This window comes from Haliotis cracherodii, unplaced genomic scaffold (genome assembly GCF_022045235.1).
Source record: "Haliotis cracherodii isolate W230 unplaced genomic scaffold, xgHalCrac1.p SCAF_4, whole genome shotgun sequence".
NCBI lineage: Eukaryota > Metazoa > Mollusca > Gastropoda > Lepetellida > Haliotidae > Haliotis > Haliotis cracherodii.
In genome coordinates this window covers 21194386-21301952 of record NW_027266297.1, presented here as the reverse complement: position 1 = coordinate 21301952, position 107567 = coordinate 21194386, and the positions used below count along the sequence as shown (strand labels likewise).

General features: G+C 41.3%; 2 protein-coding genes across 6 annotated transcripts; both read left to right on the top strand.

The window, feature by feature from the left end:
* Positions 1 to 41635: 41635 nt before the first annotated feature.
* LOC139478774 (transient receptor potential cation channel subfamily A member 1-like) lies at positions 41636 to 107137 on the top strand. 5 transcript variants are annotated; one of them, XM_071261391.1, is made up of 26 exons: positions 41636 to 41826; positions 77365 to 77521; positions 78573 to 78748; positions 79684 to 79791; positions 80703 to 80811; positions 81524 to 81621; positions 82294 to 82341; positions 82750 to 82938; positions 83185 to 83385; positions 83495 to 83658; positions 85471 to 85635; positions 87259 to 87373; positions 88188 to 88354; positions 89365 to 89449; positions 89899 to 89958; positions 90281 to 90376; positions 91557 to 91627; positions 92399 to 92570; positions 92955 to 93044; positions 94038 to 94207; positions 94913 to 95042; positions 99099 to 99293; positions 100184 to 100252; positions 101883 to 101993; positions 102628 to 102737; positions 103604 to 107137. In XM_071261391.1, the coding sequence occupies exons 1-26, from the start codon at positions 41701 to 41703 to the stop codon at positions 103842 to 103844; spliced, it is 3423 nt and encodes a 1140-aa protein (XP_071117492.1). In that variant the 5' UTR covers positions 41636 to 41700; the 3' UTR covers positions 103845 to 107137. The 5 variants fall into 5 exon arrangements, with proteins under 5 accessions (XP_071117492.1, XP_071117494.1, XP_071117491.1 ...); XM_071261393.1 differs by lacking the exon at positions 41636 to 41826 and adding an exon at positions 50920 to 51151; XM_071261390.1 differs by lacking the exon at positions 41636 to 41826 and adding an exon at positions 57944 to 58329.
* LOC139478267 (uncharacterized) lies at positions 95227 to 96317 on the top strand (the record flags this gene model as incomplete). The annotated part of the gene is made up of 3 exons (XM_071260681.1): positions 95227 to 95297; positions 95403 to 95527; positions 95590 to 96317. Coding segments are annotated over 3 exons (924 nt in total), but the record flags the coding sequence as incomplete, so codon positions are not given.
* Positions 107138 to 107567: the final 430 nt, after the last annotated feature.

Below are 107567 nucleotides of genomic sequence, written 5' to 3'. Positions count from 1 at the left end.
GTTAAATTACTCTTTGGTGTTGACAACTCAGAACTATCCAAACAGTTTCCCTCTATTAACAAGTACACATGTGTATGATCAGAGGATTGAGTGTGGTACAGTTCAGCATTCCTCATCACCGTTTGCGTTTGCCAAAGCTATACTGCTTAAAAGAAAGACTTGAAATCAATAAATATACATACGTATTACATTCAATTCTGAATACTTAAATACCATAAAACGCAGTCTTTGTTCAAGCACCATAAAGAGGAATTAAATCGGAGATGACGTCATGCACATATATCACCACTATGTCTACAGTAGCCCCGTAAAAATGAGCATTCCAGGAAATCCTCAATCAGAGCGGATCATTCCAACCGTTGCCCAATTACCATTATCCAAAGTTCCGCCAACGCAGGGAATCCAGTGCTGTTGTGCCAGTTGCTGGGGTCTAGTGGCACTAGGTCTATATTTTTTACAGACCAAGGCAAGCTTCTTTATACCAATTATCACGAACGCAGAACGATGGCTGACATGACGGTCATTCGAACTCATTTTATGGCGGTAATTATGTAAAACGCAAGAAAACTACGCCAACGTAGACAAAATTCATCAAGCTTAAAACCACGTTTGACGGTGAGTGCAACGATGCTGAAGAAATCTATATGGTTGTTGTCCTGCGTCTTATGCTTCCTCCAACCCCCCTTTCTGTAAAGATCTGGGTTAGAATTCGCCTTCAGTAACCCAGCGGTGGTCAGACTCACTGACTTGGTTGACGCATGCCATTGTATCCCATTTGCGTTGGAGGGCACGGGTGGCCCAACCGTCTTAGGCGCCGCGATTCGCTGTGCAGATTTGCGTCCCTTGGGCACACCAGAAACCTAGGATTGAGGGTTCGAATCCCGGTTCGCCCCGATTATGTTTCTCGGTTTGTCAGCACCATACCCGTGCTCGTGGGTTTCACCGAAGTGGTAAACGTCTGAGACCTGCATGACTTCGGGCTTCCTCCCACATTAAGCTGACACGCCGCGATGGAATACTGTTAAAAGCGGCGTTAACCCAACTCACTCACCCATTTGCGTTGATCGGGACTCATGATGTTAATCACTGGATAGTTTGGTCCAGAAACGATTGTTTACAGCCGTCGTCATATAACTGCAATATTGCTGAGTGTGGAGTTAAACACCACGAAACACACAACCAAACTATGATCCCTGTGTACCGACAAACCTTTGTCTGGTGAGATTAATGATCCTGTAACCTTCAGGCATGTTTCTGAAGTCACACGTGTTTGATTCCTATGTATTTGGAATTGTTAAAACTACCAAGTATTTAAACTAGATATAAATACATGATGACATAGGATAGGTACACATGTTGCTGTTGTTATTGTAACAGCCTGTCAGTTCAAACATTGGTTGTTAATGGAGCTTTTAGTATGCACCGCGCAGCCGGAGAGCTCAGTAAATGTACATCCTTAAAATGTAAGCTCCGTACACGCTTTAAAGTTACATCAAATGACAATAAGCCTGCTACAATGTAAATGCCATACAAATTGGTGACTGTCGTATGTTAACCATCACGAACTTCACTCACAATTTGGTCGTTGGAGTAGCCTTGTGTTTAAAATGTTCGCTCGTCACGCCGAAGACCTGGGTTCGATTCCCACATGGGTACAATGTGTGAAGCCCATTTCTGGTTTCCCCCGCAGTGAATATTGTTGGAATATTGCTAAAAGCGGCGTAAAACAATACTTAATCACCTCCAGCACAGCTTGTATGGATGTCATAAATGTCGTAAATTTCAGCTGATTAAAAGCAATCCGATTACAATATCACACATACACTACTTCTCACAACTACTTACCTCTATATCGTGATACGATTCCGGTAACCTATCGCGTTATTTCCGCAAGGTTTATCGATTTACCGCCGTAACTTTGCGGAATAAACGCGAAAATTATGCCAAAACATGAGATATTTCAGAAAAATAGAGTTCTTCATTCCATACACACATCTTAATGAGATCCAAAAAGTTGAATGTTATACAGACTGGACTGGGTTCTTGTCACAGAAGCCTGGACACAGATATCCCACTGCTACAAGTGTATCTGTCGTATATTACACAAGACAGTCATATTTTACATGATTCGCTTTATCATTACATGTATATAGGTTAAAACAATATGTATACTAAATAAAATGTCAACGTCAGTGGACAATCAGTCTCGATTATCCGACTTATTTAAACATACAAATGTGCGTGGGTTGCACACATGCATCTGGTTAAAGTCATGTACAAATCTTCCCAATATATATCGGTAACCCCAGTAAGGATATGCGCCACTTTGCTCTGCATATAGATGTGATCAATAACGTTACAAAGTATGACCTGCTAGACACAGTGTGAATGCTTGTCAGAACGTTTTACGATTCCGTTTTTTATCGCCGAGACAATCAATATACATCTGTAACGAGCAGAATACAACAAAAGAAAATAATAGTTTTTGCTCCATAAACTCTCTTGATGAAACAGCCTGTTGTTCTCTCGCCTGGACAAGCCATGACAAACTGCTGGTTGGAGGCAGGGCATAAACACTATACCTAGTGCGGCAGCAGTTGTCGGGCCACTTTTCTGGAGTATGCCATGGTAATGAAGCTGTCTTCGACTCATTCATCATAGATGCTTTTGTGGACTGTATTTTAGGCCCTCACATCAAACAACTGTTCGATATTCTAATGAAATGCGTTCTTCCATGGGAGCGGAACTAGCTTACTAGATTTGTAATGGTGCTTGTCGCGAGATGACTAAACATTCCTTTTTTACTCAACCGCATATGACGAATGCGTTCTTGTTAGGCTCAGTTGGCGAATTATCTTATGTTATTAAGAGGACTATCAAAGGGATAGGTTTTTGATGACCAAGAATTGTCGTGAGGTGCGCGGTTCTCCTACATCTGTCTCTCATCGAGTTCCTGGGTGCACATACCTACATGTAAATGTTGTTGTTGGTATTCTTCTGGCTGTTTTATGATATTGATGCTGTGGCTGTTATTATTATTAATATGTTGTTAGTTGTTTTATTGTGGATTTTATGTTGCTGTGGTAATGTGTTGGTTCTGATTGTTTCGGTACACAATGCATTCATCTTTAGGTGTTGGAGTCTTTGCATTTATTGGAGTCTTTGCAGTTGGCTTCAACTTTCCAAGAGTCAACTTTCCCATTATGTCGAGCATTATTCCAGCAGCCCCAGCCTTTGGTGTTTAAATCTCACAACGTTTGAGGTACAATTAACCATGCCCTTTACTACGAAGATTTTAACAAACGTTATATGACTCTTACTAAGAAGTTGTTTTTGAAGGTTACAACATGCAAAGCCTCAATAAAGTTTTCGAAACGTTTTATGGAAAACATGTGGAGGACATTTCCATATTTGTTGCATCAGTGACCAAAAATATATCCGATGCAATGCCCTATTTCGACTTGTACCATATGTCCCCGTGTGTGTTTTTCAGGTAAACAATTGACTTGCTGTTGCCTTTGTCTTTGTGAGTGAGTGAGTGAGTATGGTTTTACGTCGCTTTTAGCAATATTCCAGCAATATCACGGCGGGGGAGACCAGAAATGGGCTTCACACATTGTACCCATACCGGGAATCGAACCCGGGTCTTCGGCGTGACGAGCGAACGCTTTAACCACTAGGCTACCCGACCGCCCCTTGTCTTTGTGACGGGCGTGACAGAATACGCTCACCTTTTCGCGAACACCAAGAGCCATCGGATTCCTTATTTCATAGTGATTCATAAACATATGCTCATGGTATAGTCGGAATCGTAATTCAATTCAGTCAATTCTGCCTGTCGCAGAGATTATGGAACGACATGTTTTGGGGGTGTTTTTTAAGTGATGTTGGTATTCATATATTTTTTGATGATGTTGGCATTGATTTGTTTTTGTTTTTACTGTGGTGGTGATAATTGCCCGGTGTTTTCACTGTGTGTTGGTGATGTTTGTGTTGATGGTTTTTTGTGTGTTATTTTTTGCATCGATGCTTTGTTGTAATATTTGGTCGTTTCTATTTTCAGGTGTTGGTTGTGCTTTCTTTGATGTTATGTTTGTGTTATTTATTGTTGGTGGTGTTAAAGATGTGTAGTTGTTCGTGTGCGTTGTTGTTGTTTTTTCATGTGTTTTTATTACTTTATTTGTTGGTAGTGTCGGTATTGATAACTCAATGTTTTGTGTTTTGGTCTTGGTAGGGTAAGCGTTGTGAAGCTCGGTGACTTGGCTGATAGCATGTTAGCTTGCTTGGTGTATTGCGGAGTAAGTGGTGCTCTTTGATGCGTCATTGCACTTTTAGTGTCGGTATTTTCGGGGTTGGTTATATTTTTCTTAATGATGATGTTGGTGTAATTGGTGCTATTGGGGATGATATAGTCGTACCGTCTTACCCGAAAGCACGAATTCAAGACATGTTCCACTGGAATCGATTATAATTGTGGCCATTACATGTTTCAAAGACGAGGCTAATGAAAAGCTATATAGCGCCCCCAAACTCTTCACATCGTACAGCTGCCATATCTGGCACGTCGAAGACTAATATTCACCAGTAATATGTATCGCCTTGACAGGGGGTCGCGTTAATATCCATGACACCTCACGTGCCGATATTTGCAAGCCACGATATTGTCCAGTTATCGATCAGCCCCATGCTGACCAATAGTCTGGCTTAGCGGAATTAATTAAGCTATATGTACACAACACTCGCTGATCGATTGCCAAGATAGGGCGATTTGATGACTAAACAGAAACCTTGGACATCTTCCTATTTTCTTATTGTGTTTGTGCAGTCAACATGATCCAATTAAGGGCACAGCTACGTGATTCTGTACAGTTAATCACGCCGACGATTTCTATGCTCCTCTAACTTGTTGTCGGGATGGTAGTTTTATCTCCTTACATTCACGCTTGTCATATCCGCGAATCAAAGAATGGACATAAAAGACAGATATAGAATCTTCGGATTTCTGGTCACCTGCACATTCATCTGCTTAGTCTCAGTCGCCGAGCTCCATGGGGGCTACGGAAAATATAACATCACTTCTCAGCGTGTTTATTTGTTGGTGAACAAGACATGCATTAACAGTTCTTAAATACATAAGCTTCCACCACTTCTGATTGCAAGCTGTTTAATTTCCGGGATGTCAAAACTCCCCTGGCAGAAATACATCCTGGTGTGAAACAGTCTGATAACCGTTGTTTGCCGACACTAGAGTGGTTTGGTGTAAGCATAGGTAACCTTTTGTAATCTCTCTCAATGGTTTCATCTCGCATCTAAATCTGTCTGCGGATTGTATGTGTTGAGGATGTATATGTAATACATGATTGTAATACCAGTATACATTCCTTTGAGTGATGGTTCAGATGTTGGCAATCATTTTCCCCAACACGGAACTGAATTTTCCCCATCACCCAACCACCACCCCCACCCCCCACCCCCGCCCCCGCCCCCGCCCCAACCACCAAACTCTACCTCCTAATCCCCACTATGAACCCAAACCCCCAACTACAACCCACAATCCACCCCCGTCTTATCTGAGGTCATAACCCACACTCAATAACCTTTCGCCCATTTAGGCCCCAGCATAGTCATAGCTGTCATGAGGTCACCTACAAATTTATTATTTTTGTTGTTGGTTTATTGTTTAACGCCGCACTCAGAAATATTCCGGCTATATGACGGCGGTCTGTAAATAATCGAGTCTGGACCAGACAATACAGTGATTAATATCATGAGCATCGATACACACAATTGGGATCAATGACATGCATCAACCAAGTCAGCGAGCCTGACCACCCGATCCCGTTGGTCACCTTTGACGGCAAGCATGGGTTGCTGAAAACCTATTCTACCCCGGAGTCTTCACGGGTCCGAAAAATTTATTAACTCACGCCCACAACACCAGTCCATTAGAACGAGGTTGGCCACCTCAAACCTATAGGAACTCACATCCAAAATAACTCCATAACTCCATAACTCCATAACACTTAACCACAACCCATCCTACATCAACGCTCCAACATTCACACATTGTTCGTGACACGAGCTGTTGATTGAGTAAATAATACATGTTTACTGATGGGATATGTCATGACGCAGATCGGCAATGCCACCCCGTTTAATGAAGTGTATATCGACAATACTTTTAAAGCACATTGGGTAATAGAGAGATCACGGTGTGATCAGCCAATGCTTTCGACTGTGTTGATACCGGGTGTTTGTAATGTAACATGGATGTTGTTTATGTTAAGGATCGTGTGTTCCTTATGTAAAGCTTGGTTATTGCTTATGTAGAGGACCGAGTGTTCGTGACGTTGAGATTGGCTATTTGTAATATGTAAAGCTTGGTTATTGCGTATGTATAAGACCGTGTGTTTGTAATGAAGAGTGAGTGGGTTGGGTATAACGCTGCTTTAAACAGTATTACAGTTATATCACGGCATACCAGCTTAATGTGAGAGGAAAGCCCGATGTGATGCACGTTTACCACTTCGGTGAAACCCACGAGCACGAGTATGGTGCTGACAAACCTAGAAACATAATCGGGGCGAACCGGCATTCGAACAACAATCATAGGTTTTTGCCGTGCCCAAGGGACGCAACTCTGCACAGCAAATCGCGGCGCCTTAGACGTCTGGGCCACCCGTGGCCCCTGTTATGAAGAGAATGGTTATTGTTTATGTAGAGGACCGTGTGTTTGTAATGAAGAAATTGGCTATTGCTTATGTAGAGGACCGTGTGTTTGTAATGAAGAAATTGGCTATTAGTTATGTGGAGAATAGTTGTTGCTTATGTAGAGGTTGGTTATCAGTTATGTGGAGAATGGTTATTGCTTAGGTAGAGGTTGGTTATCAGTTATGTGGAGAATGGTTATTGCTTATGTAGAAGACCATGTGTTTGTAATGAAGAAAGTGGCTATTGCTAATGTAGAGGACCATGTGTTCGTTGTGAAGAGATTGGCTATTAGTTATGTGGAGAATAGTTGTTGCTTATGTAGGGATTGGTTATCAGTTATGTGGAGACTGGTTATTGCTTATGTAGAGGACCATGTGTTTGTAATGAAGAAATTGGCTGTTGCTAATGTAGAGGACCATGTGTTCGTTGTAAAGAGATTGACTATTAGTTATGTGGAGAAAAGTTGTTGCTTATGTAGAGATTGGTTATCAGTTATGTGGAGAATGGTTATTGCTTATGTAGAGGTTGGTTATCAGTTATGTGGAGAATGGTTATTGCTTATGTAGAGATTGGTTATCAGTTATGTTGAGAATGGTTATTGCTTATGTAGAGGTTGGTTATCAGTTATGTTGAGAATGGTTATTGCTTATGTAGAGGTTGGTTATCAGTTATGTGGAGAATGGTTTTTGCTTATGTAGAGGTTGGTTATCAGTTATGTTGAGAATTGTTATTGCTTATGTAGAGGACCATGTGTTCGTGATGTAGAGGTTGATTATTGTTAATGTGGAGAAAGGTTAAAGCTTTTTTTTATATGGAAATGTATTTTCTTTTAAGACAGTGATTGTAACTGTGTTACATTGTTCCTGTTAAGAATCGGTAGACGCTCATTGCATTGCGTTTGGACAGTGATCAGTCGTCAGGAAGTAACTATATTATGATGGTAGTGTGGTGTGTAAATCTCCGGTCCGGTATACCGCGGACGGTGATAGTATGTTATGGAAACTTCTTTAATGTTTCTTGTACCGTTAGACTTGTGTGGGCACTGTATAGAAATTCTCGGTAGCTTGTTAGGCTGTATATATAGATACATGAGTGGGATAACATAGGTAGGTGTTCACAACAAGGGGATAAAACTATCACAACACGATGGACCTGCCTATGTTATCCAACTCATGTATGCAATTGTTGTTACTGTTAATCATCTACTGTTAATCCTCCATCTACTAAAAGTATTCTGTAATATGTCCCTTATTCAGTATTGCTTGACAACGGTATTAGGATCTATACCGAAACGTCGCTTTTTACAGTATTAAAGAAGTTGTTATCCATAAAATTGTGTTTACCTTGCCATAACAGGGTAGTCGGTGATGTAGTCAGTCTTAATGTAGAGTTCATATTTGGCGATGTGTACATGTAGATTTGGTTGTATGTGCCTAGGAGACCGTGATGCCGTTGACATTGAAGTCCCATCGACCCTGATCCAGATCCCTGGGTTGGTTCTTTGATAAGCAGCCCAGGTTATGTTGTGAATCTCAGGTTGTGACTAATATTGGACCCAGCTGTGGCTGATGAAAGCCTGGCGTTACAACCCAGAGTGTTACCGCGTGAAAAAAAGACCGGGAACGATTATCGTTAGCACAATTACACAAGCCCTTGAAGTGGTCTTGCAGTTGCGTCTATAACGACCACACGTGTAGCCGCATGAAGGTTCTGATTTCCTTACTGTTAAACCACCACACGGTGCCTATTTACAACTGATTGCCGAATGCTGAATGTTTGTATCAGAAACGAGGACATTCAGTCTCCAGATACACTGCGCATCTCGAATGTTTTAACACTGTTTCTTGTGTGTAGGTTAACGGCCTTGTGTGTATGGCTCTTAGGAACATCCTTGGGATTAGAGTGTGTGAAACTGCATGGCAATACAAAATTTGGATTACGCAAGGTGTAGGTCATGTTTAACTTTTTGTCTCGGCATTCATGCTATGTCTAATTGAGGCATCATAGGAGCAAGACTAGCATAGTGCAGTTCCTAAGGGTTGTAAAACACACACATATAGTTGTTTTAAATATCCATCTGATGTGTGAAAATGATTTTAATGTTATCTCTAAATTTAGGATAGTTTTCTCTAGGTTCCTTACAAGTTTTCATAATACGAACTGAATCGGCTTGAAATGAGAGCTTTGCCAGATGTGACCGATGATGCTTATGTTGCAAATCAGGATACAAAGAGTGAGTGAGTGAGTTTGGCTTTACGTCGCTTTTAGCAATATTCCAGCAATATCACGGCGGGGAACACCAGAAATGGGCTTCACACATTGTACGCATGTCGGGAATCGAACCCGGGTCTTCGGCATGACGAGCGAACGCTTTAACCACCAGGCTACCCGACCGCCCCCTGACAACAAAGAAGATGAGTATCATTTCATAATTGTCTGTTCAGGGTGTTATGGTTTGAAACATTTGCCCTTGAATATCACTAAACAAGTTTCATATACCACTGTCAAGTAAGGTAGAAAGTATTGTCCATAGTATTAGGTTTTATATTTACCGCGTAAGGGGAAATGTACATGTTCTACCGCAATGATCATTTATTGTACCAATTATATTGCTGTGGACCACATTATTGTATACAGACTGGTTACATTATGTAAGAGCTATGTCTTTCGCTCATGGGGTGTATATTTTTCGAACCTAGCTGTGTGGTCAGTTCATTGCTTCTGGGAAATTATATCAGAATGGTTCTCTTCTTATGTAGATCATTCTTATGTGAGTTCTTTCAAGATGGGCATGGCGGGGTAGTCCAGTGGTTAAAGCGTACGCTCGTCACGCCACAGGCCTAGGTTAGATTCCCCATATGAATACACTGTGTGAAGCCAATGTCTGTTGATGTTGCTGGAGATGTATTTCGGAGAGCCATGCAAAACCGAACTCACTGACTCATTCAGGGTGGAGCTGAAACCACCCTGTTCGATATGGCATGTGGAAGTAGTACCTGTCTACAACTTGACCATAATGATAGATCTGGAGTTGGTTCTTAGGCTATGTTAAGCCGTATCAATTTTCCTGGCACATAAGATATGACGGGAAATTTACCAATATGGAAACCCAACCCGGTCTTAATCTTGAAGAGACAATCCTCTCTAGAACAAGAGGCGATAGCTTGACTGCCAGGAATTGACGATGTTTGGTAGCTGATTTCCCAAATTGGAAAAATAAACAAAGTGTTAGAACTATCTGCAAATCAATCATATCTTCTAGAGTAGCGATTCCGGGGCAGAATTGATTTCGTTTATCCCATGATTGCCGTAGGGTCGATAAATGAGGACAGGTAGTTACAATGCACATCCTGGTTGAGTATGTGTAACTGTGCGTTGCTCATGCTGTCATCCATTGGTTTACCGGGCTCAGAGGCGATGCTTTATCGGTAACAAAAATAAAGCGGGAGAGTTGCCGACCTTGGCGTAGAAGAACATGCGCTCATTCCACTATGCACTAATTGATTGGATTATAGAACAGTTCTGAATCAGTTAAGAAAAAGAGTACTTTGTATTGATTACTTCGATCGTTGATATTGAGGGCTGATGTGCAACTTGGAAAAAATGGTATGTTCGAGGCACTATGCCAGATTGCTTGATGGATTACAAATTATATCGTCATCAATATATCCTTGTCGCTGGGACTGGGACAGAAACAATTGTATTAACAGCGGGGGTCCCACAGGGCTCATTCCTAGCCCCAATCTTGTTTATCGTAATGTCAATAATATCGCTGACGATCTGAATTTAGTTTTGATATACATTTTAGAGAATCGTAGAAAAACGTACACAATCTAAAACTTAAAAAAACCCACTAATATGTCAATGGGGCTGAATGTTTATACATAATATAATAAATTCAGAAAATAAATTATCTTATTGTCTTATTTGTTATTTTCCACCATCCACTGGAATAAGGAACCAACAAACCAACAAAGAGTGAGTGAGTCAGTGACTGTCAGCTTGAAATGGAAGAAAGGTCTAAAGTGATGCAGGTCTTAGACGTTTACCACTTTGGTGAAATCCCCATCAGAACAGAGAAATATTGATTCATGCAGACTGTTTCAGGCAAGCCTGGGTAATACGTCTCCCCAACCCCAGCGCGGTATTCATCGGTTGAACCGTAATACACGCGAAACTCTGATACAAACATAGTGGATTGAAATGTGTTCCATACTGGTTTTCGTAACGACTCTAACTGCTTTTGTTGTTATCTAAGTGAAAACGGATTTAAGATTAATTTCGTCACTTCAATTACGTGAAAAAGTAAATAAAAATTTTAAATGAAGGAGTAATATATTCATGAATACAGAAACACGCTTTACAAACGTCCAAGCGTGAAATTCTCAAATACACTACTCCCATTACCAGAGATCAAATACCGCCATGGTCTCCGCTAATACGACCCTCAGATGTCATTCCGTGCATCTGTTTTGCAGGAGTAGTGGGAGTACATGTAGACTGTGTCGCGGACTCGAAAAGGTCTGACACTTGTCTTGCATCTGTCTATCACCTGCCTGGCACCTGTCTGGTACCTGTCTATCACCTGACTGGCACCTGTTAGCACCTGTCTGGTACTTGTCTGACACTTGTTTGGGACCTGTCTAGCACCTGCCCGGCAGCTCTCTAGCACCTGTTTAGCCCCTGTCTAGCACCTGTCTGTCACTTGTCTAGCATTTGATTGGCACTTGTCTCGCACCTGTCTGGCACCTGTGTGTATCAACCTCCTCGCACCTGTCTAGCACCTGACTGGCACCTGTTTAGCTCCTTTCTGGTACCTGTCAAGCACGTTTCTAGCACCTGTTTGACACTTGTCTAGTATCTGTCTGACACTTGGCTGTCACCTTTCTTGCACCTGTGTGGTACCTGTCTGACATTGGTCTAGCACGTGTCTGACACTTGTCCAGCACCTGTCTGACACCTGGCTGTTACCTTTCTAGCACCTGTCTGGTACCTGTCTGACACTTGTCTAGCACCTGTCTGACACCTGGCTGTCACCTTTCTAGCACCTGTCTGGTACCTGTCTGACACTTGTTTGGGACCTGTCTAGCACCTGTTTGGCAGCTGTCTAGGACTTGTTTAGCTCCTTTCTGGCACCTGTCCAGCAGCTTTCTAGCACTTGTCTAGTACCTGTCTGATACTTGCCCAGTACCAGTCTGACACTTGTTTGGGACCTGTCTAGCATCTGTCTTGCAGCTTTCTAGCACCTGTCTGACACTTGCCTATAACCTGTCTAGCAACTGATTGGCACTTGTCTCGCACCTGCCTGGAACCTGTCTGCCACTTGTCTGGCACCTGTCGGGGACGGCCGGGTTGCTAAGTGGTTAAAGCATTCGCTCGTCATGACGAAGACCCAGGTTGGATTCCCGACATGTGCAAAGTGTGTGAAGCCCATTTCTGGTGTCCGCCGCCGCGATATTGCTGGAATATTGCTAAAAGCGGCGTAAAACTGTACTCACTCACTCACCCTGGCACCTGTATAGCACCTGCCTCACACTTGACTTGCACCTGAATATCACCTGACTTGCAGCTGTCTAGCACATGTTTAGCACCCGTCTAGCACCGGTCTGTCACCTCCCTGACACTTGTCTAGCACTTGATTGGCACTTGTCTCGCACCTGTCTGGCACCTGTGTGTATCAACTTTCTCGCACCTGCCTAGCAACTGACTGGCACCTGTTTAGCTCCTTTCTGGCACCTGTCCAGCACCTTTCTAGCACCTGCCTGACACTTGTCTGGCACCTGTTTGACACTTGTCTAGTACCTGTCTGACACGTGTCTGGCACCTGTCAGGCACATTAACCTCCCAACCTTCAACTTTTTTCTTCATCCTGTCAAGAAATAATGCAGAAACAGAGCTGTTTGTTTGTCAGCCTATCCCCTTCTGTTTATTTCCCACAAATGTCTCCACTGCTGAGAAATGATCCGCTCCAGTGTGCGCGCAGATGTTTATAGTGACAGCTCAACAGTCTGAATCAGAGCACACGGACGTGGCCACAAATATTAAGTGGCAAGTGCTTTATTTCACAGTTAAAGTGAATCTACTTGACTGATGTGACGTCGGTGTCAGTCAGTCACACATTATAGCTCACCCTGGCGTGAGACGCCGCACTAATTGATTTGGTTGCTTCCGGTATGCGCAATAAATGTCGCCGAGCAGTGACGGAGAATCACGACGAAACGAGTCCCTTGGGCGCCATGTTCTTAGATTTGCGTCTTATCGGCATTTACACTCAGTAGTATTTTAAGCCAGTCTGGTGGCTGCTACTGCGGTACATATGCTCGTTTATAAGTCTAATTAGAATACCACTTGTTGGTAGTTATAGTAACACGTGTGTATGTAGCTACAGTATGTCTCATGTTGCTATGAAACGGGACAATGCTTTTCGGTTTAACTCCGTCTTTAGCCTTCTGATTCATTGGATTCTTTAGACTTTGGTATAATGCCATTGAGCTCTTTATGACTGCGTATGCTATGATTGATGTACAAATGAATCTGAACCATTTGTCAAGAACAGATGCCTTATTCGTGGTTACATCTGTACATTAACCCTGAACAGTTCGGCGTTAGTCTGACCAGCTGTCTGTGAGTGAGGGAGTTTGGTTTAACGCCATTTTGAACAGCAACGAGTCATAGCACGGCGTGTCAGCTTCATGTGTGAGGAAAACATGATGCGGATATTTGACGTTTGCTACTTTAGTGAAACCCACGAGCATGGGTATGGTGCTGACAAACCAAGACTCATTATCACGACGAATTTAAAACGATCATAGGATTCTGGCACGCCAAAGGAACGCAACTGTGCACAGCGAAATCCGGCGCCTAAGACGACTGGAACATCCGTGTCCCCGGTTATTATGTTGTGCTCCAGTGAAGTTAGGCGCCGTTTCGTAATAGTCCAATTTTATTTTCTCATTTAAGCTCCTACCTAATGATTATTTTGTCGTTATAGCCAGCTTCTCTTTTCTTTGTGTTGGCTATGTTTTAATAAGACTGAGATGACTTTTTTCCTCCCTAGGGACAACGCCTCCCTACAACGGATCCAAAAATGAAACGAAGCTGAATTCGTTTAATTCTATACCAGCACAACGGTATTTATCTAGTAATGAGCCTGAGACTATCAGCTCTGAACGTAGATATTATATGAAGCAAGGACAATTGAAAATTATATTTATTTGTTGTTGTTTTTTATTCTTCTTCCGGATCCGATAATCCGATTTAACTGGTGTGATGGTGTGCTGGTGTGAAGTGTGATGCTGTGATGCTGTGATGGTGTGATTTGTAATACTGTGATGGTTGGATGGGTGTTGTGGTGTTATGATATGATGTAAGCTTGTGTCATTGGTGCGATTTAACTTGGAATGATGGCGTAAAGGGTGATTGTATGAGGGGCATGATTGGTATGATTGCGTGATAGTGTGATAGTGTGATGGAACCACGGGTGTGATTGTGTGATAGGGTGATTGAACCATGGGTGTGATTGTGTGATAGTGTGATGGAACCACGAGTGGGATTGTGTGATAGCGTGATGGAACCATGGGTGTGATTGTGTGATAGTGTGATGGAACCACGAGTGGGATTGTGTGATGGAACCACGAGTGGGATTGTGTGATAGTGTGATGAAGCCATGGGTGTGATAGTGTGATGGAACCATTGGGATGATTGATGTGATAGTGTGATGGAACCATGGCGATGATTGGTGTGATTGTGTGATAGTGTGATGATATGATTGGTATGATTGTGTGATGGAACCATGGGGATGATTGTGTGATAGTGTGAGGGAACCATGGTTGTGATAGTGTGATGGAACCATGGGTGTGATTGTGTGATAGTGTGATGGAACCATGACGATGATTGGTGTGATTGTGTGATAGTGTGATGGAATAAAGGGTGTGAATGCGTGATAGTGTGATGGAACATGGGTGTGATTGTGTAACTGTGTGATGGAACCATGCAGATGATTGTGTGATAGTGTGATGGAACCACGGGGATGATTGGTGTGACCGTGTGATAGTGTGATGGAACCATGGGTGTGATTGTGTAATAGTGTGATGGAACCATGCAGATGATTGTGTGATGGTGTGATGGAACCACGGGGATGATTGGTGTGACCGTGTGATAGTGTGATGGAACCATGGGTGTGATTGTGTTGATAGTGTGACAGTATGAAGGTGTATGGTGAGATGGTAAGATGGTGTAATGGGTGATGTATCATGTTCGTGATGTGTGTGATGGCGTGATGTATATGATTGGTTTGCTGGAGTGACGGTAGGATTGTGTTATGGTGTGATGGAGACATGGGTGTCATGGTATTATTGTGTTATGGTTTGACGGTGTTATCGTATTATTGGTGTGATGTGTAATGGCATGATGGTGTGAAGGGTGGTTGTATGAGGGGTATGATGGACATGGTATGAAGTGTGCAGGGTGCACGTCAGCCTACGCTGTTGTAGGTTATGGACGTCAATGCGGTGGAGGTTGACTTTTAATGTATTTCAGACTCTCTTCAATTACAAAATCGACATAGGTCACATTTGTCTTGAGGCTTACTCCATTGCAACGTAAGTAGTTATTATCCATGTGTTATGGGGTTTCGGAAGCTTATGAAACATTCGTAGGTCGTCTCTAATCACATGAACAACTGTAAAACACCTTATTCACAAAACAAGCCATCATTTTAGTATTTACAATGTCTGTGTGATGCTACTACCCCCATTACAGCGCGAGTAATCGCGATAAACGTGGCCTTCCGAAAACGTATGACGTCCGAAAACCTATGATCCGACGATACTTTGGCTACGGAAATGAACTATTTTGCCCTGATGTCATATAGAATGTATTCCCGTGTTGAATTCTTACGCGTGATAAGGCAGTCAAAACCGCTGTTTCTATTAGAGGAATGCAATTGAGATCCGAAACTTCTGATTGTCCGATCAAAATCAGGGCTAGGTAGAAAACTTACTTCAAGATATTAGCGAAGCCCAACAGTGTAGGCATGCCTGCACATTATAGCAAAGATTGCAAGATCTCACGCTTAAGAGACAAACGAGAGAGTGTAACTGGTTGTTATGACTGACATCAACCACTTTACATAATTACACCCCAGAAGTGACAGTAATACCGTGCAATTATCATGTAATGATGAGCAAAGAGCTATCATTGAACTAAATTTGTTCCAATCTTGAATTAAAAGCCTCTTGTCGTGTCATTTTGCAAGGGATTTGGAAACACACATAATCACACCAAACCCACATTACCACTGTTTGCTATTGTACTACCTGGTTTGAACATCCAGAAACCGCAGCCACCACTGCTTGCTTTATTCCCAAAGGTAATGCGAACGGCTTATAAATGAGTGCTGTCCTGCAAATCAGAAATTGATATGTTTATTCAACATAAATCGATCGAAGTTACATAAATGACTTTGTCAGGAATGTTTGGGCTCCCGATTTTGTGCCAGATTTACGCTATTGGTACACGAGAGAGATTTAATTGACACTTGGTGAGACAACAAACAGCTTGTCTAATAAGAACAAATGATAAATATAATCTGCATTCTTTTTTCATTATGTATTTGACAGTTGGTATTAGGCTTCAGAGAAGCTATTCAATGACGCTCGGTATGAGCCGTTTGGTTTAATGTTCAAACAATTGCAAACGTATAACCCAATTTTTCCTTTAATATTCTTTTTGCTTCTCGTTTATAACACGTAATTGGTGGTATTAAACCCGAGAGTTCGGTCGTGTTTCAATTCACATCAAAGAGTTTAAGTACGGTCTCCTGATCACGTGATACGTTGATTTAATGTATCATTTGTTCATTAGGGTTGAGGTGAAACTTTGATTGATTCTATGTCCTTGTCAGAGTCTCTGGTTTGTGCGTGCTCACAAGCATTGCCGAACTAGCCGACGGTTGACGTAAATATCAGAATAGCTTTGGGATTGTTGGCGTTACAAACAACGAGAACTAGACGATAGATGACGTAACAAACATAACACCCTTGGGGTTTGTTGATGTAACAAACAACGAGAACTAGACGATAGATGACGTAACAAACATAACACCCTTGGGGTTTGTTGATGTAACAAACAACGAGAACTAAACGATAGATGACGTAACAAACATAACACCCTTGGGGTTTGTTGATGTAACAAACAAAAGAAACTAAACGATAGATGACGTAACAAACATAACACCCTAGGGGTTTGTTGATGTAACAAACAACGAGAACTAGACGATAGATGACGTAACAAACATAACACCCTTGGGGTTTGTTGATGTAACAAACAACGAGAACTAGACGATAGATGACGTAACAAACATAACACCCTTGGGGTTTGTTGATGTAACAAACAACGAGAACTAGACGATAGATGACGTAACAAACATAACACCCTTGGGGTTTGTTGATGTAACAAACAAAAGGAACTAGACGATAGATGACGTAACAAACATAACACCCTTGGGGTTTGTTGATGTAACAAACAACGAGAACTAGACGATAGATGACGTAACAAACATAACACCCTTGGGGTTTGTTGATGTAACAAACAACGAGAACTAGACGATAGATGACGTAACAAACATAACACCCTTGGGGTTTGTTGATGTAACAAACAAAAGGAACTAGACGATAGATGACGTAACAAACATAACACCCTTGGGGTTTGTTGATGTAACAAACAAAAGAAACTAGACGATAGATGACGTAACAAACATAACACCCTTGGGGTTTGTTGATGTAACAAACAAAAGAAACTAGACGATAGATGACATAAAACAGGATAGCCAAGGAGAAGAAGTAACACTATATTGGCAGACAAAGAGACCATTCGTCACCACTAGCCCATCTCCGTAACCTGCAAGAAGACTCGTCCCCTATCGATGAATGTCATGAGCGAAATTACGACAAACCAAAAAGAAAGCGCGTATGACTTCAAGCTCTTCGTCAAAGAATTCCTCAGAAATAATTTTTGATTTTACATATGTTTTTTGCATCTAAAAATATAGTTACCCAAGGCATAGTTAGATGTGTAAAATCATACTGCATAATTCCACATGTCCCGATGTGCTTTAAATTGCATCTGAAATATAATATATATAATATATGGGGAAATGTGTGTGAACCATTACGCAACGAACTGACAATTGTTTTAGTTTTGCCCGTTTGCGCTAAGACGGAAAACGGTGGCAAAAAGTGGCCATGAAAGGGGCACGAGTCGCTATTCGGCTTGTCCCGGAATACCACGAGTTGGTCACGAACGACAAAGAGACAACTGACGTAACAAACAATGGTATAAGGGGAGACAAATGATAGCAGACTATCCCTTGTGAACAGCTAGACACCCAATCTACATCATGACCTCAAAGAAGCATCAGATTTCTGAATAGGCGATAAATCCCTGAAGAGAACATCCCTACATACGGCAGCCTTAACATATATGTTACTGGTATTGTAGCCTCTCGTACAGGCTTGTTGGCACTTAGTAACGTCATTGTCATAGCTATAGCTACGATTACAGTTGTGGTTGGGTCATATATACTGGGTCAAACGATTAGCAGCCATTATGAAATATGTTCTTGTAGACATTTATTAGGCGTCTCTGTGATGCCCTTCTGTGCCAGTGTGTTTAATCATTGGAACACTGGTTCCTCACTCCTGCAAATGAGTTCAGTCGCAGAAAATGAAAGTTAATATTTATCGTCCGCTTCGTCTGTCATTTCCTCAACAGCGTCCACCGACTATCTTCCTGACACAATGACGTATGTTTCTTCTGGTTTCCAATTACAAGCTGAACTAATTCGGAAATAACTAAAACGCACAATTTATCTAATATGCCAAATTGGCTGAAGTGGAAGAGGCCAAACACGTCCTATATTACACGCAGCCGTCTACCGAATATGTTTCCACAGACAAATGTCATTCGTACAATCGCAGACAGTTCCACGCTATCAGTGATTTATCACCAAGCAGAACTACGATGACATTATAACCCTGGGTTAATAATAAAAATTCCTCTAACCATTCTCGTTTATGCCTCATTGGGCACTCGCTGGATCTCTCGTGATCCAAACATGGGATATATCTCGGGAAAACATTATACCAGTGAAGTCAGGTGTAGAATTTCAAATGTGGTTTACATAAAAATGAAATTTATCATTTGTTCTGAAAATTGAGGAAAATCTGTATGATTTTATTTGGCCAAACAGAAGAGGGGTTGTACGTCTGTTGTGGTGAAATATTTCAACCCATGTCGAGAGAAATCCTTCGAGAGTACGTATGAAGGTCGGGCCATCAGCTATCCATCGTTTGTCGAACTGGAAGAGCATGTCACCCCGATGAACACCTTATTCATCACTTGTGATCGGACGAAATTAAAGATTTATTGTGAACTCCAAGTTTCCACATGAGGGATTGTATGAACACTTTATCTTCCTCTCCGTCAGATTGCCGACTCGGAGTGTCTAGGGTTGTTTACGACGGCACGGACTGGACTCGTCATCATTACAAAGAACAGGTTATTCATCAACGCTGGGATTGTTTTTCGGGTATTAACTACAAAAATCGTTGAATTTGAAACGTGAAACACCATCTCTGCATATGTAATGAATTGCTTCGGCACGATAATACAATTTTAGCCATCAACGCCAGAGAATAATCAGTCTTGATTATCTGTCTAAACAGATTCCATTGGGAGTAAATGTTAAAATAGTGATGATAATTATATGAATGGATCACAGAAATTTAGTGATGACACCAGGTGATCGCGAAAAAGCTGTTCTACAGGTAGCACCCTCACATAATTTGCATAAAAATGTAAAGTGTGTTTTCATTACTAAACATCAAATGGAAACAGAATATCCAAATCGAAAACTTCAGATTGAAGCACATTAAATGTGTCTCTCCTCAACGGTATCTCGGGGACCGCATGGCTTTGCTAGTTGAATACCGTCCGGGTCTCACGGGCTGTGGTTATATATAACCTTTATATAATCTTTTATTCCTCAATAAAGAAGAGTACAAAAAAGCAAAAAAATAATAGATGAACATTTAACAGAACAACATATTATTTTGCATTTGCGATCCAGACCTACCCTAAGATCATCTTAACACCCAACTTATCCAGCATCCATTCTGCCTAAAAGGACCCAGGTTAGGTGGATCTCTGCATCTCTGCATCTCACTTGTGTTCAGAATAGCAATTTATCTTTCTACTTCACACCATGGCGAGCCAGGAAGGTACAGCCATGCAACATATGGCCAAGCTGTTGCCATCAGCTACTGAGGTAATTTAATTCACATCCAACAGCCGGAAGAAAGTGATCATTGGATTTGAAAAACAACAACAATGTACGACAGCTGAACAACGTTGCTGTTGATTTGGCGACGCGTGCTAGGCTATAATCTGCTTCTTGATCTAACTCTTCGCTATTTCCTGTGCAGAGTTGCATCCCTTATGCGTGCCAGAGAGCTATGATCGTGGGTCCAAGATTCGCCCCGATTCTGTTTCAAGGTTTGTCAGCTCCATACCAAGCCACAAACAGGGGAACACTGAGATAGGGGTGTAAAGTCACGAATAACACCCCTTGAACCAGATCAACCGGACAGTGTAGTTCATTTGTCAGCTCCATACCAAGCCACAAACAGGGGAACATTGAGATAGGAGTGTAAAGTCACGATTAACACCCCTTGAATCACATCAACCAGACAGTGTGGTTCATGTGTCAGCTCCATACCAAGCCATAAACAGGGGAACATAGAGATAGGAGTGTAAAGTCACGAATAACACCCCTTGAATCACATAGACCAGACAGTGTGGTTCATTTGTCAGCTCCATACCAAGCCATAAACAGGGGAACATTGAGATAGGAGTGTAAAGTCACGAATAACACCCCTTGAATCACATCAACCAGACAGTGTGGTTCATTTGTCAGCTCCATACCAAGCCATAAACAGGGGAACATTGAGATAGGAGTGTAAAGTCAAGAATAACACCCCTTGAATCACATAGACCAGACAGTGTGGTTCATTTGTCAGCTCCATACCAAGCCATAAACAGGGGAACATTGAGATAGGAGTGTAAAGTCACGAATAACACCCCTTGAATCACATAGACCAGACAGTGTGGTTCATTTGTCAGCTCCATACCAAGCCATAAACAGGGGAACATTGAGATAGGAGTGTAAAGTCAAGAATAACACCCCTTGAATCACATAGACCAGACAGTGTGGTTCATTTGTCAGCTCCATACCAAGCCATAAACAGGGGAACATTGAGATAGGGGTGTAAAGTCACGAATAACACCCCTTCAATCACATCAACCAGACAGTGTCGATCGTTCATTTGTCAGCTCCATACCAAGCCATAAACAGGGGAACATTGAGATAGGAGTGTAAAGTCACGAATAACACCCCTTGAATCACATCAACCGGACAGTGTGGTTCATTTGTCAGCTCCATACCAAGCCATAAACAGGGGAACATTGAGATAGGAGTGTAAAGTCACGAATAACACCCCTTGAATCACATAGACCAGACAGTGTGGTTCATGTGTCAGCTCCATACCAAGCCACAAACAGGGGAACATTGAGATAGGAGTGTAAAGTCATGAATAACACCCCTTGAATCACATCAACCAGACAGTGTGGTTCATGTGTCAGCTCCATACCAAGCCACAAACAGGGGAACATTGAGATAGGGGTGTAAAGTCACGAATAACACCCCTTGAATCACATAGACCAGACAGTGTGGTTCATGTGTCAGCTCCATACCAAGCCACAAACAGGGGAACATGGAGATAGGAGTGTAAAGTCACGAATAACACCCCTTGAATCACATAGACCAGACAGTGTGGTTCATTTGTCAGCTCCATACCAGGCCATAAACAGGGGAACATTGAGATAGGAGTGTAAAGTCACGAATAACACCCCTTGAATCACATCAACCAGACAGTGTGGTTCATTTGTCAGCTCCATACCAAGCCATACACAGGGGAACACTGAGATAGGAGTGTAAAGTCACGAATAACACCCCTTGAATCACATCAACCGGACAGTGTGGTTCATTTGTCAGCTCCATGCCAAGCCATACACAGGGGAACATTGAGATAGGGGTGTAAAGTCACGAATAACACCCCTTCAATCACATCAACCAGACAGTGTGGTTCATTTGTCAGCTCCATACCAAGCCACAAACAGGGGAACATTGAGATAGGAGTGTAAAGTCACGAATAACACCCCTTGAATCACATCAACCGGACAGTGTGGTTCATTTGTCAGCTCCATACCAAGCCATAAACAGGGGAACATTGAGATAGGAGTGTAAAGTCACGAATAACACCCCTTGAATCACATCAACCAGACAGTGTCGATCGTTCAATGTGGCACAAATTGCAAATATTGTAATAACACCAACCCGATACAGGTTAAATTAATAGTACCAAAGAGAACCAATCATCAGCTGGTATTAAACAAGATGGCAGTATGAACCAGTCGCATGTTGTGTGGTTTGGTTCATCCAGATCTGGCTTTGACTAAAAAAGTTCAAGCTACCAATATTTCAAAATGAATGTTCCTTTAGTTTGTAAACAATAGATATGATGATTGCTATAATATAAAACAACCGTGGAATCAACCTAAGAAAATGTGTGAGTAATTCAAAATCAGGCTTTATCGGTCGGCTCAAGCAAAATAAAACAGAGGAGCGTTTTATGCTATTGTTAGGAATAAATAACTCGATCGATACCAACGTTGAACGACTGAATAAGCCTTCACTTTCAATGAAATGGTCGGCATTGTATTGAAGAAACGTCTGCATGACATCCAGACCAAGAACAGCAGAGGAAGATCACGGCTTTCTGCCCTGAAAGTTCATATGGAATTGGAATAATAGACACAAAATATTATGAGTACAACAGAACAAACACGCCGTCGCCGCCGAGTCTAGTCAATCTATGGCCAAAAATATGCTAGCATCAAACATAGTACAAAAGAATTAATTTGATATTTTTCAGCATTTGATATGTTTGCTACATAGCATATGAAACGTGTAGAAACATTCAGCTTGAGGGGCATGTTAATCAGTAGATCTCACTGTGTTCGTTTTTTCTTTGCCGCCTTGGTGTGAAACAAGATTAGCTTTATGCATCACTGGTATCGTTGTAATTTCCTCGATGTCTAATCTGATCCCCAATAAATGTCTGTCTTCAGAACGTGTAATATCATTTTTCACTTTCCTTTACTTTGGGAGGCGGGATGCATCGTCGCGTTAGACGCCACTAATCGCTGGACAGAGTTGCATCCATTCAGGGTGCCACAAACTTATGATCGTGGGTTCGAATCCAAGAATCATCAAGTTATTCTTTTAGGTTTGTTAGCGCCACATCATCTGTGTTCGTGTGGCAAGTGTCTAATACCTGTGTTACTTCGGGTTTTCCTCCCACATTAAGTTAACACGCCGTGCATAAATGAAACGATGTTCAAAGTGGCGTTAAACAAACGAACAGCTATTTGCCATGTGTCCTTTTCTGTCCCTCGTGGATATAGAATTCTGGAAACAACTCACGGAAGTGTATTTCATTTTCTGAGCTATTTCAACACCCTAGGTATACAACTATGCATGTTAATGAAAAAGATTCGTTTGCAATTTCTTTTGGTCAGATTGTAGATGGACAAGCAGCAGATCGCTGTATGTGAAGAGCAAGGTAAGTGTGGGGATATTTTACGCCCGCTTCACTCAGTGTTAAGTATAAGTTGACTTATTCTCCACGGCTGACACAAGTTTAAACGGTTGCAACTATATTAACAGGTACTTTCCACTTTCCAAAACGGAAGATGCACGAGAGCAACTACCCTTCTCCCTCTGTGACTCTACAATGGGAAAACAGCAGAATAGGGTAGATTTTCGATATATTGATTAATATTTCACACTGAGTCATGTTGGTCTTTTGTATATAAGGAATTACGTTTTCGTCGGTTTTGTACATTACATGTTCAGGATTAACATCTCTTTATTGTACCTTCTCACGCGGTGAAACATCACGCCAAACTACGCGAAAACGTGATCTTTTGGAGATCGGTTAGGCAGTGTGTTAAATTCATTATTTTCTATGATGGAAACAAGGCTTTTGTCCCTGCCAGACATCTGACAACGTCCAACTGTCATTGGATATTTGCAAAACCGTAAATATATTATTTAGATGTAGTTGACTACTGTAAATGACGTGACATAAATACGAGTGTTTATTGTCTAGATATTTGATTAATATCACATGACATTAATACGAGTGTTTAATGTCAAGTTATTTGATTTGTATCTATTTTCAAAACAGGGATTAAGCAACGGTCGATGATGCAAGATACAAAATGTTAGACATCATGCAACCAAATCGAAGATTCATCTTCCCTGGAACTGTAGGAGTCTGAGAGTCTCAGTTTCCGTTGTAAAGTATAACAGAACAACAGTCAAATACAGCTAACAAGCGCCACAATTTACCATTCTGTCTCATTCACATACCGTGAACAATATCATAAGACAAACGCCAACATGTAAATGAGGTTGCTTTTTTTATTTTGTTTTTGCTATTCCTCAGAAGCCATCTAGAATCTTAACATGTGTACTTTACATCTTCACTCTTATTTTTAAGCGTCACTGATGACGAATCATTGGATTGGTACCAGAACAAAGCTTGAGAAAATGGGAGTAATATAACAACATACTAGTTGGTGATTCCAACATCGCATTCTCAAAATCAGTGAAACAACTTGGCGTTTATCTGGACAGTGGACTAACTATGGAACAACATGTAAGCATGTCTCAAAGTCCTGCTTCTTTCATCTCCGAAACATTGGGCGCGTTCGACATCTACTCACAAAAGACGCTGCACACACTTTGGCTAGATCTTTAGTCACATCGCGTCTTGACTATTGCAACAGTCTTATGAGTACCATCACAAATGGTCAACTCCACAGGCTCCAGTGTGTACAAATACAGCAGCACGTATCGTCACGAAGACATCAAAATGGACTCCAGTAACACCTGCTCTGATGTCGCTGCACTGGTTACCACTCAAACCAGAATTGAATTCAAAATTCTAACCCTGGCCTACACATGCTACATGGAAACAGCCCTATTATATCTCACCGAACTACGGCCTAAATACAAGCCTTCCAGATATCTCCGGTCTCAGAACAAACACCTGTTACTAGTCCCGGAAACCCGTCTCACAACCTTTGGTCAGAGATCTTTCGTTTCCTCGCTATGGAACAAACTGACATCTGATTATAAGCTGTCGCCCTCGCTTTCATCCTTTAAGGCTCATCTGAAAACACACCTTTTCAGAGAACACTATCAACTCTACTCCCCTTTCATCAGCATTACATGCAAAGACTATGTAGCGCCATGAGCATTAACTTGGTGAATGGAATTTGGCGCAAAAAAATGGACTTATTATCATTATTATTATTTATCAGTCACAAGTTTATTTTCACACAAGCTTCCTTCAATCAAGTAGCCTCAAGAAGATTGTCGTGGAGACGGTCACAACATGTCAAAAGTAACCATGAACATATTAGGAGATTCACCTGCATTATTTGTGCGAAAATGTTGAACAAAAGTTGAAACTGTAGGAGCCACACCGATATGCATAATAACGTTTCAATACTCACGAACAAAATTATACAGTGTGAAATATTAATCAAAATATATATAATCAACAACAAAAGTTTCTGTGACACCAATATTTTAGTGTATTTTTCAAGCAAGTAAAGTTTGGTTTTCAATATTGTAGTACATGTATGGAATCAAGTCACAAAAAGCAGATGCTAAAGAAAAGCATGCATTCAATGCAAAAGTTGATTTTTATGCAAGCCCCATGCATTTCACTACCCAAGAATGGGTATAAAAACATGGATTAACGGGTTTCCATATACATTGTTTAGCATCGTGCTGACAACAACCACTCAGAAAAACAACAAAATTACGCAATTATTCAACATTATGAAATGCCACGCCTGTCCAAAAATGAGCATCTGCGAGCCATTGGTATGCTTGAAGCAGGATCGAGTCAACGTGATGTTGCAAGACAATTTAACGTCCACAGAAACACAATATGGTGTTTATGGCAACGTTGGCAACAGACAAATGCAGTCAGAGACCATCCTCAGTTTGGCAGGCCACGCGTAACCAATAATCGACAAGACAACTGGATTCGAACAACACACCTACGAAATCGATTCCAGCCAGCAACAGTGACTGCAAGAAGCATCCCTGGCCTTCGACGAATATCTTCACAAACCGTACGTCGTCGCTTCAGATGTGCAGGGATTGTCGCCAGAAAACCCGCCAGATGTCCCATTTTGATAGGAAACCACCGTCAAGCACGTCTACAGTGGTGCAGACAGCGTCTACGCTGAACGGCCATGCAGTGGGGACAAGTTCTATTCACTGACGCGTCTCTTTTTCACCTCAGCCACAGCGATGGACGGATTTGAGTGTACTGACGTCGAGTTGAACGTTACGTCAATCATTGTGTCATGGAAGGAGATCGGTTCGGGGGCGGCAGCGTTATAGTATGGGGTGGGATTACAGCAAGACAGAGGACCCGTTTGATAGTGGTAGAAGGAAATCTCAATGGACAGCGCTACCGCGACGAGATCATCGATCCTGTTGTTCTACAGTTTTTGCTGTCGTCATGGCCCAGGCATTACCTTTCAACATGACAACGCCCGGCCTCATATTGCTCGACTTGTTCAGGATTCTCTTCAACAAAACAACGTGAATGTCATCCCCTGGCCGGCTCGCTCCCCTGATCTCTCACCAATCGAGCACATGTGGGATGAGATGGATTGTCGCATTCGACGTCAACCGCGTGTTCCACAGACACTACAGGAACTTCGAAACATGCGCCAGCAGATATGGACAGATATCCCACAGGACTTTGTGCGACGCCTGGTCCATTCCATGAGACTAAGATGTGTTGCTTGCATCGCAACTTGTGGTGGACACACACGCTATGGATCTTTAAATTGACATTTTGGCATGTTCATGTTTTTTTTAAATGAAATCATGCATTTCTGAAGTCAGTATGGCAAATTAAACCATTTGAACATTTACAGGAGTCTTTTATCTGTTGCAAACCGAAATTGTTTCAGATTAGGTAAAAAACATAATTTTGCATTAAATCTTATTCAATGTCACAGGAACCCAATTCTTATTTTTAACCCAATTCAGCTGCTTGTCACACTGTAGAAAGGCTGTCTAGTGGAAAAATGTAGTTTCTCTCGTGCAACTCCCGTTTTGGCATTGGCAAGCTGATTCCCAATGGAGTTGTTTCAAATGGATACAGACTCGATTATTTAGAGTCTGACGTCATGTAGCCTGAATATTGCTGTGTTTTGTGTTAAACAACAAACAAACTAAAAATTGGTGTTACATATATAGTCCTTGTTAGTGTTCGACACAATGAGACGCTGACTACTATCATGACATGCTATCATCAACCGCTGATCCGAGGTGAACAGTGTCATAGGAAGCTGCAGTAAAATCTCACATTGAAGCATAGTGACACCGGACAACTTGGACTGGCATCGAGATTGACGACAATAGAGATGCCTCACTCAGCCAAGTCACGATATTCACTCATTTATACCGTCGCTCAATTGTTTCAATAAGCGTATTTTGTCAAATATCAAAGCTTTTCCGCTCTAATTCCGGAATTGTTCTGATCCAAGCTGTCTCTTGCTGGAAGTGCCTTTTATAGTTGCTCTTCGACTGTTAGATCGTCTAAAATTGCGAACAATGACATTAAACATGTGTAAAGAATTGAGTGAGTGAGTTGGGTTTAACGCCGCTTTTAACGGTATTCCTGTTATATTACGGCGTGTCAGCTGAATGTGGGAGGAAAGCCCGAAGTGATGCAGGTCTCAGACGTTTACCACTTCGGTGAAACCCACGAGCACGGGTATGGTGCTGACAAACCTAGAAACACAATCGGGGCGAACCGGGATTCGAACCCACAATCATGGGTTTCTGGCATGCCCAAGGGACGCAACTCTGCACAGCGAATCACGGCGCCTTAGACGACTGGGCCACCCGTGCCCCCCTGTGTAAAGAAGAGAGGCCTAAACTGAAATACACTTCTGGTAATATGATTGCCAAATAGTTCTTGAACTGGGAAGCTGGGGTATATGGGATATGAGTGGTTGATGATATTGAAGTTCTAGGCGTTGTTTATTACTCGCTTTTCAAGAAATATCCACTCTGCAAGTTATAAACATCAACATTGAATTTTGATCACGTGGTCACACTCCGGGTAAGAATCAGCAGTCAGGTGACTGGTTCCCGTACCTGGTGTAAATACACCGTCTCTGTACCTTGTGTAAATACACCCCTCTCTACCTGGTATAAATACCCCCGTCTCTGTACCTAGTATAAATCATCGTCTCTGTACCCGGAATAAATACACCGTCTTTGTACCTGGTGTAAATACGCCGTCTCTGTACCCGGTATAAATACACCGTCTCTGTACCTGGTGTAAATACCCCGTCTCTGTACCTGGTATACATACACCGTCTCTGTACCTTGTATAAATACGCCGTCTCTGTACCTGGTATAAATACACCGTCTCTGTACCTGGTGTAAATACACCGTCTCTGTACCTGGTATAAATACCCCGTCTCTGTACCGGGTATACATACATCGTCTCTGTACCTGGTATAAATACGCCGTCTCTGTACCGGGTATACATACACCGTCTCTGTACCTGGAATAAATACGCCGTCTCTGTACCTGGTATAAATACACCGTCTCTGTACCTGGTATAAATACCCCGGCTCTGTACCTGGTATAAATACGCCGTCTCTGTACCTGGTATAAATACGCCGTCTCTGTACCTGGTATAAATACACCGTCTCTGTACCGGGTATTCATACACCGTCTCTGTACCTGGTATACATACACCGTCTCTGTACCTGGTATAAATTCACCGTCTCTGTACCTGGTGTAAATACACCGTCTCTGTACCTGGTATAAATACACCGTCTCTGTACCTGGTGTAAATACGCCGTCTCTGTACCTGGTGTAAATACACCGTCTCTGTACCTGGTGTCAATACACCGTCTCTGTACCTGGTATAAATACGCCGTCTCTGTACCTGGTATACATACACCGTCTCTGTACCTGGTGTAAATACGCCGTCTCTGTACCTGGTATACATACACCGTCTCTGTACCTGGTGTAAATACGCCGTCTCTGTACCTGGTGTAAATACGCCGTCTCTCCACCTGGTACAAATAACCCGGCTCTGTTCCTGGTACAAATACACCGTCTCTGTACCTGGTGCCGTAAAAGGCGACTATGCTTGTCGTAAAAGGCGACTTGGTTGAAGCATGTCATCGATCCCAATTACGTGGATCGAGGCTCATGATGTCAATCACTGGATTGTCTGATCCAGACTCGATTATTTACAGACCGCCGTCATATAGCTGGAATACTGCTGATTGCGGCGTTAAACAACAAACCATCCAACCAAGCTTGGGGGGGGGGGGGGGGGGGGGGGGGGGTTATACTTACGACAAAAGTGAATACAGTTTGTTTCAAGACATAGCTGTCTTTCTATCGTATGAATATTATCACCACGACATGTTGAAATCGCCCACAAAAAGTGACGCATCAACACTGATGTTCAAAGCTTTAGTGAGACTATGAATTGTTATGCTAAATAGTGTGACAGATGGCATGCTACTTGGAGGGACGCCCTGATCTTGATCGAAATGATCAGACTGGTAAGAGCCCACTCGTACTTGAAATTGTTTGTTTGAACATTGACATATGAAGTGGGGTAATCTGTCCCTCATTCCAAATTCATGCGAATCTTTGAAAATATCATGTTTCCACATTGTATCAAATGTCTCATCTAGGTCGAAAAGGACTGATACAGTTTGTTCGCAATGGCATTTTTAATAATGATTATAAACTTGCCAAATGCTCAATAGTACTTCTGGTTTTTTTCCGGAAACCACACTGGATGTCACTTAGGAGGTTATTGGTCGCTAAGTACCAGACTAATCGATTGTTGACCATGCACTGCATGGCTATACAAACACAGCTAGGTAATGGTATTGGATGGATCTGTATGATCCCGTCCAGGCTTTGGTATTGGAATGATAACAGCATTGTGCCACGAAGGAGAGAAATGTCCCGTGGTCCATATTTCATCAAACATATTAGGTAGAATTTCCAAACATGAATCGGGCAAGTATTTCACAAGTTGATAATGAATGTTGTCGGCTCCTGCTGCAGTGTCATGAGCTTTCGCTAGGGCAGTATGCAATTCATAAAGTGAAAATGGGCAAATGTTTCATTATAGTCCTCGCCATTATCAGAGTTAAAATTGACCTTTTTCTTTTCTTGCTGTTTTGGTTATCTTTGAAACTGAGGGTTATAGACAAATGATGAGGAATGGTTTGCCAAAGTTTGTTGGCAATTTCAGATTTAGTGGTTAATAGTGTATTACCAACATTGAGATGGTGAAGTCATGATTTTGAACCATTCCCTTTAATCTTTTGAATCATGTTCCCCACTTGGACATTGGTGTGCGAGAATTGATTTTTGACACAAAGTTCCTCCAGGATTGACATTTATCTTGCTTAAAGGTTCGTCTTGCTTTGGCGTTTGTGATTTATTTTAAACGTTATTCAGGTTGTGAACGGTAAGGTGTCGACGGATTTCTTAGCTTTCTTTCAAATATTTTAGCGTGTTTACAATCATTATCAAACCAGGGATTGCAGAGGACTTAGTAATGCTTTTGTCTCCAATAGCATTCAATATATCTGAAAAAAGTTGTATAAGATCAGGAACATTCCTGAAAATGTCAGGTTTTAGTTTTTCTGCACACAGTGTTTGGAATAAAGATCAATTGGCCTTTGTAAAATTCCACCTCGTTGGGGGTTCTTCAGCGGAATTGGTAGTTGTAAGTTTTGATGGAAAATGGTCACTTCCACCAAGGTCATCATGGATCGACAATTCAAATTCGTTAAAAATTATTTAATCTGTCAGTGAAAGGTCCAGGGCAGAGTATGTGCAAGTGACAGGAGGCATATAAGTATGAGATCCATCACTGAAGATGCATAAATCATTGTTTGAGATAAAATCGTTAAGGTCTTTTACCTTATTAGTGGTATTTGTATCAGTACACCGCCTTAGAGGATTATGACCATTTAAATCGCCCATGATGATACAGGACTTGGGGAGCTGATCATATAAAGCCTGAAGATCTGATTGACGGACAGTTGAGGAAGGTGGAGGATACGGTGAACATTATGTAAACACTATGTTCTGAGATACACGGACAGCAACGGTTTGAGGAATAATGCTATGTGGAACAGGGCTGTGGATTATGCCCTGCCTCACCAGGATACATGATCTTCCTGTGGCTATCACCAGGAGGGGTAAATGAGTGGGATGAGCTGTACTGGCGGATGTCAAATTGGTCTGGGTTATTAGGTAAATTTCTTGGAGACAAAAAGCCTACGGTTTAAAATCTTAAATTAACAGTGGTATTTCATTAACATTCTGCTTACAACCTCTGCAATTCGATTGTATAATGTGTTGTTGATTCATAGTGGTGCTTTCACGGGAGATATATCACGAGAACGTGAAAAAGACTTTGTGGTACTCCTATTTGTGTCATGTGGAGATGGAGTTAACTCCAGAGGACCAGAGGACCAGAGGACCAAAGGAAAGGAGTTATGTACCTCTATGAGCACCTCTAAAGTAGAGATAGCTTTTGGTGTTGGTGTTTGCAACTTTCTTGTCGCACTATTGTCTTAATAACTATATTTCTTCCTTTGTCAGACGAACAATTTCTGGTTCTAGCTCTTGTTCAGGTACCGGTTCTTACCACACTATCTTTTTTTTACTGTAAATCGTTTTACAGCTGTTAGAGACTGTTTGGCAAGTTCTTGGAAGATTCAACTTCGGTCATGTCAGACAGGCGGCGTACTCTGTCGGACAATGCCCTTACATGAGTTCAGAGTATTGTGCTCAGAGACAGCAACCTTGATACTGAAAAAAACCTTTTCAGTTTGAGAAGACTGACGGATTGTTTGAACATTTTACAAGAAGAGAGCCGGATCGTAGTAACATTTTCATTTGTAAGCACTTCCCAGATACCAGCGATAGCTTGGGAGATTTCAAACGGATTCAGTTTGATTGGTTCCTTGCCACGCGCTTCATGATAAAAATGTGAGCAATAGTCAGATCGATTGGATGAAGTCTGGTCAGACGAGCTATTGTCAGTATCTATTTGTCGTCATTTTGAACCAGGGTATTTGGAAGCCATGTCGCAAGGAGGAAGATTCAGCACCCCTTTCCCCACCCACCATCGAGTGTCAACAAGGACAGTCTTATGCTGCAGCGGTTCTCCAAGCTGCAAAGACCGAGGATAAAGGGATGTTGCACTCAGCAAATATGACACGAAAAGCGATAGCTGTCTACCGAATAAAATTTCAGCTTGGTTTGGTCCACGTCAATCAATTTTAACCTGCAGCTACTTTAATATTGCTCGACATAAAGAAAGGAAAGTTGACTATTGGAAAGTTAAAAGTCAGCCCGGTTTATTTTTATATGATTGAGGATACGACCATAATACCCCTCACGCAAAGACGTTTCAAGGAACCATGCGTCTGAGGCTGTGTAATTTCTTGTGCACAAATGCAGAGTCATTCCAAGATCTTGGGTTCTATCCCTGGCTGGCCCTGCTAATGATATTTGGTTTGTCAGCACCGTACCTATTTGGCCAACATCTAGGTACCGCGTAACTTCCGGGTTTCCTCCTTCATGCAGCTTTCTGATACAACTGGACTACTGTTCAATACGATTTACAATCAAACACATTCAATCACACATTGATGTTATAATTCTGTCGTCTTGCAATATACTAGGATAACATTAGTCATTTATGCATTTCCTCCAACTGAGAGGGATGGGTTATTATTATAATAGTAACTATTTGTTTCTTTTGCATCTGTGCATTGACCCTTTATGCCAGACAAAAGTTGATATTATCTCAGTATCTGGTCTTTGTAATGGATGATCTGACTGGTGAACTTCACACACGTCGAGTGTTAACCTAACTGACAGTGAGGAGCCATCTGTTATGAAGGATTAACTGATAAAAACAAGATAGCACAGAGACACATGATGGGAAACGTGAGAGACTGTCATTATTCTCAGTATCGGAGTTATACACGGAAACATATCAGCACTACAATTATATCTGCATCATAATCGGATTCTGATATCATATTGACATACATGTTAAATAAACAACGTAAACGCTAGAGAATAACCAGGCTCGATTATTCGACGAAACAGAGTCCAATGGGCGTAAAATGCAAAACAGCGGTGACAGTTATATGAATGGACCCCTGAAAATCATCGATGATTTTTACCATGAAAACAATGTTTACCTTTATTTCGAGACGTAGATTCTCTATCAAACACCAAACAATCTGACAGTGTTACTACAATAAACGTCATAGGAATAATACAGTCATCATTTAATACTACTTATGTAGATTGTGTATTAACTATTTATATCAATAATGTATCGACCATTTGACATTTCGGGGTGTGTAGTGTGGTGGGATGGGGTGGTGTTTGTGGTGGGGTGTCGCCGAGGTTGATTGTGTCATAGGGATCGATTTGGGTTTACCTTTCTCTGAAGGAACATTTAATTACCCTGTACCCATGATATGTCTGGAATCACTTAATAGCCAGTACTTATATCATGCTAATCCCAATTGTTAATGCCCATTGTATTGTACATTGGCTGTCAGCCATCTTGAAAGAGGTGTGCAACTATGTCACCTTTCATTATCAATTAATTCACCTGATGAAGGAGTAAGTATATACTCCGAAACGTTGTGTTCCTCATAATAAAGCAGTTGACAACCATAAATGATCTCCCTTATTATTCATGTAGTATACATTTATAACTTCATCCGTGTCAGATGACCTCGGACATATAAGCCTTGGTCCAGACACAAAACCTTGAAGACCTTAGCCAACCTAGGGTAAGGTACGATACTCAGGTGCATCAACACCGCCAGTTCCATCACTGTGCACTGACCTGGCACATAGTGATGCCTGTGTGTATATTGTAATTCGTGAATATACATGTATGCAGCAAACCTGTATATACCGCAAGCCATCGACACCATGTTGTCACGCCCTAACGAGAACCGGACACCGACCACTTGCATACAGGAATATGAAAATAAACGTAATCATAGTTACGTGTGACTCTAGCGCATGCCCGGAATGTTCGTTGTTGGTTGTAAGAGAAAGAGTACTTTTTCCGTAACTGCTTCAAGACATATTATTTTTAATACATAAATTACATAAATTTGGAAAATTAAATGGTCGGTCCCTAAAGCCAAGAGGAAGCCAACTGATGTTTTAAAAAAAATAAAAGGTTTTACAACATTATTTATAATTGCTGCCAGTTTGAGAGAAAGGTTTTCATGTATAGATTTCTCCTCCATGTCGACCAATATACCATCAGCTCCAGCTGATGGCGTCTACCTTTCCCAGCTGCTTAACAGGTACTAATGTACATATTCAATAAACACATTTTTCGTACAGCTGAGCTTTTCAATCAAGGTTTCACCATCAATGGCCTGGTTAAGTCATTGTAGAAATGTCATGGCAGATAAAGACAGCCAGCATGGTGCCAGCTGCCATCCCAAACTATGATCCTCAATAGAGTTTTCCCACGTCCTTTACTCACCGGCACGTACTTTAATGCGATCGTGTGGGCAGGCTTAGTGATTTAGTTGACAGCGGGGCAATGTAACCCGAGGATCGACGTGGGTCATTGCTCATAATACTGATCATTGGATCGTCTGGTCCAGACTCGATTGTTTACATGCCGCCGCCATACGGCAGGGCAACACACGCTTAACTTTATGGAAATTGTGTGAGTGGCGGATGCTACCGGTAGAGCCGCACATGCTTACCCTTTTTGCAAACACCTTATTTTCAGTGATCCATTCACAAAAGTTTCATCACTATTTGACTTTTACGCCGCATGGAATCTCTTTCGGAAGATAATCGAGACTGCTTATTCGCTAAAGTTGACATTTTGAATACCCATTTAAAAGATTAAACCACGCGGTATCTAATGATAATAATCCTAAAACGTATTGATTATCCCTGTGCAACTTACTGTATGTACTCCGTCAACCAGCATGACCAATATGCCACACTATTTTATACTGCATAATGTCAAACTATTTTGGATCTGTTATCATTGAAGGATCTCGTAGGTTACTGTCCTATAGAGGTGGCGGTTAAACGGTTAATATTTAACTCCACCGGCATTACAACGATAGAGTGTGCATTTAGTCAGATCAATGGGATGTTAATTCCCTTTTAATACTATGTGCTGTCAACCAAGAAAAAAAACACCGACCCACTACCTGCACTTAAAGAGTCATTATTTACCAACTCAATGTACAAAACAAAACGGCACTCCTACTATCTATATTTAGCTATTGAATCATGAAGATCCATTAAGTAGAGGGGGATGTGGTAGATATCCATTGTATATACTTGCTTTTGAATGTTGCGTCAAATATTGGTGTAAATTTATAAAATAGATAATAGTGAAATCAATTGGTTATGAAAGATAAAAAATATGTTTTATAAAATATGGATGTCATATACAGTAAACTACGTCTATAACGAACACGCTTATAACGAACTTACCGATATAACGAACTTGTTTTTTTAGTCCCGGCCATTTGTTGCATATATGCTGTATATATGATAATAACGAACTTCGGTTATTACGAACTAAAATTAGTGGTCCCTTTGAGTTCGTTATAACCGTAGTTTACTGTAGATGTATAATGACAAAAATTACGTTGGCATTCTTTTTTTTACCAACGAACTGCTTTATATGCATCCTAACTGTTTTGGAGATCTGTTGCCCCTCCTCCAACAACTATTGGAACTTCACAATGGTAAACAAGTCTATGCCCTGTTTACAAAAAGACCATAATTTCGAATAGAGAGTATTTTGGCCTTGATATAGCCTTGTCTCCACCAAATCAGAAAAAAGACATGTTAAAGAATTTCAAATTTGCAAACAGATAAAAGTCGATTTTCCCAAATGCCATAATATTCAAAATTTAAAAGTTCAAGATTTTCAGGGTTTTTTTATGAGGCTCATTCAGAGCTTAGGAAAGTTTTCAAAAAGGTTTTAGGTAGACATTTCTAAATTTGTAACCTCAATGATATCCGATGCAATTCTCAATTTCGACTTTTTCCATATGTTCCCGTGTTTGTTCAGGAAAACACTTGCCTTAGCCTTGCCTTTGCATGTATTTACGATGGTCGTCACCAGGGGGCAGGATAAGCTCGCATAATATGAAATACCTGGCATCATCACTATTTGAAAGTTTTTCATAAACACATACCGTTGGTGTTGTCATTATACTCTGATTATAGCCGAGATTTCTTATGATTATTGGAGTGGCTTTACCACTTTTCGTTGTAATCATTAAGGATAATGAGAGAGTAAAGAAACATTTATCAGAATTAACTTGTAGATTAAATTTACTTGTAAAATCTTCATCCACCAATCGCAAAATTTAATATGCTTTTGTCATCTTCAACTGCCCTATACAGTTACCTGCATCTGCCATGCAATGAATGTAACATTATATATATTAATATAATTTTCCAAAAGCCTGTTGAATCAATTTGTATGTACCGAACTGTACTGTATTACAGTGTAACATGGGCCTATGGCCTTCATCAGTACTGAAGGATGAAAAATGAAACCGAAAGGATTTGTATGCAAGATAGTACAAAATAGGTGTATGTTTATTCAATCAACATGCAAATGGTGCACAGACGGTTAAAAGTGACTTGTTTGCCCTGATAAATGCCTCCATATTTGATCTGATGATATTTGCTACAACACAAGGCTGCTATTGTTCTCGAATATTGGCTTAACCACAAGTCACTATGAATAGAAAGGTTAGTGTGATCGCAATTTTGCATTGATTTGTTCAGTATTCCCTCTGTTGCACGTCGCGATTACGCACGTGAAAGAATAACATCACTACTTATATACATTGTGAGGTTTTGTCATGGAAACTTGACATCTTAATCATAAAGAGAAGAAATTGCCTATCAGCTACACGTGACTGGCTTATCGTTCAGAACTTCATGTGAAACACCACTACAAAAACCGTCAGACAGTCCACATCTCAATACATTACCAAATAGTCCCATTAGAACACTAAGATGAGACGTCGGATATAGAGGACCAATAACCGAGCCTCCAGTTAGGCCCGCTGTAGGTTTGTGATGTCTCTTGTTTGGCGACTCTTTCCGGAAATCATATTTCAGAATTGTAGGCTGAAAAACGGTCATGAATGAATCTATGCCATAAATGAAAACCCAACTGAGTTTAACCATAATCCTTACAACAACCAAGGAAGGAAAGCATTTATATTCGCAGGAAATATTTGAGACAAGTGGATGTAATACTATGTTGATTTTCAAAAGCTCAAACGATTTGCTTGAAGTTTTGCAATTTACAAAAAGAAATTAGTTTAATTCTGTCAAAATATTTGAATTTTCAACTTTGCACCATCCCACATAACAAGATTTATGAAGGATTTAATTCATTGATCCATGGGGGATGTGTTACTTAAAATTGTAACCATAGACATAGTTACATATCTATCTTAAGAATTTAAGGACAATTTGCCAAAAATGAAAGCAAATGTCATCTGAAGTTTACTGATAAACAGCATGTTAAAGGTTGGACTTCCTCATTGAAAGTATCTATTGGGGGTAGGACATTAAGGCAAGACGTAGGCATCCCCCGTGGGCCCAAATTGTTCTCCCGTTCTTGCTGACGTGCTTCTTTATGCGTATGAATTAGAATTTCTGCTGGGGATTGACAAAGTCAAAACAAGACAATTGGCCAAGAAGTTTAACTTAAGCTTCAGATCTATACTGATGATCTCATATCAGTCAATAACGGTCAAATAGCCAGTTCCCTTCCACTGATTTACGCACTTGAACTATAAATAAAGAAAAGCAGTGAGACCACCTCGTCTGTTCAATCGTTTTTATTTGAAACAATACTTATTTGAAACAGCGTTGATACTAAACAACGACAACACTTGATTTCCGAACACAGATACAGAAAGTCACTTTTAGGTATTCCAAGTAAGAATAATTTACCTATGCTAGACGTGAGAGGCGACCAAATTGATGGTCAGGCTCGGCGACCTGCTTGTCGTCGTACCCGACGGCATGGGTTGTTGTTCACAATATCAATCAACACAGCACCATTAGGTCAGCTAAGGAGAGATAGAGGGTGGAAGTATTGTGTGACAATTACGTCATATTTATGGTATAATAAATTTATTCTGATAAAAGATATGAAAAGCCTTTAATCTCACCCGTCATCCTCTAATTGCATCGGAGGTCATTTTGGAGCCGATGTCATCGTAGATGATGGTAGGTTGTTAGAATTCCTCATGTTTGACCTGTTTGGATGTGTGTTATGATTTCAGTTATAATATTGTTATTCAAAAGGGGTTTTACAGCAAACACGTACTGGCAAAAAGGAAAACGAATTTAGTAGTCATGAAAGGAATGAACTTGATAAATAGCTATTTTGTTTAAACGCTATACTGTGTCGTTTAAATTTTATGTATAAAATGATGTAAATATGGCAATGTCTCATAACCCATTGCCGGCAGGAGAACAACGTAAAAACTGGTACTGAATTTGGTGCCAAGATATAAACTGTCGTCCAAAAGAAACTTTCCCAACTGAAAATATAAATTTCAGACAAAGTATAATTTTTTTCCGATGAAGTCTATCTAAAACACAAAAAATGTTAATCGTCTGTTACATGTTTGCGAGATAACACGCGAAAAAGTGAAATACACGTGCACCATGGACAACTGCAAATGCGCGTGCGGGTAAGGGTATAAAACGATTGCAACGGCAAGTCAGACATCCACAATGATAAAAAAACACATAAAAGAAACACGTCACAGTCGAACAACGTGAACAAGCCTTGGGTATGGTGCAGATGGGAGCCACCCACGCCCATATTGCACGAACCTTCGTTGCTCCCGTGTTGCCGTTACCAACTTGATGCAACGTTACAGACAGACAGGGCGGACCGCTGACAGGCCAAGAACAGGCAGACCCAGGGTGACCACGCCCCATGAAGACCGATACTTGCGTACCTTGCACCTCCGAAATCGCTTCCTGACAGTGACGTCATCGGCGACAAATGCCTTAGGTCACAGGGTTAGTCGACAGACAGTGGCCAGGAGACTCAGGGCTCATGGAATCAGGTCTTTTAGACCATACAGAGGACAGCTATTGACAGTGCAACATCGTCGTCTGCGATTGAGATGGGCCCGGACTGTGCGACATTAGCAACGACGTGACTGGCAGAGGGTTGTCTTCACTGACGAAAGTCGATTCTGTATGTTTAGGGCTGATGGAAGACAACGTGTGTACCGCCGAAGGCGTGAACGAACGGCGGCGTGTTGCGTGCAGGAGGTCGTACCATATGGTGGGGGGAGTGTCATGGTGTGGGGAGGGATCTGTGGGCAGGAGAGGACACCGCTGGTCATCGTTGACGGAAACTTGACAGCTCAGCGGTACATGGATAACATTCTTCGTCCAGTTGTCCTACCATTTCCCCAACAGCAGCCACGTGGTGTCATTTATCAGCATGATAACGCTAGAGCCCATACGGCCAGAATTGTCACTAACTTCCTCGCAGCCAACAACGTCAACCACCTGCCGTGGCCTGCACGCTCACCCGACATGTCCCCCATAGAACACCTCTGGGACTTGATGGATCGTCGTGTTCGACAACGACCACACTCTCCAGCCAACCGGCAAGAACTGATCTTGGCCCTCCAAGAAGAATGGCGTCAAATCCCACGTGGCCTCATCAGACGACTGAATTTTTCTGTGCGTCGAAGAGCTTTTGCGTGTATTGGGGCATTTGGTAGTCACACGCGCTACTAATGACTTGTTATTGAACGTGAGCGATTGTCTATGTACTCTGCCTATTGTCCATTATTCTGAAAGCTCGAGTTTTGTACCACACCCAACTTTGGGGGGCTCTGACGTCATTCTCGGTCGCGGTATGATTGTCATTTTCAGTGTTGCTTATGTTGATATATTGATCGTCTCAATACACTTTACTTTAAGCATGTATGTTTTGTTGTTTTTGAGCAAGAGTGATTTCAAACTCTGGTAAAGTTTCTTTTGGACGTCAGTTTATATATATGTACAGATATGTATGATTATGTCGGATTAATGAGTATGCCGGATAAACGAAATTTAGTAGTATCAACGTTCGTGATCGAAAATTGGACAACTACACGATAGATAAGGATTCAAACACGTAATAAAAATATAAAATAAATATTCATATTGTTATGTTACATTGTTGGCGGAATATGTTTTCTAAAGTTTAACACATAACAACTGTTACGGACTGTATGACCGATTAAAAATACTTTAAAAGACATAGTCTGGAATGGAAGTCGTAACTTTGAAACTGGTAGCCAAAGCTTACGAAAGCAGCTTTCTAAGTGGCTAACGTCGACTTCCTGTTGGTCATTTCATTGGTAGGTCATAGTTCGCGAAAGGTTGTTCTGACATGACCTGTAATGGGATGTCCTCGTCGATAGCGAGAACTTGTATCTGGTTTTAATAAGATTGAGGTAATCTAAGCATGTGAATTATCCTGTTTTCTATATTTAAAGCATTAATTGTTTATCGTTAAGCAAGTTTATCTCTGCAGCCGTTGTAATATGCAGCTACCAGCCGATTCGTCTCGCATCAAAACACGGGGCTGTGTACATGTGGGCAGGTGACAACGGAGTACGCTGATCACTGTGTTGGATTAACGAGACTGATTAATGAGTGATTTCGGTAATTCGTTTCAAATTAGGTGTGTCGGAGTCGGAGTGCGAGACTGTCGGATTAACAGGTCTAAATAGCACTGATTGATTCGGGTCTCATCATTAGTATCGGATAAAGACGATTGTCGGATTAAGGAGACTTGACTGTATGTACCTTTGAAATGGCGAGTACACACCTCAGTGAATCTTCCAACCAGTATAACCTTTCAGACATTTTATGAATGTCAAAGTTGTGAGTTATAGTATTATGCCAGTTGTGCATAATTTCTGCTGTTTCAAGTACAAATATAAAATTTGCTCTGACATATCTTCAGCTCCAATCGCCCGACATGGTTAAAATACTTTGATATAATCATGTAATCCTTCGGTGCGTAATATCAACTTTACCTTTCGGATTAGTGGTTCTTTGGATCCATAACAATTAACTGTCTAATACAACTGGACCGCTTTTACAACACAAAAACAAACCAATCAAAGCCCTGACTTATTGACTATTCAACACTGAATTGTTTTTATTTCTGTAAATATCAGCTGCGATGTGTTCATTAGTTCCCTCTCCCAAGTAACTGCAAATAATGCTCAGTGCCCAGTAGACTATACCTTGTATTGATTACTGTCCGTTACTGGAGTAACCTAGCGACTACACTGCCCGTACTATGAAGACATGCACAGGCTACCAAAGTCACTGCTACGCTGACGGATGGGCCGTCGTTGAACACCGTGTATTGAAGAGTTACTGTGATTACTAGTATATTGTGTAATCAGGCTGATAGGGGGGAACTGTCTGATTGTCCTTGACGAACATTGGTACATTGTTCTTGGGATATATCTGAATATGTGAGGAGCACTTGGTGACTTGTTGAGGTCGCAAGATACTTTTAGGACAGTTGATGCATTTCGGCAATCTATCAAGGTGCTTTACGGTACATCGTTTCTTTGCATTAGACAAAAAGCATGGCCAAAAAGAAGTTCAAGATGCTGGCCAAGTCGATGGTGATGGGGGGAGGTGGAAGTGGGGGAAAGACACAACTATATGAATGCGTGTGTAACATACAAGATGGACCTTTCTGGATACTCAAGGTAAGGTTTCTCCCGATTGGTCAGGTTTGTGTATTTGATAGACTTGACAGATTTGACATGTATCTGAACACATGCATGTGCATTTGAAGACATGTTATATTTTCTTGGAATTCGTTAGATGTTAAATCTTTAGATTGATTGTGAAATATTCGAAATCACAGCATTTTAAATAGACGTAATCCTCCAAACTTCCTCTTGAAACAGTGGTGATTCATGTTACGTGATACACAACAGCTGCTATGGTGAATAGGTAAAGAAAAGTAATGGCATTGTTATTCCTCGTCCGTTGTGAGTAAATATATATTGTCAGTGCAAGAAAATAGCACTTTAGATTATCTGCCGAAACAGATTCCATTTGTCGTAAAGGTCAAAATTACATGTATGGACCACTGAAGACCAGTGATGAGACCATGCTAAGTTATGTGTTAAGCGTTCTAAGCAGCTGATGAGGTGCAATTCATTTTCATTTCTGAATCCAATGTAATTTTCATATTCTAAATCCAATGCAATTAACAAAGAACACAAAAATAGTTTTGTTGTAGCTATTGTTATGATACTACAAATTACCCTTATTAATTGCAGTAAATGTATTGTTACAGCCGAATGTTATTGCATGTCAACGAGGGTCAGGAGAAAATAAAGGACACACACAATGCATCGGTTGTCTCTTATATGAAACTAATATATGTACAGAGGTAGGTCCCGTGAGGTATGAATTTAGAGCATTTTCAGAAAGTGTATGTGGCCATTTACGTGCAAAGTAACATATTATTTGGTGTATTTACATGTCAGATGTCTGTATCGGTGTACAGGCTGAATGTTTCGTCTTCCCATATCATCCCTCTATAATTCAGAAAAGCTTCTTCACTCATGTCATCACTTATGTTCAGTGATCCTTTCAAATAATTTTGGTCACTTAGTTGCCAGGAAAACGCCAACCGAATATGTTTCGTCAAGTTCAAGTGGTATATATTACTCAAAAGAAGTCAAAGAACACCCGATTCTTTTGTCAGGGCACGACAGATTAACTATAGTCATTTAAAGAATCGAGTACTCTTCAACTTCTTTTGAGTAGTATATTTTAGATATCCCGTTGTCACCGGGACGAATTGCACTCGCTTTTAAAACTACGTATATATATTATTTTAAATGAAAAGCATAATGTACTGGGCATGCGTGGATATCACACACAAAAGGTTTGCATCAAACATACAATAAACTATTTTTCACAAATATGACTTAATATGACATATTTTGTTCTATGTACTGTTTAAAGTCAATTTTACAAGTCTTTTAATTGAAAAAATATTTTGAACATGTCATGCATGTACCTGCACATTAATTAACTGACCACTCCTTTGCTGGATTAATTACATCATGGATGTTTTTTCATGATGAGGCTATTGAGGGAATGAAGTAACGAAAGAGCAATATTTCCACTTTAACAATACATTTCTATCAAATCGAACAAAACATTTGACTGTGCAAGGCTATTTTCAAGCTGTATAGATTTAATAGGTTGCCGTTCATAATGATGAAAGTTCAGGTGTAACCACTGGTGTGCCGTGGACTCAGTTGTATATCAGTTACATGCTAGGAATTCATTAAGTACAAATATCCGTTTAATTGCTTAACAAGTGAATTGAATACACATTAAATAGCTCCAGCCGCAAAATAATCATTTATTAACTCTTCCCGGAAAAACATTATATTAAACTGCCGTCTCCAAGTCACTGTAAATAATGCTCAGTGTCCAATAACACTCTTAATAATAATCCTTGTATTATCCGCACGTACGTTAAATAACCATGTGCAATTAGGGCGTTACAGATTCGGTTAGTTTCACGTTTCTATCACAGCGTTCTGGCTCACGCGTCATTGACTGTCCTGATTGGTCGTATGATGACGTCCTACGCACAAACAATTACGGCTTTGAAATATTTATTCTGTTGAATCTTAGTGTGTGGTTAATCGTCCCGAGATCGAAGTGTTTGTCTTTTTTTCTTTAGGTTCTATCTTTAACTGTAATTTACATATTTGCTCTACTTTTGACGTGTCTCGTGATGAATACATAATTGACGGTATAAGATGAAAATAACTTTGAAAACTTGTTTGTGACATAAAAGGGCAAAAATAAAGGAAAACGTGACATCATAGCGGGGTAAATCTGTCCGGTTTGAATAGTTCATACAAATAGCATGAACAGTTTGAAACCCAAGAAAGCTAACACGTTTGTTCAAGTGGTATATATTACTCAAAAGAAGTCAAAGAACACCCGATTCTTTTGTCAGTGCACGACAGATTAACTATAGTCATATAAAAGAATCGAGTACTCTTCAACTTCTTTTGAGTAGTATATTTCAGATATTCCGTTGTCACCGAGACGAATTGCGCTCGCTTTTGAAACTACGTCCTGGTGGTTCTGAATCTATGTCACTTGTTATGCAGAAGAAGCTTGACTTTTTTCACCGAGGGAGTTTGGTTTAAGGCGCTTTAATCAGTATATATAATATATTAGTTTTTTAATGAAAAGCATAATGTACTGGGCGTGCGTGAATATCACACACAGAAGGTTTGCATCAAACATACAGTAAACTATTTTTCACAAATATGACGTGATTCTTTAGCCATGACAGATTAACTCCAGTCCCTTGTTCTTTAACTTCTTTTGAATAGTATATATAATTTGTTCTATGTACTGTTTAAAGTCAATTTTACAAGTCTTTTAATTAAAAGTATTTTGAACAAATGAACTAAACACTCATTTACGCATATTTTCAGCATTTGTTCCTTTCTTCTGGACATATTTTACCAACTCATTGAAAGCATAAACCCTTTTGTGCAACTCAAATAATGTCACGCATGTACTTGCAAATTAATTAACTGACCACTCCTTTGCTAGATTTATCACGTCATGGATGTTTTTTTCCCGATGACGCTATTGAGGGAATGAAGTAACGAAAGAGCAATATTTCCACTTTAACAATACATTTCTATCAAATCGAACAAAACATTTGACTGTGCAAGGCTATTTTCAAGCTGTATAGTTTTATTAGGTTGCCGTTCATAATGATGAAAGTTCAGGTGCAACCACTGTCTTGCCGTGGACTCAGTTGTATATCAGTTACATGCTAGGAATTCACTGATGTGCCATGTGCAAGTACAAATATCCGTTTAATTGTTTTACGATTGAATTGAATACCCATTAAATAGCAAAAAAAAAATCATTTATTAACTCTACCCGGAATAACATTACATTAAACTGCCGGGCAAAAGAAGGTATACACTTGAAAATTGGATCTTTGAAAATTACGAACGTTATCAAAACGTTACTTGCCTGTAAAAAACTGTCGCCGAAACCCCAAAAACTTGAGGTCCAAAAGCTCTGACTTCAAGAAGATGGACACCTGTTTAATAGCGCTAACAGTGACCATGGATAACCATTTAATAGCTTTACTTGCAAATATCCGTTTAACATTTCTAACAGCAAGTACCAGTTTAAAAACTCTACATGCCAAAAGAACTCGTTTATGAGACGTCATTTTAAGTGTCATGTACCCGGGTTAAGTGAGAAAGTCACACAGTAAATCTGGAGTTTCATAACTTATATAATGTAACTCGGTTTTTCTGCGGGCATGCTAGGCCGATAACAGAAGACAAGTTACTGTTAGCAATGTATACGTATACGTGTACACGTATGTATTATACTGCATTATAATCCTGGATATAACTTCTGTCCTATAAAAGTGGGGTCACTGTACGTTGTACCAGTAAATGAAGCGGCCGGACAATATCTGCAGAGTCGGCGGGCGACGTCAGCAGCAATCGAAATAATGATCTGGGCATTAAGCAGCTGAAAACAGCTGAACTGTAAACCATTATTCAATTTGTTCAACTATTCTGTACTCAATAGATCACGGAAGATCCCATGTGGTATTAATTCTCCTGTAAGTAAATATATATAGAAAGAACAAAATCGTTTATAAAATGCTGCAGATGTGTAGATATATTTCAGGGTCTCAAGATGAGACAAATCCATGGAAGAAAATGTGTACTCGGACTCGAGAATCAATGTTTAAGTTATAAATTACACATTTCAAATTACAAAGACAACACAAGGAAAACGATAAATCGTTATATCCTAAAAGCATGTAGTGATCAATTACTTTTGTAAAGTTTTAGAATGCATGTAAACAAAGGGATCAATGTGTCAAATTAATGAGGTAAGTGAGAATAAGCTGCGAACTTTCAAGTGTTTCTAGAGTTGAGAGAAAGAATGTGATACTTTCCAATCCCCGAATCTTCCCTTTCCCAAAGTCAGATTGTGACCTTGACCTGCTGACGACGTTGAACGACAGTGACAACTTGTCATGTATGGGGGATCAGGGTGGACGCCGCTGTGGAAGAGAACATGTCTTTATAAAAAAAACTAACCTCATCGTTTCAGATCAAACTTGGAGGTCGCTAGAATATTCGTTATGAATTTTGTTATTGTTCGAATGAAGCTGACGTCCACGCTAAATAATTGCCAGATGCGTCAGAGAACAATACGCCTAACAACGTCACACCAGACAGCGTCCACTTGCACAAAGTCATCTTAGCGTTACGTCTACGTTAACGCATGGACAGTTTTCGCAGTATCAAGAACTCGTGGTACAATATCAATTGTCAATGCAAGTGAATAACCAGTCTAGATTATCCGCCGAAACAGATTATAATTTGGCGTAAAGGACATAGGAAATCATAGGAATGGACCACTGAAAATCAGTGATGACACCACAGGTTATGTCGGTGGAATGAGTCAGTAATGTGCGGCGTCAGACCACAAACACTTACATTTTTATGCAATTTGTGTGAGTGGCTGGTGTTTCCGGTAGGGTAGGATATGCTTACCCCTATCGCGAACATCTGGTGTTGTCACTGACTTTCAGAGATCCATTTATATACTTTTTCCCGCTATTGCCATCTATGTGTTGCGGCCAAAACAAATCCGAGTCCTGTGATGAGATTCGAACCACGGACCTTCTGGTCAGAGGTCGGACGCCTTGTCCACATGATCAAAGACGTTAACCCCGTCAGCAAGCTGACAAGGTAAGGATGTCTCCACGCCCTGCTACATACTCCCCCGTCAACAGAATGCACGTCCCGGGCCGCATAGTAGGGTACTGAGGCTTATTTTGCTCATATTTAATATGAACGTGCTCAGCCCCACGTTGGGCGCCAATGTAACGGCCATAAAATTTTCGAGTCCCGTGATTGGATTCGAACCACGGACCCTCTGATCAGAGGTCGGACGCCTTGTCCACATGACCAAAGACGTTAACCCCGTCAGCAAGCTGACAAGGTAAGGATGTCATCTGTGGGATGACTCCACGCCCTGCTACATATGCACAATGGAATCTGTTTCGGTGGATAATCTCTGGCGTTGACGTGTTATAGTTTATGATGGTGATGTACAGGTGGTCTAAGACAAGAACCACAGAACTGCTTGTCGAAGTATTGTTCTTGGTACTTGATCTTATAGGTGCCGGTTACTGCCTAATATATATATGCTCATGACAGCTGTGGTGTAGGTAACGTCTGGTACTTACTCGAGAGCAACTTGACGATCTAGTCTTGTTCTTCCTACAAACCGAGATCTGTTTTACCTCGTGGCTCTCCTACCTTCTCATCTTTCTGATACACCTCCCTGGTTAGAATATCTGTCATGCCTTCTTTCAGAATGTTCAGTATTCGTTAGTGAGTAAGTGAGATCCCTTTTATAGTCATTATTGCAAAATGCCGGGCAAAAGGAAGTATACACCCATGTCTGATGGTGGCTGGAAATGAATCATACGAGAATTGGATGATGATGTATTTGATACGGGTATCATAGCTGTGTTTTTCGACCCCTCAAGTTTGCAGTGTTTCGGTGACTGTTTTCAGCCTAGTAACGTTGGTAAAATCCAGTTTTCAAGTGTATACATTCTTTTGTCTGTCAGTTTACATATAATGCAAGGGATCAATGTCTTACATAGGGGCACAGGTTGCATAAGGCATCGTCGAGATGATTGCTAACTTTCCTTGATCCTGTTTTCGAATGCCAGATTAGCCATTATAATAATATAGTATTACTTAGTTTCTAAACAACTAATCCTTACTCACGGCTTTCACAAAGTGGTAACGTTTTTTACCTTGTTCTTTCCCTGCTCTGTCTTTTCTTATAAAGGACACTCGTACAGGCAGCAGCAATGGACGATATCAGGCCACGTGATCTTACTGATTTCATGTCATCATAACCCGCCTGCATCGATCTTTGCTCCTTCTATCAGTAACCGTTTTTTTTCTGCCCAATACTCGCTCTTTACAATACACCTTGATAATCTGTAATAGAGCAGTGGGAGCAACATTCATTTTTACTTATCTTGTCTAATGAGTATAAATCAATAGAATCTTAGGCAACGTTATTATCAATCCACTCCAAAGTGTTGCCGTGACATTTGAATTAAAGGAATATATACTATCATATTTCGTGCATTATAGTTACTTTGCACTTAACCTTTCTACACGAACACTAGGTAATTGGGTTATTGACATGTTTGTATATTCCTGCAATATTCTCAGTAAACCAGAAGCTGTGTCAGTTTGTCTTATTGAGCTACAATAACGTAAATGTCGTAGATGTACTGTATCAACTCGACGTTTATAGATTTGCCGATAATTGCCTTGGGAACAGGACAATTCCAATCTTAAATGGTTAAATCATTCAGAGACGTAAGAATACTAAAAACACTGGGACGGCACTGTTTAATGAAGCCTGACCATCACCACTATGTATTAATAACTTGTTAAGCATCAGCAACTTTATGCTCTGCTGGAATCTCATTCGGCTGTTGCGATAACACTATGAATTCTTGGTTTTTTTTCTAATAGGAATAGTTATGTGTCTACCCATCATCTATTTGCAAGAACACTTTATAACAGGTTATAACGCAATGCATCTGTGTCGTATCCAATTCTACACAACTGATCTTATCAATAAATCGTTTTATCCGTGTTGTAAGTGAGCAAACCTTTCTTTCGAAAAATGAAGAATTATTTCTTATTAAATATTATTCTTTATCATACAATGGGTAGGTTTCTCGGCAGGATAAAGCCAACGAATAAAAACGATATCCGTTGGGGTCATATGCGGATAGAGATACAAATATCAAAGGTCAAGTAGGAACTACTTTCGCTGTTTATAAACAAACATGGCGTCGCCCTCGTCATCCGGCGATCGAGTCAGAATTAACCATCCCGAATCTGGATAAACTACAGGGATAATTGTTATCATTATCAAAAGAACAGTCTAATATACTGAAAATCAGTGTCTAACTGTGACGTAGCTAAGGCATTTTATAAGTTTTAGCAACTTTGGAGATATAAATTTCGAACAATTTTGCGAGGGCACTAGGCCTAGCTATAGCCAAGCGGGATCAGTAGCCAAACACACTCGCGTGATAACCTCTATATGTTATAAATTACTCTTTAAAATAATATTCAATATAAAAAAAATCATATAAAATTACTCTTTTAAAAATTTGTATCAGCAAATAGTATGGTCAAGCACCGCGTACGCGTGTTTCTGGCGCTATGTCCGTGTTTAACATTGGTTAAAAGAGTACAGAAACTACTTTATAATAATTTAACAAACTCAGCGTATTGCAAAACAACAAAACAAAGGTTTCTTTGTACGAGAACATGGAAGTATGTGGTGTCGGTTTATATCTGGCGTGTCCTGCAAATTGAAATGATTTTGGCGTACAGTGCGCCACCCACAGTCCTCTTTGAATCAACGAACATAGTTCATCAGCAGGTAATACTATTACACAACGTGTAACACAGATATATATTTACTGAGCAGTGGTTTCTCAAACCAGAAAATACAAATAACATCTCTTTTCATAATGGTACCCAAACTCTAATATATCTTGAAGATAAAAACATGTTATCGGTAAGATAGACACATTTTTTATGGATAACAACTTCTTTAATACTGTAAAAATCCATAAAAATTGTGTCTATCTTGTCATCCGTCAACTTCTAAGTAATGCCTATCAAACAATTTATGTTATCGGTAGCCATACATAACATGGTCCAATGGTACAAATGCCCTCCATAAGAGAACAAACATTCGTTTTGTTTATAAATGTGTTTGTTTGTTGTTTAACGTCACACACAGCAATGTTCCATCTATATGACGGCGGTCTGTTGATAATCGTGTCTGGATCAGACAATCCAGTGATTGACATCATGAGCATCGATCCACGCAATTGAGACACGATGATCTACATCAACCAAGACAGCGAATCTGACCACCTGAGCCCGTTATTCTCCTCTTATGACAAGCATAGGTTGATGAAGACCAATTCTTACCCGGATCCTCACCAAGTCAGACCTTCATAATTAAAGTAAGGGAGGTATGGCGTTTGGGACACACATGCGTTGTTTATTTGTTTGTTTGCTGTTTGACAGATTATTCGAGCTATATGAAGGCAGCCTGTTTATAATTAAATCTGCGCCGGACAAACCAGTGATTGATATTCTGAGCAAAATTCAACGGCGTCGGGGTATGAGTGAATCAACCAACCCACCGAGCCTGACCCCCCGATCCATTCTGTCGCCTCGTGAGACAATCATAGGTTCCAGTTCCATGAAGACCAATTGTAACCCGAAATCCCCATGGGTGCTTCGATGGCGCCGTAATTTACCAATAATGATGAACTTCCATAACGTCAACGTGCGGCGGATCAATAAATTATCATAAGTACTGACACTGCCTAGCAGAGTGTGTTTAATGAGCCGCCTGCATACATACCTGTCAAACGCAAATATGTTTAGTGAGACCCACAACTTTCATATTGTTTGCAGCTCCATAACTGATGAGTGGGGTGTATTTATTCAATTATACAGCACTATGAATCAATGATCATTCCAGGTCTGTAATGTTGGACACTGATACTATCAGAGAGGCGGACAACCCGTATGTCCGACTGAATACCTCCTTAGTGTTCTGTAGGGAGAAAGTGGTTGTGGCGGACATTCCAGTGTTACAATGTTGCAAGGACTGAAAGGGCGGAGGCCGTCATTACCCACGCAAGGGTGAATAGGAACGTTCGGGGTTCAGTGGGGTACAGTGAATAGAGACTTTGTGATTGGGAAAGACCAAGGAACGCTGGAGTAGGACAACACAGTCTCTCGTTTATCCTCGGGCCTCTCACCCCAAGACACAACTCGCGGAACAGTGATGACGGTGGTCGGTGACGTGTGTCTCCTAACCGAAAGTCCTTTCCGAATGCTGAAGGTAGGTTACAGTGGTGAATGTGAAAGAGATACGTATGTCAAACAGCGGTGTATGTCAAAGTGCATGGCGGTTACTCGTCGTTCCAAGTCGATGTATTTTCACAGCCAGTATGACGATGAGTGGTTATGTTCTACTGGACGACTTTCTGTTATTTATTTAGAATCTTTATGCGAACTTAGCAAATACTGCCGGATAAAATAAACAACGAACAAACGATTATTACTTCTCTCGCGTATAATAATTAAATATTGATATAACGGACTCAGTTATTATAACCAAGCATCACAGTTACTGTTTTACAGTTCCACTTGTCATTTTATAATCCTCATCAGCAGCAGCAGCACCCTCATCATCACCATCATAACTAATCATCATCATCATCATCATCATCTACATCATTAACATCTTCTTCATCATCGATATTGCTACATATTATCAAGTATGATACTACTTGTCTCTACGTATTCGCTATGGTGTAAACAATCAATGTTTCAATCCTTAATGCTCAAATGACAATTTCAACAACGCAATAATGCCTTGAAAGGCGAATTCCACTTTTTCAGTAATATGTAAGTTAATTGCACTATCGATACATATACACTGTTAAAAATGTTGAACTTCTTTGTTAATTAATTAATTAATTGATGCGAAAAAATATTAAATTGTACGAGCATGTGCTTATGATTCACTTAGGAGATATACCGACTGTGTTTTGAAATTTGCCTCTTATTTTAATTTGGAATCGCGCGCTTTAGTGGAAAAAACTCGGGACCATATAGTACAAGTTCAAATAGGGAGTTGCATCGGTCAACCTTTTTATCACAGATGCGTCAAATTTTAAAATGTCCTCCACGTGTTTACCATCTAAATCCTTTTGAAAGCTTTACTGAGGCCTTGAATGTCGTAACCTTGATCAAACGTTGTATGGTGCTCTTTGTAAGTAGCGTAAAATGAACACAGTATCAGGATAACATGCCTAGTTCAACAATAATTATATCAACGTCGCAAAACTTGTCTCGAAGTTTGGAAATATTTTTGTGGTTTTCGTTATTTAGTTCGGAAAACGTAGCTTACACACGCGTGTTTAAATCGATGTTGTTTCTTTCACCCCCACGGCAGAGTTGGAGTTTCAGTTTTTAGTTTTATTTCTCTTCAAAACCACCAACGGTGTTACAGGACTATATATATATATATTATTCATTGCAGATAAAGATGGTAACATGCCCTAAAAGTGTAATGTAATAATGTGTTCAAATGTACAATGAATCTGGACAGATGTTATATTGGATATATATTTAGGTGATAACGTTTTACGCAGTTTTCTTACCTCTTTTAATAAAACTGTCTCTTATCCTTACTAGGCTATTACAATATGGCGTAAACATTATCGTTAATTGTATTTTCAGTGCGTGAAAAGTTCGTGAAAAGTCAATGAAAACATAACTTTACTACCGATTGGTACCCTAGTGGTTAAAGGGTTCTCTCGTCATGCCGAGGGCCCGGGTTCGATTCCCTACATAGGTACAATGTGTGAGGCCTATTTCTGGTGTCCCCCGCTCTGATATTGCTGGAATATTGCTAACGGCGGCGTGAAATTATATTAACTCACTTACAACCGAGAATTATCAAGGAAGAAGTAGGAATAAGACGACGGATACTTTATAGTAAACATATAAGAACCAGATTCAATTTGGCAGGGCTGTGATACACGTGTCTCTAACACTGTGTTTGAGTCCTTGTTCGTGTGACACGTGTACGTTCTAATGATATGTTACATATGTGTTCCTGTAGTTCTTCGTCATTATTTTGTGTGTGTGAAGTCTTCCAACAACCTTTAGAACTGTAATTAACAATACTTTTTATCCGGATGTGCATTTGTGATATCGGAACCGAACCTGATGTTAAATTAACATCAAACATAACACCTACATTATATGTTTACATGATGTCGCTACTCCTTGGGTCAGAGCGCGTAACAAAATCGTCGTGAGACCTTCAATAATCCTTCTATTAAAAGCAGGCAATGAAACGAAAATATGACATAATCCACGTAGATTTCAATAATGACAAGTCATCGTCAACATTATGGCATCACGTATTGCCAGTCACGCCCCCGCGTGGTGACTTGTACAATCGACAGGCTTCGGGAAATGTTTCACACCGTAGTTGCAATACCCTTCATCACAGCTACACTAGGGTGTTAGCCACGCAATCTGTGTGTGCACAGCGCAACACTCTCCTCTGTCAGGTGACACTGAAAGTGGGCTTTAAATAATGATACAAGGCTAGTTAATTGTTTACGACCAGAAGACCAACTTAGGTCTCTTGATAGCTGCCATTTTTCTTTCATGTGAGCATCTACATAAAGCCTTCGAGGATCACAATATGCATTACGTTTGATAGTGATATGTTTGATGTGCTTGTTTGTCTGAGGGGTATGCATGATCATGCATAGGAGAGGTAAGATGAAATGTCGACAGCATGTTTCCACGACTTTGAATAAGTAAATATACTCTTGAAAAACGTAGGGTATCATGAAATGTAAATGTTAATAACAAGTATTAGAACAAACATCAGTGTTGACGACAAACATTCTATGCAAGAACGTTTATATCTGTAAAACTTTACACAAGGGCTGGGGCGGGGTGACTGTACCCTAGTGGTTAAGCGTTCTCTCGTCCTGCCGATGACTCTGGTTCGATTCCCTACATAGGTACAATGGGTGAGGCCTATTTCTGATATTGTTGGAATATTACTAAAAAAAGACTAAAGAGACTATACTCACTCACTTACTACCAGGAGTTGTCAAGGAGGAAATGAATACAAGGAATAAGACAACGGATTTGTTATTGTAAACATATAAGAACCAGATTCAAATTGGCAGGTACACCTGTCTCTAACACTGTGTCTGTGACTGTGTTCTTGATACACGTGTTCGTTCTAATGACATATTACATATGTGTTCCTGCAGTTCTTCATCAGTATGTTTGTGTTTGTAAATGCTTCAAGCAACCTTGAGAACTTAACTAACAATACCTTTTCTCCGGATGTGTATTTGTGATATCGTAACTGAACTGATTAAATTAAAATCAAATTCATCTGCAAAATTAGTAATCTATATTCGGTATCTCACGCTTAAGAATGGTGCGACACGAAAGATGTTGCAATTTGGATAAACAGTAAGAAAATTAAATATTTTATATACACGTTGGTGTGTGTTTGAATTGTTCAGAAGAGATATTATTACAGGAAGACAGGCAGATATAGAAACAGTCAGACAGAAACGGACAGACAGACACCAACATGCACACCAACAGACACTGACCAATATATAAACGGAGACAGACAGACAGACACGGTAATAGTGATAAACATACACAGACACTGACAGACATTTCTATTCAATATTAATGAATTAAAGACACAGGCATAGACACAAATACACAGTCATAGACACAGACTGACAGACAGACGGTAACACTGATAGACAGATATATAGTCAGATGGATATATTTAGTTTTGAGTTATTGATGACACCAGCCTCAAAATACGTACTCGAGGTCAAAGAGGGACAGGTCAGCCGAAATTGCTAAGGCAGAAGGCGACCTCCTAAACATCTACACTTAAGAGCAACAACAACATACGTGCTCATAGACACAGACAGACAGACAGACAGACAGACAGTATTAAGGTTTTAAAGACAACAGCCCAGACTACAGAGTCAGATACACAGACAGACAGTTACATTCAGAAACAAGATATTAAGGACACCAGCCCTAACCTGCATAGTCATTGCAATAAAAGCGACAACACCCTTCCCATATTCAATAGAAAGTGATGCAATATAGAATTGGCATCAACATCACACCTACATTAAGTGTTTACATGATGTCGTTACTCCTTGGGTCAGAGCGCGTAACAAAATAGTCGTGAGACCTTCAATAATCCTTCTATTAAAAGCAGGCAATGAATCGATAATATATAATCCACGTAGATTATAATAATGACAAGTCATCGTCCACATTATGGCATCACGTATCGCCAGTCATGCCCCCGCGTGGTGACTTGTACAATCGACAGGCTTCGGGAAATGTTTCACACCGTAGTTGCAATACCCTTCATCACAGCTACACTAGGGTGTTAGTCACGCAATCTGTGTGTGCACAGCACAACACTCTCCTCTGTCAGGTGTCACTGATAGTGGGCTTTAAATAACGATACTACGCTTGATAATTGTTTACGACCAGAACGGTTAGGTCTGTAAAACTTAACACCAATATACATCCGATAGTGTGTACGTGCCTCACGCAGTAGAACCACAAACGTGGGTATGGTATCATTCCGTATTTTGACACTTTCAAGGACGGTCGATTATTCTGTATGGACCATTATTTCTATCACTCTTATTGATTCTGCTTATCATAGTGTTGTGATGTACTTGATTTTATTCATTGTTTGTATTTGAACCGTCGATGCGGCGTCAGCAACGCGCTGTGCACCTACGGGCTATGGACATGTTTGAAACTGGCAGAATTCAGAGTGCATTGTGATTAGCATGGCTATGGAACCAAAAACAAAACAAATTGTTGACGCTCAACCCCGTTCAGGGCTACCCAGGTCAACGACAAGAGTACAGGATGGGTTGATCCGAAACCAGGCTCTACGAAATCGAGCTCAAACGGCAAATCAAATTGCAACAAACTTTCCTCAGGCTACTGGAGTAGGAGTTACGGGGTCAGACGATTAGAAATGCATGTAATCTCCTCAACTCCATGCTCGACGGCCACGCTATGTTCTGCCCCTTACAAATCGTCATATTGCCAACAGAGGTCAATGGTGGACACAACGTCGAAACTGTGATAATCGTCGCTGGTCACGTGTCATGTCCAGAATCACTTTGCACCTCCTTGATAGGCGTCGTCTTGTCCGGCGACGTCGAAGTGAACGTCAAGCAAATGTCAGATGACTTCATGATAGATTTGGCGGTGGATCGTTTATGGTATTGGGTGGTATCACTATGTCTGAAAGAACCCACTTCATACTGTGCAAGGAAGGATCACTGGGTAGTACTATCTTGACAAAATAATGACACCCTTTGTTGTCCCGTTTGCACGGCGTGTGGGGCGACGTTTCGTCTTTCAGGACGACAATGCCCGTGCTCGCCGTGCACGAGTCGTCAATGCTCACCTCCAGCCGCACAGCAGCCATGGGATGCCATGGTCAGCAATGAACCCACACCTTCCCCCACTGGACACGTCTAGGATATGATAGGGCGTCTTGTGGGTCAACATCGCTGGCCGTCGACCACGTTGGCGAATTTGCCCAAGCGCTGAAAGAAGATTCGGACAGACTACCTCAAATCGCCATTGGGAGACTCATACACAGTATGCTTCGTCGAGTGAATGAATGTTTGAAAAATTGTGGCGGTATTATGCACAACTGATCTAAAAACGACAACTCTGACAACTCCTATCTTACCCCTATCGTCCTTCGCGGTCGCTGACGGTCATATCATGTACTGTCATACTTCACTACCGGTTGTAGCGTGTTCCCAACGCGTTCATTATTGTCATACAACTATTGCTCGACACTAACTCTTATAATTTTGGAAATTTCAAGTTATTGTCGAGTATCGCCTACATTTCGAAGAGTATACAAGCGACAAACAATTTTCATATTCTTACGAATTCTCCGCTAACAAAAGCAGGGTCTATCGTAAGATTCCAACTATATCATAGGCATGTGTTTATGAATCACTATCAAATACTAGTAATGATGATACCATGTGTTCCCGAGAAGGTTAGTATAGCCTGCCCAACAGCTGCACCCGTCACAAACACATACAAAGTCAATTGTTCATCCAAAAAAACACTGGAACATATTGTACAAGTCAAAATAGAGATGTGTCAGATTTGGAATATTCTCTACATGTCTGCTACAAAAGGGTTGAAAACTATACTAAAGCCTTGAATGCTGTTACCGTGATCAAACAACTTTTTAACAAAGTGGTAAAAAGTGCATGCTCGATTGTACCTCAAACGTTGTGAACTGTGGTCACTAAAAGTTGGATAGCTGAACTAATGTCCGTCATGATGGGAAAAGCATATGCCGTCTTTGTTTGAAAGAAGAAGAACGACACAGACGTGACAGAGAAACGATGACAAGTCTATATGTCCGTATAATTGACTGTTTACAATATGTCTCCGTTGTTTGTATAATAGGATTTTCACCTTAATTAATTAAGTGGGATCAAATGGGTTCGCCATTTTCGTACCCAAGTTCAATAACATAACATTTGCTTTTTACATATTGATCCAGATATTTCTCCAATGTTCTACTACATGCATACTAATACTTTATATTCCTATGGAAATAGATTCAGAGCAAAGTGCTCCTCTGTCACCGGATATGTTCGATCGCGTACATGCTCCTCGTAATGTCAGTGATTTTCTGATAATCGTATTTTTGTGAACTGTTGATAACTTTGTGAGCGTCCCCGGTAGCCTGACACTCTAAACCGTGTCATCTCTTCCAGTCTGCGTTGAAAATCTCAAGCAATATGGGTAACTAAACCCATGGTGATTTATGACGGAACGATATTATTCTGAACTCCCCGGAGTCTTTATCAGGGCTCACTGATTTGTGTGTCAGGTAGACGATTGCTAAACAAATACTTCCGATTGATCGCCGCGGCTTAATAGGCTGAGTGCTGAGCAGGAACAGCACATGAATAGTTGTAGAACATTCTCCACGCTGCTCTAACTACTGTGACAATTACAAGGAGTACACACCGTTTGTGCAGTTGTCCTCCGGGAAGTGTCGTCACTGAGCCACACAACGGGAGCGAATGTTCTAGTCGGGGGCATATACCGCCGTAGTTAACACTCTGCGGTGTCAGTACAGCTTAATCACTGTTAGTGTATCAATCATTCAACGAGCTGTGCGGAAGCAACATGCTCAAATCACTTCGCCGAAAGTCGCTCGGAAGCAGCATAAACAAGTCACAATCTAGTCAACGTAACAGCATTTCGTATTTTAGCGTCCCCACGAAAGACAGAGGTAAAGATAGAACGTGGGTCGGGAAGATACCCTTGTCCCGTATCCGAAACACTCCCCAGAACACTACCATCGAGAAAGACTTCTGCCTTGTTGATGAGAGCCCGTTCCGGATGATTAAGGTAGAGTAAACTATAAGTATTGATGCAATGTTAAGCCTACTGTCGGGAAATGTGTTGACGTAGGAGCCATTTTTCGTTGACATTGACTGGTGTGTGTAAACATAGCCGAAGTATGCCCAAGTCGAGCTGATACGACCTGGAAATACATTTCATTTGTCAATGAAGGCTGCAGGCTGTTTGTTCAAGCATGACTAAAGGGTCATGTCTAAAGTTACCTATTTCACGCTGCATACCCTTACTGAATAAACTGGCGACACATCTTTCTGTTTATAATGTTGTGGCATACAAACATGACAGATAGCGTCTACCGGTTGTGTAATCACTCCCACTATCCTACACACGCATCCCTCTCTCTCTCTCTCTCTCTCTCTCTCTCTCTCTCTCTCTCTCTCTCTCTCTCTCTCTCTCTCTCTCTCTCTCTCTCTCTCCACCGCCCCCTTTTCCATCACCCCTATGTATAGTAAAGGAATTGAACATTCCTCTGTATCTTCATTACACAATATCCCCTCTAACCCCCCACCTCCCCATTTTTCACCCAACCCCCCTTCCTTTTGTGAAGTCAGTAACATTCAACCGTCGTTCGGGAAAGGAGCATTCCTCTATCTCTTCATTCGGGTACTGACTAAATAACAAACCACACCATGAAATACACTGCTATCTACATGCAGGGTGTCTTGTAACGGTGTATGTTAGCCATTCATGTGTGAAGCATGAGTCGCTATCCAAAACATCTGTATTGACCTCGAGCAATTGAATACCTATATGTTTCACGCTTGATCGGACTTACATACAGGTGAACCTTTATAAGAAGGTATCACTGCCTTTCCTCATGGCACATCTAGAACAGTCATGCCTTCTTGAAAGGAACTAAAGTACTGTTGGTTATTGTTAAGAAGGAGGTATATCGCGATGGGTGAACGCACTCACCTCTTCCCTGGTCGCTCTGACCCCCAATTAAGAAGACGCCCTTCAACTCACAGCCTTCGTTTCGAAACATACCCACACTCTAGCCAACCAGTGTCCAACTGTCGTTTAGGTAACCCAATTCAGACTAGTACACATGTATCCATATCTCCGCCGTCAGTCACGAGGATCGGTTAGCTAAGCCCCACACCTCGGTCAGCCTCACCGCCCCTGCCCCGAAGACGGTCCAGTGTGACAGTTCCCCTGCTTCATCATCTCTTGCATCCCCACCCCGACATTTATTTAAGCCTCGTTCACACACTCCAAGCTTTAATCTCATTAAATCCCATAACATGAACGTGAAATTGTATCTACAGTTGACAATGCCCTGGTATTTACTTCCACCGACGCCCCACCTAACTTCGTGTTCCCCGCGAAGCCTCTAGCTGCATGATGACAAGCACAATTTCATGACACGGGAGCTATATAATTCCGGGAATCTATAAATAGAATTTCACAACACCCGTGTGATAACGAAATCGCCACCCCTCTGGCGTTAACAGACTCATTTCAAATCCCCATACACAACGCTATTATTAAATGAAACAAGCCCATATATGTAACATTACAAGTATGTTAAACCTCATTCACACCACCCGGCTAAACAGCTATGAAGAGACGGCCAGCCCAGAGACGTAAGGTGTTCGATAAACAGGGTTCAGTGTTTATGGATGAATGGGCTCAAAAGGTAGTGTCTTTATTTCATATTTTCTATTCCTGATATTTTTTAATCAGGTTAAGAGTTCAGAAAAAGAATCATTGTCAAAAAATCGCAAAGTCAACATAAGGTAGACACAATTTTATGGATAACACACAATTTTATGGATAACAACTTCTTTAATACTTTAAAAAGATACGTTTCGGTATAGACAGTCTTGCTTGACAACGGTATAAGGATCTATACCGAAACGTCGCCTTTACAGTATTAAAGAAGTTGTTATCCATAAATTGTGTCTACTTTGTCATCCGTCAACTTCTAAGTAATGCCTATCAAACAATCTAGAGTCAAAATAGTTTATTTGTGTGGAAGCCTTTTGGCCATATACAGGATATGCAATGTCAAAAATGCGATGTGAAACAATTTACATAGATTGTACGCCGTCAAGTCTCCTTGTGTATGCATGATATACATAATATTACAGACGTTTCCATGAAGCATCATGGGCTGTACACGACAAACTTTTGCATTTAAAATAGTTGAAAATTGCAATTATGGTTAATAAGCTTTACGTAATTCAATATAATGTTTACGGATCAATACGAAATGATATAATTCATCTCCAGCAGATATATTGCAAACAGGACGCATCCGTGAACATGATCCAATACAATGCTATCTACACTCGTTCTGTCGTAGAGGTAAAAACAAAACATCTTTAATTAATAAAAAAAACTGGGTACATGTTTGCCATTTTAAATACTCTCATATTTTTCATATTCAAACACTGTTGCCTTTGCATGTGTTTGTGACGGGTGCCACCGGTGGGGCAGGATACGCTCACCCTTTCGCGAACACCTGGTGTCATCATTATTTGATAGTGATTCATAAACACATCCTCATGATATAGTCGGAATCATACATTCGACGTTGCTTTGGGAGAGGTTTCTTGCGAAAATGGAAAGAGTTTTGTCGATTTCATTTTGATTATATCTTTATTCATTGTCGGAAGCATGTGCTGTGAACAACCAAGGCTGTAGTCAACTGTTTTTGACAGGGGGGCAAATATTTGTACAAATATCACTTGTCCCCAACTTGTATTTTCATGATTCAAATAAAACTGTTTTCTATAACACCCCCCCCCCCCCCTCCTCCCAGCACACACACACACACACACACACACACACACACACACACACACACACACACACACACACACACACGGCTGGTTATGGCACTGACAATTCACTGATTCCCTTTCTGTATCTATGTCAACTGCCCTCCTAAATGATGAAATAGCTGTGAAATCGTTAGTGGTGACGTTACATCCAAAGAGACTGTAAACGGTCGTTCACTTACCCCTCGGGGTTCATAAATATCACAAATGAGGTATAAAAACTACGAGGGCAGTCATTTGTACATCCCAGTCTTTTCATATATTTCACTAAAAGAAAAATTAATTGTGTCGCAAACACAACTTCGGCCCGTTACAGAATTAGGGTACAAGAGAATACTGGTATGTATGTTATTCAAGTTACGGCTGCTGTCACAACGGAATGTTATGTTTAAATATACAGTTTAAATCAAGTGGTGTATTTATTTTACCCCACTTACCATAGTTGTGTATACTATTTTGTGACCACTTATAAAATACTGTTACGCAATTGTGTCATTATTCTATTTCGATTTCCGACCAATGTTTCTAAATAAAACAGAGTAATGAAAAATAAAACGACTGATATGATGCATAGAATGAATAATGTGTGGCAACTGCACGCCATTAGTGGGATGGGTTTCCATGTATGGCGCTTAAATTATACTGGTTAAGTAAATCTGACATCAGACAGTGGGGCCATTATGTCCGCCATGGATTAAGTGCAGTAATATAGTTGTATAAATACCGGGACATCACATTTGAATACTGATTACAATAATGGGCACTTTAACATACCTGTCAATGTACTTAGGGCTGATGAATTTAATCTGATATAGACATTTAGCACCGAGGTTTAACAGAGTGACACATGTAATTCAATGTAACAAATGTTTCAAATATATGTATTGAGTTGGTATTTTAGATTTATTATTCTTCAGTTAAAAATTTCACACACACACACACACACACACACACACACACGCACGCACGCACGCACGCACGCACGCACGCACGCACGCCCGCACGTAGATTAGGTCTTCAGCAACCCATGCTTACATAAAAGGCGACTAACGGGATCGGATGGTCAGGCTCGCTGACTTGGTTGATACATGTCATCGTATCCCAATTGCGTGGATCGATGCTCATGATGTCAATCACTGGATAACCTCGTACACTTGCTATTCGTCAGTGTAAAACTCTCAAAACATTTAAACAAGTTTGAGATGTCTATGCAATATTTTATCCATGGGAACCGCTCATGCACAGCCAAGTTGTTTAGTACAATATTTTTAAATCAAAATCTGTTTAAATTAGTTTCCACAATTTTCTCAATTCCCTTTGATGCATGTTTATGTTGCCTAACACAATGTTTCTCCTATCTGATCTAGCGTTATACCATTTCAGATCATAACCATCATCTAATACACAACAGATGATGCCAAGACATATTCTATTTGGTTTTATTGTCTGTACGGTCTTAAAATTGATTTCATTAGTCATTAAATCTTATGTCTAGTTTACATGTTCACAAACAGGACCTTAAGCTGATATAAGGAATGCAATATCAAGTTGATCTTCCAGTTATCTTACTTACAGATTTTATCAAATAAGAGGACTGTATTAGACATACGTCAGTTTGTTTACGAAGTTTTTAAAATACATATTTTGAAAAAGACAGTTAAACCACAGTTGTGACAGGGAGGATTGTATGTTAGCTGTAGAAGACAGATTGACAGCCGTACATTACCAGGTTATTTGAACGGCAGTGATCTTGGAGAATGTTACTATACTTTAAAGATTTCTGTGGCTAGTGACGGACGTAATTCAAACTTCTTCCACACTTACACCTCATCAAAGTTATTTGTGTAGCGACTACATAACTTTTGCTGACAGGGTGGGGAAATGGGGTGGTAGTTCACGCGAAACGGACAACACTGTCTGTGTCTGCTGGGCTGCACCTTTGATATCGGCTCCAAACATACATGTAACAGAAGGAACCATTAAACGATGATACACATCAGGAACGCGAAGAAAAAACAAGATTCGTTCTTGTTGTATATCAAGGCACCAATTCATATTTCATAAACTTGTTTGTGTATTTGTGCCTAATATATCCACAACTAACGAACATAGGTAACACATGTATCTACAAAAATGTATATACAGGCTGGGTATTTGCCCTCAGCAACACCTGCATAACTGTTTGTTCGTGCGTGGTGTGGCAGATTGTAATTGAACGAGAGCCAGGTATTGTCGACTCACCTGTAAATTAGGCCGACTATGTAATTTAATACAACTTTCTCTTAGGTGAGTGACATTGTGTAGTCAAGAGTAAACTGACCTAATTATAAGAAGAAGAGATTTCACTGAAGGTATTAGTCAATCCGCATATACAGAGTTACAATGAACTGCGATTACTGACATCATGTTCTTGTGTTCGTGAACAAATTAAAAAATCGTCAACAAAATTGAAATTACTATGTACGCTATCTACTCTTCAGGATCTCACTTACATTATACAACGTAATAGTGAGAATATTGGAATTATCATAAGAAGGCTGTTGTTTTGAACTGTTCCCACATTTAAATCAAAAGTGGCAATGCATTTAAAATTTGAATTCGTGTACCAATATTCGCTCAGTTTTCCATCAATCTGCGGAATATCATATCAGCAATTTTCGAGCATCCCCACACCCACATATTGCCGATGTACATGGTATATACCTTATATAAACTCAAAACCACAGTGTACTTGTTGTTGGTGATTGTTATCACCTGTATCAGTGACTCGGTTACCTATGTGTACAACGTCTCCAGCACAATTAACATTGATGGAAATCAAATGTTTAAAAGGGAGGTGATGATAACTGAATCACAAAACAAGTTCAATGGCTTATCCAACTCGGAATATAAATGGGGGGATTGCGAAATGTTCGATTTTTCACCAGAGTGTAATAACAACATGTATCACATATAACTTTAATCAAGATACAGTTGTTTTCGCTTGAGAGTTGTACACATTATACATGTACATCGTGATGCCACACTGCCACATTTTCCACACCGAACTGATCATTCTGAACATAATATGGATATACACCGGTTATTTAACGGACAAGTTATATCGACAGGATACGTATACACGTACATGCACCAGATTACAGGCTTATATTGTAATCATATAGGACATCAAACCGAATTGTAGCGTTACAAAATAATACTTCAACTACCACCCCGCCAATTCACGAAAGCATTTTTTGAATGCGCTGTTTAATATCTGGCGAAAAACAAAGATTATTTATCTGACCCGACCGACATCCGGTGTTAGAACTACTAGGATCAGAGAACCACTGGGAAGACCTTAAAACGAAACCCTGGAATGACCCATGGAAAAACCCAAAAAGAGTGTGAGGTGAGATCAGTTTCACGGTATTTCAGTGTCACATCACGGTTTGTCAAAACCTCAAGCTAGACGTTTAACATTTTTGTGAAACCCTAGCGCACGGATATGGTGCTGACAAATCAGGGATAATATTTCGGGAGAATCCAGGGCCTACTTGCACAAAGCGATCTTAGCGCTAAGACTATCGTAAGCCTATGTTAAAGTATGGGAGTTACGATCATCTTAGCGCTAAGATCGCTCTGTGCAAGTGGGCCCTGGACCCGAGAAACAAGTTAAGCTAATGTTTTGGGGATTCAATTGGGACTCTTGTGGTACACGATGGTTGATGAGCGCCACGCGCTGCTTGTCTGGAGAGTCAGAGTTAAAATGTGAAGTGTAGAACACCTGATTCTAGATTGTTCACGCAAAGACGAAATAATCAGCATGTTGTGAAACACGAGTGGCACCCCGAACTGTACCAACTGTTGACGTCCAGTTGTCCACAATGGTGACTGTTTAACAGATAAGAAACTGGTCGATGGTTCTAAATGAACCTCAATGGTAAAAGCTGTGCATATTCATTTATCAGATATCTCAAGTTGTGTTTCCTCACCAGCTGCCGTATGTTATTGTCAATTATAATATTGTGCCATCACCACAATATGTTATAAATCTCCCGTGACGTCCTCCCATTGTCCAAGCTCGTTATTGCATCTCATAACAGGAGATAATACAATATCTCAGAGATTTTATCTTAATAATTGTTTTGAAAATATTCCCCTCTGCCAGGATACACGACATGGCATTTCGCCAATGATTCTCAACTCGCTACCGCTAAAACCTCGGGGTTGTACGTACTTTACCTTTTACATGCATGTGGACATGCTAAGGGTTAGGCGCCAATTATGTCTTAAACAGCCTATCCTTCCAATGAAATATTCAAGACTCATTATATTTCAAACAATGGCGACAGTTACGCACAGAGAAGTCTGTGACAATAATCAGCTGTAATTCTTCATTCTTGACTGGGGGTGGGGGGATTGGGTTGGGGGGATTGGGTTGGGGGTGGGGGGATTGGGTTGGGGGTGGGGGGCACGGGTAGCCAGTCTTCTAAGGCGCCGCGATTTGTTGTGCAGAGTTGCGTTCCTTTTGGCACGCCAGAAACCTATGATTGTGGGTTCGAATCCCGGTTCGCACCGATTTTGTTTCTAGGTTTTTCAGCGCCATACCTTCCCAGAAGTGGTAAACATCAAAGACCAGCATCACTTTGGGCATTCCTTCAATATTCGGCTGTCACGTCTCGATATAACTGTAATACTGTTAAAAGCGGCGTTAAACCCAACTCACTCACTCATTCCTGACTGACATACTTTTTCGTACAGAAAAGTATGTATAGTTTGTATCTTTTCTGCCAATGAAGGATTGTAGGCGCTAAAAAGGATAGCGAATAAGCGTTTAACTGGGCCGTTCCATATTTTACACAATCAATGGATTGAACTGAGCAATCAAACGATCAATGTGTACAGTACGCTTGAATCCCAATAAAGTTATTGACTTATTCGCTTTGTGATTTTCCGTTTTCTACAATCTATATGCAGTCTCCAATACAATATGACGTCTTCCCAAATTCACGTTAAACACCCCTGACATTAAGCAAACTTAACAGATCTAGTTCACCTGAATCGAAATAATCACTAGCATCCATGATGGACAAATAGGGCTAAGAGTATCAGAGATACATTAGCACATGTGTTTGCACGTCGGTGACTATAACATCAAAGAACTTGTTAAACGTCAGATAACAATACTTTTGTTGTAGTTATTGCGTACCGTTCCTGTGAGTGAACAGTGACAATATACGTGATTGAACAACGAGTTTTCATCACTGTATGGTCTAGAACATTTATGTGTTTACAGCAGTTAGGTGTTCATTATCGATTATCCGTTAATGTGTTTAGCTATTCGTATGATCACATGACCAATATGACCAATACGAATTTGTTTGCTGGGTGAGACAATCGTTTAAACGGAGGGTGCGCCAGAGAAGGAACCAGGGAGGATGATATTTACAAATATTTGGATTACGAAGCTTTCAGTTGGAACTTATTAAAGGAGGGTTATATGATAAAGTTCGCATTTGACCAGGCATCGTTTTGTTGCGTGGAGCTACCACTCAGCTCTAGAGCTTCAGACTGCATAAATGTAACATACGAACTGCCTCATTATCAATGTAACAGAATTATATCAGGAAGACTTCGGCATTAGGCAGCTAGTCATCTAGACACTATGCCGTTCACAGCAGAATTAATGAAAAGTGGGAGACGGTGGTTGGGATTGGAAAAGCGTTTGTCAGATGTCGCCCCCAAACCCCATAGCTCCCCATCACCCCTGACAATGAATTACGATCAGTGGAGGAGGCCCAGCTATACCCTGGCTACAGAAGATAGTCAGATGCTCGACATACCGGACAATTGCTCAGTATTCGGGAGTCAAACGTCCCTCGGCACAATCACAGCATTGGAAGTAAGTGTCTTAGAGAATATTATCTTTTCTTGTCAAATAACATGTTTATCTCATCGGGTGACCTGGAACGGTTTTATCGGTTCAGGGTGCTAACCCTGCAAGTAATTTCCGTTCGTGTCTTATGTGTTCATTGTATGAGGATGCCAACGTAGGTGTGATATGAATATATCTTACCAGGGTGCCAGCCAAAGAAGCAATTTCTGTTGGTGTCTTATGTGTTTATCCAACAAGGGTGCGAACGTAGGTGTGATATGAATATATCTTACCAGGGTGCCAGCCAAATAAGCAATTTCTGTTGGTGTCTTATGTGTTTATCCCACAAGGGTGCCAACGTAGGTGCCATATGGTTTTATCTTACCATGGTGCCTACTCTACAAGTATTTTTTTTTTATGATGAGTGGACATTTGTTCAGGCATGTATTTGTATTGGAACATTGAATGTTTGGGCAATGAAGTTCTGTGGAACACCCGATTCTATGTGGATTCTATTATTGTAGCATTCTTTGTACGGATTTATATTTGTAGACCACATATAGCCCATTTGCATTGTACCCGGGATTGGGGTTATTCAACAAGTAGGGGATCATTTATTATAAATATTAACACCAAGCATTAGAACTAAGCTAAGTGTCCACGACAAACATTCTGTGCAAAAACGTGTATGTTTGTAAAACTTAACACTGAAACACATCCTAGAGTTTGCACGTGCCTCACGCAGTAGCGCCACACAGGTATCTAGGTGTCATTCCTGATTTTGATACTTTCAAGGAAGGTCGATTAATCTCTATGGGTCATTATTTCAGTCAATCTTACTGATTCTGCTTATCATACAGTTGTGATTTACTCAATTTCATTGATTGTTTGTGTAAGAACTAGCGACGCGGCGTCTGCAATATGCGGAGTGTCTACGGGCTGTTGGCATGCTGGAAACTGGCAGTAGTCAGCGTGCACAGTCTGTGAATAGGTACCAACAAACCCAACACGTTGACAATCGACCCCGTTCAGGGCGTCCCAGGTCAATGACAAGACTACAGGATGGGTTGATCCGAAACCAGGCTCCACGATATCAAGCTCATACGGTGAATCAAAGTGCAGCAAACTTTCATCATGCTACTGGAGTACGGGCTACGGGGTCAGGCGATTAGAATGCGTCTACAGGCAGCTCTTGACCATGCTCGATGGTCCCGTGTTGTGCCGCCACTTTCAAATCGTCCTTTTTCCAACAGATATCAATTACGTACACAACGTCGAAACTTGGACAATCGTCGATGGTCAGGCGACGTGGAAACTAACATCAAACCAATGTCAACCTGAGACCTCATGACAGATTTGTCGATGGATCGGTTATGGTGGGGGTTGGCATCAGTATGACTGAGCGAACCCCACTCCATATTATGCAAGGACTCTTTGTTGCTGCAAAGCAGCTTACGGATTGGCATGGACATGAGAATAATAGAAGAGTTAACGCATCCTTGACTTGCAGAGGTCCAATTGCGTATGGTCCGCAGAGGTTCACTTGCGTGTGGTAGGCAGACATCCACTTGTGTGTGGTCGGCAGAGGTCCTCTTTTTGAGTAGGCAGAGAACATGGACATGAATACTCAGGAGGATAATCATAAGCCTCCTTTGGGTAAAAGGTCAGATGTGCAGATTGGAAAGTGGATGTGACACCCGGTGTTAGAGCTACTAGGATCAGGGAACCACTGGGAAGACCGTAAAACGTAAACCTTGAATGACCGCGTCGGAAAAACTCAATGAGTGTGGTGAGGGTGAGATGGTTTAAATGGTATTATAGTTACATCATGGTGTTGGACGTTTACCACTTTGGTGAAACCCAAGAGCACGGATATGGTGCTGACAAATGGATGATAATATTTTGGGAGAATCCATGATCCGAGAAACAAGCCAATGTTTGGGGGTTCAATTTTGGACGCTTCCTGTGTTTGGACGCTGTGTTTGTCTGCAGTGTCACATTTTAAACTGGAAGTGTAGAACAGCTGATTCTACATTGTTCAAGCATGGAGGAAATAGTCAGCATGTTGTGAGGCACATTTGGTTCTTACTGAGACACCAGTGACTCCCTGAACTGTACCCACTTTTGACATTCAGTGGTCCACAATGGTGGCTGTTTAACAGATAAGAAACTGGTCAATAGTTCTAAATGAACCTCAATGGTGATCATTGATCGGATATCTCAAGTTGTGTCACCTTGCCAGATGCTGTATGTTATGCGATAAAATCATGTTATATGACAAAAGACAAGAGCCAGAAAGATCAAGTTAAAAGGTTGCGAGTCAATCAATTCTGGAATAGAGCATTCTGATTCTTTTTTACGACGTCTGTGATATTACTTAAGATAATACTTGTGGCTAAGGGAAGGGTTTTATCGCTTTAAATACTTCAGGTCCAACCCTGATTGGTGTAACATAATTGGTTGTGATATTGTACCATCGATATCGTCGCCACATGTTATAAATCTCATGTGACTTCATCCCATTGTTCTCCTAGCGGGTTGTTGCATCTCATAAACAGAGATATTACAATATCCCAGGGATTTTATCCTTTTATTAATTGTTTTTACAATATCTCCCGCTGCTAGGTTACACCTCTAAGGATTCTCAACTCCTGATTGAAAATATTTTGGCAATGGCAATGGGTGAAAAAGTATGTAGTCGGTTTTCTAAATTATCATAAACTGATATGTGTAATAGCACTTGAATGATTCAAACAGATACGCATTGCTTTGTACTTTTTTTAAAGCACCCGAGTGAGAGCGTGTTGTTGCCACGAGGAAGTTGTGTTATATATGTAGCAGGGCGTCGGGTCATCCTACAGATGACCACTTGCTGACGGGGTTAACTTCTTTGGTCACGTGGACAAGAGTCCGACCTCGGATCAGAAGGTCCGTGGTTCGAATCCCATCGTGGGACTCGGAAATATATATGGCCGCTACATTGGTGCCCAACGTGGGACTGAGTACGTTCATATTTAACTTGAGCACAATAAGACTCAGTGCCCTACTATGTGGCCTAGCATAGCAGTATAGCAGAATCTTATAGATGCCATCCTTACCATGTCAGTTTGCTGAAGGGTTAACTTCTTTGGTCATGTGGAGAATGCGTGCGACATGTGATAAGAAGGTCCGTGGTTGGAATCTCATCACGGGGTTCGGAAAGTTTATGGCCGCTAACCACGTGCGAAATTTACAAACCACTCACTCTTAATTATTGCGTTGTATTAGGCAGTATTCTAGCAATATCACGGCGAGGAACACCACAAATGTACTTCACATATTTTAGCCATGTTGGTAATCGAACACGGGTCTTCGGCGTGACGAGCGACCAATATAACCACTAGGCTACCCAGCCGCCCTTTTTCGTTTATGAAAGTGTGTACACAGATACGTGTATTATCATTAAAAGTATTTGAAAGTGAAAAAGTAGGCCGATAAGTTGTATAAAAAACGTCCTGTCAAGTTCTTATGGTATCTTAACCCCGCATCGTCGGGGTTGTACGTACTTTAAGTGGACAAGTCTTAAGCCAATTATTTCTAAAACAGCGTATCCTTCTAATGAAACATTTAAGCCTCGTTGTTTATGTAACAATGCCTTCAGTTACGCACAGAGAAGTCTGTCAGAATAATAAGCTGTATTTTTTCATTCGCATACCTGACTACACTTCTGACATAACTTGTGTTGCAGGTATCGCATTGTAATGTGACATCGACATTCACAATGTATTGAGTTTTCTGTTTTGCTTCATTATCCTCAGTACAAATTGTCAATGCAAGAGAATACCCAGTCTTCATTATCCTCCGAAGCAGATTACTATTTAGCGAAAATGACAAAATAGCTATGTAAATTATTGAATAGACCACTGGAAATCAGTGATGGCACCAAGTGTTCCGGAAAGGGTAAACAAAGGTGAAAAAGTGTAAGAAACACGCAGACCAGCTAAGGCTATGAATCTAAATTTTAAGTAGGACATATTCCGGACACGTTTGTACCAGAACAGAAAAGTATGTACCAATGTACGACTGTAGCCTCTAAAAGGATTGCGAACAAGCATTTAACTGGGCCGTTCCAAATTTCCTGTCATTTTGTGAAATAACATGTGGTTTACACAATCAGTGGATTGATCTAGCAATCAAACGATCAATGTGTACAATACGCTTGAATCCCAATAAAGTTATTGACTTTTTCGCTTTGTGATTTTCCGTTTTCTACAATCTATATGCAGTCTCCAATACAATATGACGTCTTTCCAAAGTCACGTCAAACACCCCTGACATTAAGCAAACTTCAAGACAGATCTAGTTCACCTGAATCGAAATAATCACTAGCATCCATGATGGACAAATAGGGCTAAGAGATATCAGAGATGCATTAGCACACGTGTTTGCAAGTCGGAGACTATAACATCAAAGCACTTGCTAAACGTCAGATAACAATACGTTTGTTGTATTTATTGCGTATCATTCCCGGGAGTAAACAGTGACAATGTATGTAATTAAACAACGATTTTTCATCACTGTATGGTCTAGAACATTTATGTGTTTACAGCAGTTAGGTGTTCATTATCGATTATCCGTTAATGTGTTTAGCTATTCGTATGATCACATGACCAATATGACCAATACGAATTTGTTTGCTTGGTGAGACAATCGTTTAAACGGAAGGTGTGCCAGAGAAGGAACCAGGGAGGATGATATTAACAAATATTTGGATTACGAAGCTTTCAGTTGGAACTTATTAAAGGAGGGTTATATATCAAGTTCGCATTTGACTAGACATCGTTTCGTAGCGTGGAGCTACCTTCTTCAGATTGGGCGAAAGTTGCATTAATATTACAGAAGAACTGCCTTATGGTCCATTTAACAGAATTATATCCTGAAGACTTCAGCATTAGGCAGCTAGTCATCCAGATCCTGTGCCGTTCACAGCAGAATTAATAAAAAGTCGGAGACGGTGGTTTGAATCGGAACAGCGTTTGGATATCGAGGCTTTCATTTGGAATTAATTAAAGGAAAGTTACATATCAAGATCGCATTTGAGCAGACATCATTTAGTTGCGTGGAGCTACCACTCAGCTCTAGAACTTCAGATTGAGAGAAAGTTGCATGACTTTAACAGAAGAAATGCCTCATTATCAATGTAGCAGAATTATATCAGGAAGACTTCGGCATTAGGCAGCTAGTCATCTAGACACTATGCCGTTCACAGCAGAATTAATGAAAAGTGGGAGACGGTGGTTGGGGTTGGAACAGCGTTTGTCAGATGTCGCCCCAAAAACCCATAGCTCCCCATCACCCCTGACAATGAATTACGATTGTTGGGGGAGACCCAGCTATACCCTGGCTACAAAAGATAGTAAGATGCTCGACATGTCGGACAATTGCTCAGTATTCGGGAGTCAAACGTCCCTCGGCACAATCACAGCATTGGAAGTAAGTGTCTCAGAGAATATTATCTTTTCTTGTCAAATAACATGTTTATCTCATCGAGTGACCTGCAGCTTTCATATCTTTGTGGATAGCGCAGCAATTTCTGTAGGTGATCGTTTTATCTTACCAGGGTACGGAACTAGGTGCCATCTGGTTTTGTCTTACCTGGGTGCGGAAGTAGGTGCCATTTGGCTTTGTTTTACCAGGGAGCCAACATAGGTGCCATATGGTTTTGTCTTACAAGTATTCCAGTGTAGATGCCATTTGGTTTTGTATTACCAGCGTACCTACCCAACAAGTAATTTGTGAAGGTATCTTATATATTTTGACTGAGTGGACTTTGTACAGGCATGTATTTGTACTGGCACATGTACATGCATGGCTGATGAAGTTCTGTAGTACACCGGGTATTCTATTATTGAATTTCTTTTGTACGTGTATGTATTTGTAAAACAAATGTAACTTTACATATTTGTATTGAACCGGGAATTGGGGTTATTATGCTTTTCTATCAGTGAAGATACCGGTTAGAATAAGTCTTGATTGTCATAAGAGGCAACTAACGGGATCGGATGGTCAGGATCGCTGTCTTGGTTGATTCTTGTCATCGTCTGTTAAGTATTGTCAGTCAGACGCGATTATTTACAGACCGCCGTCATGTAGCTGTAATATTGCTGAGTGCGGTGTTCCACAACAAATAAACAAACAAACAAATATTATACTCTTAAAAAAGTGGGATCATGAAACATATATGTCAATACCAAAGATTAAGTTTAAAGATAAGTTAAACGGAACACCAAAACAAATCCTATAGTTTGCACGTACCTCACGCAGAAGTGCCACACACGTGCTTAAGATGTCATTCCTGATTTTGACACCTTCAATGAAGGTCGATTAATCTCTGTTCACCATTATTGCCGTCAATTTTATTGAATCCACTTATCATACAGTTGCGATGTACTAGATTTCATTCATGGTTTGTGTAAGAACAAGCGATGCTGCGTCTTCAACGCTCGTAGTGGCCAATACGTTGGATTTTGCACAGTCTGCAATAGCTGACCATGGAACAGGTACCACAATCGCAAAATGTCGACAATCGACCCTGTTCATGGCGTCTAAGGTCAACGACAAGAGTACAGGATGGATTGATCCGAGACCAGGCTCTACGAACTTGAACGACGAATCAAATTGCTGTAAACTTTCCTCAGGCTACTTGAGTACGAGTTACGGGTCCGGCGATTAGAAATCGTCTACATGCGGTGGATCGGTTATGGTGTGGAGTGGCATCACTATGATTGAGCGAACCCCACTCCATATTGTGCAAGGGCTCTTTGTTGTCCCGTTTTGCTAGGGGTTCGTCGACGTTTTGTCTTTCAGGACAACGATGCCCGTGTTCACCGCGCACGACTCGTCAATGCTCACCTCCAGCAGCACAACATCCATAGAATGCCCTGGCCAGCAATAAGCCCGGAGATCTTCCCCAATGAACGCGTCTGGGTCATGCGTCAACGTCATAAGCCGTCGACCATGTCAGCTGAACTTGACACCCCCAAATCGCCATTTGATACCTAGTGTGCCTCGTCGAGTGAATGAATGTTTCACCAGTCATGACTGTATTGCGCACTACTGATCCATAAACGTCCACTTTGAAATGTCTCATCTTATCCCTATCGTTGGCGGTCATACTTAACTACCCGTTGTTATGTGTTCCCAATTCGTTCATTAATATCACATCTGTTAAGAGAAGTGATACCAGGTTCGATTCCCGACATGGGTACAATGTGTGAAGCCCATTTTTGGTGTTCCCCGCCGTGATAGTGCTGGAATATTTCTAAAAGCGGCGTAAAATCATACTCACTCACTCATAAAAAAAGTTATAGTCCTGTCATACGACGGCAAGTAAACAACTAGAACCAGACAAACCACTGATTGGTATCATGAGCAAATATCCACGTCGTCGGGGTATCTGGCAACGCTATCAACCGGTCCGACCATCCGATCCTTTCAAGTAAGTGTCGGTGAGTAAGGAGGTGTGAAAACTCCATGTACGGGAAAGCATTACGCATCATGTTGCTCTGTGCAACCACTGATTTCGTTAATTGCAGGGCAACGATCGTTGTAACAAATGTAATCTGCGCGGTTTATGAAACATTTAGTGATGTTTGACTGAAGTTGACCCCTAGCTGTTAAACTGATCGTGAAACCGGACATGTTGTTACACACCTTACTCTGAAACGCGGCAATGTGAAGTGGACACCAAACATACCCCAAGCAAAAGGAAGTGCCGCCGATATCAACACTATTACAATGTCATTTGTTGCGCCGATGTACGGTTTGAGATGAAACTAATAATGCATTCTACTTGTCGTGATCGTGGGATCAGTGTTGCCCACGTTACTTATGCAAATTGTTTTGCCAAATGATAAACATAGAAATAAGTATGTCTGCAAATAAAATAGAAACTTCACACAATCAAATGTAAAAGACTAACAGTAGCAGCGACTAATTCATCAATATTTTGGAAAGGACTTGGAAGGTATTTCCTGTAGACGGGAACATGTGGTTCATATTGACAGGACATCATGAGGTAATAAACTAGATGCTGACTGTCAAGACATCTCTGAAGAAAACAGATCTGCTGAAACGGATAAATATACGAGGATTGATTAAAAAGTTCTCAGCCTGATTCTTGCAACGAGTTGTGACAATGGATGAGTCCAAACAACAATCTGAAGAACTTGATCACTGCATGTTCCTCAAGTTTGTCCATTTCCAAAGGCCACAGACCCCTGCTTATTTTACTGAATTTTTATAGCAAAACAATTTGCTCATTTGACTCAGGTTTTGTGCATAACCTCTATGACATCATTATAATGTCCACAACAAAATATTTCACTATTTAGAAATTCCTTCTATCTCAGGCTTTGTAGATATCAGTCAACCCTCGTATCTTTGAAATTCATTCAACTTACCAAAGCATAATGGTGCCACTTTGGTAGCATTAATTTAATTTTTCAAGTCGAAATTTCTCGTTGTGTCAATTATTTTTTCGAAATTTCGATTTTCTTTCTCGTTACATCGATATTTTGTTTCTCGTTATTTCAATTGATTTCTCGAAATAACGAGTATTTTCTTGTTACTTCGAATGGTTTCTCGTTATATAAATTTTATGTCAAAACCCCGACATTTCGTTTTATTCTCGTTACTTCAATTATTTTCGCGAAATTTCGAATTTTTTTTCGTTACTTCGATTATCTTCTCTTTATTTTAATTATTTTATCGTTGCTTCGAGTTTTTTCTCGTTACCTCCATTATATTGTCGTTATTTGAATTATTTTTCGAAATTTCGAGTTTTTGAAAACAACGAAAAATAATCGAAATTACGAGGAAATAATTGAAGCAACGAGAAAAAACTCAAATTAACGAGAAAATAATCGAAATTCCGAAAATATAATCGAAGTAACGAGAACAAAATTCGTAATTTCGAGAAAATAAACGAATGACTGAAATAACGAGAAATTTCGATGTACTAATATATATATGCTACCACAATGGCACCATTAGGCTTTCGCATATCCATTATTTGAAAAACCGTAAGTCGACAGGGACAAGTCATTACGTTATTGGCATGCTGAAAGGTTCTCAAGCCCTTGTGTTGTCCTTTCTAAATGCTGTTTAACAAGCTGTTTTACTTGGTTGATTTCCCTGATGCCTGGACTGAAGCAATAATTATTCCCTTTATATAATAAAGGTGAACTGTCAAACCGTGACAACTACGGGATAATATCGCTATTTACTAGTATTGTAAATTATAGAATTTCTAAATGGGCAAATTTGCGAGAGAAAACAACGTTTTGGCTTCTGATTAGAATACTCTATCGCATATCATGCATTCACTTTACAGCAGATGATGTCTGTTAGAAAGAAAAGGAGAGTTTATGTAGCTCTGTGTTCCTATAAATTGTCCTAAATTGTGGCAGTGTTTAGTAAAGCTTTCAAAACGTTTTATGGTAGACATCTGAAGAACATTTCCAAATTTGACGCATCGGTGACAAAAACGATGTCCGATGCAATTATCTATTTTAACTTGTTCCATATGTTCCCATGTTTTTTTCAGTGTTTATGAATCACTATCAAACATTGATAATTATAGGCGAAATGGTGAGCGTATCCTGTGGCACCCATCATAAACACATGCAAAGACAAGTCAATTGTTCGACTGGAAAAAAACCCACACGGGAACATATGGTACAAATCAAAATAGTGTTTGAGTCCTTTGAGTGAGTGAGTTTCATTTTACGCCTCGTTTAGCAATATTCCAGCAATATCACGGCGGGGGACATCAGAAATGGGCTTCACACATTGTACCCATGTCGGGAATCGAACCCGGGTCTTCGGTATGACGAGCGAACGCTTTAACCACTAGGCTACCCGACCTCCCCTTGAGTCCTTTGAAGTTAATGTGCATATGGATATGAGACAAGACAATCCGTGTTGAATAATGCAATTGCATGATACCATTGTATATACTTGAATGTGCCTCACTGTATATGTTTCATTACATTTGTAGCAGATATGCTTGTGACCCCCACATGTGCAAAATAATACATACATACTTCGAATTGTCACGTCGTAAAGTATGAATATAAAAATGCTGAAACATGAAACTTCATTAATCTGGTTGGATTGATAATTATTGACTTGTAACACGTTCAATCTTAATTCGGGAAACTCATTTCTCTAGAATCTTCCCGCTCTGGCAGGTCTCGGTTAAATGTATTTACAAAATTCAACATTTCGTTTTCATGCGTATATACAAAGGGGAAAAAAAGAAAGAAAATTGAACCCAGTATTATACCTGTTATCTGGTAATTTACACTGGTATCGCGACTGATATCTGTTCTGTTTCAGGTTGCCAGCAGCGGTAACCTGAAGGAGTTTGAGCGGATCTACAACTTGGACTCATCTCGGCTCAGTGTACAGGACTCCAAGGGGAGAGCACCCATCCATCAGGCGGCGTTAAAAGGACGTATACGGATACTAGATTTCATAAACAGACATGGAGGAGGTAACGTTAATAATTTATTCAGATGTAGATGGTTATCATAGATGGTAGTTAAAATCTTACTGATAAATATCATAGACGTGCATGTTATAACACCGTTATTTGCAGTTGAGCTGCAGCACAAAATCATTATCTGGCAATAATTGCGTTAGATTCTAAACAACATCATCAACACTGCGAGTGAGTGAGTAATTATTGCTTAACGCCGCTTCCGGAATCTTGCAGTTATTCGCGGCCAAGATCAGCAAAGTAAATGTATATCTATAATCGGATAAACACAGAGCACATTGGCATCTGACAGATACAAATTTGTTCAAGTTAACTGCAATGATACGACGAGTTGTATTTTCATTACATCGTGAAGACTAGGTGGCCAAGTCGTCAAAGTCGCCGATGAGGCGTGCAAGAAACTTATGATAGTGGGTTCGAATCCCGGTTAATCCTCAATATGTTTCTAGGTTTGTCAGCATAAACCTGTATTTGTTGTAAACGTATGAGAACTGCATCGCTTCAGGTATTCCTCCCAAATTTACCGGACACGCCATGATAGACCTGAAAAAGGGGTGTTAAACCAAACTCACATACTCACTCATCACAGCATATGTGTTTCAGTCAGTTTGTTAAATCCCTCAATGTCTAAAATGATATACACCTAGGCAATTTAAATAACGCCTTTTTACAAATTGACTGGAGATATCTCCCCATTTATTTGACAGATTGACTGAACATTATGAAGAAGTTAAAAAGGGTTTAAAACATCACAATGTACTACTTATGAAAGGATTAAAAGCCCCCAAAATAAAATAAAACTGTATGCATTGACGTTCCTTGTCATGTACGAACGTCATCTTCAGTCACTGGGTGATGAAATTCAACATTAAAATGTTTTGAATTCGTTAACATAATACAATATATGGACAGTTTGTCATAGCCTAACTGAAACTTTCAGGTATTTTACACATTGACTTAAACATATACACAGCTGACTGTTTATAATGAACACTGATGTTTTTGCTGACAAAATTATATTTTTCAAATTACCGCTATGCTACAGACCTCAACATTAAGGACGGCTGTGGCAACACCGCCCTTCATCTCGCCGTGGAGATGTCCCAGGTGGAAAGCATTGACTTCCTGGTGGACGCAGGAGCCGACGTCACCGCCATCAACAGCAAGTGCATGCCCCCGATGCATTTGGCGGCAGATGGAGGCTTCCTCAAATCTCTGGAGGTGAGTCCAGATGTCACAGCATTAGTTGTTTAAAAGGCGACTAACGGGATCGGGTGGTCAGGCTTGCTGACTTGGTTGATACATGTCATCGATCCCAATTGCGTGGATCGATGCTCATGATATCAATCACTGGAGTGTCTGGTCCAGACTCGATTATTTCCAGACCGCCGTCATATGGCTGGAATATTGCTGAGTGCGGCGTGAAACAACAATCAACCAACCAAGCATTGGTTGTTGCTGCAGAGATTTAAAACCTTTAACCCAGCGCCAACATTTCAACGGTTATGGGAAGGGCTGTTTTTCTTCTGGTAGCCTTAAGACAAAGCTACTTGAGTATAAATCCTAACTGGTGTACAAGTTGTACAAGAAAGTAAGGGAACTTGATATTTTTTTGGAATGTATTTTTAGTGAAGGATGAGCATATAATTTCATAAACATATCCCCAAAATATTCATGATGGCTAATATATATTTGTTCATTGTATTGTCATTACGCATCAGATGGACAGTCATGCCTTTTCTACAATCTATACTTCAGTGTGTTTGTTTGTTTATTGTTTAACGCCACACTCAGCAATATTCCAGTTATATGACGGCTGTGTGTAAATAATGGAGTCTGGACCAGCAATATAGTGTTTGACATCATGAGTCCACGCAATTGGGATACGTTGACATGTATCAACCAAGTCAGCTGGCCTGACCACCCGATCTTGATCTTACGACAAGCATTGTCGTCTTTTTCGGCAAGTATGAAGACCTATTCTAACCCGTATCTTCACGGGTATCTATATTTCAGCACCAGCTGAATGTTGTTTAGTGCTTCAAATAGCTGTGTTAAATTGATATATAGACGCTTGATATGTATACTTCTTTCGTAGACCGATGTTCAAATACGTCTGTTATATTATGTGATCAATGACGACATTGTCTCCACAGGCGTTGCTAAAACACGACGACGTGGACGTGAACCAGAGAGGGGAAGATGGCATCACAGCGTTACACTTATGTGCCCTCAAGAACCAAGACCGCTGTGCAGGATTGCTGGTCAGTATGAGTCTGACCCTCATTAAACAAACATGTCGAGTGTCGGCCCCGCAGTATATTCATGTGTTATGTCCATGCAGGGAATAGGTATAAGGTGATGTCTGTGTGGTATCATGTGAGGTGAGGTGAAAGGGGGTTTAACGTTGTGTTTATGATTATTTTCACTCATACTTCAAACAGCGACATGGATGCACCTTTGTGTGTTGATGCTTGTACTAATCTCGACTCTATAGTGCAAGGCCACTGGGATACATTGCAGCAATTAAACATGCACAGCCCCTCAGCCATTCGTGACTAACTTGTGTTATTCCGGGACAAGCTGAATAGCGACTCGTGGCCCTCCCATGGCCATTTTTGCGACCGGGTTCCGTCTTAGCGCAAACGTGCATACCTACAACAATTGTCAACTCGTTGCCTAATGGTTAACATATATTTCTCCATATATTATATATATTTCAGATGCAATTTAAAGCACATCGGGACATGCAGAATTATACTGTATAATTGAACAGATGTAACTGTGTCTTGGGTCTATTTTTAGATGCATGACGTATGTAAAATCAAAAATTATTCTGAGGGATTCTTTGTCGAAGAACATGAAATCATGAGCGCATTCTGATTGGTTTGTCGTATTTTCGCACATAACATTCATCTATAGGGGGACGAGTCTTCTTGCAGGTTACGGAAAGGGGCGAGTGGTGACGAATGCCCGTCAGCCAGTCCGACCAGTGCTTGTTTCATCTCCTTAATCATGTGCGCCAGGCCAAGAAACAATAAGTACCAAATTTTGGCGTCTTTTTGTATGAAATGGCCTTGGCATCGAACCACCGAACTTCCACTCTCCATGTAGATGTTCTATCCACCGCACTAAGAAGGGAGTGTGTGTAATATGTAAGAACTTTCTTCTTCAGCTTGAATACAACGCCAAGGTATGCATCACCTGCAACTATGGTTTCTACCCCATCCACTTAGCTGCGAAGTCGGCGTCCGCTGAAACCCTTGAGGTCCTCATCCAGGCTGGTGAGTACATGTAGATGTCCCTCTGTATACCAAGTTTCGAAACTCTTGATGATGTACTCCATCGTTTGAATAGAAGCGACCTCTTCAGGAATAACATTGTTCCATTAATGTGTGACCCGTGCCGTGAAGGCAATGCATGATAGGAATTGATTGATCCACTTGACCTGATAAATGTTGGTACAAATGTACGTATTACTGCAAATTTGAATTGTTTCTTCTTGTAGATTGTTTTACTTTAAATAACATCACACACAGATGAAGGAATATATGCATAAACATATCCTTGAAAGCTAGCATTTATCGGACATAATAATTGTTACGTTTGGCCAACAATCGTGAAAATTATATCCTTCGAAACATATCCATATCAGAGTTAAATGTGCCTTCTTGGAATCAGAAGCTAATTTACCAAACCAGGGTAAGAATTTATCTTCAGCAGCCCATGCTTATCGTAAAAGGCGACAGGGTGGTCGCTGACTTTGATGATGCAAGTCTTCGTCTCCCAATTGCGTAGAGCCATGGTTGTGATGTCAATCACTGGCTTGTCTGATCCAGACTCGATTATTTACGGACTGCCGCCATATAGCTGGAATATTTCTAAGGGTGGCGTTGAACAACAAACAAACAAAGCATATGACAGCAGGCACAAATACGATGCCTGGCAACGTTTTGAAACGTTTATCATATCTAAAATCAATGGTCTACCCACTAGGAATCAAGAACGGTTACAAGAGAGAAGCCATGTTGTCCTTTAAGGACATGGAGAACAACATGCCGCTGCACTCCGCGGTCCACGGCGGGGACCTCAAGGTGGGCAGATTCCGTATTTAACTCTTGTGCCATACTGACACTTTAAGTGTGATATGAACCGACGCCGATGTAACAAATCTATAATGAAATGCTCCGGCAAAAGCATCAGTTCAATCCTAAAAGCAAATACCCAGCTTTGGCAACCTCTTGCTACGCATTACCGATCCACATTTATTGAGTGCCATAATTTTTGTATCCATCCCAGAGAGGATGTAGAGAGTGATATTTATAAGATATAGAATAAGACTCGCAATAACGCCACAAACTTCATAAATTTATTCGAAGTTACCCTAAAGACACGTTGGTGATGGGTAGCCTAGTGGTGAACGCGTTGGTTCGTCACGCCGATGACTCGGGTTGGGTTGCCCACATGATTACAATGTGTGAACCTCAATTCTGATGTCTCCCGCGTTTATTTGCTTAAATATTGCTAAAAGCGGCGTAAATACCACACTCACTCGCTTAAAATAGACGTCATAGTACTGGAATCCATAATCACGGTTTTGTCTGTATATATATCGTAACAAAGACTCTGTGAACTGACATATACCCTTATGATATCTTGTGTTACCAAAGTTAAATATGCTTTGCAGACAACAGCGATTATTGTATGTCTGCAGTAATGTAATCAATATGATTGTTTACACATAAAACCTTTTATCTGTTATCAAGGTCGTTGAGGTTTGTCTGAAAGCAGGTGCTCCTGTCAACGCTCAGCAGGTAATGTATATGGACATGAATACACTCTGACAATCTTGAGTTTCAGTTTTAATGCTGTAAATAGGGCATTCAGGGAATCCATGGGAACTATTTTCAAATCTATATTTTACTTTTAGATATTTTCAAGTATTCAGCAGATCAAATCAAGGGTGCTGAAATTCTATGATATTTACAAAAAAGACAAGAGAGTGTGTGTGAATGAATGTTGCTTAACGCCGCATTCAGCAATATTCTCTGTCATGGCTGCCAACACAAATGTCAAGTTTAGTCCAGACAATCAAGTGTTTAATCCTCATTAATAGATTCGTAGGAAACGCATGGGGTATGTAGGTCGAACCTGTTCTACCCCTGAATCACAATGGTACCAGACACACATGTAATATATTGATTCCATAATTATATTTCAAGGATGACAAGTCGACCCCCCTTCACTTTGCGTGTGCTCAGGGCAACCTGGATATGATCCGGACGATGCATGACATGCAGACAGACAACTTCCTCTCCGCCATCTTCATCACCGACGTCCAGAACATGACGCCATTGCACAGGGCCGCCATCTTTAACCATGTCCCGGTCGTAGAATTCCTCATTGACAAGGTGAGTCAGTGAAATAGTTTTACCCAGTTTCTGTAAGTCAAGCATCCGGGGATAGAGGAGTGGAGACGCCAGCCACAAAGCTTTGACATATAGTACTACTGTTGGATTCACACAAGTATCGCCTGTGCGACGAGAGTTGACATTAGGCAGTGAATGCTTTTATTCAGATGTCTGTTTAAATTAAAATGCCTTTTTCCTTATTAATATTTTGTATTATCAATAGTTTGTTATTATTTTATCGACAAGGGCGCTGACGTGAATGCCAAGGACATCCAGGAAAGAACTCCTCTCCTATTGGCTGCTTCAAAGGGAGGCTGGGAGACAGTCACGTGCCTCCTAAGCAACAAAGCTGACATCAAGGCCAAAGATCACAACAACAGGAACTTCATGCATCTTGCTATCAAATTCGGTGGCAAGTTAAACCAATTTGGTTGTAGTATTTTGGAGGTAGGAGCCGTTTGTTTATCACAGAATATAAACCAGATCCAAAATAAGATGGTCGTTTCTGTGGTTATGGTGCCATTGTATATATTGGTATTCAATTATTATTCCGTAGGGTATACAGCATTACCTAAACGAGAAGGATGACTTTGGATGCACACCTCTTCACTATGCGTCAAAGGAGGGGCACCTCTTGGCCATAGACGACCTCCTTAAGATGGGAGCCGTCATCAGCCCCAAGAACAACATGAAACAGTCTCCATTCCATTTCGCTGCAAGGTGAGCTTCGGGTCCATGACGAGGTACTGCTTGAGGGTTTCTGTTGATATCAAATATATATTGAACCGCAAAAGAAACGTCACCCCAAGTAACGTTGCATGAAAAGTTTAAATATCTGGGTAATTTTTGTCAAAGTTTTTAAAATTTAACATTACCTTGTCCGGAAAAAATGAAATTTGATGATAAAAAGACAAAGCAGATGACAATAAAACCGATCGCCCAAACGTATCATGGCAACGGCCATGGTAACCCGATGCACGTAAGTTTGTGCAAATTGAAATGCACATGCATTCCCCCATTTCTTGCCCTAGAAAAATCCACCCAGATCGGATAAAATTCATTCATTATTGAATTGCTACCACATGCCAAGATTGACAAGAAATCAACGACACCAAGCCTTTGGACGATTGCAAGCTGGACAAACCGCCCGCTAGGTATTCAATGCATTTCAAGTCTACTACGTAAGGACCATATACATGCTCCAGCAACGGTACCAGACCACCAACACTACAGATGACCGACCACGTAGTGGAAGACCAAGGGTCACCATCCGACGTCAGGATCGTCAGATTGTGCGACAGTATCTTCAAGATCGCTTTGTTACTGCTTCGAAAACTGCTCGACAGACCATGGGGAAACACGAGCGACACATTAGTGCGGACACTGTGCGTCGACGATTGACCAGCAGACACCTCCACTGTCACAGGCCACACCGAGGACCCATTCTGACACTGAGTCATCGCCGGGACCGTCTTCAGTGGGCAACACAGCCCCAGCATTGGCGCCACCAGCAGTGGAGAAGAGTCCTCTTCTCAGACGAGAGCCGTTACTGTATCTCAACAGCAGAGAGAGAGAGAGAGTCTGGCGACGCCGTGGGGAACGTTATTCGGATGCTTGTGTTGTTGAGAGAGACTCGTGGGGTGGTCCGAGCTTCATGGTGTGGGGTGGAATTGGTCCTGCACAGAGGGTTGGCCCTGTGGACTTCCAGAACATCGGTCCAGGGAGAGGCAATGGTGTCACAGCAGCTCGGTACATTGATCAAGTCTTGAGACCACACGCCATACCTCATTTGGCACGTCGCCGCAAACACGAGTTTCAGCATGATAACGCCCGTGCCCACACTGCGAGAGCAACAAGAGACTTCCTCCAGCAGAATGGCTTCAGAACCATGCAGTGGCCTGCCCTCAGTCCCGATTTAAATCCCATCGAGCACCTGTGGGACGAGATTCGAAGACGGCTGAATGACGTCCGCCCAAGGCCGACAACTGCTGCTGAACTGCGTCGGGCGTTCCCAGAATGTCGGCTCAAGTGCCTATAGCCTTCATCAACCGCCTCATCCATTCCATGTATCGACTTTGCACGGCAAGCATTATGCACATGGCGGTAGTGTTGTGTTTCACTTTAAGAACATTTGACACTTTAATTTCAACCTTGATGATCAGTTTTGCCAAGTTTCATCTTTTTAATATATCTAAAAGTATGTTAACAGTGTTTGGACAAATAAGGTTTCTCATATATCTATCCATGGTGACGTTTCTTTTGCGGTTCAGTATATAAACAAAAAATTCGACGAGTGGTGAAAAAATTGATATCAAAAGACACTCCGGTGAGATTCTATTTATCATCCAACATCATTCTTCCAACTTCTTCAGTTTGTAAACAGTAATAATAAGTGTCTTGAGTGTAGAACGCACACCTAACCAGCTTCAATGGCAATTAGTGATGGTTCTTTTATCACATGTGGATAACTTACCCATACTGAGTATCCACATGTATAATGAAACTTCATATATCTCCATAACCAATGTTCAGATATGGACGTTTCAACACTTGCAAGCGCCTTTTGGAGAGCCACAATGGGGCCAACATCATCAACGAGACTGACGGTGATGGTCGTACGGCACTCCATCTCGCCGCCCTCAACGGTCACGTCAAGGTGGTAACTCTGCTTCTACAGAAGGGAGCGGTGGCAGCAAGGTAAGCCTCGTGAAACCCCTACCTACATCTCTGTTACACCTCTTCTGTATAGGACCGCCTCCGTGGTCTAGTGGTAGAGCGTCCGCCCGGAGAGCGGAAGGTCTGGGTCATACCAAAAGACGTTAAAAGATGGAACTTGTTGTTACCCTGTCTGGCGCTCGGCATTAAGGGGCTAAAACAAGGACTGGTCGGCTCGGAGTCAGTATACTGTGTCTGAGTGGGGTATTCATGTTAAACTGCGGCATGGTATCTCAGTGAGCTAGCACTATAAATCGGCATCAGTCCGGACTAGTACAAGCAGCAACACAAACACACACATGTACATGCACGTCGCTATATAAGTGCAATAATCTTGGACGCGACGTTAAACCTCATTTCACCTCACCTCCCCTCTTCCGTATAGACACGTAGGACAGAGACTCTGTGTGTGTGTGTGTGTGTGTGTGTGTATTCGTGTCTGCGCCTCTGTGTGTGTCAGTGTCTCTGTGTGTGCGTCTGCGCCTCTCTATATGTCTGTGTCTCTGTGTGTGTTTGTGTCACTTTGTATGTCTGTGTTTGAGCGAATGTCTGTGTCTCTGTTTGGGCTTCTGCACCTCTCTGTGTGTCTGTGTGTGTCAGTAGTGTGTGTGTATCTCTGTGTGCGCGTCTGCGCCTCTGTGTGTGTATGTGTGTGTGTGTCTGTGTCTGTGTCACTTTGTATGTCTGTTTGAGCGAATGTCTGTGTTTCTGTTCGTGCTTCTGCACCTCTCTGTGTGTGTGTGTGTGTGTGTGTCTGTGTGTCTGTGTGCCTCTGTATCTGTGTGTCTGTTTGTGTGACTGGTTATGTAAGTTATATAACGGTGCGAGGAAAAGGAACAGGTCATAAATTTGCCAGTTTGGGGAACCGATGATTAGGGGCATGATGGTGGCGGGCGAAGGTTCGGGCAGAATGTATGTCTTGTGTCAGAAACCCATAGTGAGTTAGAATCCCGGATCGCCCTGATTATGTTCCCAAGTTTATCAGCACCATTCCTGTGTTCGTGGGTTTCACCAAAGTGGTAAACGTCTGAGACCTGAATCACCTCAGGCTTTCTTAGCAAATCAAGTTGACACGCCGTGATATAACTGGAACACTGTGTTTCGTTTAACCAATCTCACTCCCTCACTCACTCACTGAACTGAGGGGCAAAAGAAAGTGTACCGAGTTGAAAATGTAAGTGAAAAAGATCTGTTGTTTAATTTGATTATTTCTATTTAACAATTACTCATTCCTGCAACAGTTTGTAAGGATTTACCCGTGACTTGGTAATTTTGTGTAACAAAACATTGTTTCAATGAAAACTGGGGTAAGAAATGAATTTGCAACCACATGACCCTACCATGCTTGAAATCTTTTAAATTTGTGCCGAAAAAAGCAAATTTATTGATTTTCAAAGATAATATTTTAAAGATACCCATCAGCAGTTGTGTATCAGATTTTTTAATCAATTTTTTATTTAAAACTCCCTTGTAAAGTATTCCTTTTTAGACATAAAAGCGCTGACAACGCTCTTGCCTCGGGAAGATGAGCAAACCTTTTAACAGTGATAGTATCAACTCTTGTGATACAATCTACACTGTTGCACACTTCTCAATGTGTTCCAGGGATAGGGATAGCAACACACCGCTCCACCTGGCGGCGTCTAGCAACTACACACGGTGCATGAGACTACTACTAGGAGTGCACGCCAACCTTCTCGATGTCTTCAACTTGCGCGGGGTAAGTCTAGACAGCAAGTCCAATTTTGTAGCTTGATTTTCTTCTAGAGGTACTAGTGGCTCAGACGCGAAAGGCTCTATACCTCTCTGTGCAGAGTTGCGTCCCTTGGGGCGTGCCAGAGACCTATGATCGTGGGTTCGAATCCCAGATACGGCTGATTATGTTTCACGGCTTGTCATCACAATACTCGGTGGTTTCCCCAAAGTGGTAAAAGTGTAAAACCTTCAAAGGGCTATCCTCCCAACAAGCTGATCCTTCGTAGCTGAATTGGTTGTAGGGTAGCCTTGTGGTTAAAGCGTTCGCTCGTCACGTCGAATACCCGGGTTCTATGATCAAGTGAAAGATTGCTTGAGTTGGTGAAGACACGACGTGGATAGTGGGTGTTGGATCAGTGTATTAGTGAAGGAAGTAGGTTCTCAGAGATGATCATCAGTCAGTCAGTTATGCCCGTCGCTCCTGCCGAAGCATATGCCGCCGACAACAGTCCGCCAGAGTCATCGGTCCTTGGCTGCCCTCTCTAGTTGTTTCCAGGTGTGTCCCATCTTCTTGTTGTTTGCCTGGAGGTCCCGTCGCCAGGTGTTTCTTGGCCGTCCTCTTTTTCGTTTTCCCTGGGGGTTCCATGACAGCGCCTGTCTGGTAATGTTACTGACTGGCTTCCTCAAGGTGTGCCCAATCCATCCCCATGATGAGCATAGATGTCCCAAATCCTGTAACCCAAAGCTGTCCCAAGGCTGGTTAGTCCACACACATGTCCGTAGATTATCACAATAACCAACTCATCAGGATACAAGAAGTTCAATTGTCCATCTGACAGGACACGGCCTTGCATGTGGCAGCACTGAACGGGAACACAAATGCGGTCACGCTGCTGATGACCATGGGAGCAGAGTTCAGGAAAAACACCGACGGAAGGACGTTCTTTGACCACGCCATTGAACAGGGGAATTCCGATGTGGCAATGGGCATCGTTGGTCATGACAGGTATGTATGTTTGTTTGTTTGTCGTTAACGCCGCGCTAAGCAAATGTTCAGCAATATTCCAGTAAAAAACGGCAGTCTGTAAATAATCGAATCTGGACCAGACAATCCAGTGATTGACATTATGAGCATTAATCTATGCAATTAGGGACACGGTGACATGCATCAACCAAGTCAACGATCCTGACAACCCAACCCTGTTCGTCGCCTCTTGCGACAAGCCTGGGTTACTGAAGATAAATTCTAACCCGGATCATGACATGTCTTTTCATTTGTGTATTTGGAGAAGTATATGGATTTAACTGTCACCATCACAGTTTGTCGAATAAGTTGTTTTGAAGGAGATATTCGGTAAAGATTGATCCGTTTCACGTATCATTGTATTGTTTGGGGGAGAGGTCTTTATATATAAAGATATAATTTATTTCCGATAATACTGGAAATCTAATACTGGAAATGAATTACATGTCCCGTAAAAAATGTGCTGTGAATTAAAAATGTTGTTTGGCACCACCTTTCAAAGACATAAACGCGAGAGAATAATCAATCTGTTATATTTTATGTGAATCAATGTAATCGTGTAATTTCGGCGTCAAATTTTGAGAGTTATTGTTCACTGACTGTAAAAGCACATTTTAGACATCTTATCTTTGAAAATCCATAAATAAGTTGCTTTTTTCGGCACACAATTACATTTCAAACATGGTAGGGGCTATGTGGTTACAAACTCATTTCTTACCCAAGTCTTCATTGAAGCAAAACCTTCTTGCACAAAATTACCCAGCCACAGATTACTCTTTACAAACTGTTGCGGGAAAGAATGATTGTTAAATAGACACATTCAAATAAAACAACAGTTCTTTCACATTTAATTTACACAAGAAACAAACACATATGTAAATTCACGGTTCGCGAATATAGACGACTTCATGTTTATTAAGATAATTAATTATAAATTCGGAAGACGATGTGGTATCGCTCGTTGTAATCGACTCTTCACTTACTGTCTGCAGGTGGGAGGACGCGATGGACATGTGTTCTACCCTCTACTGCGGACCTATGATTGGTCTAATCAAACATATGCCAGAGGTCTGCATGGTAGGTTACTGGTCATTAATATTACAACCAGTACAGGGGATAGAATTTCGCCATTTATGGAAATGTGAGAACTTTGTTAAGGATCACAATCATGTAACTTTTTTCACCTAATAACATATGTACTAACCGTTTCCTATATCTATGTAAAACGTTATCGGCAGCATATATGTTTGTTTGCTGTTTAATGCCGCACTCAGCAAAGTTCCAGCTATATGACGGTGGTCTGTAAATAATTGAGACTGGACCAGACTATTCAGTGATTGATATCATGAGCATCGATCTACGGAAATGGGATATGATGACATGCATCAACCAAGCCTGACCACCCGATCCCGGTAGTCACCTGTTACGGCAAACTTTGGATGCCAAATACCTATTCTAACGCGGATCTTCACGGGTCGGCAGCATATGTGGGTTACACTGAGACGAATATGGCTTTATTGTTTCAGGCTGTGCTGGAGAGGTGCCAGACTCCGTCCAACCACGACAAACGAAGCAAAGATTACTATGTAGGTCGGCATGTAGATAACCAATAAACGTCGATAAACGAAGAATTTTAATATGATGAAGACCCCTTACACAAGTCGTCAAACCAGTGGTCTATAGGTTTTCAAGGCAATGTAGCGACTCCACCTACAACCAAATGATTCCATATGTAGCTTCGCCCTGGAGCTGATGCGTGTCTGTAGTTATTTTGGGGATCGTGATTATTGCATTTATCCGTATCGGCTTACGTGCAGCTATTCGCGTATGTTATGTAGACTTCGGTTTCAATAACTAAGAACACAAGACCCACGCGGTACATAAACTATCCTGCTCGATCTCTTCCAGATAGAATACAACTTCAAGTACCTGCGCTCTTCGCCCAGCCACATGCTGGAGAAGAAGAAGCAGGGAGAGGAGTTTGAACCGATGCCACAACTCAACGTAAGAGTCCAACATTTCAGTCAATACTCTCCTGCATCCGACGTCTACGGATATCATTAAGCGTCGTCCTGGTGTCGTCACTGATTTCAGTTGTCCATTCATATAATTTGCATAATTTGTCCGCCCTTAACGCCAAATGGAATCTGTTTGGGAGGATAATCAATTATTCTCTTGCATTGACGTTTTATATTAAAATGTAAAAACGATCACTTGACGTCCTATTTTCAAACTGTTTACAAAACGGACATGATATGAAAAACAGTAAGTCAGCATAAATCACATGGGTTATGTGTCAAGGCATCTGAATAGCTCCCCTTCTGAATTTGGAGACTTATGGGTATCACTTTTTTCTGCGTGATCACTCTGAGGCAGTACAATCAACATTGGTCTTAAGACACCCCGGTAGAACACTTTGTATTGATCACTCTGAGGCAGTACCATCAACATTGGTCTTAAGACAACCCGGTAGAACACTTTGTATTGATCACTCTTAGGTAATACCATCAACATTAGTCCTTAGACACCAGGGTAGAACACTTTATGATCACTCTGAGGGAGTACCATCACCATTGGTCCTAAGACACCCTTTGAGCACCCTTTATATTGATCACTCTGCGGAAGTACCATCAACTTGGTCCTAGGACACCTTTTAGATCACTTTATATTGATCTCTCTGAGTTAGTAACATCAACATTGATCCTAAAACACCAGGGTAGAACACTTTGTATCATACCTCTGTGTCAGAATAATGAGATCTGATTGGTCCACGGTGATCTTGATAAAGTACTTTGTATCCGGCCTTGGAGGGAAACATATTTCTCAGCGGGAGAATAAATCCCTTATACCCTGCCATGAGCAAGTCAGCCTGCACGTGGATTTCTGAGAGGCAGAATAAATCCCTTATATCTCGCTTTAAAGCAAAGATCTGCACGCTTTTTTCCGAGGAAATGAAAGTCAGGTGACATAGCAAGATCTCCTCAGCTCAATGGAACAGCTGTTTTCTATCATTTTTTAATTTGTTTCTTTTACAATGTCGATAAGATAAATCTGTTGTAGCAGGATAACTCGGAGTACATGCAGTTTTATGCGTTAGGGACGCATAACACCAAATGTACCCCTCGTGTTGTTGTCCTGTAAATCAAGCGAATAATCTGATGCACCCTTTACTCCTGTGTTTCAGGCGATGGTGAGAACAGGACGGGTGGAGTGTCTGTCGCACTCAGTCTGCGTCAACTTCCTGCAGATGAAATGGTAAATGGTAACACGCACTATACGGCACAGATACACGGTACAGATACACTGTTCGGAATGCAGAAGACAAACTTGATGTTTTGTGATCATATTTGAAATTCAACTACCCGGTGTTTACAATTTCTTTTCTCTACTAATATATATAACATTCGAGTTTCAAACGTCCTTACTACATGAACCAAAGTGTGAAGCCAATTCTTCCCCACCGTCAGATTGCTGGAAAAGCCGTCCACACTCCCAACATTATTACTGCCGCGTTTGCCATGGTATTCAAGTGTAGTAGGGCGTGGAGTCATCCCACAGATGACATCCTTACCTTGTCAGCTTGCTGACGGGGTTAACCTCTTTGGTCATGTGGACAAGGCGTCCGACCTCTGATCAGAAGGTCCGTGGTTCGAATCCCGTGATGGGACTCTACACCACTACACAAGCACTACCCATAGTCAGTTATGATAAATCTGTATCTGTTTCATTAGCAGTAGCCATGCCATAATGACCCATCCAGATTATGAATTTTTAGTAAGTTCAGCAATGCATACAAAGCCCCGTAAAGCTCCATCCAGCTCCATCCTCTGTATGTTCAGGGCTCGCATTTCGGTAAACCTATACTAACACCTGGATCCATTACCATAGTCACTGCGATCTCAAATTACCACGGAAATGGATCCAGGGGTTAATGTTGGTTTACAAATATGCGAGCCCCGTAGATATTTAGGATGGTAAAGATCGCTCTGAAGAATAAATAAACATGTTTGATGTATACTTTAACAGGAACTACTACGGCAAGTGGATCTACTCCGCCTACCTGTTCATCTACATCGCCTATCTGGCCCTGCTAACAACCTTCATCGTCAACCACGACTCTCTTCAGCATCATGACCGGGGAGCCATCGACAACAGCACGATGAAGATGCTGAAAGGGAACAACAACGGCGGCTACATGGTACGTCGTGATTATCCCACCATAGTGAAAAATAAGATGGTGTTCGGTATTTCGCAGAGGGGGTTGGCACCCTTATTAGTAGAATTAGGGTCTCAGTTCAAATGATAGATTAGGAGGAGTGTACTAAATAAATAAAAGTATCGTTAATATCTGTGAAAATACATCGACGACCGTAACCTTTCATCGATTTTCAAATAGGATTGTATTATTTCGATATTTGTTGTAATCCTGTTCTTGAAAAGAACTGATTTTGTCGTTGCGAAGAATATATACGATATTATTCAGCACATTTATTTTAGATCCTGAATTCTCTCCTGTATGTCATCTGTGTGTTCTCCATCCTGTAGATTTATATTCTGCATCTTTTGTTTGTTTGCTTACCAGTTCAAGCCAATGTACGCAGTGGTACTGTGGTTGATAGGAATATACGCTGTGATCAACATGATCAAGGAGGTTTTCCAGATGGTTACCCAGGTAGGGTTTATCAGTGTTTTAATAACGTCATACCATGATTCAAATCTATTCAGTACCCTAACCTGTCATTCGTGTCATCCCAATCCTATACAACACCCTTACCCTATGAGACAAGAGAATCATATACTGTAAATCGTGAAACTAATGCGTCTCCAAAAGAATGCGACCACTGGCCCCCTAGCAAAAAATGCGACTCAATATGAATGCGACACCGACCTCCTCTCAAGGATCAGTGGATTTATGTATAAAGAAAATGTCCTCTGTCAGGTTTACAAGAGAATCCACACCGTAATCCATCCTTACATTAATCCATTCACACACCAAATAGCACCGCTTATTAGCGCTGAGTAGAGTACTTCCGCTAAAACAATACATGCACGCTGGATCGTGTCGGCCTTTGACGCAGTCGCAAAGAACAAAGACACCGTGTTGCGCGGGTGGCATCTGTAGGGACTTGCAACATAATACAACACAATCATGTAGCATAGATACAACTTACGTATATTCCACTTCAAACCCATACTATACCACGATCATAGAACACACTAAACCTATTCAACAATATATTCCTACACCCCCCCCCCCCCCCCCCCCCCCCCCAATCCTAATCAGTTTCGTCTTTCTGATCAGTATAAGCTTAAGTCTAACTCGCTGGACCAAGTCCCGCGACAAAACCATTTCTACATCTCTAAAGGCTGAGGTCATTGTATGACTCCTGCTGTGTTCACTAGCATGTGTTTTTGAATTACTATCAAATACTGCTGATACCAGGTGTTCACGGAATGATGAGCGTATCCTGTCCCACCGTGATACCCGTCACAAACACATGCAAAGCAAAGTCAATTGTTCACCTGAAAATACACCGGTGCCTGTCTAAATAGGGAACCCAAACCCCAAATATAAATACATTTTTTTTCAAGGTATGCTAGCAACACTATATAAAGTGCCATGCGTTTCCTTGTGATGTATCAGGTGATGCGACTGGTGTTTCAGAAATGGCGCTACTTCACAGACAAACAGAACTTCCTGGAGTGGTCCCTGTACATTTCCACCCTCTTGTTTATCGCCCCTTTCCTGTTCCATCTCTCCTTCCACTGGCAGTGGGAGGCAGGGGCTCTGGCTGTCTTCCTGGCCTGGTTCAACTGCCTTGTTTTTCTGCAGAGGTAAGCAATGGCACGAACGTCTTCTTACACGCTTCATCATTCATCAAGAGCTTAGTCTTGACGCGGTTGAAGTGTCCTCTCATCAAGAAGAAGATACAAATTTGATTGCTAACAATGTTTAAGACTTGTTAAGCCCATTTTCGGTGACCCCCGCGGTGACAATGCTAGAATATTGCTAAAACGGCGACCCACACTCACCACTCACTCTTCGTAGGTAAGGCCACATCAAACTGATGAGTTGTTCCTCGGTTTCCCGGGCACCTTTTTTTCCAAATGTTTAACCAGTTTTTTGCCCTAATGACCATATCTTACCAAAATTAGCAAAGGGTTGAACATTGTATAGGTTATGTATTAATCATATAACATTTGACAATACGAATTTGATGCATAGGTGCAATATCAACTTTATCGGGAATGCACGTGTATTTTGATTTGGAAACTGTCCACTAGCTTCCCACCTTTGACCCAAACAAAGTAGATAATTATTTTAATGTGGCCCATATAGAAAGCTGACTGCACTGACTTTGCAGACCCTGCTCAATTATTGTTTCTTGTCATGGAGTGGCTATTTTAGCCACGCTCTGTTCTCAACAAGCTTGTTACAATGCTGCTCTTGTGACCTTCTCCATGGCGCTGAACAGGAATGGTAAAGCTTGCAAGAATACCGAAAAGTAGTTTTTCTATACTTGCCCATGTACATTTCAGGTTCGACTTCTTCGGCATTTATGTGGTGATGTTCCTGGAGATTCTGAAGACGCTCCTGCAGGTGATCTGTGTGTTCTCTATCCTCATCATCGCCTTCGGCCTCGCGTTCTTCATGCTGCTCAAACACGAGGTACGTCTCACCATCACCCTCACCCTCATCTTCTCCCTCACACCCATCTTCACCCTCACCCTCGCAATCACCTTTTCCATCAACCTCACACCCACCTTCACCCTCACCCTCGCAATCGCCTTTACCATCAACCTCACACCCACCTTCACCCTCACCCTCGCAATCACCTTTTCCATCAACCTCACACCCACCTTCACTGTCACCCTCGCAATCACCTTTACCATCAACCTCACACCCACCTTCACCCTCACCCTCGCAATCACCTTTACCATCAACCTCACACCCACCTTCACGCTCACCCTTGCAATCACCTTTACCATCAACCTCACACCCACCTTCACACTAACCCTTGCAATCACCTTTACCATCAACCTCACACCCACCTTCACCCTCACCCTCGCAATCACCTTTACCATCAACCTCACACCCACCTTCACGCTCACCCTTGCAATCACCTTTACCATCAACCTCACACCCACCTTCACGCTCACCCTTGCAACCACCTTTACCATCAACCTCACACCCACCTTCACCCTCACCCTCGCAGTCGCCTTTACCATCAACCTCACACCCACCTTCACTCTCACCCTCACAATCACCCTAACCATCAACCTACCACCATTTACCCTAAACCTCACTCTCAAAGTCATCTCAACCCTCATCATCATCTTCTTCACCCTTACCCTAACACTCACCCTTACCTTCACCTTCACTCTCAACCTCACACTCACTCTCAAACACATCTCAACCCTCATCATCATCTTCTTCACCCTTACCCTAACACTCACCCTTACCTTCACCTTCACTCTCAACCTCACACTCACTCTCAAACACATCTCAACCCTCATCATCATCTTCTTCACCATCTTCTTCACCCTTACCCTTACCCTCACACTCACCCTTACCTTCACCTTCACCTTCACCTTCACCTTCACCTTCAACCTCAACCTCAACCTCAACCTCACAGTCACAGTCACTGGCAAACACATCTCAACCCTCATCACCATCTTCACCATCATCTTTACCCTTACCCTTACCTTCACCTTCAACCTCAACCTCAGCCTCACAGTCACAGTCACAGTCAAACACATCTCAACCCTCATCACCATCTTCACCATCATCTTTACCCTCACCCTCACACTTACCTTCAACTTCACCCTCAACCTCAACCTCAACCTCAAAAGCAACCTCAACCTCAACCTCCCACTCACACTCATTCTCAAACACATCCTCAAACGTACCCCCACGTTCATTCTCTGGCGTCAAATACCATAGATACAGCATATGCATCGGCGTGGGCCGGTCATGTTTATAGCACACATAGCTTTACCTTCATGCACACTCGCCAGGTTGGATTCCACCGATTGTGCAAGACGTATGTGATAAATCTAGCAATTACAGACCGAATGATTGATGAAATGTACGAAAAGAATGTTGAAAATATGACACAAATGTATGACTAGTTGCACAAACATGACTTCACCTGAAATGAAACAATCACGTTATTGACAGACGCTCTGGAAAAAACTTTGTCGCCCGTGGAGAAATGACATACACACCATGTATGTCCTCTATGATACCTTCCTTCATATGTGGAATGGCACAACACAACTAATTGCTTTCTCTCACGATTCGTGGATTGATCATGTATAAATGTTTACATGCAAAAACGGAATTAGTTGAGACTAAATCGGCATTGTTTCCATTGCTTTCAAATATAACATACGCCACCAACACGACTTTGTAAATCTCAACGCAATATCCTAGCGTCAACAATATAAAAGTACATGGGTCTGGAACCTTATTCAGCAGCTGACACCAATTTATGTCCGAACATCATAAACAAAGAATGACATTATTGCACGTTTTATAACTCCTTTCCACAATCTATCAGTGTTTGTTGCGTGTAATTTAACCGGGTATATCCCGTAAAGTTCTAAATCACTATTTACTGTTAAAAGAAATAATGCGAAGTCACGTCATTATCGCACTGAATCTGTTCTATGATTGAGGAGCGTAATGTCGTGTAAAGGGCGTATCGTTTAGTACGTTTCGTCACGCCAAATTCACGTAGTCATGTTTGTTTTCCATTACGATGTTTTTACACACAGCTCTACATCGAACATGTTTAATTGATCATCTGAATGGACAATGGAACCCATATCCGTAAATACACACTCAAATAATACTCTATTTAGGTCGAAATGATTCGTTTGCCATTGTGACTACGATGATGGCTGGGCGGTGACTTGTCAGTTCTTGTACCTAAACTTTTAAGCAGGTGTTCGTCATCCAGTCCAGCTTCGCGTAAATCGTGTATCTAATAACTTGTAATGTCGTAATTATCGTAATGCTGAAACATTGTTGCAGCTTGAAAACAGTCATGTATAAACAGAGACCCGTTAGCAGTTAGCATGCGTAAACACGTGTGGACAAAGAACAGCTGCAATGAGTGTTTTCCCTCGCCACCTACAGCTACCCATAAACGTTTTACGGAATATCTTAAGTGTATTAACTGGCGGCTATCAAGGGCTTTTAAAGCCCATTACAGAGTTGCAAGTCATCTCTTAATACGATAAAGTAGTAGTATTTGTCGCTAAACCAATACATAGTCCACTTTGATAAATAACGTATCACAGGTGAGTGATCAATGACGTAGCTACATGTAATTCCTTTCATGTGGCAATTAACTTGTAGAACTAAATGCGTATTCTGTATTTACACGCTCTTCATGCGGATAGCGATCTTTCGATAACGAACTAGTTGTGCCTTTCAAAGTGGAAATATTAAGACTGAGAAAAAAACCTCACAGCCATATGGTTATGTTTAATATCTAGACTAATTTTTGTTTTTTATGTTATGTATATGCACTTTATAACGAAACTGCGAACTTATGTATGTATCTGCTATCCTCTTCCTATCCCTCTTTAACTCCTTATCCATCCCTGTCTCCCCGCCTTATCCCCGCTTTCTCTCTCTCCCTCCCCTCTATCCCTCCCTTTTCACCCTCTCTCTCTCTCGCTCTCTCCCTCCCCTCTATCCCTCCCTTTTCACCCCTCTCTCTCTCGCTCTCTCCCTCCCCCTCTATCCCTCCCTTTTCACCCCCCTCTCTCTCGCTCTCTCCAGCTCTCTCCCTCCTCTCTATCCCTCCCTTTTCACCCTCTCTCTCTCTCGCTCTCTCCCTCCCCTCTATCCCTCCCTTTTCACCCCCTCTCTCTCTCGCTCTCTCCAGCTCTCTCCCTCCCCTCTATCCCTCCCTTTTCACCCCTCTCTCTCGCTCTCTCCAGCTCTCTCCCTTCCCTCTATCCCTCCCTTTTCACCCCTCTCTCGCTCTCTCCCTCCCCTCCCCTCTACCCCTCCCTTTTCACCCCTCTCTCTCTCGCTCTCTCCCTCCCCTCTATCCCTCCCTTTTCACCCCTTCTCTCTCTCACTCTCTCCAGCTCTCTCCCTCCTCTCTATCCCTCCCTTTTCACTCCTCTCTCTCTCGCTCTCTCCCTCCATCCCTCCCTTTTCACCCCCTCTCTCTCGCTCTCTCCAGCTCTCTCCCTCCCCTCTATCCGTCCCTTTTCACCCCTCTCTCTCTCCAGCTCTCTCCCTCCCCTCTATCCCTCCCTTTTCACCCACTCTCTCTCTCGCTCTCTCCAGCTCTCTCCCTCCCCTCTATCCCTCCCTTTTCACCCCTCTCTCGCTCTCTCCCTCCCCTCCCCTCTATCCCTCCCTTTTCACCCCTCTCTCTCTCGCTCTCTCCCTCCCCTCTATCCCTCCCTTTTCACCCCCTTCTCTCTCTCACTCTCTCCAGCTCTCTCCCTCCCCTCTATCCCTCCCTTTTCACCCCTCTTTCTCTCTCTCCCTCTCTTTCTCCAGCTCTCTCCCTCCCCTCTATACTTCCCTTTTCACCTCTCTCTCGCGCTCTACCTCCTTCTCTCCCCTACTTTTTCTCTCTCCTCTCTCTCTCCTCTATTCCTCCCTTTTCACCCCTCTCTCTCTCTCGCTCTCTAGCTCTTTTTCTCTCTCTCTCTCAAACAGTGTTAAGTCATCAGTATGTTCTCTCTTCAGGAGTCGAGAGCCTACTCTAGTCCTGGGTTGGCGTTATTGAGGACGGTGACGATGATGTTGGAGATGGACTACATGGAAACATTCAACGGGCCCTTCACCGACGACAACGGCAGCACCCTCCACTTCGACACATTGACGTTGTTCCTCCTGGCCGTGTTCGTTCTCCTCATGCCCATCCTTCTCATGAACCTCCTGGTAAATAATTAGCATATACACCGATCTACACTGTGTAGAGTCCCCTCTCCATGAACCTCCTGGTAATTAATTAATACATTTTACACCCAGCTACGTTTTGTCGAATCCCCTCTCCGTCAACCTCCTGGTAAATAATCAACATATACACCGAACTACATTGTGTCGAATCCCCTCTCCGTCAACCTCCTGGTAAATAATTAACATATACACCGAGCTACATTGTGTCGAATCCCCTCTCCGTCAACCTCCTGGTAAATAATTACCATATGCACTAAGCTATGCTGACAGTGTGTAAAATCCCTTCTCCGTGAACCTCCTGGTAAATAATTAACATATACACCGAGCTACACTGTGTAGAATCCCCTCTCCGTGAACCTGCTAGTAAATGAATAGCATATACACTGAGCTATTCTGTGTAAAATCCCTTCTTCTTGAACTTTGAGGTAAATAACATGACAAATACATCTGCCACACAGTGATGGCTGTACCGTAAACCTGCTTATCGTGCATTGGTATGTATTCCAATAGAAATGTTCATAACTCATGTGCCATTTTCACTGGAGACATTTACAAATCTAAAAAACATAATCTTAATACTAAGAGAATAGTCTTGATTCCCTACTAAATCAGATTCCATATGGTAATAACAGGCCAAATAATGATAAATGATTTTATGCATGGCTCACTGAAAATCAGCGAAGACACCAGGTGTTCGCGGATTTACACTAAGTCGTGTCATGCTGGGTCCATATATTCGCTTGAAGTTTGGTCACTAGTATGAATTCACCATATCATAAAGGATAAACCTGCGAGAGAGCAGCCAAAGCTCGGATATGCGATACAAATGGATTTTCCGAAAACTGACAAAAATACAATATTGTACTGTTCAGATTGGTTTGGCTGTTGGTGACATCGAGTCTGTTCTGAGAAATGCCCGCCTGAAGAGACTTGCCATGCAGGTACGTAATGCCGTCATTTTCGCTGGGAGTTTTGTGTGCTAAAATATCAATCTCAGTCAAACTCACGTAAATATGTTTTTAATAATACTATCAATATATACTAACGGAAAAACATATTTTTTGCTTCATATAAAGTTCAATAAAAAATAAAATATTCTGAAATTAGATAATGCATCTTCAACACATATTCATGAAGACATCTCCCCGACTTTAAAGTCGTGATTCACAATTTCCACGTGCATGTTCATGCACCGCGCACAATTTGGATGTTTGTGTGTTTGTTTGGAGCATGATACTCGCAATTTTATTGATACTCGTGTTTTTTAATGAGAACAGCACACAATGTTTAGCTGTCAGGTGCTCATAAAAGACACACACTTTTATTTAACCGTAAATAAGGGCTACGCAATGTCATGGCTTGCCGAAAATCAAGGTCCACGTGATGTGGGTACGCTGAAAACAGAAATGGCGCGAAACGAAGTTGCGAGACTTTTTAATCGAAATACAATATCATCTCTTTGGAGACGTTATCTACAACAGCAGCCGGCAACACTCCTGGCTTTCCACGAGGGGTCGTCCACGTGTGACGTCATGTCAACAAGACAACCATATTTGTTTGGTGCATCTACGGAATAGATACCAAACTCCCACATTAACAGCTCGGACAATTCCTGGGTTGAGAGCAATTAGTGGCGGAAACCTCCACAACCGGTTGGGGGATCAAAACGCCCATCAAAACACCGTCAGGCACAACTAGTTTGGTGTAGACAGCATCTGAGGTTCAGGAGACAAGACTGGGTCGGTATACTGAGTGTTCAGATTTCATCTGGACAGCTCTGATGGTCGTGGAAGGGTCTACAGTCTTTCAGGAGTGAGTGAGTGAGTGAGTTGGGTTTAACGCCGCTTTTAACAGTATTCCAGTTATATCACGGCGTGCCAGCTTAATGTGGGAAGAAAGCCCGAAGTGATGCAGGTCCTAGACGTTTACCGCGAGCACGGGTATGGTGCTGACAAACCTAGAAACATAATCGGGGCGAACAGGCTTTCAGGAGAGAGTTGGATATTTAAATTGCGTAGGCTACAGGGACGACGTCCTTCCTGCTCATGTTCTACCCTTGATGCAAATGCTGAGACGTAAGGTCACGTTGCAGCAAGATAATACCCGCCCACACTTTTGGAGGCTGTGACCATGGCCGGCTGTTTCCACCATAGCAGGGATGAGATAGAGCAACGCCTACGAGAGGATCAGAACCAGCAGGTAGCCAGCTCATTTGGTCCAATCTTTGGTTGACATATGGAACAACATTCCCCATGCTGTTTTCAAGCATCTGGTGTCTTCCATGCGCCGTCTCTGCCTCGCTTGCATCAACGCACCCGGTATTTACATTGTTAACTGAGTTGTTACACCACCCATCATGTAGGGCGCGTCGCTCTGTCTCCTGTTCCCAGGTATGGGTTCACTCAATGCACCTGTTAATGATAAAACAATGATCAGACAAATAACAAAATATTAAGACATTTACACCACTTTATATGAAGCACAGTTACTTTTTTTTCCGTTTGTATATTAACATGCCAAATTAATCGCCTTATATTACTAGTCAATACAGAACATACTGTTTGACTGCAGGTTGAGCTTCACACAGACATGGAGCGAAAGATGCCTAACAAGTTGCTGACCAAGGTGGACAAGACTACCCACAGGATCTACCCCAACAAGTGCCGGCACGCGATCTTTCAAGTACGCTAATTTTAAGAGGATTCCTTGACCGCCTCCGTGGTCTAGTGGTAGAGTGTCCGCCCGATCCCCGGGCGCGTCATACCAAAAGACGTTACTAGATAATACTTGTTACCCTGTCTGGCGCTCGGGGTTCAAACAAGTAACGGGTCGGCTCGGGGTCAATATACTGTGTCTGAATGGGGGTGTGTATGTTAAACTGCGGCATGGGATCTGAGTGGGCTGGCGATATAAATTGGCATCAGTCCGGACTAGTACAAGCAGCCACACACAAATACAGCGCTTACGTGTATACGATGTTAATACTCATGTAAACCGGGTTCTGATGTACTCTGGAACTGGGGTTATTGTAGTAACCTGTGGTGAAAGTTTTCTGGGATGGCTTCAATAGCACGTATATCAAGTTATGTTTTCAATACCTAACACTGATTTCATATAGACATCCATAGGCCAGCTGCTTCATTTTCAAGATTGGATGTCATATACCAGTGAGTGAATGTTTCTAATGCCGCAATCAGTCAGCCAATTCACAGAACCTCCCATCCAATCCCCGTTTACGTCAGCTCCTGACCCTGCATCCTAACAGAGATGACAATATACTGGCTTTTAAATTCCGTTGATGTTCTGTGTTTAACAGGTGCTGTCAATGGTGATGTCCTATGACGACGAGAGCAGCGACTTATCCAATGACGGCCAAAGTTGTTACAACAGCTACATCTCCGGAGAACTCTACAAGCAGAAAACTAGGTAAGTCAATATAAAACATCAACGCCAGAGAGTAACCAGGCTCGATTATCGGCCGAAACAGATTCCACTGGGCTGCAACAGGCAAAATAGCGGTGACACCGAAAATCAGTAATGACAGTTGTTCGCGAATAGGGAAAGAATGCCCTGACAATTTGGTAGCATACGCCACTTAGTTTTGCACATTATACCGCGTGTTCTATAGGGGCGGTCGGGTAGCCTAGTGGTTAAAGGGTTCGCTCGTCAAGACGAAGACCCGGGTTCGATTCCCGCATGGGTACAATGTGTGAAGCCCATTGCTGGTGTTCCCCGCCGTGGTATTGCTGGATATTGCTAAAAGGCGGCTCAGAACAATACTCCCATCACTCACTCTTCTTTCAATAAGCTGACACGACGTGATACAGGTGGAATATTATTCCAAATGGTGTCACACCCATCTCAGACATTCACTCCTGTCACTTTGTGGTTAAAAGCTCATCCAAGTCAGTATGTGTGCAATATCATGCGGGTGAGATACGATGAATATATATTGGTGGTATTGGGCGGATTTAACCTGACATAAATTGAGCGCAAAAAAAGCTGTGTCGCTCCTTGCTTAGCACTATGATGTTATTTAGGGTATATAATCCCATTGGTTTTATTTGGTAGATCAGGTTCCCATAACAACAATAAGGTACAGTAATTTTATCTGTTGGGGATTGACAGAACATGGCCATGGACAGTCTAAGGGAACCCAGCTTTCAGAGATGTAATCTGTATTGAATTCCTAACCCACTTCCAAAGATCCCACTTACGCATGCTGGCAGTGTTATATTGTAACGAGGCGTAAACCCACTCAGTCAGTTCATTGTATCCGTTCTGTTGGCCAGAATGAAGGAGCTAAGCGCATCCATCGACAAGAGCCACCAGCTGCTGCGGCTGATTGTCCAGAAGATGGAGATCCAGACCGAGGATGAAGTGTGGGATGAGGGTCTGGCCCCCTGCGACAGTCTAGAGTCAATCCTTAACCCCTCGGGCAAGGGTGTGTGGCGGTCGTCCAAGAGCGGGAAGCAGATGTTACAGCAGTCAATGGTCGTCACCCGATGGAAGCGGAACATGGATAAGATGTGATAAGATGGAGATGGACGGAGAAGAAAATATTTGTGTCTGAAATTAGATGGCGGAGTTGAAAAGTGTGAAGCTATTTCAAAAGGACTAGACAGTATGCCAGAGGAGTGAATGTGAATGTGGTCAGAACATGGAGTATTTTGTTGCTGATCAGGAGGAGACATGTGGAAAACACGTGGAGACAGGGGTTGGCATGCTGAATACAACCAACCAAAGACAAGATTTGGACGAAGAGGGAAGTACGAGTGTTTGTGATGAAAAGAAATCACATCAGGTGTCGCCACGTGACAATAGTTGGGCTTAAATAGCAAACGTCATCTGTCATATTTGTATAATCAGATCACAAGCTAAGGTAAATCAGTTGGTGTTACAATTGTCTCACCAACGAAATGCGTTGTATCTGATTCATGGTCACATAGAACCCTACTGGAAAAATTATCCGGAAAATAAAACTTTTCTTTGGGAAAAGCTAATGGTAATACATAAGGTTTTAAGGTAACAAACCATTATGATGTGATATCCTAAAAATATGTATGAAAGATAAAATCGCGTACCTCCAAGGGGTGGGTGAAGTCTCGGCAACAAGTACACGATAGCGTAATTAAGTGTATTGCACTTTGTGTCAACTTTCGTAAACAATACATTTCACTGTAAAGCAAAGATGTATTCTGTAGTGACGACTGATTGACACTCAGTTAAGCCCTACTAGAGATTTTCTTGTAACTTTGATGTCGAAATGTTATGCATAGTTGTACTGTGGTGCCCTAAAACTTTCAAAACGGGAAGACAAAAATGTCAAAAAGTGCATTTATTTACAACAAACAAAATACAAAAATGTTTTTTGTTGTTTACTCTTATGTATGTTTATTGGTCCCATGCAAACTCCCCAGTCGCTACGTCATGTACAATTATGATACACGTGTCCATCAGTTGTTATTAGTTTTACTTTTATAGTCAAAAAGCACAAATATAGTTTGGACTACGAATGCTTTAGCATTCGTGATTCAGTGTCATACCGAAAAATGCAATAGCAACCTTTCATCCTATTACAGTAAGGAATTCCGTCTAGAAGTTGAATCTCGTCTTTATCAGTATCGTGTAGCTTGTACCATCCGGTGTCAATTTTATAGGACCGTTGGACATTTGAACGTGGTTATGTCATGTGTCATCTTGTTCAATAAATTCGTTTTTATCTATTCTATATAAATGTTATCGTGTTTATGTTTTTCTTGAATGATCAATTTTGTTAAATGTAGATTATTGATGTACATTGGGTATTGTGGATTTGATATATTTTGTAGGTATAATTACTCGCAAGTGTTGGTATATTGGGGGAGTGTGAAACACGTGTTGATACCCAATAACCTGATACCTTGTACCCCACCATGCAACAAAGATGCAAAGCTTTGGTTAATCTACAATACGGATACGACGATACAAACTTTCACAACAGTACTTTTTTATTGCGAGTCATTTAGCAGATTTCATTAGTCCAAATTAAAGCTTCACGTGTCCACAAAGTCGGATTTTTTCCTGTACAGAAGATTCGACCTTCGCATAGCAGCAACACAAATTAAAGTTTAACCAGATATCATGAAGTTGCATCATTTGGAATTGGAAATTAAAACATTTTACATTAATGCAGTTATTGCTATTCTATTATTGACCGCACCCAGGCGGTAGACGAAATGGTCCGTGAATATTCGTGTGTACACCATCCTATGTATATTACTCTCGTGCCTGATTATATTATATGAAACTCTGAAAATAAATTGAATAGTTACAAGTGTCGGTACCTGAGTCTTTGAGACACTCTAACCAACTTTGAGACACTCTCGCCAACTTTTTTCTATAAATCTTTGAGTCCATTTTACTCTTGTCAACAAAGCCATGTTATAAATCTCTGTGCCAAAATAAGTTGGTAGATATGACTTTGGAGAACGTTTTTCACATTATTTGTAGATAGGTCTTTGGGGCACACTAGTCAAATTACGGTACATACGTCTTAAAGGCGCTCTCCAATGCTCTCGCCAAACACAAGCTTTGAGAATAATGCGGCGCTTTTGTCTTCATCTAATTCCTGAAACTCTGAAGAACTAATGTTGATATAACAAGAACAACCATGCGATTATGTATCCTCCGTGTATAATAGCATAACACAGCAGGACTCTGTTTATGCGGTTTCTTTAATTACAACATCGAGAATCAGTTTATGGCCAAAACACAAGTCCTAGTTCAACATTGTATTACTCTCAGAGACAACTGGGAAGTGTAATTACTCACAACATGTAGTTTGAATGACATGATGGCATGTTTATTCGACTAACATTGAAAACGTGTTTCTGACTAGCAATATCGTGTGTTTGCCAAAGAGTGATTTATCACTGGATGTATAGACTATAGGAGATGGCAATGAGAATGTTTACGAAACTGCTGCTGTTTTAGCGCCACATTGTTGAAGCAGTCATCGATCCTACATAAATCACACTGTTTACCCCGGGTATCTTGATGTTTTTGTCCTGTAACAAAACACTCGGTCCCTCTCGTGGGTCATTTTCGACTCATCAGAATTCATCCATAAATAACCTTTTATGTGTGTAAATGAGCAGCTGGTAGTGTAACTAGATTTGCGTGTTCCATTATCTACAATATCTGCTAAAATATTTCTGATTTGCGTCCCGTGATAATTGAGCACTTGCTGTCAAGAAAGTAAATGCATTCTGTTACCATTGTATAGTCGTGAGTAACCGACTTTTGTTCCCGTTAATCGTGATAGTATATTCTGTTACAATGTATGCAATTATGGCCGATTATGACGGTAGCTTCAAATATGGAAAGAAACGCGGCATTATTCATATCTATCAATCTCTTCTGATGTTTACAAATGTTTATTTCAATAGTCCAAACGACTATAGTCTCATAACATACCATCATATTTACATATTATAGCAATTTCGATAAGCATGCAGATACCGTAGATCCCAATATCTCGACCATCGTTTCAACTTCTAAGACTTAATCTGGACTCGGGACTCTCAACGACCGATAAAACGATACATTTAGAACGTCTTGAGATCTTCGAGGTGACGAGGTTTTATTGTTGACTTCTTTTGTTCACTTGCTCACTACCTCGTTGAGACCTTAGTTTGAATCGGAATCAAAGATATATGGACAATTTCTACGATACATTTGTTCCTGTGGTGTTGAGATCTGTTTATTGTTTATGTATTGAGAGTACTGTTAAGATCTATTTATTGTTTATGTATTAAGAGTGATCTAATAAATGTTGTTATTGATATTTTTGCGTGTTGTCTTTCAATAAGTCCACACAACACCTCAGAGACACAAAATATATCCGCTAAAGACACTATACAACACAATATACCACGTACAAAAAGAACAGAACAAAGTACACCACATTTCACATCACAAAACACAACACTATGTACAACATCCCACTCAATACACAACACCTGAATACACAACAAGACAATATACCACATACAACATACACTACATTGCACATCACAAAACACAACACTATGTACAGTATCCCACTCAATACACAACAAGACAATATACCATATACAACATACACTACTTTGCACATCACAATACACAACACTATGTACAGTATCCCACTCAATACACAACAAGACAATATACCATATACAACATACACTACATTGCACATCACAATACACAACACTATGTACAGTATCCCAC

Coding starts and splice junctions, on each gene's coding strand:
- LOC139478774 (XM_071261390.1), top strand. CDS start 58,105: ATGCTCAAATCACTTCGCCGAAAGTCGCTCGGAAGCAGCATAAACAAG. Junction 82,342..82,749: donor CTCCTGTCAACGCTCAGCAG/GTAATGTATATG, acceptor TTATATTTCAAG/GATGACAAGTCGACCCCCCT. Junction 87,374..88,187: donor ATGTCTTCAACTTGCGCGGG/GTAAGTCTAGAC, acceptor TCCATCTGACAG/GACACGGCCTTGCATGTGGC.